The following is a 144,179-nucleotide window of genomic DNA, read 5'->3' as shown; positions in this document are numbered from 1 at the left end:
GAGACTATTTTTGCTTTTCAGTTGAAATTCTTAAGCAGACTGTTTTATCTCATATTAAAATTTTGTCCTTTCAAACTGTAATCAAAGATAGGAATGTTTTATTCTTAGCTGGGACATAATTTAGGGCCAAAAGGGACCATTATGATAATCTTATCTAATCTCCTTAATAATTACTATTTGCTGCTGAGGAATGAAAAAAAAAAAAAAAAAAGGAAAAAAGAAAGAAAAAAAAGAAAAAAGCAAGCTCTAGTTTCTTTTAGAAAGATCAGTGTAAGCCAAACACATGTAAAACTAATTACGAATGCTGTGTGAAATACTTACCACAAAGCTGAAAACATGAATGTGCTCTGTTCTGGGCTTCATTACAAAAAATATTTTATATGAGTCTTGACATTTTTTGAGATTTCATCAGAATTGTGTATAAAATTATCAAAGAAAGGGGAAGGGAAGGCAGAAGAAGATTGACATTTTCATCTCCTTTTTGCTGCTAATATTTTAGGCTTTTTGAAACATCAAACTCTATAAAAAGGTAAAGATTGTGCACCTATTTGGGCCAAAAAGAGAAGAATGTGAGGTTTGTGTGATATGAACTGATGCCGAATCATACACACTGGTGGTTGTACCTCATTCTAAACACTGTACAGAATAGTATTTCTCTGAGGAAGAGTATTTTTAACTCGCAAAATGTTGCAACAGAACATTTCAGAGCAACAGAACAGAAGATTTCTGTTACTAAATGCTCGTTATAAAATTGATCTTTTTATGTATCATTTTCATTGGGAAAATATTAAAATAAATGTCCATCCAAAATTCTTAATGCCTTACACTATAACTATTGGCTTATATACCATCAATTACAATGGAATGTGTATTCCACAATAACGCAGAAAGTGCCTTAAGATAATTCTTATGTGTATCATATGCACATAGTGTCAAGCAGCATAGATTAAATTTACATGCATGCAATAGAATGTATGAAGTAATGCAATGTCTCTAAATAAAATTACGGTAAGGATTTATTCTAGGCCATCATCTTCTCTTACAATGTTTTCAGTGAGCTGATTTTCATGACGGTAAGATTTTTGGCTGGGTCCTCTGAATTTGAGGAATACAATAAATGATTTCTTGTCATCCATATGAACCACTTAACTTTTAGCACACCTTTAGATGGCTGTTTTCTGACAATGCAATAAAGGCACATTCGTTCATTTCCCACAAGATCTATAGATATGGGTTGCATTTGTGGGCAGAAAATTTCAAGTGGAAATATAAAAAGAAAATACGAGATTTTCTTGGTTATCTCAAGGTGTGGTGTCAAAGGACTATTTCTCTGTGAAGTTAATATCCAGGTGAAAGTTCAGTGGCGTCTGCACTAGGGACTGTATTTCATTAAAATTAATCGAACTGTTCCTTTTCAGATGCAAATCCTCATTTGGCAGTGTCACCCACCATAGGAATTTTTACGTCATTAGGGTTACTATCAGTTCTTCTAAAATTTTTTTCCTGGCCATGCCCTCTTTTTCCAGAGCTCTGTTCAAGCAGATTTACAGGAGGCTTGGTGCAATTGGGTATTTTACAATTCTCGTCAAAGGAAGGAGCCAAACTATAGCTTCTGTGGAGACAGCCAGAAAGGTGTTGGGTTTGTCGGGCTGCGGCACCCAATGTGAGGGTGAGAGGGTCAGCAGAAGGCTGTTGCTGTGTACGTGGAGCAGTGATACGGAGCTAAGCAGAAAGTACCTCTGGGAAGTCCGGTTTGAGAGGCATGGTGGGGAACAAGGAGAGGTGTAAGAGAGCCCGATATTGAGGGCTGGGTAAATGGTGCATTGTAACCTGACTGACAGTGAATTTTCAATTTTCTGACCTTTTCTTTTTACCTTAGTGAAGTCCAGTCCCCATGTAGTGTTCCTTCAGTTCTTGAGCTTCCAGTCTCAGGTAGATCAATGCTGGGTTTCATACACCCACCCTTGGAAACCATAATTCTGACCAGCGTTCCCAGGCTATGCCGGGTACAAGGCCACCCATAGCTCTCCATGGACCTGGTGAGAGGGGGAAGATGGTGGTGTGAGGTGGTTAGTCATGGTAATTGTCACAGATGGCGATGGGGCACTAGGGGACAAAGAGGGACTAGACTCTCTACCAAGCTTTCAAAACCCTGCTTTTTACAGAAGGGGGAGAAAAAGCACAACAATGTGATTTAGAGCAGAAAATCACATATAATGTGAACGCAGAGGGAAGAAGCAGAAGGCTAGGAGTCACCACTGTGCTCAGAAGAGCAGAAACAGAGGAACACCACGGAGGCACTGTGGGAAGGACTGATTTACTTGGATCCCAGCTAAGGGGTGGTTTGTCTTGATAGTCTAAGAATTGGTTGTATTATGTCTAGTTGACTTAGATCCATATTTTCAGATCCAAGCAAGCAGTCTTTCATCCTACTTTGACTCAGTTTTATTCTAAGGATGTCTCTTGAAATGTAGCTCGAAAAGTGAGTCCCTTTTTTCCTGCTGGTGGTTTCCACCTTCTCTTTTATGAAAGCCAACCTGATCAGTAGCTGGCCCGCATTTGTGCATGCAGTTACCTCCGCCAAAGACAGATCCCTGGCAGCCTTCAAATCCCTTCTTTCCTGAGTTGTCTCTGGTGAAGTTATTGAAATCCTGACAACTGTAGGCCTGACTCAAAGCCTCTTGCAAAGGGTGTGGGTCAATAGGCTTGGGGTCAGTATTCTAGAAATATCAGTTCAAAATCTCTTAGATAGGCTTACCTCCTAACTGTAGATCTATGATTTAAAACAAATTTGTAAGTCTAGGTTTAATTATCCCAAATACAATCTGTTATAAGTCATATAGATATAAGGTTAAATGATGTAACTTAAGATACAATATAAATGAAATCTGAGGTTAAAACCCACTGTAAATGGATCCACACAGCCTTAATTCTGCTCTTTGGTGGCAACAGAAATAGCCACAATGTCTTTGTCATACAGCAAGTGCTGTGATCATTTAAAGAACTTGTAAGCAAAGATGCACAGTAAAACAGTCACGCTGTAATCCCTGTGCATGGGTCTCTGTGGAAAGGCAAGCTTCTGAGCTCATTTCATTCACCCAGACAGCATCATCTGCCAGCATTCAGGACAATAAGCGTGAACTGGTATATGCACTGAATGTTTTTTAAAAATTGCCCTATTAAATAGTAAGTAGTTTTGTATAACATGCTGCCTGTGTCTACATCTTCATGTGTTCTCCAGCCTGAAATTAATTTTCAATGTCATCCCAAGATTTATTTTGCAGGTATGTATTTGTACATGTGGGCACACCGATTAAGAAAATATTTCCCCCACTGGAAATTAAGCTATTGAATACTTTCAAAATGTACAGTCAAGCATCTGAAAAACAGAGTAATTTGTTTTGACTTATTTATTAGAGAAATTGATAGAGTGTAAGTGAAGCATTTTAGCTTAAGCAGTTTCTTTAACACTGAAAAGTGAACAAAGTACAACTCATTGCACTTGAATTGTGCATCCAGGTGTTAACCAGAATTGGAATTAGCCTTTATGATGCTTTTTTGATATTACTGGAGAGCAGAGGGAATGGATTTTTTATTTATTTATTCTGTTTTTCCTGTGGAGATCTACACAAGAGGCTTTCTGTCAAGCTTCACTACTGCAGCAATATTCTGCGGCACTGTCACAGTATCTGAAAATATGCCTTGGTCTAGGAAATAAGTGATGATTAACTCACTGGCATCAAGTTAGTCAGGAACTAGGCTACAAGGTCCATGAAAGGTTTAGCATCCTTGGCATTTGTGTTTCTAATGGCTAAAGTGACGTAGACCAAGGAGTAGAGGAAACAGCAGGGTAAAGCAGAGGAAGGAATGGAGTGGAGAGCATGGTACACTACTTGTACTTTCTTTGGAAAGTTATTTGCATTGGCTGTAAAACTATTTGGTTAGATGAGAAACTGAAACGGACTGCTGAGAAATCTATGCAGCAGTGAAATTCGCTAGAATCTTTCCTGGAAAGATTGGAAATGCAGGACAAAAAGGGATCTTAAGAACTATCCAGTAAAGTTCCCTGTCATCACAGGCTCTGTCACTTAATCCTTTCTAATCTCATAATTAGTTTTCTTTTGTATTTAGAGCTTTCATTTTTCCACTAATTTGCTGAATTCATTGTTTGTCTCCCTGTCCCCAACACATTTATTACCATCTCTAATATCATAGGCACATTTTACTGGTACTTACTGGTATTGGGCTGCTGGGGTTTATCCTTGAAGGTCTACAGTTAATTTTTATTCAGTGTTTTTATTTCTGTAGCATAACCGTCATCGCTAGGAAGAATATAGAGAAGAATTCTGATGTCAAATGGAAAAACTGATTCAAATAGGAGTTCTTTGTGATCTGTAAGTTCTAAGTCCTGTATATTATGAAGCAATTCTGTTTATGATACCTACCATGTGATGTGCTGAATTGCTTTCGAGAAAATTTAAATTTATAATATTCTCTCTTGATACTTAGAGCTTCTATATTATATCAGTTACTGCTTCATCACCATCACAAAGCTGAGTGTATTTTCCAAACTCTTTTATTCTGTTGGCTGTCATTTTAAGGGCACTTAACCACAAAACTATAATGTGTATGACAGTATCTAGAAAATCTTCTTTCTGTTTTTCTACTTAGCAGAAATAATTGCCCCTTGATAACAAGTGCTGCAGTCGCACCCACAATAGCACAGGAAAGGAAGCTGTCTGGAACAGAAGATGAAGCAAAGCAATCGGTGACTGTGGTCTGTCCTTTTGTCATGGGTCAGGGACGCTGCCAAGACTGGAATCACAGATACCGTTTCCCCTTCAGTAACGTCCCTGTTCTAATTACCGACTAACTGTTGAGCAAAAGTTATGACACCATTTCCACTCGTTACCATTTCCACTTGTGGTTACTATTGGGCGAGAAAAGATAATTTCCATTTTTTGCTACTTGAAACTTAAAATTGCTTTCTGGCCACTTTTCTACTCAGCCTGTGCTGATTTTAATACTGTAGCAAATTCAGAGTATGAGCAGAAAAATATCCCTGTTGAAAGCTCTTTTATCTTTTTTCCAGTTTTTTTTGTTCTTCAGTGAGTGAACAGAGAGGCACTAATTATTTGATGATGGGTGATGACTGGTAGGACAATTTTCAAAAGGAACAGAGTATCACAGGAAAGTGTCTACCAGTAAGGAAAGAAAGGAAAGAAGCAAGCAGCAAGGCTGATGTAGGATTCAGAAGGGTAAACCATAATCTGAACTGGCTGAGGCAAGGTCAGATGTCTCTGCTTAGTGATGTCGTAATTAGTAAAGCTACTGATGAACTATGAGAGCAATACTGCCAGTCTGATGTTAATCACATGAACCTAACTCACTTAATTGGATTGTGTTTTGCCACTTTGCAAATCCTAATTATACAAAGAGGCAATTTAGCAGCAAGCATGCTTTAACTCTACAAAAGATATTTTTTTCTCTGTCACGCTGATCTTCAATAAAATAAGTCTCTCAAGAAGTATGCTTCTGCTCAGGTTAGATGGCTTAAATGACAATGGCTATTGGGATTTTATTTTTTCGTCTTAAATCAATATTTACTGGTAAAATCTGGCCAATGGAGTTTCTACGGTTTCTAAAGAGGTGAGATGTAAATGGAAGAATATTGTCACAAGGTAATGGTCTCCTGCCAGTTCAGAAAAACCAAAGCAGAGCAAAGTTATCGATTGCAAAGCAGGGAGAGATTGATTGTAAGACAGTGGTTGTAAGATACTCTTTGTTTCTGTTAGTTCAAATGAATAATATAGATTTATCCATTTTGTTATGGGGGTGTTTGTGCAGAAGTGATTACTGCACCATTACTATTTATATTCTTTTGGGGCTATAAAATAGACTGACTGACTTTGGATTTGTAAAAGTAGAGGACCTAAGATGCTCCATTTCCACTGTGTCATTCAGCAAATCAGGCTACCTCCTCCATAAGGTTGTGTTAAGAAATATATTGCCATCATATCTCTTTAGGTTGTACATTTTTGTGGCATTCGAGGATCAGAGAAAGTTTAGTGGACTCTGTCTCTTCTGGGTTCCTGAGCTGGTTTTCTCTCTCGCTTTTGCTTTCTTACCTATCTGTGTATCTTGACTTCCAGTTTCTGGTCATCCTGGCCAGTATCTCTTATGTGGCAACAGCCCCAGGGACAGGCTGTGAACTTTCTCTTCTCGATGATGAATAAAGCCATTTGGAGGGTATTCCCGGTGCCAGCTGTGTAGAAGAGATTACCTTCCTGACAGTCAACATGAAATCTTGTCTTGCAAATTACTGCGATTGTTTGTTCAAACAAATGTCCTGCTTGGTTTTTGCTACCTGCAGGGTGGCTGAGTTGGAGCTGTCCTTCCCATCTTCTATTTCTTTTTAAATTTTTATTTGCTCATGCTGACAGTGTTTGGTTGAAAATGTTTATATCTGTAGGGTAGGCTGATTAAAAGCTGCAAACATTGGCGTAAACTGGCTCCCACTGAAACCAGTGATGAAGCTCCCATAGTGGCACTGGTGGGAACAGTTAAACCGCCTGGTAAATCATGCTAGTGCAGCTTCTCCCACAAACGTTTCCTCAGAAGTGACTACCTCATGCAATGCACCAGTGAGCAGAGTTCTCTTGAAGAACTATAGGCAGGTATGCCTAGTGCTGAACCAGAACTAATTAGCTCAGCTCATTGACACCATTTCACTGTGCTCATATGATTTTAAGGAAACCTCTACACAGGTCTTGGTAAGTCATTTGGTGCACTAAGTTACTTAGTACTTGCCTGAATGTCTGTAATGCAATACAGTGTGAACTTGCCCCAGAAAGCTAGGTTTCATCATTTTGATACCTGTTTGTTTCTGGACAGCAACTGTATGTTTATTTCCACAAAAGGCAAATGTCTTTTTTTCTTTCCCAGAAACAAAAATGAAGATGACAGCTGCCATAGACAGCAGCTCTGATAGGCTGCTTCTGTTCTCAGTAGTATCCAAATCTATTTTTTTCATACACAAACCCTGGAATTCCTCTCTTAGATCTACAAAGAGGACTTTAGTGGATTGTGAATATTTATGAAAGAAATCCAGCAACAGTCAGCAGGTAGAGAACCACAAAAAGACTTCTGTTTCATTCCTGTCTGGTCAACACACTTCCCCCCCCCCCCCCCCCCCCAAAAAAAAAAGAAAAATGGTTCTACGAGTTCAGAAAGTTTCATTTGTATTTTAAAACAAAATCGTTAAAAAAGTAATCTGAGGATTTTTCTAGAACAGGTACTGGAAGAGTTCTGCATAAAAACAATAAAAGTTAGTAAAACAAAAAAAATCAAGAATTCCACCCTTTCCTTTATTAATGGTTTAGCTTCACTCCTCATTTTTAAAGAAGGCCAGAAATGCCGATTTTGAAAAGCCACATTGAATGTGGTTCTTTTTCTATAATGAAAGTGGCCCTATACATGCCTGCCTGCTGTTTCTTAGGTTCCTCTTTACTCTGGTCCTTGCCCACTGAGCTGCTTCTAATGGGGTTGTTCATCCTTTTGCTGCTGGAGATCTATAGCCTTAGACACATACATAACTGTACCCTGCAAGTACCTTAGGCTAAAGTAAAGGGAGGAGGAAAACCACTGTGAATGGTGGATCCCCAGTGCACTCTGAATCTCTATCTCTTTCCTGACTATGTGTGTTGCCAATCTGGCCAGGGAATGCTGCTGCTCATTCCTAATTGAAATTCCTTGATTTCCTGTCCCTGAAACCTGAGCAAAGTGAGGGCGTGGGAGGGAAGAAAAAGTGTCTGTTTGGTGCAGGAAGCCATCCACAACTCATCCTGGTGGAGGGGCTTAGATGTTGCCTTGCTGTCTACTGCCCCAATTATATATCCCCTCATTCCTCAGACAGCTGCTGGGCACCTGTGTCTAATTGCATTTTCTTCTCTTCAGGTATCTACCTTTCATTTTTCATCATGCATTATAAATCTAATCCAGTCCATGATATTTCAAAAGAATTTCTCGCTGAAGTGTTTGAAACGCCTTACAAAACTAGATGTGAGGAAGGGCCATGAGAGGTAATAATGGAATGAGGTCAATGACTTTGCACTTCCTTTTCTCTTTTTTCTTGTTATATTCAGCTCGCTATTTCTGGGGAAGGTTTCCTCAAAAACAGTGTGTGGATTTTGGTCTCTGAGAATGAAGTGCAATAGAGCCAAGTGTGATTTCTCTTGGCAGATTTCTTTGTAGCTAGGGTCCTGCTTTTGCAAATGATCTGTCATCAGATGATGAATATCTGATCATTTCCAGCTGTGGGATCTTTGAGATAAGTATGATGGTGTGTCTGAAATGCAGTGGATTAGCTGCTTTTGAGTTACTGATGAGCAAAAATACCAGAATATGCCCCCCTCACAAATCCCCCCAAATCCAATCCTGAAGAGAGGATTTTTTTTTTTAAAAAGCGGGGTTAAAATAAAAAAAAAATACTTTTATGTAGCAGTTTTATTGTAATATTGCTTAGAAAATCTGGCATTTTAAGAACTGGCCAGTCTCAAGGAACTTCAAGTCCACATGTACCAGATGAGAGCAGCCATGAATGTGGTGGGTAGGCTTGGGGGCAGCTGCTTCTGATGACACCATTTCCATCCTCAAGGTTTGTGCTGGGCTCGCTGCTAGAGGTCAATATGAGACAGACTTTACTGAGCCTTTAGGCTATGCCTTAAACTCTGGAGCAGGTTTAAGGGCAGTGGTGTGCTGAATGTAAATACTATATCATAATATTTTTAGCAGAGGGCAGCAAAGGAGTTAAACATAGCATACTACATATATTTCTGCATTAATCTGCTAGACTGGGGGAAACAAGATATGAATCAAAAGCAAATAAAGAATTCAAGCATGTTGAGAAAACAGTGTCTTAACTTAAAAGTGAACACTCCTAAATAAAACTATAAATACTTCTGCATTTTCCAATACTGTAAGAGTATTGGAATATTTTTTTTTTATATAAATCTGTGTTGAAAACTACTGACATGACCATACACTTGCTCCTTCATTAGGTAAACAACCCTTTTTCACTATCCCCAAAGCAAACAGGCTCTTGAGAGCGATGAATAATTTATGGCAGAAAAGCTGTAATTGTAGGTAACATTTTTGCCTTGTTAGTGTGAAAAAGGTAACCTGTATGTTAAGAGAAATGGGCACCCACAAAATAGAAATAACCAGTACCTTAGGATTGATGCAAATAGACCAGATACCACATACCAAGCATAGGAATAGGTACCTGAAAATTGTGGAACAGAAATAAATATGACCCTCACCCTAGCAGGCTTCTGGGCACAGGTGTAACTTTGTTCTGGTGAACATGTATGTGTAGAAGCACTTGCCTGGGTGGGGTCTGGGTTTGCAGTGCCTCCAGGGTGAAATATTTGCTGTTCTTTGTATGGTGATGGCTAGGGACCACAGCCAGAGCCGTGGGCTCTCTGTGGGTGGGGTGGTAAAACATGAGCTGTAGAAGGCAGTCCAAGCTGGAGCGTTTTGTTGTTAAGTTTTCATCTCTTGACTGAATTCACTAAAATATGTTGACTTACGGAAGTGTGACATAGGATTACGAGGCACCTAGGGGCAGTTCAGTAGGGGTGGGGACAGGGTTTGCCCTAGCAATCAGAGCCAGCAAAGTAGGGGGATGTGTTAGTGACACAAAATAGCTCAGGAAATATTTAATTGGCGTTATCTAAACAGAAGCATATCTTTCTCCTAACCTTGAATGCTATGTTCAGTTCTAGTTGCATTACAGCAGAAGGACATGGCAGAAATAGAAGAGATTCAGAGGGCAATGGAAATTATTAGAGGCAGAGGGGCTACCAAGCAAAGAGATATTTATAAGGCTTGCCTGACCTAGTTAAGGAAGGAGGATGCAGTAAAAGATGTTAGCTGTGTATGAAATATGAACTGGTATGTAGATGCTCAATCAAATGCCCAGCTTTTACTCTTTCTCATAACGAAAGAACAAAGGGAAATTGAAATGAAAAGACAACAAATTTAAAACAGATAAAGAGAACCACATTTTCATGCAACGTTTATTTAATCTATAGAAATTGCTGAGGCAGGATGATGCTGTTGCCAATAGCTCAGGTAATAAAAATGAGGAGACACACATGAAAAGAAGTTCACTTATACAAGCCAGGAAAAAAGTTATATTATATGAGCAATTAATCAGGCTTCAAGGGAAAACTAATGATCAACTGCTGGGTGCGGGAAGAAATATCTGAGCCCTGAGTTCTTAAAGAGGCAAAACTCTTAAATTCGGTAGAATTTGGTCTAATTAAGGCCTGTGTGACTGGCTGCTTCATTCTGCCTTCTCCACATGATTGTATAATTAGGAAAAAGTATATTTAAATAAATACAGCTTGGTGCCTAAGCACAGGATTTAGTGCTAAAATCTCTTTTGTTTCCATTCTTTGGGAAATGTTCTTGTGAAAAAGTCAGCTAATGCTTGGCTTGACATACCACAGTTAACCTGCCCTGTGATGTTAAAGCCAGTTTACGCTAATAGCTTTGATGGGGCCATACTTTTACAGAACAGTTTTGGGCAAGGATCTGGGTATAAAGTCCTGACTAGAGTCATGCTAATAGATGAGGCTTCCTGCAGGAATGCAAAGCCACAGGGGTTGTATGGTAAAAGCAGAATATTTATTAGCTTATTTTTGCTCCTGGGCTGCACAAGCTCTGTCATGTTGATATGATACCAACATTTTAATTAGAAAATTCCAGAATGGAGGCTTTTAGCAGTTATATGCTGTGGTATTATCCTTTTATTAATATATATAAAAAAGCATTTACAATTACATACCCATGATGTGAAATCCAGTGAAATTATACTGGATGAACATAGACCTGCCTGCCTGCAATGTGTTATTAATAGGTAGTGTTAAGAATGATTTTGAAAGGAAAGCCACAATATTCCAGTTTTTCACAATATACTTGGAATAAACCATTAAGTCAAAAAGACTCTCTCTCCTGTTGTCTCAGATCTCCTTTATATTACCCTGCCTAAAATTTGTTTAAAACATAATTGCTTCATATGGTAAGTATTTTTGAAGCTAAGTTTATATCGGTAAAACATCTTTAAAGTTTTTAAGCATTTTACTTGTGACAATGTTACGCTGGCCGTTTCACGTGCCATGATGGTCAGTAGCAATTCAGCTTTCTTCCTCTAAAAGGACTTTTCAGGATCTCATTTTACATATACTTGTGAAATGAATGGATATGAAAGTTGATGTGACTGCTTGTGTGTGAACATATCTCAAAGGTAAAAGAGTCGCCACTGGATTTTCTTTGTAACACAAGAAGTCTCATATTTGACAGGCTGCTTACTTGCATCTGACAACTGATGGTTTCTTTTCCCAGCTCAGTCATGTCCCGAAGCCTTTATTATCCTGCTGCTGTCTTGCAGGTCAGAGGCTACAGAACAAATTATTGTGATAAATGTCAATAGTTAATTTAACTCCTATTAAAATTTTCTGTGTCGTAAACCTTAAATTAAAGACTAATGGCATCTCTTTTATTATTCTCCATGGCAGTAAAACCAGTATTACAGCTGGCTTGGGCTCAGAGGGAAAGGATGAAGTGACTTGGAAAACTACTGCAAAAATATAGGGACAGAGAGTGGTGGCTTACTGCTTTTTGTGATTACCTGACACTCTGCCTAGCGCTTTCTGTAAGAAGGCAACTGATCTGCTCAGCCGGATCCTGACACTGCCCATTGGCCTCGCAGCGCAGCTGGTCTCCTTTGGCACAGGGTGTTGTGCAGCAGTCAGACCTCTCAGAGCTGTTTGAAATTCCTGAAGGTATCACTATTAATTGCAGTCAGCTATAGTGAACCACACAGGAAGTTTTCTCCCCTGTTCCCACATTGAGAAGGAAAAGAGAACTAAATTTTTAATTATTTTTTTTTTAAATGACATGCACAAGCAGAATGGGCATCCCATTTTACAAATAACACAAAACCTTGAATTCTTATTGGAGCTACTTAATTCCTAGTGAAATTCTAACTCCATTCACTGAGGCTGGACTGGAATCCATTCTAAAAATAATTTTTAGGCATTGCCTTTGTGCAGTACCTGCCTCCGTTTTGAAGAAATATATTTTCAAGCTCTTTCCTTCTCAAAAGGAAACGTGCTTGAAAAGGGTGATTCCAAAAAACTGTGTAGAATATGGACTAGAATGCTTGTGTAGAGGGAAGAAATCTATGAAAAAACCCCCAAACTAAGGGAGCTGGAGGAGATGGACAGGAAACCTATTTTCCCACTAACACCTCTGATTTTGTGACCTACCAGTAACTATAGCAAATTTGGAGTTTCCAACAGAATGGGAGGTGCTTTTCTCAGTTTAATAGGTAATTTTTTAAATCATAACATGAGGGTCTATCTAATTTTATTGTTAGTCACTTAGAAAATGTGAGTCTAAGCATGTGAGCAAGGCATTGTCTAATAATATGCGCTTATTTTTTACTAATAGTTTCACTCACAGTAGGTACTGTGGAAGAGCCATAAGTCCATGATTCAGACTAAAGTCATGAGGTATGACCATAGGTCACTTTCTTTGATTAGGAAAGGGCTATGTGCTACTGAAAATACAAGCATATAGTGATGGATATTTGCGTGACTTGCCCTCCCACAAACTTTATGCAAACAGGCTGACAGTGCTGTTAGCAACTACAGTCAGCAACTACAGATACTAATGTTCTCTATTATAAGTATGTAAAAAAACAACCAAAAAACCACCAAAAAAGAAAAATCATGAAAATTAAACGTTTACGAAAGAACAACAGAGGCATTCCCTGTCTTTGCAGATGGCAAACCCTGACCTGGCACTAGATGTCACACCAAGCAGATCGTGCTACGTGTCTCGTTGTAACATTGCACCTGTACTGTCAAACCAACTTTTGCCACCGATGTGGTCTGTAGTGGTGGTCATCTGTCACAAAATGGCTGGTTTATGCAAGCGTTTGTCCATCATCTCTTGATTATGTCATTAGGTTAGAGATGAATTATCTTGTGGTTAAGGTTTTAAGAAGTTATATTCAGCTAATTGTTGACAGATGCAGATATTTTTGTTAGTAATTAACTGTCATTCAAAAGGAAATTTAAAGTTATCTTAGAGTTATCTATTTTTTTAATGTGAAAGTGTTTTGGGTGGGTTTTTTTAGTTATTAAAGGTTTTAGGTTAGCTACATTGGCTTAAGGTCTAGCTGGTTATTATGCATTTTATTTTTCTGCCTATCTTGAGAAATAAATATTAGGCATAGCTGAAATCTTCTTAAGCTTTCTGTGTTTAATGTCACCCATAGTTAAGAACTTTGAGGATCCTTTGAATCTTTACTGAGTTTTTTAGAGTATAATAATTAAAACAAATGGTTGAAAGCTAAGCAATGTTCTGCATTAATCCATCTGTCATATTAGCCTTTAAAGTGTGTTTTATTTTTTACCGGGGAGATAATTTCAGTAGAACTGTCACTCTGTACTAATAATCTGTGAAAAGTCTTTACAAAGTTTGATTATCTCCTTGAGGAAATCATAAATATTTGATGATACTAGGTTTAACTCAGTGTCATGCAATCTTGATTTTTCTTCTCTGTTGAGATAGCATACTTGATAAAGCACAGGAGTTCAAAGATAAAGGTTGAGCAAAAGGGAAGGAAAACTGTTGTGAATGGTTTTAATGCCACAACTTTACTATAACTGGAGTTATATCATTTTCTCGTTGCTTCTGCAAGTGCCCTGTGACAATGCAAGGTTTCATTTTTCTATTTTCCAAACCCACACATTCTTTTTTTTTTTTTGTCAGACTGCAGCACGTTCGTGAAATGAGGACAAAGCTCTCAGTGGAGTGTTGGAGCAAATTTGTTTTGTGAATCTGAAAGGTCTGAAAGAGAGGAGCTTTATTTGGCTCCCTCCAATGTGTCTCTATTGAGTTGCCAGCAGGTCTTTAGTCAGTGTTTTTCTATGTCTTTTTCCACCTTCAGTCTGCTCAGAGGTTCAGAGTACCCAGAGTGCTCCACTGGTGTAATTGATTTGTTGTAGGGTCCAGGAAGAGTTGAAGAAAATATGAGCAAAAAATCCATCCAAGAAAAATAATTATGGGATTTGGAGGAGACAGGTAGGGGACCTTGATTTCTATATGTGTGCATCCCATTGGCACCTCTGCTTTCTGTATTTTCCCTGCTATAAAGAGAAAGCCTCATCAGCTGAGGCTCTTTAACTTTTGGAAAGTTTGAGTTCTCGAGTATATTTTCTGTGTAACCCCTCTGTCATATAGCAGAACTGCTCTCAAACTGGTGACCTGGTCAGCTGGCTGTGGTTTGGGATTTTTTTTTTTTTTTATTGGCATACAGGAAGAATTCTTACAAGGTGGAAAAAATATCAGTGGATTCAAGCGTATTTTTTTCTGTTTGTTTTAAAATACAGTATTATGGTGCTATTAAATTTTCAGGATGCTTCGAATGTTTGATCTGAAAATGAGAAAACCTCATAGGCTTTGAAATTAAAGCAACTGATACTGGAAGGGTATGAAAAAATAACTACTACAGAAGTTTTCTAAAATATTTTAATATTGTGGATGAAATATTTTTGTGAGTAGTAAGTAGGACTAGGGTTCTTTTGGGGTTTCAGCCTTTCATTTCTAGTGTATCAATTCTTTCTTCTTTTGAAATATACAGGGAAAGTGCTAAGGTAGCCACCTTACTGCACAATCTATTATTTGAAAATGGGCAATTAGGAGAGCAAATAATTTAATATTAGTTGACAGATCATTAGCCTGTAATACAAAAAGTGAGAAAAGGTAGGAGCCTAAGGAAGCAGTAGCTATATTTGGAGTTGAGGAAGAAAAAAGATCTTAATAGAGAAGCATGGTAATTGCTAGAGGATAGGCACAAGAAAGCAGAAAATTGCTGGTACACAAAAAATCTGGACTGTGTTTTGCCACTGAAGCTGAGTCAGCTTGAATCTGAACACTAATTGGCACTCATAGGCTGCTCTCTGTACTTCTCCTTCATGACCTGGACCTGTCTCGGGTGATGCTATGTGCTGAGTACCTGAGTGAATGACAGCTGCGATGGGCAAATTTGGGCCTCATTTCCCAGAGGGCTGGGTCTTCATTAGGAAAAATGTGTTTTGGATGACTGAAAATAGAGTCAAGTCCTGGTGAGGATAAAATAGCTGGAAGATTTAATCTGCTAAGATTAGATTTACATGTTCTCCCATTTCAGGAGGGAGGAAATAGGAGGATGTGTTGCAGTGAGGGGGTGCAGCCTGGAGCATGAAAGTGAAATGGGAATTTCATGAGATTGAAATAGGAAACTGGACAGTCCCATGAGTAGCCTTTTAAAATAGAGATTTTCTTTTAAAGAGTGATTTAGGACCATTCCAAACCTACAGTCAAACTTCTTTGCTTTCTAGATCACGTAATTCATAATATGGGAACAAGCCTTATTATAGATCTTTTGTAATGAAGAAGGAAAGTATAGGGAATACCTACCCTACATGTCAAATTGCTGCCAGGCCTGTGCGTGGTACTACACATACCACCTGTGTGAAAACCATTCCAGTAGATAATGGCAGTGGCAGCAACAGGACATGAATGCCCTAAGACAGGGAAGAGTGCATTCAGCAGGAAGAAAAAGGATGTATGTTTTTCTTTCAGGCATTTACAATGAAATCACAGCAAAGACTCATCTGGAACTAATAACTAATCTTTCACTCTAGGCAAATCAGTAAAATGCGTTCTGTTGTTCATTTTGGGGGCTTTAATTTTATGTATGATAAATCTCCGGCTGAACACTCACTACCTGAAATGTAATTTGCTAAATACTGCATTGTGATTTTGGATGGCTTTTAATTATAACTAACTACAGTTAGAACAATCATTTTTCAAAGTATTTTTTTCTTTTCTTTCACTTTGAAAGAAAAAGCAAAAAACTTTTTAATTAAATTAAAATAGAAGAAAGTTTGTTCTTCCCTTTTTAGTGTTCATTCAGAATGCTTACCTTTTGTTAAATTTTCTTCTCTTCTCTCCCAATATCAAATGTTGTCTTTAATTACCCTCCATTTCTTCATGGCAAATTATTAGGAAGTAGAATCTGGAGTGGTGATTAAAACAAATGTGAAGTTTTCTGTATTCTTTCAGAAACCTGGATTCTGAATAGCTTAGAATAATATGCAGTTCTTGAATATTATCCAATTATATGTGGGGCTTTTTTGTCTTTTTTTTTTTTTTTTTAACAAATCCCTAGGAGAATAGATTCACTGCTCTCTTTAGAGTTTAAATTCCCCATCCTGCAAAGACATTTATATGCCAGTTCAGTAGCTACTCACAATTTATGAACTATATACTGTTCTGAGTTTGAAGTGCATTTTTAGAGAGGCCACAGATTGCTGGTTAGATATCTAGGTATCTGAGACTATTCTATAGACACAATTTAGTATAAATTTCATTAAAAATTATATGTATAACTCATATCCTTCATTTAAAAGAAGGACATGGAATTCAATGACATGTTCGTACTGACTTTGCATTGAAAAATGGAGATAAATAATAAACATAGATTTATGGAGGAAAGACATCTTAGCTGGAGAACCAGTGAAACAAACTTGATTAGTAGTGGAGCCCCTCCCTCCACAATCTGAATATAGTGTAAATACAATATGGCATTTGCAGGGAAAAAAATGGGAGTGATCTTTTGAGTCGAATGGTAGCCAACAAGGCTAGGAGCTCTCAGCAATACTATTCCCTCTGGTTATTCTGATTTCTTCTTTTGCTTTATAATCTCCATGTGCACATTTGTGATTGTATCGGAGAAGTCCCAGATTCCAGCAACACCTTCTGGCAAGGTTCTCCTTCAGGTGCTTATCTGTCCCTCTTCTCGGTCAGATGAGGTCCCTGCTTACAGAGTGCATACAGGTGCTCTCAGGAAACCGCTTGTGCTGGGATTCGTCTCACCTGGCTTCAGACATCTCTGGGGTCGAACCTGAATCAGAGGCAGTCACCTTAAACTCCCCATGCAGTTAAAGGAGAGAAATGTGTATTTTTAGTACATGATTCCCCCAATCCATTTTCAGTTCATTCTGACCTATGCCCTGTTCCTTTTCATTGACTCTAACAGAAGTCCAGGAGGGTATGGGATACCAGATGTATGTATCTCCTCCTTGTCAGGAATGGTGCATTTCTGTATAGTAATTGATGTTTTTAGTGCGTGTTGTTCACGTGTATTTCATGAACCACTTTCTTTTGCTAATACAGGAGGGCGGAGTAGAGGAGGAGGGATTTTATAATGCTGATTTTGGAGGAAATGAGATCATGTAAATAGATAGGTATACAAATAGTTTCTCCTAGAATTTGATTTGAAATTGAAGTTTTCAAACACAACTTCCTCGGCTTGTGCTGTTTCTCAATGAAGAACTGCTTCTGTGCCCATGTACAAACTCTTTAATGCATACAAAATGGCTTAGGCCCCAGTGAAATCCTAAAAGTTCGTTCTACAACTTTATTTTCTATGTGTTTGTCTGGGCCAGATTTTCTACATTATTTTGGGTTTGCTCAGCTACACAGCACAGGTTCAGAGAAGTTTTGGAGTCCAGGGTACCCTACAGATATGAACTATAGCCACAAAACAGGGAACTGAGTTGGGATTACAGATGACTGGAATTTTCTAGTGAGTGGAGATGAACAGGGATGCTCTGTACTTTTAGTTTCAATTAAAGGCAATCAGAACTTCCCTGTCTGTTAATTTGTGAGCTAGAAAATTATCTTTTTTATCTTTTTTGCTTTGTTTTGTTTAAACAACTCTGCTGAAATATTGTCTCAGTGCTGGAACTTCCTGAGCTTGTCTATATGGAAAACATTAATCAAAATTTTTATTTATAAACCTGATATTTCAGGCTGCAGAGGTTTACCCTTTGTGCCTAGAGTGAGCCCAATAGTTTATGCTTGAATTAGTGGCACCTAGTTTGGTACAAAAATCTGTTGTGGGTCGTTCTGACTGGCTTATGCCAGACTCTCTGAGAGATGCAATTCTCTAGAGTTCTCCACTGTTTCTCTGTCATACATAAAAATTGATTTCTTGTGTTTTAATTGTATCATGGACTCATACAAAAACTTTACAAAACTACAAGCTAATCTCATGCTTATTGTAAATGTCATGATACTCATGTGTCCAAATTCGCTTCACCACTGGTTTCTTTCTACCACATCAGAGAAGTCTATGAGCTGTTGACAAGCACCAACATTTCTTCAGAGACCTTTGCTGTTTTCTTCAAGTCCTGACTTCTGGAGGGGAAACCCTCGTTTTTTATTAGAAAAAGGAGAGTGTGTTTTAGATTTCTTGGCTCAGCTGTTCTGCAGGGAAAAGCCTGAAAATATGAGCTTAATTCCTTTTCACTGTCCAGACACCACAAGAAAAAGGGATCCATCACGAGAAAGATATTTTTAAAAAGCATTTGAGGAAGGGGATTGTTTCAGGAGGGGTAAAGGCTGACTGATGAATTTATAATGCCAGGAATTGGCAAGACTGGCTATGTTCTGGAACTGAATTTAGCCTTTGCAACTGGAGGCACAGAAATGACTTCTCCCTTTTATCTTCTGTGTGACAGCTAACAATTTAATCTGCTCTGTTTGTTGTGCAGGTCAGGTGCTCTTCCTGGTTAGTGGATTACAGGAACAAAAAAAGCCTGTGCTTGCGAAACAATTACTCTGATCCTCTGATTGTTCATGTGTTATAAAGCAAGATAATCTTTCAGATATTAAACAGATGTATTTAGATTCTCAATAATTTGATGCTCAGCAGTGTGCTGGGTGTTCTGATCACGCAGTTGAGGAGGCCCACGTTTCATTTGGAGGTCACCTTAACACAAGGAGGTGTCACATGAACTATAACTCGGCATGCCTCTTTGATCAGTCACTTAGGCAAAGTTTACTTCCCTTTCAAAGAAAATTCTTGCCAAAGTAGGAAATGTGAGGTTTGCAGGAGTCTTGGCTGATTCACAGTTAGTGATTGCGTAAAACAGCATTGGGCATGGCCACAGTCTCTTCTGATCATTGTATCTCTTATACCAGCTTGTAAAACTTAAGTAGGAATGTGTGAGCGGGTGGGAGCGGACTGGAAGGGGATGGGAGCTGGATTTTCTTCAGTGCTTGTTTGTCCCTGGTGGGTGGCTGTTTGCAAAATGAGCAGTATCTTCTTGCTTTTGACAAAGAGGAGATAAGTCTGTCTGTAGTAAACATTCGTTTCCTTTGAACTCATCCTCTTTGTCACTTCAGCTGGACCCTTCTCATCACGTCCATCGTTTTACAAGAGTTTTGTTTCAGTTTGATGGTTGGTGGACAGAGGAGAGGAAATGAGCTCTCGTGTCAGGGAGGGAGGACCAGGCTGGCAGATGTGCAGCACTGCTGGTGGTGCAGGTTGTCCACACACTGTCAGCTGCTGCTGGCACTGCTGGAAGTTTTAGAGAGGCTGGTGCTGGTGGCGTTTCACTTCAGTCCAGTTGAAGGCTTAATCCTCATAGAGATGCATGCCAGAACGGCAGCTGAGGCTGTTCCTCATCTGTCCTCCTCCTTCTCGAAGAGCCCTAAGGGCTGCTGCCTTGTGAAGAAAACCCTTCCCCGATTACCCCCATTACTCCCTGATCCCCAGCTCAGAACAGCTGCTCACGTTGGCTTGTACAGATGTGTGCTTGTGAAGGAGTGCAGGCCTCCTTTGTACCCTGTCATACTCTTTGTTTGGGCTAGGTGCTTTAAAGCTAAGTGCTTCGGTATTCATTCACTGGCTCATTCTCTCTGCATCTCTTTTTCTTGCTTTTTTTAAAGGGTATCAGCTTGTATGAGAAGAGGAAATGGACAACTGGCCCTGTTAGAATTGCTGCACAAATCGGCACCGTATCATTTCCTTGTTTATGCTCAGATAAACTTTGATTTCTGTCAGTTTTATTATTCAGATGGTGTGAATAAAATCTGACAGTGTAACAGAGCACTTGAGACATGAATAGTGTGCTTTAACACCAGCTTGAATTCACCGGTTCATTAAATAAAGGCTAAAAAGAGTGTGCCAGTCCAAAATCAGATTGTCATGTTTGCAGTGACTTGGATGCTCTGTTGCCTCTGTCTCTCTGTGCTTTTCAGGGAGTCTTTAAGTCACAGGAAAACCACTTTTACTTGCCCACACCTTGGCTTCCCCATTGCTCTGGATTTCTAACCCCAAGGTAGTTGGAGCTCATACACTCAAAGTCTAGCAAAACTCATTGCCTTTGTACCCTCATTTGTTCTCATTAGTATGTCTCTGATATATGGATTAGATAGTCACATAATTAGAAAGAGTCTCAGCTTTATGCAAAAATATTCCTTCTCCTTGAAGGGTGGTGGATTAGTGTTGTCTAGTTCCTTGGCTGGCACCATCTCTTTCTCCATCTTTTCTCCTCAGATATTGCACTGTGAGAAAAGGGAGTGCAGTGGGAACGTCACCAGTTGAGAACACTTAGTCCGGATAATTTTGATTTTGTGGCTTAACATACAGTGGTTTTAGGGCTATGTATAAAACCAATGAGGCATATAGACTGTCAGAAGTTCCGAAGGTCTTGGGATGTGGCTTAATTGTTCTCAAGATGAATCAGTTGGGATATGAGTGTAAATCTGTCTTGTCAGTCTCTGTAGAATAGTCCTTGTGCTTCTGAGGAAAATGTTTGACGTTTCAGAGGGGAAAGAAGTCATGCAAAATGCAGGAAAGCTTGTTCTTCATATCAACTGGGGGATGTTGCAGATAAAGCAGGAACATGTTGTCATATTCATGTCAATTTGTTATAATTTTTGAAGTCGTAAGATCCTTAAAATATGTATAGTTGTTTCTAATTGGCTTATTTTCAAAAAGCTGTGTTCGGTTTCTCTCTTCAGCTTTCATGCTTACACCTCAGACACACTGCAGTGAAGAAACTTGGTTTGTTCTTCTAGACATCATCAATTATAGCCAGGATAGGATTCTGACCTAATACAGCATATATGCTAGTTCTTGATGAAATAGGTAACACTTAGCTATTTTTAGTAAGCCCCACTCATAGCCCCATTAAGTCTTTATTTCAGTAGTCTGCAATGAGGATTGGCTGAAATCACAAGACTAGGATCAGAATTAGAAAGAGTATTAGGAAACTGAAGCTTTTGTTGTCTCCCTCACTCGTACAGGGCTTACAAGGGAAGGACACCATGCTGAGGCTGCTTTTTCTACCTACCTCACCAAAAGCAGTTCTGAAATTATTTTTATTGTGTTGTACTTGAAGACAGTGATTGAAAGCCTCTCTGCAAGTACAGTTTGTTAAGCAGGCAAAAGGCAACACAAGGACACTCTGAAACTGCTTTCCATTTTGCCATTGGTAGGAAATGGATTTGTTTAGCAATACAGGCAACTTACCTACACACTGTCTCTATCTTTGCACTACAGTTACATACTCCCCCTCCCCCCCCGCCCATCTTGTCCAGAAGAACTGTCTGCCTACAAATAAACTACAAAACCACTTCCAAAGCTATTGTAAGAAAGAAAAACAGTATTCATGTTTTATCTTGTAACTCCTTCATATCAATCACTGGCTTGCACCTTATGTTTATTATTCATACGAGAGGTTGTAAGGTGGACCATCTTTCCTTTTTTATGCAGGACGGATTCATTTTCTGGTCATGGGTTATAGATATGAAGGGCTTTTGTTTATTAACCCATTATGTAAACTTTTTGCCCTGCTTGTAGTTTATAGAGCGTAGACAGCATGATTCTCTTCCCACTTATGTAAGCCTTAGACTGCTGTAACTCACGGGAATTCACTTACATTATTCCTGGTTTACAGTACTGTACAGGAAGAGTCAGAGAATACTTAGCTTTAAGAAAATGGAACAGGTTTGCAGTTCACTAACAGCTGGCATTATGCATTCCTGGAACATTAAAATTACGTATGTCTTGTAGAAAGGCATTTTCTTTGTCAGAACACTGCTAATGGAATTTGTTTTGGAAATTTGGAATCTACACCATTCAAATGGTAACCTTCCAAGTCCCTGCCACATTGGATTTGAATCACAATGATGTCTGGAGAAAAGTACATCTATTTTTTCAGCCTGTACTGCTTGCTTTTGGAGCTTTTGGATTTCTACTACCAAGGTTTACGCTCCAGTGTTCATAGAAAGGAAACGTAGTCATGCAGACTATATCCAAATTAGATGCAAAGTTGTTATGTGCCAATAGTGTTTATAAGGGTGCTGCTGTGAAATTATATGTGTTTTGTACAGGGCTCAGTTCTTCATAAGTCTGGAAACGGTGGGGTAGGGAGTCTTTTCTCAGCTACCTCTGAAGCTGAATTTGTCAGTGGACATTAGCTTCTTTCAGAAATCCTTTATGAATCTTTTTGGCAATATCAGTATCTATTTGTTAGACCAAAGATTGCATTAGTGTTTAGACTGGAGAAACTGTTAGGGATGACTGCAAGGTATGGGTGGCATCATCTGACTGACTCACCACTGCTTGTGCTGTCGTTGCCATGTACAGGGAATCCTCTACTCCAGATCTGCCTGAATGGCACCATTCACATGCTCCCCTTCCTTTTCTCTTTTCCTTTTTCTCAAGTTGTCTGTTTTGACTGCGCAAGTCAGGGGTTCTTAAGGAAGGTCACCTAGCAAGATCATCAAAGCACTGATTTATGTTAATAATAAAGTAAGAACATTAGTTGATCTACTCTGTATTTTCTATCTCTGAAGGAAATACATGGGGAGCAGAAGTTACTGAACACTTGGAAGGATGTTTAGCTAACAACACTGCATGCTTTTCAGAAAATCGCTTCTCTGACTAGTGTCTCATCATTTCTCGCATGACCCCTGAATCCTACTGGTCGTCTTGGTATGTTTTTCCTACGTTATGAGTCTACACAGTGCTCTTCTGTTGCATTATTAATAGTAACCTTTTCCCTGCATGCTGTCTTGTTAGTCAGCCATTGTTTTGACCTTCTGGCCTGAGTTATCCAGGAGGAAAATGTCAGTGGACAAACTTGTAGCTTGTTTGGTGCCCCTTCAAGAATGCTGCTGTTGTTTTGTGATTTTTTTTTTTTCTACCTGTTGTAATTTATAACAACTGCCACCCTTGAAAGCGCAGAGCACAAAGGTGAGCCTATAATTATGGCTAAAGGCAGATCCGATCCCTGAAATGTTGAGCTTTGCCTTTAGTGCTGTGGTTGCATCAGAATTTCCAACAAGGCGAGTCCATGTTCTAGGAGAAACAAAACAGCAACAGAAACCCATAATCAACTAACCAACTGACCAACCGACCAACGCAACCCCCTGCTTGACCCAATGTCTGATGATAGAAATGCAAACACAAAAGCTTTCTCTGGAGAAATGTTTGTGGATGGCAGTTAGTATTTGTCTTGTGCCATTGTATCTAAGCATAACTGGTTGTTTCAAGTTTGCTTTTTTCCATAGAAAGTGTATGATTGCCTGATGTTCACCAGTGTTTCTCGCAAGGTAGCTGTCAACCTGCTGGGAATTCCAGATCAGAATAGTAATTGCAGGATTATCCTAGCTCTGCTGGACGATATTACTTTCCTAATGCTTCCCCTGAGCTTTGTTTGAAGTCTTTTGTGAGTCTTTTTCTTAGACAGAGAAATGGCAAGAAATACTTGGTTTGCTCTTCTAGCAATCCCTAGATAGGAGAAGGGTTATGAATATTAAATTTTCTATCTGGACATATTTTCACTCATTTACTGTTGCCATTTTCCAATAAACACTTCATTGTAGTGAATATTATTGAAGGCTCTGGCATATAATCACTAGAAGTGGCTATAAATATTTGGAGCTTAATGTTGAGCCGGTCTAACAGAAGACAGTGTTTCTTGTTGACTCCAGTACCTTTGGATCACACTCTAAGTACTCCCTCAGACTTGTGAAGTCTGCTCATCTTTCCAATGAAATCTGATGATCTTAGTGTAACTGAGAGACTGAGACTGTTTGAAGAGCGAGAATAAAAGGAGAAACTGAGTTATTTGACAGTAGATCTGATAGAGAAGGAAAAGAATAATGTTGTAGGAAAGAAGATGTAATCTTAAATATTTACTGCTCTGTTGTCGATGTCTCTGGACTGATTTAATATGGCATTATAAAAAAAAAAAAAAAAGTAAATTGTGCCAGACACACTTTCATTTTATATGAAAAAATAAATTTAGCTGCAATCCAGTAAATGTTTAGGAAACTAACAGATATTGTCTTGTATAAAGAACCTAAGATCAATATCACTAACTTTTTAAAAGGACCTAAAGTTGTGCTTTTATTACATGTTATAAATAATATTGTCCTTAGTATTGTGTCCTCAGGCAAACAGATCAGGAACACTTTAAGTAGCAGAATTTGAGTTCAGTGTGCTCAGGTTTTTGCTGCCTAAGTTCCACATAGTTCTATATCCTTATTGTGTTTGGGTTTTTTTTTTCCCTAAAAAAGTTTCCCTTCTTTTTTGGGGGATGGCTGTCTTTTCTAGGGTTACTTCTTTGGCCCTGGTTCAGATAAATATAGTTAAAGATCAAAATATTGCTTTCAGAGTATTTCTTTCAGACTATAGCAGGGATACAGTACCTGGGATAGCTACAAAACTGTAATTTTTCAGTTGTTCTGGTGGAAGAACAAAGTGTAGTAGTTCTTGTAAATTTATGTGTAAATGATATATTTTGTGAGTGAAGTTACGTGGAAGCCAGGCCTTTTCCTGCTAAGCATGCAGCTGTTGAAATGAATGGGTAGGTTGTAGTTTCTGTACTGCTCATGTAAAATTTGAAAGCATGTTTGTGAACCAGAACACTCTGTAACTCAGTACAGGATTTGTACTAAGGCACAAGTGGGTCCCGAGTAGTTTTATAGCCACCATGGCCTGTGGTTTTCTTCTGGCCAGTGAGTGGTGAAGAGCCCGCAGCTCTTACCACCTCCTTGGACCCAGAATCAGAAACTCTGGGCAAATGGTACCAGCCTGCCCGCTTAAGAGTGTGGGCAGTTTTCAGGCAGGACAGAAGTGAAGAAGTTGTTATTTGTTCCCACATAAACCCTGTTTCAGGTGTTGAAATGTTTTACCAGGCAGTGGTCAGCCTAACCCAGGGTGATGTCCCAAGAGCTACCAGTGTCAAAGGGCTCAGAGAAAAAGTTGCAAAAACTGCTCTGGATAACTTTTCCAGAGATGAAGCACAGCTTCTCATTCACTGTTTTCTGTTTGTTTTTGTCTGTTGGGTATATTTTCACACTGATGTAAGGATCTATCTGGGATTTATATGGACACTATTAGATCCACATCCCCAAACCTTTGTCTTTCTGTTTTTAGTTTGTCGATCAGATTTAAATATAAAGTGCCTTGACTGCCAATTTAATTACATTTTATTACTGACTATTTTTCTGGCAATATCCGGTCTATAACTGTCTGGGCTGGCTTCTGAAGAGAGCTAGTTAGAAACATAGCTCCAAGGGCAAGGATTAGAGAGGAAAAACTCTGAATGAAGGGTCTGTGCTGAAGGAGGAGACAGTGGTCAATATAGGCAGAGCCAAAGGAGTATGATGTTTTTCCCCGACTTTTGTTCCCATTTTCTTCCAAGGCATAGTACCATGCAAAATTTGCCCAAGCTCTCACACATCTAAAGTTGATCTCATATGTACATACACACAAATGCAAATTGAAAAAAAGCCCCTCCTGAAGTAGTTATTTAAATAGCCTAATAATAATTTAAACAACCTGTGAAGTTATGAAGTTATACAGAAATATGTATCTCTAGAAGATTCTTATTGGGCCTCAATTGATGTGTGGATACAGATCGGTAAGCATTAAATTTATTATTTCTGGCTAGTCTTGGAAATCCACCGAAACACTGAATTATAGCATAAAAAGACACCTGTTTAGGGTCGAGTTTGTGCTTAAAGCAAGGGCTTAGCATCTGTGTAGAACTTAAACCTCCCTGCCCCTGTGAATTCTTCCCCAAATTGCTGTCCTTTTTGAAGCCTGGAGCAGATTTGCCATTAGGGCACAAGTCGGTCCTTGTGCAGAGCAAGCCGAACCAGCCCTCTCCGCCGGGGCTTGGTCCCAGGAGGGACCACGTCCATCCTGGTCCTCCGGCACGACTGGCCGTTCAGCAGGCCGGCGGCTTTGTCAGGAATGCAACAGTGAATTAGCATCAGATGGCTAAAACTCTTACTGCCCGTAGCTGTCTGCTCCATCCTGCCGGTGGTAAACCAACTTTGATGTCAGGTTACCTGAAAGCGCCAGGCTGAAAAGCGGGGTGAATTAGGAGTTGATTCATGAGTGGATCAGACATCCCTGCCTTGGGGGCAGCAACATCTGTTAGGCAGGTGGGGAGGAAGGCAGGGAGTGGTAACAGCTTCGGCTGCCCAATTTTCATCTGCTGCTGCATGTCTATCAGAGCCCTGCGGTCACAGGTTGCCCTTGATTAAAATGTCCTTCCTAGGCTGAGAGTTGCTGCTTGTTGTTCTCAATGGGATTGAGGTTTAGGGGATCAAAGGTTCTGGCTTTGCTTGACATATGGCCACAGGCCTATTGCAAAAGCGAACTCTTCCTACCAGATGAGCCTGAGCTGCGTGATGCTTTCTCAAGCCCTCAGCACGGGGAGAGGGAGGAGTGCAGTTTGAAACTCCAGCAGCTGCCTTTTCCTCCTGCTTTTTCAATTTTTCTGACATCTTCTCCACCTTACTGGATTTGTCAATACCTGCGTGTAACTTTACAAAGCTCAGTCATTCTCTCTGCTTACATTGCGCTGTGGTTTTTCTAAGGTGTTTCAGGAAATCTTTTCCCCATTCAGACCTTAAAGACAGTGCTCGTTCAGCTGCAGGCAGCAGCCATCCAAATTCTACAGGATTAGCCTGGTCAACAGTGTACTCTCTTTTAAGTTATCCCAGTTGTTTTCAATCTAAGGACAAATCCTGGACAAAAATCCATGGTCAGTCCTGGACGTTGCAGCCAAAATAGTTAATTTTAAAAACTTAGATGTAAATTGAATTTTTTTCTGCTTTGTTTGGTGGCTTGTTTTTATCTGTAGGTGTGTCTATGTAGTTTTATTAAAAATGATAACTGTCATTTATGACTGATTTCCTGATGTCTTGCAGATGATAGGCTGAGGAATGTCGATCACCTGAAAAGTTTTGCCAGCCTCTGAGAAATTTCAGTCACTGCCAAAGGCTTTATTAGTAAAGCAGGAGTTGCTGAAAGTTGTCAATTATGCTTGTATTTTCTTGACCAACCTCCCAAATTCGAGTAAGTTGGAAGGAGTTGGTTTGCCTGATGAAATTTATCTGGTGGTGTACTCTGGGACTTTACCTAAGCTACACCTAGTCTACATGCTGGGGTCAACTATGGTGTATCCAGGTGTGCTCTGTATAGAAACTAGATTTCAGGAGTAAAAGATGGCGTGGGATGCATGCAGATGCAGAATTGGGAGAGGGTATGCACTTCTGTCTTGGAGTGGAGTGCGTGCCAAGCCTGGAAATACAGATGTAGCTCAAACCTCTTCTGGTTTTGCTTATGATGACAAAAATAGCCTTGCTAAATAGTACTGCCTTTCCTCCTGGCATGAAATCCATTAAAAAGAAAAGACAGACACTTGTTCTTGTCTTTTATGCTGAAGAAACTAGTTGCATTGGAAGTGGTACTGAAAGAAGGAACCTCACCATAGCATGTTCCAGCAGTACTTACTCAGCAGGGATGAATAAGGAGGGAGAGCGTTAGAAAGCAGAGGATATATGGGTAAGTGGGACAAACCATGTAATGAAAGGTTTCATTAGAAACTGAAATTTTTCTCCTTGGTTCTCTTCGTAATTTTTTTTTCAATTGTTTTCCAGCCATTGCCTCATATGTATTAGTTAGTGAGAAATGCAGGAGTAGTACTGCTGGTGTTCAGCCCCTGCCAAAGTGTAAAAGCTGGAGTGGATCTCCTTTCAACTCCCATTCACTCTGAGCACTGGAAAAATAAAAATGCAGATGCCTAGAACAGGGGAAAAAAAATAAAATAAAATAAAAAAAATCAGTAGTCCCAGTGAAACACATCCTTATACTCTCCAAAACTTTGTTCTGCCAAAATCCCTATGCTTTTCCTACAGCCAGTTCACATCCCATTATTTTACAGTTATAAGATTATTATTCTTCTAAGATGCTGAATCAGATATATACCTTAGAATAGGAAAATATTAGGCCTGATGTATCTCTTCACCTATTTTTAGTCTGCTGATAGTGAGCCAAGATTGACTTGGATCTGTAGAAGTACAGGGCTAGATTCAGATTAGTTATACACTAAATACATTTGCATGATTGATAGGAAAAATCTGTTCAAAACCCCCAAAAGAAGTTGCCAGTTCTCTGAAATAAAATGTTCCCCTCCTATATTTTCAGCTGCTCACTTTCTCCTCTTCCTTTTGCAGACCCCCCAAATGAAGGACGGATTGTTTGTTTTCAGTTAATTTGAACTGTTATTTCATTATCCAAGTTTATTGAATCACTCTGCTTCTAGAGTGAGTAAGAAAGATTTGATCAGGTAAATACATATAGCTCAGGAAAGTATCCATTTAATGTGGGAGTTGGCATGGGTTTGTGCCAGATTTTATTTTAGATATATTTTTTTTTTAGTACAAAAGGCAAGATGTGAATAAAGGTCATCAGATATTTCATCTGTTTCTGTCTCTCTGAAGTGAGTGCTAGTGTTGCATTAGTCAGGTATGGCGTTGGGTGTGTTCTTACTCCTTCCATTGCTTTCCTTACTCCTTCCAATCAGGGTCTCTCTTTTGTTAGACCTCAGACTAATGGATGAAGATAACTAAAACAGATGGCGTCTACCATGGGCTTGCATACAGTTTAGGGTGGAAAAGGCACCACAGACATGGACAGACTTGCACTAGACCCCTAGCAGACTCCCCTGAACTTCTTTTCCACATAGTCCTTGCTACACAGCATGTCCCAATGTGTCTAATAGCACTGTAACAAGGGATTAAAATCCACAACTATGGCCTGACTCAGAAGGAGAGTGGGAAGAGGGAAGGGGTTGCTAGTCCCAAGTCCCGAAGTGTCTGGTGTTTCAGACTCGTTTCCTCCTAGCCAGTCTTCCCTAACTCCTGTTTTCATAGGTCCAGCTTTATGTTTTTTCAGCTTCCGTGTAAGACCTGCTACTGAGGGGATGTAAGTGAAATTGTCAACCAAATGTTTTCCTTATCACCTTTGAAGCTTTGCTATTTCTTATGCTCCATCTTTTTTCTCCTTCAGATCTGTTATTCTGAGCACGCGCCTCAGGGAAGTGTTAAAGTAACATATTGACTTCTGCAGCTCCCACCTCTCTTCAACAAGCACATACACGAGTTTGAGAGCCAGGCAGGGTGCACGGAGCTGTCACACCGACGGCTGTTGAGCTGGGTTCCCCTCTTTGACTTTTAACCGTGTCTGCTAGAGCCTGCTCTTGGACCCTGCCTCGCCGGTGCCCAGAGCACAAGCAGTGATGGATGGCTGACCGCACGCCTCTGCCTCACCTCTGGTCTTGGGTGGCCTTTTCCATCAGGTTCTCAATTTCCTTCCTAATAATTCCTGGTTTCAAACATTTTCTCTACGTTGTGATGCTAAGCCAGCATTTTCTACAGTGACTTCAGCACATCCTAGTGGTACTACCTGGTTTAGAGCCACAACTGTTGCGCGCATGTTGAGGATTACTGTTTCCACACGTACCGCGAGGCACTTGCCAATGTAGCACTTATCAAGTGACAGGGTTATAATATGTTAACATGAAATTTTTTGCCATTCTTTGTAGCCAGCTTCAGTTTTATTCACCTGAATGATTTTGTGTCACGGACAGAGTTTGGCACTTTGCTGTCTTCTGTCTTCCCAGGTTATTGATTTATGCAGATGCTGGGGATGCAGAATGGGTGTAGTCTCCCTCTGCTGCAAAAACTGGCCCTTTCTTTTCATATTTTTAAACTGGTTATTAACCTAGGAAGGGATATTCCCCTCTCTCCTGGGTACTTTTTTTGAAGTTAACTGGAAGTTTGGGTGTAACTGAGGACAGAATGTAAACCTTTGGCTTCAGAGCGGGGCCACAAAAATGGTCAGAGGGATGGAACACCTCTCCTATGAAGAAAAGCTGAGAGAGTTGGGGTTGTTCAGCCTGGAGAAGAGAAGGCTCCAGGGAGACCTTATTGTGGCCGTTCAATACTTACAGGGGGCTTATAAGAAAGATGGGGACAGACTTTTTTAGTAGGGCCTGTTGCGATAGGACAAGGGGTAATGGTTTTAAAAGAGGGTAGATGTAGACTAGATATAAGGAAGAAAAATTTTATAGTGAGGGTGGCAAAACGCTGGAACGGGTTGCCCGGAGAGGTTATGATGCCCCACCTCTGGAAACATTCAAGGTCGGTTGGACAGGGCTCCAAGCAACCTGATCTAGTGGAAGATGTCCCTGCTCATTGCAAGGGAGGGTTGGACTAGATGGCCTTTAACGGTCCCTTCCAACCCAAACTATTCTATGATTCTGAATTAATTAAGCAGGAGGAATTTGGATTGTGTTTGTCTTTGCTTCTTCAGGAAAGAAGTTGTGAATGGGGTAGAGGTTTCAAAAACCGTGAAGGAACAAGATGATATCCTGTGCAGGCAGAAAAGCATGCCTCCTTCAGATGGTTCAGTCTTTGTTGTGGTGTCTTGGAAATAGCATGGGTATTTCTGCTAAGCTCTCTGCATCATTAAATACTGTACGCTCTTTGCATTATTAATTGTTCTCACATTCTGTGAAGCAGGAAAACAGCCAAAGGTGCATAATCTTAATTCCCAGTCCCTTTATATAATTTAACTAGTGTTCAGTGACCTTTAGCTGGAGAATGATTTTTCAAAAGCCTTTTCAAAATCTATTTTTTACATGACATCCATACTTTCAGCTATGCCTGAGATTTTGCCAAGCTTAGGGGAAGGTCAGGACATTATATAAAACAGATCATCTTGCTTCTAGCCACACTCCAATAAAGAAATAAAATGGATCAATAAAGCATGTTGAAGCCATTATAATCCAGATTTTGGAAATTCCTGTTAGCAGAGAACTTGTGGGTATTAACAGAAAATATGTTTTCTTTAAGGATGAGTGGCTGCAATAGCTGCTGTCACTCAGTGACTGAGAGCTTTTTCTGCATGCAGATATCATGCCCAGCTCAAAAATGTGTTGTTCAGGTGGCAGTCTTGATACGTGCCTTATTATGGTCAGATTGGTAAAAGGAGAAAGATGTCAAAATTTTGTTTGCCCTTCAAACTGAGCTAACCCCTTTTTGGAAGCTTGGAAAATTTTCACTGAGATGTTTGTATCTATGTAGTCCTGATTGGGCAATGACCCTTCTTCCCCTCTCCTCAGATAAAATGTCAAATTATTTGAACTCTATTTGCTTGAAGATACTGATGGACAAATAACAGATACATAAATAATAACAAAATCATCAAATTTGGTAATCACCAGTGATCTGAACAGCAGAATTAATTGCTCTTTAAATAAAAGCAACCCCAAATCCTTTGTGTATTCCAGAGGAAGGCATTCCCCAGGGAAAAAGAAAATCCAAAAAGTGCTTAATGCTTGACTTGCTGTGGCATATTTCCTATTATAATAATGAAAAATTCCAATTGTCATCTGCTGTATTTTCTAGCTATTCACCTATTATATACATAAATCTTCAAGGGTAAGTTCAGGAAATTAAGATAAAGCAACAAAAAGATCAATATTTGCTATCTTTTTTTTAAAAAGTTTTACTTGGTTTGAATGGATTGTGTTATAAAATATGGTCCATATGTTACACATTTTGAACTGCATCTTCCTAGGTTGATCATCTATATTTCAAAGAAATGGAGAACAGAAATATGAGCAGGAATGATTGATTTATTAATTTTTAGGGAAACTATTCTATCATGCATTGTTCATGTAAGAAAGAAAACCCTAAGTGTGAAACAGTTGCAATACAGTGAAATTTCTTATCTAAAAAAAATTTCAGGTTTTGAATGAGCTTAATTTTTCTATAGAAGATATTCTTCCAATTTCTTTCCTCGTGATGCTCATAGAAATGTAGGCAAAACTGAATTACTCTATCCTGAGAAGGCCAGGACTGAGTAATCAGCAAAACAAATGACTAATGTCTGACTAATTCTAAAATAGCTGAGATAAAGCTTCTGTAGGACTATGTATTTATTTACTTATAATGTTCCTAGCCGAAAGTGTTTTGCTGAGCACTGACACGTTGGGTAAGTTGCGTTGTAGGGCATGTGTTAGTTTCCTGTAGCTCTAATAATTTTAAGTGCAAGAGATCTATAAAGCAGTAAAGTTACTACTTCTGCCAGGTGAGGATTGTTTTCCAGAGCAGATGTTACATTTTGTTATGGCATTTAGTATCTAAAGGGTTCAAGCTTCCAGTAGAGCATGTGAGTCTGTAACTGTGACATCCCCAGCTTCTCTGTGAGAGCTGAAGAAACTCAGCAAAATGAAAGAGAAGTCAACCAGCCTCCCTTGAGCACGTGGGCTGTGGGCAGGAAGTTTAATTCATTTTCCTGTTCTCCATTTTATCCCATTATTCTCAGTCTTATTTCTCATTACTTCTTGAAATTTAATCCTTACACATACGAGTAGTTAATCTTAATGGATGTCCAAAGGGTGAAACATTATATGCCAATGTGTGGTGTCAGAGCTTGAGGGTATAAAACGGGAGTATGATTCTGTCCTTCCTCAGGAGACAATGAACACTTGCAATCCATTTTTTGTGTGGGAACAAAACACATAACTTTTATGTTTGAGTTCTAATGCCTAAGGCTAAATTTATAGGACTGACAGTTGCTATAGATGTAGTGCTGTTTGTGGAGTGATCAGACTTGTTCTGGAAACTGCTGACATGGATCTCTAGCTCAACAGTTTATGAAGTTAATTTTCTGAGTAAAGTCTCAACATAACTGCTAAAGCCATTAAGTAACTTCCAAAGAGATTTTAACTTGCAATGAATTTGCTACAGTTTGGAGATATTCCTAAAGTGAACGCCATCTAGATTTTACATGACGTCACATCCAAAACATCTTCCCTGAAAGTGGACACACTCTAACTTGAGGAAAAAAATACAGAGAATAGACCTTTTGTTCGCCGGTTATTAATAACCTTATCCTCAAAACTCAAGCACTTTTAAAAAAGAAAAACACATGCCGTTCCAATAAAGATCCTCAAGTAAGTCCTTCTTAATAACTATTGTTCCTACCCCCATTAGCACTTGAAGTGGATAGAAATGAAGCTTGTAAGTGCTGGAGAAAGAGGATCAACAAAACCTTTTCTGTTGAAGTCACCAGTTACAAAATGTTTCCCTTTTAAAGCACATCCAAGCATAACAGCAGTCTCTTTCTCAACAGATTACTTAATCTTTTTTCATTTGAAAGACTTTATTTAATTGTATACTGTTAAAGGGTGATTTGTTGTTCTCCAATATTTGTTTATAGTGACTTCTATTGCATGAAAGTTTTTAGTTGTTGGGTTTTTTTGTAGGATTTTTAAAAATTATTATTATATTTTCTTATTCACGTCCAGAAAACTTTAAATGTGAGGTTTTGTAAACTAACCTGTATTTTCATAAAGTGATACGTAGGATTACAGACTTCTATTTTAGAAATGAGGTATAATGATCCAAGTTAACAAGCTGTCAAGCATTAGGCTTTTAAAAAAGTGAAACTGTTGTTTACCCTTAACTATCCAGAGGTACTGAAATACAGGCTTTGCACCAGTTTCCAAAAAGTCCAATTCTGCAGTACAAGGGGCATTTATTTACATTTTCTTGTCACATATTTTTTAGTATCATGAATAATATCTTTTTTTCTAGACACGTAAAATATAATTGAACCTTGAATATATGCCTGAAAGCATTCTGACAGCAAGTAGTCGTTATGAATAGTGCATTAGTGGGCCTCACTTGAAGCTGAATAATATCAGATTGTTTATATTCAACAAATAGGAATAAGATTCTATATCCTGATATAGAGGTGCATTCCTTGTGAAGGTGGTTTTGCAAGCAGAGCTGTCTGGAAAGCAGAACTTACTGAGTGCAGCACTCTGCCGCTCCTGGGTCCCAGACTAATTTTGCTGTGTGGCTTTCTGCTGCTGTATGTCCGTACACCGGCTTGGTCACCTTCAGCTCGGGGATCTCCACCCAGCCCTCCAGCGGACAGTGGGAGCTTGCCCTTTACCTCTTTGAGTGGGATTCATTTGCTCAAATGTAGACCTCTGTGGTGTGTCTCCATCTGAGGAAACCGCTAGACTCTATTTGCAGTCAATGGAAAAAAGGATGAATGTCTGCGGCATGACTGATCTCATTCTGAAGGTAGATATGTGAAATGGGTCAGATGACCCCAGCCCTAAAAATGTCTTTTTCTCTGCTATTAACAGAGCCTATGGTGCAATCTACAGTTGAAAATTATGAAGCCTACCTTACATGACCTGTCAAAGCTTAGTCATCTGAGCCTAAATGTTGGCAGTTAAATATATATTTTTGGGAAATTCAGAATGGTCATAAACCCAGGAGAAGTAGTAGCCTGAGGAGCAGAAATCTGTGAATGTGAATATTCACCTACTTGAGGTCAAGGCTTGCTTGAAAATGTTGGCCTTTCCCAGTTTACCATCTTGTAAAGTATAATAATACTCTTTTTTAATTGCAAATGATTTTTTTACTCTCCATAAGGTAAACCAGGCCTAAGGGCACAGTTATACAAGAAATATGACCATCAAGGTATGGCAAGTCTTACTCTCTTTGCACTGGCCATTAAAGATAACTTGATACAAAACCTGATATTAATCCTGATTTTCATGTGTGTTATCATCTATACCTACCAGACCATAGGATATTAATTACTGCAATAGCGATTTCTGAATGTGCCCTTATTCTGCAAAAAGAATATTCACTACCTCTTTCCTTTCACTTTCTTTGAAAGTGTGTGTATGGAATTGGTCATAAATAGCTCCGCCTAAAGAAAAAGTCTGAGGGGTACTCTGTTTCAGGGTGTGTCAGTGCCTGTGGAATAAGATTTGCATCTGTGTGATATTTACATTATAATGCAGCTCTTATGTATTGACCTTTTGGTTCTGGGCAATGTTAAAATTGCTGAATTGCCTCTTAGATGCAAAACAGCAGCAGTGTCTCAAATACAAGCTAAAAGCGCATCACTAATAAACAATCAACTGTTCTGTGATAACAGAAAGAGTCTGAAGCCCTTCATCCAATTTAAGCGATACCTGTAATAGAAGTTCTCAGTTTGGCCATTGGAATCTAAATCACACAGGATGAAAGCATGTTAAAATGGTGAACTAATATAGCTGCTCGGGACTGTGAGAAGGAAAAATTAATAAGTGACCATGGGATCCAGGTTGGCTAGCTGTGATTGAAAATTAGAAGTGTTGAGCACTGTGTGATTTCTTTGGTGTAAATGGAATGAAAGCAATTTTCAAAGCTTAACAAGTCTGTCTCCCTGTTGCTCTTTGTAATTCAAAGCAAGTGTCTTTGCTGGTAATTTCTGCCAGTCTCCTGAAACCCCAATAGTTAGGGAGAATAATTCTGTTTGTTTTCTAAATTCTAATCTTTCTTTCTTATTATTCCTTCTGAACACAGGAGTCAGGGTTAATTTTAGAAAGGAAATGCAATTTGAATGTTACAAGCAGTGGCATCTAGCTAACTTGCAGAACTCTGCAGGGTGCCCTGGAGTCAGGGATCCCCTTTTGAGATGCCTGGGGGAATGTGCCACAGCTTCTGGCTAGTCCAGGTGCCTGGATTTTCTTTTGGTGGAGTTGGGATGCAGTTGGACCATGGGCACGGAAGCTGCAATTTGATTCTTTAAATTATGCCTTGTTCTGAAGCGCCTTGTAATGCAATCTGTCCCAGTCTTGTCCATTTGATACCTAAATTCGAGAATTAAATATACTTGATCTCAAGGGTGCTCCAACTTCCATCTGCTTAAATGCTGCATGCCTTTTTGGTATATTGTATTATACAAATGCAGGAAGAGGAAATCTGACCTTTTTCTAAGGTAAAATATTGAGTGTCCCTGTGCCAATGGGCTGTGATGGACAACGCAGTATCAGGGTAGTACTGCTACGAGGAATGGGTTTACAAGCTTAGAGTTTGCAGGCAAAGACACATAAAAGAGAAGCGATTCAGGTACTTAGTGGTAGTAGACACCTATACCTGCTGATATAACTTCTATATGGTTAGCAGACGAGATACAGGATCTATGGGATACCCATGCCCAGCTGGAACATCATCTGAGGCGGAAAGATACCTGAAAGTATTGCAGATGGACTAGACATCAGTCAGCGTCTAGGCAAGTGAATTCCTCTTAAAGTGGGGAGAATTTAACAGTGACCTTCTGGCCCTTCTACTTTATTAAGCTTCTTAGTATGACAGGTTCTGATCTCCTCTTCCCTTAATGGTGGAGTAGTACTTTATGTCTGCTAGCATTTGTTTTAAAAAGTCAGCAAGGACAAATTTGGAAATAACATTTTGGCTATCACTGCTACAAGGAAAGGATAGCTGGGTTGACACATTTTAACTGTAGCATAACTCAGAACTCATAATTTCTGTAATAAGTAGAAGGTTTTCGTGTTGTATTGGTTTTCAGCTCACACAGAGGGGCTATACGCTCTTTAAATTGTTCTGTGGCTTCTCTTAAGATGAGTGTAAGTGAATAAATAGAAGCACGTCACAGTAAGGTTTCCAGAAGTTGTTTAGACAAGAGCCTCTTTGGTTCCATGGTATATCAAATCTACTTTATAAAATGACAGCTGCTACAGCTGATAAAAAAAAGCTATGGTACAGAAAAAAGGTCATAAGTTACCTTAGTACCTGTACAATAGTTAACTACCGACCAAGAACTATGTCTCCTGCAGAGGGGTAGTAGTTTTTCCACTGCATGGCCAACACAATCATTTACGACTTTGTGTAGTCAAAGCAAGTAATTCCATTTTATTTTCAGAGAAAAAGTGTAAATTTATGCCTGTTTTAAAATTAATTATTTTATATTGAAATAAAACCAGCAAACATTGCTTCCCAGATACATCATCATCTTCTTCCTTAGGACAAGGTGAATGTACAGAAGTTGAGCTGCTAATGCATCACTTAATTTCCAGCAGTGTTTTAAGTGATAAGGATTTAGTCTTGCAAGACTTTCTAAAGCTGGGTGAATTTTTTCATTGAAAATGGGGGAAGGAGGGGAATCTGGGACACAAATAATTCCTGGTTTTGGACAAACTCTTATCATGAGGACTCCTGTAAGGCACAACGTGGCCTAAAGTCTTCACGCAGGAAATTTAGATGTGTCAGGGCCTCGTGAAAATACAGTTAGAAATGTACTTTCAGACCTAGTGAGGAAAGGCAGAACTACTCAAGTAGGACTAATACCTCAATAATTCTGGCTGATGATTAGCTGGGCATTTATTGGCAATTGTTGTGTGCATCCCCCCCTGCCCTGAACCTTCTTTGTACTTACCAGTTTTTCTTTTTAATTAGTTCTCTTCTTTGGCCCTAACATGTAGGAGAATTAAACAAGGCTCTCCAGGCTGCTAGTAAGATCAAAATCTGTAAAATGAAATGGAAGATGGAAACAAAACTTTGTTTGAACATTAAACAAAGAAAAATAATTATGATGAAGATCATCATAATAACATGAGTCCTCAATTACTGCAGCAGTCTGGCCATGAGACTATAAAAAGGAAAAAGAAAAAAAAAAAATCCACCCTAGCATCTTTCATTTTAATTAATCTGTGTCATTTTTAAGTGCCGCCATAAATTTTACCACCAGCTTTATAAATTCTGACTTTGGGCCCAAGTCTGCTTTCAGATCAGGAAGTGCTATGTCCACGCAGGTTTCCATGGAGTTTCTTCAGAATAACTTTGATGTAGGAAAGCACTTTTGCTTCTTGTGTAGACCAAAGCAAATATAATACAAAGAAAGCAGCTGCAGAACAATGAAGCATCAGTGAGCCTGGATTTTAGGTGTTACAGTTAAACTTTTTCACTTTATGTGCCTTTCTTTAGCGTTTCTATGATGATGTTTAGTTGCTAGATAGGAGGGGGTGTGTAGACATGAATAATCTGTGAAGCTCACTGGAACTGGGTTGTGCTAGGAGCTTATAGGCTCTTCTGCCTGGAGCCCAGGAAAGGCTATTTGTAAAATAAGGTAGGCAATATTAAGAAAAACATACCCTAAAACTTGATGCAAGTTATCCTATTGGGAATTTTTCTTCTTTTATTGGAAAGTTTTGAATTTAGAAAGAAAAGAGATGTCCCCAGGACAGTCTAAAGATAATAAAGTCATTCCTTCAAGTGTTTATGGTGTCTTCTGAGAGAAAAACCTCATATTGATGTGCTTATTTTAACTTACCGAGTCTCCACAGCATACGGAAAGATGGTGCTATACAAAGTTAACTTTGACCACCCCTGAAATGCAATAGTCTCTTAAGAGTGTGCAACTGCATTGACAAGTTTCACAGAGGAACTGGAGAAGGTAGGAAGGGAGGAGAGCAGAGGGCCCACAGGAGATGCCAGTCATTGAACTGCAATTACCTGAGCAGAAATTTAATTAGGGTGCTGTCACTGACACGGTTGATTTTATAAAGCTGCTACCTGATCTTTATTGATCCTAACTGGACTCTGAATTTATTGCTTCTTTGAAAGACCAGCTATTTTATGTAATGCCCCGTGATGTGCTTTTTGGAATAATCCTAGGTAGTGACTTTGCGATGGCGAAATGCTCCTAAAACATACGATGATCTTGGATAGTTCGTGTAGACAATAGACGGCTTTGGTTTTCTCTCTTAATAAGACACTGTCCTTTCCCTTATTTTCATGGTAGAAAACTGCCTCTGTGATAGTGAAGAGATGATGTCAGTAACTCTACAACAGGTTGGTGGAAACGCAGGAAGGTTATCTCTTGGCTCACCACATCCCTCAGCTATGCAGGCAGTATTTTTTGAAAAACTGCTTCTGTGCTGCAATCAGCATATTTGCGACCTTGCAGAGTGAAAGAAGGCATACATACTTGTTCATCTTCAACAGGCTTTCATTTCTGCGGTAAGAACAGCAGTCTTGCTGGGTCCAAATTACTGTCGCTGTGCACCATGAAAACTCTAGGGGATTCACTTTGTAAATCAACCCTTCAATGAATATACATGGAGGTTGCTTTTTTTCTCCAGGTATGAGACTAGCACATCCATTTAGACCAGTGAGAGACCTTTGTTTCAGGAAAATTCTTATTCTCTACAGGGATTTTGTTATATTTATGCAGTAATTTTTACTCACATAAAGCTACATTTAATTTTATGCTTTTTAAATTTTTGTCTTCTATTATAAGCCTGCTAATAGAAACTTCAGACCTGTACAGCCTCCTTTATTTTTGTGCATTTGGGAATAATTGGAATTTTTCCATCTTTCTCTGTTGGATTTTAAAAGTAACACCATCTTTCCCTTGCATCAGTGCTGAAAAAGCGTCTTATAACTGAGGTGCAACTGCAGATTTGAGTAATGACTTAATACCCACCCTCATCTCCTGTTACATTACCAGAAGAATAATGTAATTGAACTATACCATCATTTTGGAAACTTATCAGTGGGATTAAAGGGAGACCAGACATATTTTGGCTAGTGTGTGACTTTCAGAGATACTTCACACATTGCAGAAAGTTATTAACAGGTTATAGCAGCTATGGAATGTATTTTAAAGGAAAGCTAACTGTTTAATTATTTGGCTTTGATGAAGCTGCTGCTGGTGTCAACTGTCTAGCACTAATCTCAACACTACTTTGAAGCAGAATGTAGATGGCTTTACAGTCTTCTGTTGTTCTACAGCTAGAAGTACTGGTGCCAGTATTGCCTGATATCACTGTTAACACAAAAAAATCACTGTGTGCCATAGTAAAAATAATAATAATTGGGGGAAAAAAAGTGCAGCCAAGTGTATTGGAGACTTCATTGTCAAAAGCTATCCGCAGGACAAAAGATCCAAAAAAGTTACTGCCATGTCCTCATTGCAGAGGTTGTTCTTTGGCAGTTTCCTATTCAGGAAAAAACCTAGCATTGGCATCCCCTGCCATAGCAGCAAGGTGGCCGTGCAGCTTAGCCTTTTGCTCTGGTTATTCATACGTGGCTAAAGATTGCCTGGCACGATGGATTCTTCCGTATTTTTTCTTACTGTAGTTATTATAATTTTAGGGTTGCTGAATGTTGTGACCTCAGCTGCAGCCTAAGCTGATCCTCTTTCTTTGGGTGCTATTCTGATACTATTTTCCTCTTCTTTTGGCGTACTGCTGGGTTTGGGGAGACAATTTTAAGTACCAAAAGATCAAGAGCTGGGAATGTGACTGTGACAATTAAATGTTCTTAAGATTCCCTCCTGCTATGCTATAAATTAGTGAAGACATTTCTATGAAAAAGAAAATATTAATCTTAACATGAAGCGGAGGTAGAACTAAAAAACCCCATGCACAGTATTGTTTAATTACCTATAAGGATGATTAATAATTCTGTAAGAGCTTCATTTTGATTTTAAGTATGCTTGAGTGTGCAATAGACGAAGATAGTGCTAACAGCAAAGTTGGAACATGTCGAAATGCTTCCTCATGGACCTCAAGTCTTTTTGACCTGATGTTCATGACATGCAGTGAGATGCAATTTCCAGAAAGAAGACCTGAGTATGAGACGGCTGTCGGGGGAGAGTGAGGAATGCAGGCATGTATTGTGTTATGCTCCAACCTTCTAAAATGTCACTCTCCCACACTTATTCATATAGAGAGTTTTCAGCAGAGGCTGAAGCTATTCATTGAACTGTAGACTTTAAATGGCAAAAGTTATCTGCTGGCCTGTTTTATGTGTGTTGTTGAAGTAGACTTTAAACACAGGAAGAAGCAAACTTTAAGCAGCAGATATATTCTGCAAAGTAATTCCATAAAAACCTGAAGAATAAGGTGCTAGAGTTGCCTCAGCTTCTGTTAGGTATTTGGAGTAATATGTGCTGTCCTTAGGGGAAAATGAAACATGAGTCCATTTTTAACATAAAATCCTGCTAGCCCTGCACAAGTGACAACTGGGGAAGGTGGGCTGTGTTGTACGGTCAAAATGGTCAACAGGTTTGTTTAACTCAGTGCTACTTGCTGACCACATACCACTGTTGTCTCAGATCTTACGTGTACTTGTGTAACTCCTCCAAAGTCAGTGATGTTTGCATCGACTTCCAATGTAATTAGTGGCATGCTCTGAGGGCAATGGGCTGGTGAGAGCAGAACTATTGAAAGAAACAGAGCCAAAGACTATTTGCAAAGCTGGGAGCTGGGCGATGTGTGATTGCGTATACAAGATCAAAACATTAGATGTAGGGTAGAAATGGAGCTCCAGGTCTTCATAAAGCTGCAAATGGTAATAAAAAGTGTATTTTTGGAGATGTTCAGGAAGGATATTCTAAAGCATGTTATTGAACATTTTTCCTCTGACCTCTTTTATGCATTGAATAGAAGTCCCTACCATTGCTCTTCCTTAGTAACTGCATAATTTTCCTCATTTATTTTGTCCTGAGATGTTGCAAGTGTAGCAATTAATAACGTACCTCTGTCATAGATAGCCTTTTACTTAGACTGTTTTGTCCAGCACTGTATTGCCCCATACTTTAATATTACCTTGACTTTAGAATTTTTTTTTCTCAGAATTCTTACTGTTTCTGTGCCATCAGCAATTTCTCCCTGTTTTACCCCATTTCCCACTTTGCCAATAAACGCAGCAAAGAAAGAGCATTGGTGTTATTACGATTCCAGTGAGTATATTGTAACTCAATGATTTTCTGCCTTAAAAAGCACTCTCTTTCAGTTTTTAATCCATAACAGAACTTTCCTTTTGTTTTTCTTAATTACTGAACTTACTTTGTTGCACTGAATGTGAAAAAATCTGTAAAAATCTTTTTGAAACTCTGAATCTGAATCTACCTTTCAGCTTCTGTTTCTGTTTTAGGAATTTCTTGCGGTTGTCTAGAGGAAGAGGACAAATCTCGTGCTCAGAAATTTCTAGTGAAAATTCTCACGTAGGCATTTTCATGCTGTCTACAGCTCAAATGGTTGTCATCCTACTAATCTTAAGTCGTGTAGAGTTGTGTAATTATATACGCATCTATATCCTATATAAAGTACCATGAACTGAACATTTTGGTAGAATTTTGTGCATGCATTGGGTTCATACTCTAAAAACAAAACATAGAGGAGACTAACTGCAACAAATTTATTATCTCAGCATCTACCCACAGGGGTAAAACCGCTGCACTTTTCTGATACATTACAATGTTTCTTACTGTCACCTCTTGTTTTTCTGAATACATCTATGCACTATTGTGAAACCCATCAGAAAGCTGGGCTGTTTTTCAAACCTAGCTGCTCCCTTGCTTGACTGGGGCAGAGGCATGCTGCAGTAAGTTTTTTCTTCTGTGATTCCTTTTATGTTCCCAGGGTCTGCTAGTCCCAAGTATGAGCAAATTGTGCCTAGCCATGCTTATATGAGTAATGATATATTTTTTGCCATCCAAGGGCAGCTCCTTGCATTTTTCTGCCTTAAACAAGCCTTTCTGCCAAATTTAGTCCATTGCGGTGTCATAATAATACATGGTGTTACATTTGTGTAGCTAGAGAGAAGCTTGCTGTAGGTTGGATCTAGCATAATAATGTCTTGACATACACTAGAGTACACACAATTACTTCAACTGATAGTTAACATCCATGGGAAAAGCTTTTGCTAGAGAGATGGAGCTTAAAAATAACCAGTGACCTCTGACTCTCCATCTGGCTACACTTGGTTTAAAGCTGGGCTGTGTAATGCTAGATAAGCAGAGGAACTACACCACCTTTTGTTGTGAGAGCCTTTTATGGCCCAGAAGGATTATATGGATGTGTCTGAAAAGCAGAGGAGCTCAGCGACAGGTCAGAAAGACAAGCACAGGAGGGGGAGATGATGCAATTTTTTCAAGTTCCTCTTTTCCCTGTAATAGATGTGCCCTCCAAACCCTCTTTTCCACTTTTCCTGGTGTTGTTTCCTCAGTTATCAATATTTTCTCTGCCCAAAGATATGTCCGTCCCAGTATATTTGGCAGACTACCAGCTTTACTTTGATGCTAGGTGTTATGTGGATGGGTGGTCTCGTTTCTTGTTTTTGTTATGCCGCCGTTATCTGACCCTGCAACGTTGTGAAGGGGCCTTGTAGCAGATATACTCTGCTGTTAGTTTACCTCACCTCCCTTTACCCTCCTTGAGTGTTATGGGGTGGTTCATCTGGTAAAAACCTCATTCTGCCACTTCCTTTTCTGAAGGAGCTTGCAATTTATCCCTCTTGTTGATGCACATACACACACGTCTTAAATGGGTTGGTAGGTAATCATTATCTTGAAGTGGCAGGCGGTAATTGCTGTATTAAAATTCTATGTAGCTTATTTGCCATGCAGGACCGCAGCAGAATTGTACGTACCTCGCCAACAAGTTGATTAGAGATGCCTTAGGCATCATCTTTTCCAATTTTTAAAAAATTAATCACGCATAGTTTTCATATTAACTTAGAATAGGGCAAGGGGTGAAAACAAGGCAGTTCTTGCAGCACACTCTGCATGTTCTGTATCTTTTTATGAGCCCAGACTAACCTCTGCCTGCCTCTAATGACCCATACCTGAAAGAAGAAAAGGAGAAGTATTGCAGTGAATCCATCTTCTCCAGGCAGGGTTTCTATTCCTCATAGAAAAGAGGCAAATGAAAAAAAAAAAAAACCACATGGGGTGCTGGGCATTCGTGCTGACCTTGCCAGCACTCGAATGGCTATAGGAACATACGTTAGCATATGTCACAATGATAAGGTGGTAAAGGTGAACACGGTGTCTAGCAGAGGTGCAGAGTATTTGCATAGTGCAAAAAATGACAAATGACATAACCTAAGCCTGCAAAAGTACTCAGCTGTTAATGAATCTGTTTCTACACCAGGGATTTTTCTATCTTTATTTACGTTGACAAAATGATTTCTTATCCTTTCCACTGCCAATGGGTGTAGTTGTAATGGCAAACCTTGTTGTACAGACAGTGTCCTTTCAAAAGAATAGGAATTCCTCTCAAAAGTATGGGAATTACAGCCATCCAAAGAGCTGCTTCTGCACATCTAACACTATCTGGGGGAAGAGACAGAGGCTAACACAGGCTTTCGTAGTCACCCATCATTACATAGTTGATTGCAACAATTTTAGTGAGGCAGTGATGATCTTGCTTAGCTTCCCGTGTTATGAGGAAGTCTTTGGTTCTGGTCCATCGTTACAGCTGGACTAGGAAACATGTTGTACCACGTGGCTTTATTTTCCATAGCATTGGGTCCAGCTAGGTTTCGAGAACTGACTGAGTCTTGTTGATGTGTTTATACTACAAATGGGAGAGATGCCTGCCACATCAGTGAACTGGTATGGATGGTATGGGAGGCACAGCAGCATGAATACCTGGGAGGAGAAGATGCCTGCGTTTGCCCGTGTACAGAGTGGTCTGAGGAATTTCTGTTGTGTAGGTTGGTTTACATTTGTAAATTAAAGACCAAATCCCTGCCTTAAAGGGTTTGCAGCCTAAATCCCACTGAAATACATGGGACTACTTAGCAGATTAAAGTTAAGCATGGGAGCCACTGGGTAGGCAGTGGGACTTGTGCCGTTAGCTGTGAATACAAGAAAGGGGAAGTGGCAAATGATGAAAACAGAACTCCCAGTGTTCTTCAATGTTCCACAGTCATTTGGAGGCTATAAATTGTTTTCCTCATTTTTAAAAACAGAGTGAAAACCTCCCTCTTGTTTGTTACTCATATGGGGGAAGTTTTGAGAAAATTACCAAAACTTTACATTAGAAAACCTGACATGTACTCTAAAATAAGCCCATTTTGCTGTTTATACTTCACTAATCTGTAATGATTTTCTCAGCAAACAGTGATGCCACAAGCACAAGATTATGATGAAAGTTATGAAAAAAAAAGCAATAGAAGCAAATTACATATTAATAATGGATATACTGAACCCAACAGACAAAGGAGGGTGGACTGCTATCTATTTAAAACAAAATAAATTGCTTGATAGTGATGTAAAAATAAAATGATCAGTACCATCAGCACCTCTGCAGTTACATGCTGAGATTAGTCAGCGAGTATTTCATTGGATGAGATCCTGGAATTAGTGTAGTTAAATCACATAGACTCGGCTGTGCATTTCTTTCTGCACAGTAAATGCAACAATTGCTTCCTTGTTTCTTTCATGCAGCTTGTGTAGTACAATAAATAAATTTATTGTGTTCTGGATTACTACTGCCAGCTGGTGGAGTTACTTTTGCGGTGGAGGTGGTCTATACTATAAGGTTCAGCATTTTCTTGATGGTTTATGACAAAAGTGGTCATGCAGCCAATGCACATTTCTTGGAACAAATGGATGCAAGAAGCTGCTTGTGGACCTTCATCCCTCTCTCCTCCATGAAGCTGAATTTTTCTTCCTTTCAATTTGGTTTTTCTGCTTTTCACGTGTAACCTACGTACTGGCAGTAACAGTAGAGTTACCAATTTCACTGTACAAATGTTATTTGGTTCAAAATGAGGATCTCCCAGACTTGCCCTGATCCTTGAAATCTGTCTGAATGCTTTTAAGAAAAAAAATAAAATTTATTTATTTTAAATTTGCTATTGGATATATATTGAAAAAATTCATGGCTGATATAATCTGCTGAAGTGGTCCTTTTTATGTCTAGAAAACTCTACCTGAATAAGCAGGAGTTTAAGATGGCTGTGAGAACTGAATAACATTCAAATACTTAATGCCTTAAACACAGCAAAAAGGTATCTCTTGAAGGGTATTTTGTGCTGATTAAGGTCTGAAACATAGATAGACTCTCTGGTGTAAAGTAATTGAACGAAGAATATATGAATTATAAGAAATGAAACAACTACAGTGGAAAAAAATCCTGCTTATTTTATTCTGACATCCAAATTACCCCATTTTGGAGCAATATCTGAGAGCAAAGTTGGCTGAAATCAAGTTCACTTGCAAAAGGGCATGAGAGGAAGATCCTGCACTAACGCATTAGTCTGTTGGTTTCTAAGTACGGTGAGATCAGTCTCTTATTGTACTAATGTATCACTTCTTCCTATCCACAGCTCAGATTGACACTGCCAACTTCGTGCTTCAAAAGAGTTTTACTAAAAAAGTGAAATACTACTTGTTTGAGGTTTTTCTGGCAGAATGAGTTTGAAATATTTAAACACTACAAAGGTTTCTGACCTAAATGAATAATGTAAGAGACCCAGGGGTCTCCTTTACCTTTGGCTTTTTTTCCACCTGGAGAAAACTTAATGTAATAGTTACAATGTGCTATAATCTGTCTCTCAGAGGTCCCATTCAGAAATTTATCTTCCTCATCTTTGGCATTTAAATCTGACCACTACTTCCTGAGGAATTTAAAAGGGAAATGTTGAGACGTTCATAGTTTAAGTGCGTACAGATGTCAAATTGCTTTGTGAATGATATTCAACAATGTTAATGGAAAAAAATCCTATGATAGCAGTTAGTGAAGATCAAGATTTGTTGGTTTTTTATTTTTTCTTTTTTCATATGTTTCCTTAAAGTTGTTAAAAAATACATCATAGAAAACTTCTCTCTAAACTGAAAGCAAGGAATTTAAAGAGCACAGTGTGGTTTTGTTTTGTTTTGTTTGTTTGTTTGGTTTTGTTTTGTTTTGTTTTTTGGTTTTGTTTTTAATATGAGTGGATGATCTAAACCAAAAGAAAACATTTCAAGCAAAAATATAGAAAACATCCTTTTTTTTATCCAGAGTTGAAGTATGTCTGAAAAAAGGCTTATGCAAATTCATGGTGGAGATGTGTTTCGGCAAATAAAATAGCGATAATTCAGAGGCAACTTTTGTGTCAAGAAATCTTGGAACTGCAGCTGTAGTCAACTCTTCGTGGCCTGCAGGCGGATGGTGTTTGTTGGTGAACCCAATTTGCCATGCCTTGAAGAACTGCTGTGGTGCTGGCATTGAGCTGGTATACGGCAGTTAATGAGGTAACCAGAAATGACTTCTTTGTTGTGAAAAGAACAGTTCCTAGAAGAGAAAGGTGAATAATACTGGCTCAGTATTAACCACAGACCTCTGGTCTCATTTTTTGCCACCAGAAAAAACCCTTTGTATTTTTTCTTTCCCTTAACTTTTAGTTGAGAGTGCACTGAGGGAACACGTCAGGTTATCGTGGAAAGGCTTCAACATGAAGTATATAACTAATTGATCAAACTATTCAAACCTGGAAAAATGGTAAGAGCTCTTAGTTACAATGTTTGTTTCTCCACTTTTCTTGCCATATCAGCCACCCTACTGTGTGTGAATAGTAATTCTAGAACTGGGCCAAACTGAGATGTCTGTAATGTTTTCGAGATGTAGATGAAGGTGAAAGCTGGCCAGCTGATGCGATGAGGCTGCACAACATCCAAAAGCAGTGGTGCTGCGTTCTGCCTTAGTGGAGGTGCCACTCAGAAGGCTGCCTTTTAGTGTGATTCACCCAAAGCATTTCTATTTTATTTCTGTCTGCAATGGCTTTGGATGCTAACCCAAAGGTGTTTTTCTGACTGAACAGGTTTTGTTGATATACACACTGGGGGCAGGAGAGAATGTAGAGATAAGCATGCAACAACTGAATTGTGTAAATGAACAGTTGTGATCCTGAGTTGTTCCAGTGGTTCTGTGATTTAATACTCTCTGCTTCAAGTGAGATTTACTACACAGTCTGCATCCTCAGAGTCTGTAGCAGAGAATTTTGTTGTGCTAGGTTCATCTGTTAAATGACTTCCAGCTTCCTTTATGCGTTATTCCAAAAGGGGGAAAATATATAGAAAAGGGGGGGGGGGGGGGGGGGGGGGAGGGGGAAGGTTTTATTGCAGGATAGAAAAAAAGGAAGATTAAAAAAATGGAAAGAAAGAAACTGGCATTTGCTATTTGGCTGTTCATGTTAATCCTCTTTACACACACGTGACTTCAGCTGGAAAACCTCTCACATTTTTCAATCTCTTGTGGAGCAGCAAGCTTAGTGACAGTCATATGAACCTTTAAAAATCTCTGAGCAGTTTCTAGCCCTTCTCAGTGTCACTCTCTGACTCTGTAGGCTGGCAGACTGGCACTGCTCAGAGACATAGGACCAAATGATAAATACTAACCCTGCTTCTATATATTTCAAATAGTTTGTTGTACCATGACTAGTGGTTCAAAATGACATGTCAAAAATTGATGTGTGGATTTTAATGCCATTTTTTTAAAAGGCACTTAAACAGAATTTTTAGTTTCAAAGTGGAATAAATGATTTGTAGCATGTGCCATAAAAAACATACCCTGGAATTCCTTGATTTCAGTTTCGAGATATTTCAGAGGAGCTACTACAAGTCCTGAAGGGACAAAGCAGAGCATAATTATGAAGGCTTTCCCTCTTCAATGACCATAAAGGTAAAAAATAAAATAAAATAAAAAGATCTAGTACAATAGATCATTTTGACTCTTGCGTTGTCAAAGTTGGAGTAGGTTCATACATTGTCATTTGCAGTACTTATCCAGATTAATTTAAGATGTCTCAAGGAGCTGGATTTTACTATCATATATGCCCAGAGCTACAGATAAAGGTTTGTTTCAGTTGTTTTTTCTTTACTGGGAGATATCTTAAATGGATTATCGGAAATATGGGCTGACTGAGAACACTTTCACAAATAATAATGGTTCATATGGCCTGACAGTATGGAGAAACCATATGACAACGGTATTAGACCGTAAAATAAAACTCTTACCTTTGACAATTCAGAAGAAAGTAAACAAAAAATCTAGAAAAGAAAGAAAATGGTCAGGCTTGGGTTTTTTTCCCCACCGTTAATTTTTCTGTATCATCTAAGCCTAAGAACTGAAAAGAACAGCTGACTGCCTGAAATGCTATTGTCTGCTGAGCTTGAGCGGAGTTTATTTTTATCTCTTTGGTGGAATCATACTGTTTATTTTGCCTAAATTTTTAACATAGTGATACTGATGAACTTTACTCATGATTCCTTTCATGTTGTAAGAAATGAGATGTGTAACTGTCTGGAAACACCAAACAAGTCATTTAGCTCTTCACAGATCTCATCAATTATGAAAGCTTGGATTTTGCTGTGTATAAATATTTCCGTTAGACTGGTTGCCAATAAACATTGTAAACCTATAGAAACTGAATGAAAGGTGAAACATTGAGAATATATCTGAAAAGATCTATTTTGCATGATGATTGTGGGATGAGTTGTCATGAATACTTATGAGGATGTATTTTGTCATACCAAGGTATTATCCTTAAATCAAATTTTGATTAATTGATGCCGACAGACTCTTCTTCCTACTTGATTTTCAGGTCCTAGCTAATATTAATGAGTGCAATGGCAATTTTAATGCTGTGTTTTATAAATATAAATGTGTCAGTTACGGTTTTGTGCACAGCTTCTTTGTTAACTCAAAAGGTCATCTGTAAAATTCACATGTGCATGAAAATTTAAAATAAATTTATTTTTTCCTTGTAAAATGATGCAGTGAGACTGATTAAAAAGCATCCTGGAAAGTGAGACATCATAAACAGAGGGAAAGCCCATTGGGAATGTGACCCTGAGAAGTCGGGGAGCCTGCTCCGCAAATCCTACTGCTACTAAAATTCTGATGGCAGGTAGTAAAACTCAGTGCAAATGTTGAATTGTATTTGAAATGATTTTTTTTTTAAATGAAGTAACAGTAAAGCAGTGTATGACTGCACTTGGATAAACCTTCCGCCAGGTGATATTTGAAAGATAAAACTTATAAAGGGACAATATATGAATGGAAGCAGCAAGGCAGGCTGGGGGAGTGGCCATCAATTTATGCACACAACTGCATTTTCAACATAATTAGCTGTCTAATTGAGCATTATAATTTAACTGACACATTTAAACATGTAATTTATTTGAATGCACACTGCTTGTAATCTGTTTATAATGTTTTGCTCTTCAGGATGGTGTCAGACTCTAGAAGATGAAAATATCCTTCTGATGAACAGAAGAACCAAAAAGAATATATTGAGGAGCCCTGAATGTAAATAAATTTCTGTAATTTCAAATCAGATGAGTATGGAAGCGGAAAAACCATGCAGATAAAGTCAAGTGCTGAGCATAACTGTAAGCAACATCTTAATTTTAAATACCAGAGATGATGTACTGCTTCTTGTTATTGGGCTATTGTGCAAAGCTGAGTAGTTTAGCTGGCAGCTAGGTAGGGAGGAGATTTTGGTAACCAAGGGGTTTAAGCTGCATATCTGTCTTGTCTGGAGGAAAGAAGCCTCCCTTTCTCGGCATGATAGATATTGCCAATAGGTCAATGTTTAGGCAGGGGCAGATTCTGAACCTGAAGTTGATAGGCGACAGTATGAGGTAATCACCAAAATGGAGGTTGGGTTGTTTGTTTTTTTGTTTTTACTTCTGCACTGATCATGCTGGAGTGGTGCTGGTGCTGCCTGCCATTTTGGCTTCTGTTTCTGTCTTGCAGTCCTGATAGCAACGCCTCAGGTATGGCTGGCCCTTTTCATACCTGAACAGGGACAAGGGGATATAATTCCTAGGCTCTGTTAAAATACGCACAGAGAGTAGCCTGTCAACTGGCTGCAGAGAAAGGAGCCAAAAGTGCCTTCATTCATGCTTGCATATTCCCTGGTGTGCTGAAATGTTCACTCTCTGGGTGATAGCTATACACCTGGACATTTATTTTCAAGGAAAAAACAAACCGATGCATACTTGGTTTTGTTCCCAGAATTTTATTTTTTTGTTTTTTTTTTTTTTTTACTTTGAGGCTTTATTTGCTGAACAGAATAGTTGCAGGTTTCCTTTTAACCCAGTAAACTTTTGTACTGTTACACCTCATCATATATTTTGTGGTGCTGAGTTTTGAATCTGCTGCTTCAATTACAGAAACTGCCAACAGACATATGAAAATCCAGAATATAGAGGCTGAAGCATTCCTGCTTTTTAGCTTTGGAATTACTTTTGCATACTCTGACAATTTTCCCTTATAAACTAAGTCAGTGATAGTTACAGTTATGGAATGCAAGAAAACTAATGCAAAATTTTACTGCCAAAATAGAGAAGAAAACAACTTTTTCAAACCAGAGGTTGGCACAATTCCTGGCTTTTCTCCCCACCTTTCCCTCTGTTCTCCACCCTCCCAAGTCAGTAATTATCAGAAGTGGAGAAGAGGAAGTAAATACAAGGCCATGCGAGAGGAAATAAAAATGTATGGGTCCTTTACCCCGAGGAGCTGCAGCTTTCTTTCTGACAAGACATACTGTGATTTCATGTCACTTGAGTTTCTTACGCTCAGCGTAGCACAAGAGGTGATGGAAGAACTTCTGCCCCTGGTGTATGTGAGGTGAAGAGTTTTAGCTACCGTCTCTAGCCTAAGTGATTGAAAATTGCATTTATATTTTTTGTTTAAATAAAAAGAAAACGTACTGATTAAGTAGATGAAACATTGGACTGTTTGGAATGGGAAGATCACTTCATTTTCAGACTGAACAAGATGAATTTGCTTACTAGGAGATCCTGAAGCTTATAGAGGTGGATTTTGTATATCTGGATAGATAAGGCTGGGGTAGGACAAGCTCACAAGATAAAATTAAAACAAGGTATGTAAAAAGCTCTCCCAGATGTTGGAGAGACTCATCTGTCACTGTGGCTCCACTGTGGTGGTGCGTAGCGTCCCAAATACATGGTTGCATGTGCATGCCATGCAGAAGATAAGAGGAAAGGGAACTCTTCCAGGAAAACTGAACTTTGTACCCTTCATGGGGAGATGCAGGGAGAGTTAGGAAGATGGACAGTGGCTCAGAGCACCATTTCTCATTTCCAGTTCTCTGACAGAGTAATTGTCAGGAGGTTGAATTTCTACTTTGTCGCCCAGTGTGTTCAGAATAACTTTTGTCAGGAGAAGCAATATTAGAAATATGTGAAATACATTCTATAAAATAAAATTCTTTACTACTTTGACCTTTCAGTCCTTTGCACTGTGCTTCATGGTGATATCCTCCATGCTGTGAAGGTTAGCAAGGCTGTCCATATGAAGAGGAGAGCCCATCAAAATACTCTGTACTCTGGCTACAGGATCTGTTGGCACTTCTTGGTATTTTGACTGCTAGTGCCTCTTCTGTTCTTCCTTGATAAATGAGCAATGAAGCCTTACCCATCTGGGAGGGGAGGACCAGTGGAAGGGGAGAATCAGTGGAATTACTACCAAATTACCTGTAATAGAGTAGTTCCCATTTTGATGATACTGTTCTTTCTTGCCGTGTTGTCTAGAGAAAACCAGAAATTCCTGTCTTTGAGTGGAATTGACTCTGCACTGAGGGGGAAGCAGATGTGGCAGCCCCCAGACTAGCTGAAGAAATGGCACCAATGCTAAAAAGCAACCTGGTGACTGCAGCTTCCCCACTGAGGTTTCTGCTTGGTTGTGTGCTAGTGTCGACACACGAGGCTGGCTGGGCCTAAGGGGCAGACAGGACAATGAAAAGCTCTGGATTAAACTGCTTTGCTTGGTGCAGGCTTACCTGAGCTGTCTGGGATAATGGTGCGTACTGGGATCAAAGAGTGAATTCCACCTTATTCGTGGAGATTCACTGAGATTTGGACCTTCATTGCCCCCTGGAAAGGGACATGGAAAATTAAGAGGAAATTCTGAATGGCTCCTACTTTAGCTCAGAATTTAGAGAGTGTGGTTTAAGTGGGAGAAAAGGTGAACAGTAAAGATGAAAAATGAAAATGAAGCAACAAGTAATGGCAAGATATCCTTCATGTACCAAACTCATAACTTTCGTGTCTGAGGACGTGCCTTTAAATATATGTTGTTTTCAGAAAACCAAATTGGGATATTTTCCCTGATTTCTCTGAAAGGGTTTAATAAATTGAAGTTAATGAATTATCGATAAAAAAAATATACCCAGATGATTAGCATGATCCTTCTGCTTAGACTATACTCCTGTCTAAATAAACACTTATTCCTTTTTTGTTGTTGTTTAAATTAAGAATAAATAAAAGCCTGCATTATGTAACCGGAATAGAAATTTTTACAGGAGCAGGTCAAGTTTCCCCCGACTTAAATTTCTGTGGTACTTTGATCTATTCTTTGGTAAGTGTTCACATGATTTACAGTGCAGCATCTTTCTGTACTCTCTCTTTGAGCCTTTTGTATGCAGGAGTAGCTTTTACAGGGAGGTATTGTGCTACTTGAAAATGACCATAGTTAATTTCGTGTACTGTTTTTACTCAAGTACAACTTGTACTTTTACTCATAAAGTTGATGGCATACCCTGTAATGGAGATTCCTATATACTCTGTTTTTTATACTTAAGGGGAAGGTCCCTTCTGTGTGTGACAGGTTATGCAGTGGGCAGGCTTTGCTTTTGCTCTAGAGGCTGACTATGTATATTTTTTACTCTATATATTGGCTCCAAATTTCAGCAGTGTGTGCGTGTGAGAGAGGAGTAGGAGTCTTTCATCCCACTGAACCCCTCTCTGCCACCCTCCCTACAGTGAGGTGCCTGGACCTTCTGGAAAAGTATGAGCAATACTGATTATATTGATTTATTTTAAGGCAGAAGTCCTCAAAGTGTGCTCTTAGAGAGTCCTCTCAACTCTCCTCCTTGAAGTGCAAGCAACATACCAACAAAGAATAAAACACTGTAGTTAAGCATCCATTTTATTGTAAAAAAGCCTATTATAGAAGTGGAGGCATTTGGTAGAAGAGCTTTCTCTCTTAATCTTTGGACTAGACTAAATGTGGGAGGGATTGAAAAAGGCTAGAATTGGTGCATTATATGCAGAGGGGGTTGAGCTGTTGGCTGTAAGCTTATATTTGAAGCATGAATTTGAAATGTACTTAGAATCCATGAGACCACTTTCTGTTGTCCTGGAGACTTGACTTCTGAGGCTCTGCATAACCTGTATCTCCCTGAAAATGTGGTGAAGGGGAAGAGGGCAGATTTCTGACATGTTAGCTGTGTTGCACAAAATTTTAAAGTCTAGAGTAGACGGAGATACCCTCATCATGCCCATGCACTGCATGCATCTGCTGTACGTTGGCTTCATAATCTTCTTACTAAATGTCACAAAACATGATAAAATTACTGTGCTTGAATAGACAGTGTCTCTGAAGAATATAGTGTGAATGTGGGAAAGAGGAACTTTGCTTTCAAAGAAGAAACAGAGGCTGACCTCAGCACTATGATGCTCCTCTCTATTGAAATGTGGGAATAATATATGGAGCTGCACTAGTACAAACTGCTGAAGTGCCTTGGCGGTGCTCCAACGAGTGCCCTTTCTGGTGGAGTTTTTAGTACTTCAAGAAGACATAGTACGCGCATTTAGATGCCAATAAAATGATTCCCTGTAGGATCCATAGGCTGCATTTCAATGCTAAATTACGATGACAGTGTGAATGATTGACCACCACTCACCAGTGAAGCATTTCTGCACACACGTGCTTTTGCTTTTCTGCAGTTTAATCCCTTCTTGTGGTAAACTCTGTCACCGCTTCAACCCTTAATTGAGATGTTTCTGTCCGTCTCTCTCAATGCACATGTTGTGCCACTGCTGCTGAAGGCTAAAGAAGCCCTAACCACCTGGCAGTTTATTGACTGGAGTCTGACCTTATTGTGTTCGCGACCTGCGAGAGGCCACAGCCGAGACTTGTTTGGTCTCCAGACAAAAAGCTACATTAAATGAACCAAAAGAGAAATCCATAGATGTGACTATTGCTGGATCTGGCAATTGAGAGAGGAATGAGAAGGGAACTAAAAATCCCATTACAATTATTCTTGGGTAAGAGTGTAGTTTTCCGTTTCAGAAAAATCAAGTAACTTTGAATGTATGCTCCATCTGGTCTAAGCTGCATGCAACAGGAGGGGAATGAGCTTGCTAAACCTAACAGGAAAGAAGGGTGACCTTCTGTTAAGGGTGAGAATAAGGAACTGGAGTTCAGTTTAAGACAAGTGATCTGAAAGATTTCCCCATAGGGTGGTCAATAAATTAAAACTTAAGCAAAGTTCTTGAAATTCCCGTTCCCATGATTTTGGATAGATTATTTTGGTAACGGAATTCAGTGGCTGAATCTGTCTGTCACACCTGTGAATTGGGATAAGTATCTTTAACCCTTTTAAAAAAAGAAAGATTTGATTCATAGTGGAAAACCATGATTCACATGAAGTACAGCACCTGGCCAAATAGAGGAGTAAGGCAAATGCCCCAGGAACCTGTTTCTTGTATACATGATACTGTATAAATTGTATGAAAAATACAATAAAAGCAAACAGGGAGTAATTCAATAGCCAAGCCTAAATTTGATAATCTAGGCAGCTGTTATATGATTTCTTCACATTATAAGCTTTTTATCTAGTGTGAAGAATTATCAGGAAAACAGAGAAATGAGCTAGGAAAGAAAATGTTCTTAGTGCTAATTCTGTCTTGATCTTGATTTTTTTTTATTTTTTTTTTTTTTTTTTAAGAAATCCTGATTTTTTTCAGAAGTGCTGATTAATTCTGTTCACATGCCCAGCCTAGCCTGAGACAGCTCAAGGAAAATCCTGACTCCCTGAAGCTGACAGCAATCTTGCCATTGTGCCAGGTATCTGGCACATGCAGTTTTGACGGAAATTTACCCTGAGGTCTTGATTTCTTGAAAGCCATGGGGTATTTCAATGTTTGCATCCAAAAGGTGAAGAACAATGACATAGTAACTCTGCAAATTGTTGTCATTCTGCTGATGAGAAATGCAAACACAGAAAACTCAAGAATAGTGTTTATGCACAGCATTGCTTAGGTTATAAATGCATATATCCTGAATACGAAAAATGTGATGGTATAAAACACATACACAGGGCTTCAGTAAGAATTGGCTTGCTTTCATGTGGAGCTTTCTTACTTGGTACCAGGCACTAATGATTCTTGTCCACTTTAAAAAAAAAAAAAAAAATCATTAAAATGTCAAACTGTTCAGCTGAAGTCATCATGCCTTTTGAAATAAAGCTTTAATAGTGAGAGAAATAGGAGGGATTTCTGAAATCTTTTTTTTTTTTTTTTCCTTCTCTTTTCCAGCTGAAAATTGACTGACAGCTATCAGCAAATTGGAGACAGGGAAACTTTCTGAAGTATTTGCCTTCTAAACTGTTATCATTGTCTGCAGTCTTCTTGGAACCAGATTTCTATTTGCTGACTGCATAGCATTTTGTTGGAAGCTTTTTACTGAAAATACAAGAAAAAACATTTGAATTGCTTTTGGATTTCTTATAGGATTTTGTCTTATTTTTAAAGCCTCTGAGCTGGATGGGTATTTCATTCCCTCTCATTTTTTGTTTTTCTTCTAAATATCTTCTTTGTTTTCCTGCACAAAGTGGAATGTAAAATAATTAAGCAAGTAATTTGTGAGTCTCTGACTACAAAATAACACTCCCCCCGACATTCTCAGTAATTCCATTTTTAACTAAAGTTTTGACCTGTAGTAGAGGCAATAACAAATTGGTTTAGTCTTCTCGTAGTTCTAGGTTTGCATTATAACTTAAAAACCTGTCCCAATCTACTGAGATTTTTGTATACTTCATGATGATACTATTCTCACTTAAATCCCAATGACACCTTAGTTCTTAAATTGCTTACAGTTTATTGTTCCCACCCCCGCTAATTAATCTGTTTCTCAACACTACAAAAGGAGCAGAAAATCCCCAGTCGAAAATTATCAATGCTATATCATCTACATGAAACAAATACTTTTAGGTATTTTGCCCTCCTTTGACATTTGAAACCAGACTACCGCCTTCCTACAGGGCTGCTTTCCGAGGCTCACAAACAGCTCGGCATTATACAGAGAAGACTCAGCTCAGTTTTCTAAACAACTTTTTCATGCCATGCCACCCACACAAAAGAGTTTGGGGCTTTCCTCGCCTCTTCAGTCTTGATATACTTCCTTTTTTATTCCCGTATCTCCAGTCAGTGTGGCAATCCGTGGCCTGGAGGCTTGGCTTGTGACTCTTTGGATTTGCTCGATGCAATAAGCTGATATACAAATGCCTGGAAGGATTGTCAAGGTATGCTTGCTACACCTAGACATTAAGGAGTTTTTGTGGGCTCGAGAGGTGGAAACTCAAGTCCAGGCTTGAATTTTAGATCCTTCACTTTGCTGTGGGTGTGTTGTAGCATTCCCATAAAGGGCAATGCTCTGTGTGTGTGTGTGTGTTTTGTAGCATTCCCCAGGGGAAATAGCAAAGCTGTAGCTTCTTTGGAATCAGACATACACATAGCTGTGTCCAGGTATTTGGCACACAATCTACTAGTGTGAAAAATGGGTTACCCCTGTATCAGGCGAGTTCAGTCTGTGAAACACTGTAGTGTCACTATTCCCCGTGATGCTCAAGTATGTCGTTTGCTGGTGTAGTGCAGTGCAGCTGAGGGAAATGTTGTATTATACACATCATGAAAGGTCCCAGCAGCAGAGCTGGTGCTGGTCACCAGAGCCCACTGATGGCCACAGGCAACCAGCACGGGGACCTGACTCCTTCGGTTAGTGGTTTAGCTCTTTGCAGGCTGTAGGCATAGGAAGGCTCATGGGCTTGGCCAGTAAGGATTTCTGTTTGAACCAGACAGTGGATAGGTAGTTGAGGGCTGATGGTGAGATTCAAAAGGAAACCATTTCACAGTGCTGATCTTGGTTGTGCTTTAAAATGTTTGTTCAGGAGAAATTGTGTATGAATTGGGAAAAAAAAACCAGCCAGAGAGAAACAATAAAAGGCTGTGCACAATGCCAGCTGCCATTAGAGGTTGAAGGTTTATTTTTCAAAGCATCGTTTTTAGAAACATTGCTTCAAATAATTTCATCGGTCTAAAGAAAATTGCACCTTACACCTTTTTGTTCTGTTTTCAGAGTGCATTTTTATGGAAGAACAGGGCTGTTCTGAGTGTTGGACAGGTTAAGCCCTGTGCTTTCAGAAGAGCTCTCTGAAAAGACACTGAGCATTGTGTGTTGCGGTTGCATAGTGATACCATGGTCCTTGCTCTGTGATGAATAATTCAAATGAAAGTGGCTGGTGGGCTACAAATAATTGGAACAGATTTTGTGAGTATGCCATGTAATGAGTGGCAGCAGTCAGTAATGGGCCTTTTCCAGCTCTGTGCCCTCCTCAGGACTGGGCTCAGGTGATGGAGAATTCTCATGAAATTTCCAGAATATAAGAAATGATCTCCCAACACCAAATAAGTAGCCCCTGTCCTGGGTGAACTGATAATTGGAAGTAAGGCTTGAACTCAAAGGAGAAAAAGGTGCTCCTATTTTTTTGTTTATTTTTAGTGGCTAGCATTGAGAAGCAGTGTACACAACCATACTTACTGTGAAGGCTACAAATAGCGTGATCACTAGCAAGCTGCCAGTATTTAGGAAAAAGAGTTTTCTGCATCCAGCTTTCCTTAGTTCCTACCTTAGAAATATCACTGGGAATTTCACATGGTCCTAAGCTTCGCGTGTGTGTTATCGCTATACCACAGAAGAAGTAAGCACCCTTTTCCCTGCGTGGGAGAGCATTAATAGCTATGTCCAACGGGCAAACACGCATTCTTCTGGCTAGTGGTCAAATGAAATTTGAAAGCCATTATACCGTCCACTGTTTTTACTGAATAACTGATGCAGACAGCTGGATTGCTGGGAGCTGCCTCAAGATCGTCTGGGAGGGTACTGAGCTTTTGGTTTGATCTTGGAACCATCTTCCTGTGTAAATAAAGGGTAAGCATTAGTTAAGAATGATTACCTTAAAATATTAGATGTTTTAAGATGTCATGTGTTTCTTCATTAAACAGCCTTTGAAAATTAAAATAAAGGTCATCAGCCCAACCCAGTTCTGTGGTTAATGCTTTTTCCTGGTTTGATTCGATCTAGTTACTTACTTCAGGCATTTATAATCCTATGGGGGGGCAGCCTGTGAAATGTATATCGGGGAAAACAATTCTGCATAGCACACCTCCTAGTTGTGGCTTTGCACATAACTGGTGCCGTGAAAATTGTCTTGGTTTGGACTGTGCGGTGACCAGAGGAGGTCCTGCCCGCAGTCGGTCTGTGCAGTCACCTCTGGCACACGCTGGAGGGGCAATTGCTTCCCCGAAAGGTCGGGCAGACGGTGCAGTGACAACGGGAGTGTAAGCTGTACAGAGAAGCGAGGGATCAGCTGCTGCGCACATCAGCAGGTGGAGGGAGAAAGAAGTAGGATGTGTTCGGAAAATAGGCAAGAGCTATCAGTATGTAGTCAAAAGCTACAATCACTTTGTTTTTTACCATTTAAAGCAGATAAGCTTTTTTTATGCTTTCATTTATCTCAGTGCACATTATTACGGGTGAGTTATAAATGAAAATATGATGCTTTAAAAACACTGAAGTTTTACAGCTGCAGTGTGTTGACACTCCAGCATCTCTTCTTTCTCACATAAATTTGAAAGCACAGTAGTGCTCTGAGCTCAGCGCCTGCTTTTCAAATGATAAAAGGTTTTAACTTCTATCTCCCCCCCCCCCCCCCCCTCAATCCTAGGTCCTAATTAAGCAGTAACTGTAAGAGCAGTAAGTGCAGTAATCATTTCTCTTTGCACTGATCTAATCTGAAGCCATGAGCAGCTGCAATAGTTATGCTACGAAGGATTTTTCCCCTTTGGCATATATTGCACAGGCTGTCCCTCGATTAGGTTACAAGTGCTTGAAGGCTATTGATTTTTGCTCTGTTTTATGAGAAGGCTCCTCTTTTTAACAGTTTAATTCCTCAGGTTTGAATTTGAATGATCCGGTTGTAAACCAAAAGTATTTATGCATCTGATTACCTGTTTATCTGGTCAGGGAAGCTCTACAGGAACACAAAACCCCCTTTCTGATTCCTGAGCAGCTGGAGATCCCATGCTCTGGGGTGTTGTCCTCCTCCAGCCAGATCACACACGCGAGGTGGCTGTAAACGGTAATAGTATTTCTTAAGGGGAAGTGTCGTCGCGGCATTGCTTACCGACATCCTAGAAACATGCTGTGTGTATGAAAATGACTGTACTGTGGAAATAACCCTGGGTTTTCGTTAGGCTGATTTGGGTGTGTTGCTAGGCAACTCAGGGTAACAAGGGGTTGTACGTATTCTTTAGGTGGGTGCAGGTCCCTGTAGAGATTTCCGGGTAAGTAACATAGATGTGAGAGAGGCTGATCAACTGCGACACAAGAAGTTAAACCCCGCAAACTTAACTTTCGTTAAGAGGAGTTTTTCAAGAAAGAAATTGGATTAGACCCAGGGATGACGTATCCTGTTTGATTTCTTTTCCCCTTGCGCTCTGACGAGCTTTGTGTTTAAGCAGGCTTTTGTTTCTGGCTCTGAGTTGCTTGAAAAAAATTTGGGAGTGTGTCTCAGGGTGTCGAGGGTGATGTGCTTAGCTTGATTGGCTCAGTTTTGCTTGCAAGTGCTTTGTTCTTCCCACCACCCTCAGGTCAGTTGTGCAACATGCCCCTACTGTTTAAAAAGAAAGAAAAAAAAAAAAAAAAAAAGAAAAAAAGAGAAATGCTGAGTAATGCCAGAGGTTTCTCAAATGGCTGATGCAAACCTGGAGAATTTGCATCATCATTCAGCTGGAGTAACTTGGTATGACAAGAGCTTAAATACAAGTCCACGCGGAAGCTGAGCTGGTTTCCAATGATAGGGCAGTACCAGCTCGCAGTGTGAAAGCGCAGGTGTTCCCGAGCAGTGCTCAGATCGCAGTAAAGGCTCAAATACACTTTAGGAGCTTGCTACCTGTGCGTAGGAGCAGCTGGAAAGATAAGAGAGGGCAGAGGAAGAGACTAAGTAGTTGACTACGCAGAGAGGAAAAAAAAACAACCAACCCTTGAGTTTCTGCTGCAAACTTTTTTTGCCTGTGCTTGCTGTCGGTGTGCTGGTGGCACTGTAGCATGTTTAGGAAAGCTGCTGTAACCACGGTCTCTAATGGAAGCTACTTGCAGGGGCAAGCTAATGGCAGGTTGCCCTCTATGGACAGCGGACAGCCAGCCCAGGAGGGAAAAGTTGTGCTGAAGAAGAAAGTGACGCTCTTGAGGGGCATATCTATCATAATTGGCACTATCATCGGAGCTGGCATCTTCATCTCTCCCAAAGGCATCCTGAAGAACACGGGCAGCGTGGGCATGTCCTTGACTGTCTGGACAGTGTGCGGGATCCTCTCGCTCTTTGGTAAGTTCCTTAACATTTTCCAATTGGTCCAGAGGGGCGGCCGGTGGATTATTGCTGTTATTTGTCTGATTTTGCCATTGGATAGCAAGGCACAGTGTGGAGCTTGAGGACCAATAGGGCTCCAGAAGGTTTTTGCTGCGTGATAGGTTGCGTGGAGGGCACAGAGGTATGCAGCCCCTGTTCCCCCGGCGCCGGGTCAGTAAAGATTGGAAGCGTAAATTATTGTTCCTTACGGGTCCCTAAAGGAACAGGAAACATAAATGTCCATTTTATGCCATACAATGTGCTGTATGTATAATGTTTTTCTTCTGGCTGTAAGAGCTAGTTTATGGTTTGCTTGTAAGGCCCCCAGCAGCTGGGGATGCGGGTCACTCCGCTCAAACACCAGCGAAATGTTTAGACAGCTCGACTTAGTTCCCTAGAGGTAGAGCAAGGTCTGAGAGGAATAATTCTCGCTGGGCGTAAGCTGTATTGGCATGAAAGTGAGCAAAATAATAACTTTAATAACCCCTCTCCCCGGTCTTGTATTACTGCTCTTTACTTCGTTCCTTGCTCGTGATGTTGCTTTGAAAGATTGTGCTGCAAGAAACCAGTGTGATGGAAACAAATTTGTAATACGAGTTTCATTGCTTGCCTGCCTATTGTGACGGTTTTTACTAATTTTATGTATTTTTGAAGAGTAGTAAATTCTGAAGAATGCCAGTTTATTTGTTCTGTGCACAAAGCCCCCATTCAGAGTAGAAAACCCCACCCTGGCCTCTGCAGGACAGAGGGTCCATTGACCTACTTAATGAGTTAATCTCAAAGAAGCTGAAGGACTAACATGAATATTGGCTTTATTTAAAACAGAAACGACTTGTTTTCTGGCAGGAGGTAAAGAGGACAAACACGCACTAGCGCGTGTCTGCTTAATAGGTGGAACATGCAAATGCCACCCTGTGTAAATTGGCTCTGAGCTTAAAAGAAACATGAACTGTTTACAGGCTGAGCCCACCCAAGCCAAACAGACAGTGCACTAAGTTAGGACCTGTTCTGGTCAAATGTTAAATGTATTGGTACAATGTGCAGCATAATCTGTTGTACAAATGTGGAAGTCCTGCCTGGAACCAAAATTCCACTACAAAGAAAGATCTCAGATACAATTTGTAACCCTGTCAGAAGACCTTGGTCTTTAGAGTTAGTCAAAACAGAATTTGCTTAAGCATTGCGTTTTGGGCTTTAACATTAATAGTATTATTTTTCTGGCTGTGAAGTAAAGTCTGTAAAAAAAGAAGAATAATCTCTTTTATCAGAAGGATTTTCTAGATTGTTTTCCAGACTCAAGATATGAAGAACCATATAATTTGGCCCTGCAAAAGATACTATCTCTTTTTCTGAATGTATCTGTTATACTTATTTTTTCATATTTTCTTACACCATAAGTGTTTTTAATTCCCTGTTGTGACTTAGTTATAGTAAAATCACGTGCAAAGATCACTTAAGGTCTTGCTGAGGCTCTGTGTATAACATGTATCGAAACACAATGTCATTTCATCCTGAACAGAAGAGGCTGGCACGAGAAAACCCATCAATAGCTTTTTTTTAATGTGGCTGTAAAAATTCCTTTAAGTACTTTTTCAGGTAAGCTGAAGAACAGCAGATAAAAGCTGCCACATTTTTGCAAAGCCCCAAACAAAGCAAATGAACAAGGATGGAATTTGTCATAATGTGGTACAGCTTTAATGGGCTTGTACACGTTAGGCGGTTTTGACAACTGTAGTTTTCATCTTAAAGTGCTGCAGCACAAAAGCTCGCAGGGAACAGAGCCGAAATGAGTTCATGTACGTTGCTGATCTTAACTCTATGTGATGCAGTGTTTACAAACTTTATTACTGTTTTCATCTGGCTTCTCAGACTCTTCTAAAAGGGCTGCCTACATTTATCGGACGTGGTACACTTCTCTACTGATGTGGTCTACCCACGGAGCTGAGAATCCACCGTCTTTGTGACGGAGTGATGGCTCATTAAGCAACAGTAGCAGATGGTGCATGGGTGAAGAAGGCTTCATGCAGGTCCTCATGGTTGCAGCATGCTGTTGCCTGCTCCGTAATGGCAGAGGCTGCCCGTTGTGCCGGCAGCAGTCTTGGGGAGCTCTCTGAGAGCTGCTACTTGCTGGGAATGCCACTAGCGCTTGCTCCAAAGGGGCCTGAACCACTCCTGCATGAGCTAATGCAGCAGTGTGATGATGATTTGGGTTTTAATTTAGTCAGTGTAAATTCACCAAAGGATGAAATGAGCCCCCTGCTATGAAAACGTGAAGTGGTCTGTATCTAGGGCAACGCAGAAGTGAAGTGAGCTTTCATCGCATTAGTAGTATACAACAACACTGCACCAGTGTTGAAAAGCCAGGGCTAAGCCATCCCCCGAATTTTGAATATAAGACATTGGGAGTACTATTTAGGAAAATTCTTAATCTGCAACACCTGCTTCCAAATTTTGGGCAGTTGATTGCTTTGCCCATGGCTGAGGAGAGGTAATACAGTTTTCAGGCTTTTCTTCAGAGACTGAGCCAGGCATCTCTGAGGCTGATAGGAACTGATCATCATTTGGTAACAAGCAAATGTGCTACAAGACTTTCACTTAGCGGTGCAGTCAGGCTGGCTGAGGAGCCAGGGTAGCCAGCATGACACAGTGTTTTGTTGACCCTTACCACGAGATACAGAAGAGTAATGAAACATGTTGATAGCAAATAGTTTGTTCAGTGGCTTTACATGTAAATGTAACTGAATACGTGTACGGTTTTGTTAACAGCAAGTCTAGCTGAATGAATTAAAACTTACAAAGTTGCTTGAAAAAAATGATTAAAATATATATTAAAATATATATTGTGATACCACAGCAGCTCCATAGTTCAGTTTATAAATGTTTTGAAAGGTATTTCTGGATGTCTCTCGTGATGCCATGGTTTAACTTTCACAGGTGCCCTCTGCTATGCTGAACTAGGAACATGCATTAAGAAATCTGGTGGTCACTACATCTACATCCTGGAGGCCTTTGGCCCATTACCCGCTTTTGTGAGAGTCTGGGTTGAATTACTCATCATTCGGTAAGTGTGTTGTGGCTTTTTGGTAACTGTATTGTGGCTTTTCTGTGTTTCATTTCTGATGCCAATACACTTTTCAGTCTTAAAGAAAAATCTCCAATACATGATGGGCAAAAAAATCAAATATAACTTGATCAATGAGCTGTGGTTTTTTAGTATGGTTGCTTCAGAGAATTTAACAGTGCTATTTTGCTCGTTGGCATTGAAACATTCAAGAAGACATATGTGCATGCATGGGGCGGGAAAAACCTATTCTAAGGAAACTGCCACACAAATTCAGCTACTAGCTTTAATTTTGCTAAGCTTACTGTCTCCATTAAAGTCACTAATAACACTAATACCCTTGCCTATCTATAGTATAGTGGAAGAGGAAAGTCACCTTTACATTTTCTCAGTCTTGGCACTAGTTTTTGGAGTGGTTGCTGTTGTCTGTGGATACAGGAATAACTCCTGGTGAAGCTATTCCCTGGTAGTTTTCAGATTTGGGGGCATCATGTATTCTTTACATGTCAGTTCAGGTCCCCATTTTTTTGTTTTTGTGGGGTGTTGGAGAATGTAACTCTTGATTGTTATGAAAAGCACTAACTGGCCAAATAAAGGGACATTAAGTCCTTACATATCTAAAATGTCCAAAGTATTGTTTTGGTCTGTAAGCCTGTGACTCATGCAGCCCTTGACATTGTATAGGTGAATTACAATATGAAGATGCTGAATTATCGAATCATATCAAATAAATTTTCATAATGTAAATGGATCTTTGTATCAAACTCAAATATGGCCCTTTGAATTTTTAATATATATATATTATTTTTTTTTTACAGTATTGCTGAGGCTGGAGAGCTTGTTACACGTAGAATAGGGCAACTCACTTATGCAAAATGACTTTGGAAATGCTCCGTTCCTGCCTCAGGCTAGTTAGCACTCCTTTCCCCCCTCTTCTGCAATCAGCAAATTAGTCACAAAAGCGCAAGCCTCGTTTCAAATCACAACTATGTTTACATAATATTGACAAGTTCTAGCATAGACTGTTGAGTTTAAAAGCACTGACAGCGCTGAGTCATTATGAATCCATAAATTCTTATCTTGTTTCCGGAGGAAATCATTGTGTATGTCAGATGGTCCCTCACATCCTCCCCACCTGTACATAACCTTTGAATTAACTGCATAATTTCCATCAAATGTGATGAAAGAGCAGATGTCTTAACTGTATTAACTTTTTGCCAAAAAGGAAAACCAGACAGAGGAAACAGACCTATATTTTCACTGTGAGCAGCACGGTGCTGTGAACGTAGCTATGTCATTGCACATCACAGAATCAACAAAAGAGAGTAGTGTTAGAAATCCCACTCTTAACCTGCACCTTACTAGGCGGGAGAAACTTATTAACCTAGGCACAAATACCCACAAGAAACCAGGCTTCACAAATTTCTCTCCTTGCAAAATTATTATTTTTTTTTTTACATATGACAGTGTCCCAGGAGTGTCATGAAAACACTCTTAGTCATTGTGATCTGCCCCACACCCAGAAAATAATAATCTTGCATGGGAAGGAACATCAGTGGATTCTTTAATCATCAAATCTGAGAGGCAGCAAGGGAGGTGTACTTGTTATAACTTGTGATGATCAGAGCAGTGCTGCTGAAACCCTGTGTAGAGTTTTATATCTGACTCCTGCATCGGTAAACTAATTGGCTGCTGCTATCAAAGAAGTTGAGACCTAATATGTATCTAGGTTTTTTTCAGTAGATGAAGTTGCACACACTATTCTCGGTCTAAGCCATTTTTAATTCTGAAAGACTGCAGGATTATCACACCCACGGGCTGGTGGAGCAGCCGCAACCAAAATAAACATTTCCTGCTCTTGTATGTGTTTTCAGCCACTATTTTACTGTCTAGGACACACTTAAACTCTGCTCACATACTAATTAAATTGTGCCAGCATCCCTTGCTGTTTAGATGTGCCTTACACTGTGCTGCTCCTCATCCAGTACAAGCAGGAACTTTTTTTCTCCCCAAAAGTCAAGTTGGAGGTATATTACATACTTTTAAAAAAAATAATCTAGTTTTTGAACAAGTGAAGATGACTGCAGTGCTTAACTACGGTGGTTGCTTAACACAGGTTGGGTGAGAGTGTGATGCCAAGTGACTCACTCACCTGTGGTATATGCTGGGGCATTCTGTCTGCTCCTTTCCCGGTGGCTTTTTGTGCTCCTTGTCCTTCAATGAAAGCTGCTAATGTGCTTTCTGTCTGCTCCTGAACACGCAGTTTAGGGAGCTGCCAGCCTGTCTTTAGGTTTGCAGTCAAAAGGAAAAACGCTCCATTCCTTCAACTTCCACCTCCATAGATTGACTACACTGCCAGCAACATCTCCCCCCGCCAAACATGGGAATATGAGAGAGACAGCTATTTATTAGAGGTATAATTTATGAGCTGTGTTTTAAAAACCACTATGTTTTTAAAAACATAGAGGCAGCAACTGCCTCTTTAAAAAGGCTTCTCATAAAATGAGAGGGAAAAATCCAAATTCTGGAAAAAGGAGCTGGGACTGAGGAAAAAGGTCTGGGAAAGCTCCAAAGATCTGATCTTTGATCTCATCTAGGACACTTCAAACTACTTTTGGCAGGCTGCCGTACTTAAAACTGGAAGCCTGGTGATCTTCTTGAAATGTAAATTAGAAATATTGCACCGAGGTAAAGTCAGTAAAGGTCTGTGTAAATCCAGCACAGGGGTCATTTGGTTCCTGAGCAAAGGCAAAAGTTGCAAAGCCAATTGTTGGCCAGCGAGAGGAACAGTCCTCATGCATGGGGATGCACAAGCAGCAGCCCTCCTTTGTCCATGCAGAAACTTTCCGAGGAAGATACTTCTGTTCTTTGCTGCTCTGCAGTTTGGACCAACACGATGTGTGACATTTTGGTTGAGTCATAATGCTAAGAAAGTGGGGTTTGTTTCAAGGGCGAAACTCTCGTGTGGAAAATTCTTTTATCGTTCAATGGAGAATTGTAACTTCTCTGCAGAATTTTTATGCTGTTCCATAGCATTTTTAGCAACTATATTTTTACTAAAATTCTGTAACGTGAGGCATTATTTTATTAAATGCTGTAGATTTTTTTTACAAGAAATTTGCATGGCCTCTTGTTTAACTCAAAAATTCTTTGAGGCAGCCGTATGCCCTTTTGTCCTTACTGTGTGTGAGAGTGAGATGAAGCACAGATGCCACCAGCTCTCCTAAGGAGGGTGAAAGTGTCCTCCCAAACAAAACGTGAACAGACCACTGGAACAGTAATATGCAGACAGTGTCTGATCTGAGGCACGGGGTAATTTGCTGTTAATATGTGTCAGTGCTAAGGCTTCTGGCAAACATTTAGCTTGTCTCAAAGAGAAAGGCTGTATGAATATTATGAGTATTTCAAATTGGTAAATGCCACAGCTGCGTGCCTTTCTTCACATTTCTCTGTTTCATGGGAGATGCTTTCTGTACTTTGAGGATTTTTTGCTCTCACTTGCAGTGTTAGGAAATTGTTAGTCACTAAAAGGAACAAATTCTGTTTGCATTTTAGGAAATCCCATTTTCATTCATTTTTTGCATTGTCTCAGGTTTTAATAAAAGACTTGAGTAGGTTTTGGATACTTATTTCAGTAAGGCAGAATGCTCAGCTTGCTTGAAATTAATTTGCTTGTGTCTCTGAGGGGTGAGATATATCTGGCCACTAAAATTAAGTCCTCAGTGACTCTTACTCAGGGTTTTGCCCATGTAATTTAATTCTGGCCATGTTCACTTCAAGCAAGTGAATGAAGATTTCTATTAATATCTTTCCTTTCTGTTTATGGCTGCTTCACAACATGGAAGTTGTAAGAGTGATCCTGGTAGGAAGTGTTGCTCTTAAGATCAGAACCGCTGAGCAAAGCTAAATAGCTCGTGGTTTCCTGCTACAATCAGAAATCATGGTACATGGCAGCATAGTTACAAGCAGGCTCCAAAATTAAGTGCGGTTCACAGTTCTGTGATAGTAAAGTTACAGCACGATCTCATAAGAATATTATCTATGTACTATCGCAGATTAATTTTGTGATTTTTTGTTGTTGTTGTTTTTGTTTTTACTCTAGCCCTGCTGCCACAGCAGTGATATCATTGGCATTTGGACGTTACATTTTGGAACCTTTCTTTATGCAGTGTGAAATCCCAGAACTTGCGATTAAACTTATTACAGCTGTTGGCATCAGTAAGTATCCAATTTTAGGTTTCAGGGAGGGGTAAAGATGATGTAAATTGAAAAAAAAAAAAAAGTAATCACACACTGAACAGGTAGTCGTTTGACACGAATCATTACAAAATGACTGTGCATCCAATGCCAAGGGCATCGGCGTGACTTTTTGCCTGGGTATGTGTGTTTGTGAACATACGCAGTAGTAAAAAGAATAGTAGACTTTATTAATGGCAGGGAAAATCTATTGCCAAGGCTGATTCTGTTGCCACTTGAATTAATGGCAGAACTCTCATTACTTTTGTGGAAGCAATTTCAGTCCCTAAGAGATGGTGAGCCAGTGCCAGAGATATGGAAGAATGATTACCTGATTTTAAGTGCTTTGCTCTACCTCTGTTTTAGGAGGCAATTGAGTGCCAAGTATGATGCCATGAAGAAATGTAGTTCTCTGGAGTGGAGCACAGGCAACATGAGATCATCTTCCCTAGTCCCACACTGTCCTTCATAGCAATAAAACTTATTGAGGTACTTGCGGTTCAGGAAGCAGGAACCCAACTGATGACTTTGGAAGCAGGGTGTACAGCTTGGTGAAAACGCACGTCTGTTACCGGCAGCTTGTCCTACCCTTGCTAACTTGGCAATTAGTGTAAAAGGGACCATTTAGGGCTACAGAGAACCAATAATTGCCAGTGGAAGGAGGGAGGCTACCCTGAAACCAGGAGCTTTACAGTGTACCTGGGCTGGTGTGGGAGGCTGCATGAAAGGAGAAGGCAGGAGTCGACGTGAGTGGGACCCTGAAGCCGTGTGCCTGTAGTGCTGGAGGCTCATTTCCAGTTCGGTCTGGTCACTGGTGATGGTGCGCCTTGCACACGTGCGCACACATTTGCGTTCAGCTGTGCTGGGAGGAGAGTGCAGAGTAGACCTGAGTAATTAGTAACAGATTGTTCCTTTCAATCTGGTCAGTGCGTGCACGTATCAGAAACAAAAGGACTGGGAAAAGGAATTAAGACATGCAAAATGATCAAAGGCACACTGGAGACCTCTTCAGTTTTGCACAATAATAGGTTCAGATGACTTTTTCTTTCTTTGGGGTACGGAGTTCAATTGACATTGAAATTTCCAGTCTCCAGGTTACTGTGGCTAGTTGCCTTCTGCCAGGAGTGTTAAAAAAATCAGTGTGTGACCGCATTTCTTTCTAACTTAATTATGCACAAACTATAGGTTTCATAGGAATAATTGAATTAAGGGCTTGAATTTTGAGGTCAATGACTTTTTATAGCTACATCTGTCTGAAATATTTCAGTGCAAGATAAGAGTGAAACAGATGTTCAGTAACTTCAAGGTCACTGAGACAGAAGGAATGTTAAGCGAGGACTCCATCAAAGCATTTTGTTAAGTGCATGTGATTCAAGCACAATAAGTGAACAATTTGAAATGGGTTTTTATTGCTTTTAATTTAATTGAAAATCTGTGTGATAAGCCAGGGCTTCACAAAGTAATTAAACAAAGAAGTAGCATTGCAGGGGCGGGGGGTGGAGTTACACTGAAATAATTACAGCCTAAAGGGAGAGAAGAGTTCACAGCAGCTCCTACGGTGAGCGCAGGTCTGTACAGCGCAGGTAGGATGAGCTGTCATTTCACCGAAAGAAGGGATTCTCGTAGGAAGTTTGTAATGGTGAATGGGACAATGCTGAGGAAAACAGCGATGTGTCAGACTGAGTCTTTATTCTTTGCAATGTCCTCTACAGTGGGGTTTCGTTTGTAGTAGTCTTTGATCATATGCTACACTTAAGCTGAGGGATCCCAGGGTGAATAGCTGTTGTTCTTGTATGGTAAGAATTAGCTGTTGTGGTGGTAATTGTTATGAATGTTTTGTATTGTGCATGTAGGCAGAGTGATAGGTAAGATTAAGGTGTTGTTGAGCTGAACAGACACATTGGAGCCCCGAAGATCTTATAATCCAATTTAATGGTGCCAAAGGTAGTGTCTGCTTCCACTGAAAATTTTGTTAATCGGAAAGTGAACTGACGTGCCTTTTGTCTTCTTACCCACTCCTGGTCCCTTCTCCCTCCTGTGCCTGATGACAGAGTGCTCACCGCGTATCTGTCTTTATTGCGCAGGGGGAAAGGTAGTGGCAATCACCATTAAACTCTGTCCTTGGGTGAGACTTTGTTCTGTAGCTTTACCTTGTCATTTCTCATCATGCTAGAAAGGGCAGGAAGAGATTTTTGAAAAATCTCCAGGTGATCCCCTGCCCAAAACCACAATCAGCATCTCTGAACAATTTCTGACAGATATTTGTCTAAGCTGGTCTTAAAATCTCTAGTGAGTGAGTTTCTAAAACCTCACCTAATACTGTAGCCTGTTTTTTTTCTATCCTTGTCACAAGACAGCTTTTGTCATTCTGCGCCAGCCCCCCCCCCCCGCCCCCAACCATCCTTTTCTGCACTTTAAGCCTATTATTAAAAGGTTGCCTGGGATAGATGCAACCAGGATTATGATGGGGAGTGGCAAATACTGTTGCTCCTCTACCAGCTGCAAGTGAGTACTTTTTGTAGAGGAGCTACAGCCCATTCTGCTCTCCACCACTCCACCTCAGTGCCTCTGCAGTGAAAAAGGAATGACAGTGCTGCAGAGAAGACATAGATCAGATGAGAACTAAAATGGAACTGCTGGAGATGGTGAACTTTAAAAAAGACCCTCATTTTTTATTTGCTATTTATAGGGGAAAAGCATATGCTGGGCACGAAATTCCCCTTGAAATCACATCTGTTCTGAGCAATTTTGAACAATCTGTAGAAGTAAATTTTCTGTTCCACAATATGGTGTTTTCATTTTTATTTATTTTTTTTTTTAAATAAAAGCAACCAACCCAAAAGTCCAAACATTTCAAAGTCTTGGTAGAGAGAAGGATGATTGTGTGGAGGTACTCTTCAGATACGCCAGCTTTCTGAACCTCTGAAGCAAAGGCTGTCTGCTCTTTTTAAATTTAGAAATCACTTAATTCACTTGGTATTTCTCAAGCAAATCCCCACACGGAGAAAAACCTAGGCAAATACTGGATATGCATATCTCAGTCTATCTGTCAGTCTGCCATAAACTTTTTCTAAACTCAAGTCAATTTAACTGTACCTGAAAGGAGAGCAGACATCTCAAAGAGAGCTAATTACTATAATTTTTTTGAAAATAAGTGGCCAGGTAAAGCAGAGAGAACCTGGATGTGCCCCAGCATAGAAAGGGACAGCTGAAGAAAATGCAAACAGGAGATGAGGCCTTCTAAATGTCCAGCTTTGCTTGAGTGGGACAGAACAGCTGCAGGACACAAAGCAGAAGGGATGCCGTCCGCCTTTGTTCTGATGATGAAGATGGTCTTTTTAGGAGAAAGAGTTAAAAATTCATTTCTCCCTAAGTGAAAGTTGGTAGACTCCTCCATATTTATTGTTTCTTCCGATGAAGAAACATCCTATCACCATGCCTATCACCATTGCAAAGCATGGTGATAGACAGTGTGAACCCACCCTATATTCATATATTGCTTTATTTATATCTTTTAATTCTTCTCCTAATGGCAAGCTTAAATATATTGGTAACAGGAAGGGATAAATTGTACTGTGTGAAGGTATTGAACTGTACTATCAATATGTAACCTGAATAGATATGCAATCTTAACTGAGCCTGTTCTAATCTTGTCTTGGCTTCCCTATCAGAAAGCAGATAAACAGGTTTCAGCTATTAAAGACTGTGAGACTGAAAGCAGGTTACCAACTCCCACACGGTTTTCAAGTTTCTACACTCATCCATGCGTATTTTGGGCATTTTACGCTGCAATAATGTACAATTTCCCCCCTTTTTTTGAGCTCTGCCAAAAAACCTCAAATACCCCAAACTATGGCTGTTAGAGGCAATGCTGTGCTTGAAAACCAAGGTCAGCTGTACAGATCTATCAGTGCTTGCAGGCAAATAATCCAGCCCAAAGCTTTATTGGCATACATTTGGTGTGTGAGTCTATAGTTAGTTGCTTCCCCCGCCCCCCCCACCTCCCACCCATGGCAGATGTTACAGACGTAGCTCTCTACCGCTGACAGTTTTCAGACAAGCAGTTTGAATTAAGACATCTCTTGGCTTGCAGGGATAGCAAAAGCTGCTCTGGTAGGTGCTTTTGTGCCTCCTGTGACTTCATTTTAATTGACGCATTAGGATCTGCAAATTGAGGGTATTTTTTGCTTTGTGCAAATGCCTTGACCCTAAAACCCTGACAAGTTAGGGGAGGGCAGTTTCCTTGGTTTCCTGCTGAGGCAATGGTACATATATTCTTAAAAAGTAGGCCAGGATGTAATGCTTACTGCTGCTTCTCCCATTAGATTTTGTTATCCGTCTATAGCCGTGGCTGTGTGAAGGCAAGAGAGTGTGAAAAGCAACACGATCAGTGTTACCGTTGTGTTTGATTGTTCATGGTGTTTGATTGTTCATGAACCCCATTTTGTTCTCCTTCCATACTCCCTTCAGTTAGGATTCATCTCACTTTTAGCTAGGTGTTGAGTTTAAGGTAATTTTCTATGCTCCCCATAGAGTTAGTGGAGAAAGAGGGAAAGAGACTCTTCCTGAAGGCAACTCATCTCATCTGAGATAGGCATCGGAAAGAGGTGTTATTATTCATCCTCTGGAGGTAACTGTCTCTTCATTGAGGATGCAGCCACACTAGATGCCTGACTTTTAGTTAGCAAAGTTAGAGATGAGTCTTCCTTTCACTGTCCTGTTGTCTGGGGAGTTGCTGCTTCCTTCTGATCTTTGCTGTGATCCTTATCATAGCATCTGCAGTCAGTTTCTTGAAGTACCTCCATAAGGCCCTATTCATAGAAGAGAGGTGTTGAATAATGACCACAGTCCCAAGATATAATTTCCGTCTTGAATCCTGGCACAGTTGTCATATTCTTTTCCTGCTCTTTAACAGCTTTCTTCATGACTTCTCCATTGCCTTTCACTATCCAGTTGCTAACACAACCAGTATGGTGCTGATAGGTGATAGCAGTATAAGCCCCACATCCCTATATGTCTGTTATGCACATAGAACTGCTAAGGCTAAACACTGTAAGACGACTGTAAATTCTTATAGCCTATTAAGTCCAATAAAATGAAATTCCAAAAAATACCAAATTAGTCTCAAATATTCTAAGAACTTAAGTCTCAGCCTTGCAACATGACCTACTATATTTGTGCAGTCGTCCAACTCTGCAAGAGACTTACTCTTATAGAGGACCATCAAAACTAACGACACGTGCACTGGACTGACTGCAGTTGTAACATCCCTTCAGCTTGCCAATTAAACGAAAGTTCTTGCAGTGTCCATTTTGCTTTCGCTATTTGATTAGAAAGCCTCACATGAGACATCTGGCTGGCTTGAACTCACAGTTGGGGATGGAGAAGGTTTTAACACAGCCTGCTCACAAGCAGGCTGACTTCAGGAAAATACCAGCCTGCGTTTTTTTCTTTCAAGCCGGTGTAGCTCTTATACAGAATTGGGGCTTGTGATTTGTGTGTGGCTGGTGAGCAAGGAAGGTTATGAGTTTCCGTGTGAGTTGATGTAAGTATTTGTACTAGTTTGCCATCCAGTGACATTCTCATATGTGTATCAGGAAGGTGAAAGCAATACAGTAGAAAACCTCAAGGAGGGCTCTCTGCAGGGAGCATGCTCACATTACCTATTCTGACCTATGCAAGGTAACAGACTGATTGCTGCAGTCAGCTTGAACTCTGAATAAGCTGGATGTCAAATCGCAGATATTTTCTTACACATAAAACTCTTCCTTGACATTTTCTTGTGGCCTGGTCCCTGCCTGAGTTTTGTCTTCTGGGAAAGAAAAGTATGATATCCCGAGCTTTCTAGGAAATTTGAAATAAGCCAGTGCTTGTTTATGGTGCTGGATTTTCTTTATAACTTAAACACTGTTGGTCAAATGAATATTTTAAATATGTTTTGCTTAAATGACTGTTGTTAACCTTCCTGGTAATCAAGCCTTAGGAAGAGAGGGGGAGCCTCAATCATGGTAATATTCAGCCTCAACCTTAAAGGCATCTTTCAACATTTAAATGAGTGAAGATATGTCAGGGTAGTATTGGGACAATGGAGTAATGAATCAGACCCTTCGGATTTTCTGTTTCTTGCCAAGTATAGGCATACATGGAAGTAGTAAAGCAAAAAAATAAGTATTTGGATCTCAAGTGGTACTTTGCAGAAGTCCACATCATTTCTTTGTGACTTAGGAAAGAATGACTCAGTTCTGAAATCTGGTGAAATACTGAACTGGAAAAACATTTTGACTCTTAAGATCTTTTTTTGGTGAAAAATTCACATTAAACAACGTTGCGGGCTTATGTTGACTTTGGTAATTTGTTCATTTGAGAGTGGAGCCCTCACTTTCCCAAATGAAAATTCCAGAAAATACTTCTAGATTTTTTTTCCCTGGAATTTATGTTTTATTAAAAATATCTAAAAAATACATTGGAATCCAGATTACTTGGAATTTTCTCCCTTTCCCATTAAACCAAAATTACTTTTGGTTTAAACTGAGAAAATTTTTTTACGATCTATTTTTTGGCCTTGCTGGTGAACAGAATCTGTAGAAAAGACTTGAGATAAATCAGCCGGTTTTGCTGCCAGAAAGCATGTGCCGTGCCAGATTTACAATGCTAGCTCATACAAACTAACTCCCAGACTCTGGCGGGAGATAGCAACTTGTGGTTTTATGTGTCCCAAGAAGTGTGATATGGCTGATGATACAGACAAACCAGTGCTCTTGAGAGAGTTTGAAGTATGGGAGGACTGTGATGAGGAGCTAATTTATTAGCTCCATAGGATGGCAAGAAAGAAAAGATGAGTGAGCAGTGAGCAGCCTTGTTTGACTATGTTCGCCTTTCCCCGCAGCAAAGGGGGAAAGGGACTTTCTATCTAGTGAAATGACTCACGTTTTCCATTCTTTAGGTATTTCTTTTTTTTTTTTTTTTTTTTTTTAAATATCTAAACTCCTTTATTGATTCTGTTTTGGCAGGGTGATGGTTTAAATAAACTAGAATAACTGGCACTCAGTGATAAGACCTACCATCCTCCTGTCAGTCAGTGCTGTAGTAAAGGCCAGAAGATGCCCTCCCTGACCCAGAAGTACCTAAAAGCCATTCTCACTTATCTCTCTACGTGTTGGTGAGGTGCAGACCTGGGCTTTGTTTTCAAGAAGTAAAAGGTGTCTGTTTCTTCACCAATTCCCAACAAGGATGGGGCGGTTACTTTTACTCTGGCTCTCCTGCATCTCTGGTGGTATGGCAATAAGGATGGAGAAAGAGTGCAAAAGAGGGGCGGGGATAAATAAGGTAGTAACAAAATTATGCGGCGCCTAAATGGGAGTGCGAAAGTTTAATATGATTATTTATTGTTATTGTTTTCTGAAAATGCAAATCTCTACTCAAGCTGGCACAGATACAGAAATCTGGAGTGACAGGGGTTGGGCAATTAATTTCTTTCATCTAAGGCAGGGTCCTGCCAGCCCATCGCCTACCAACAGCTAACGATTCTGGGTAAACAAAGCTGTAATTTGGTGCGGAGGGAACCAGGCAGAGAACGGAGAGTCGGATGGGCCACACAGTGGGTCAGACAGAAGGGCTCAGCTCAAGCGTTTCATGAGTGTCTGGAAGGGGAATGTGAGAAGTGGGAGGGCAGCAGCTGGAGAAGGTTGTCGGGGTGTATTTCCTTTAATGCATCAGGATCTATTGTGTGTGTGGCCTCTCTGCTGGCAAAGAGTTTTGCGGCAATTTCAGCAGCATGAGTATTTCTTTCTGACTTTTCTTTTTCCCCTTGCAGCGCTGGTGATGGTCCTGAATAGCACAAGTGTCAGCTGGAGTGCCCGCATTCAGATTTTTCTTACCTTTTGCAAGCTTGTAGCAATTCTGATAATTATAGTCCCCGGAGTTATCCAGCTAATTAAAGGTATGAAATGAAAAGTAAATGCTTTTAAAGTGCTTTTATCTTTACCCTCCCCAGTCTTTCCCCACCTGCCTCCACCAAATAATGCTTATAGCAGCAAAATCTCTTAATTAGTCTGTGCTTGCTTAACTGAAGCTCTGTACTGTCATGTAATTGATTAGAAGTGGAACTACACTGGGGTGAACTGGTATTTCCTTCAGCATGCCAATGAGTCTCTTCAGATCAGACTCTGTTTTCAAATGAGCGAAAGGATTGCCCTTCTCTGTAATTTGCCTTTGGCATGAACTTTGTAAAAGGGGCAGGATGGGTTTTAATGGCAGATGGGCACAGCCTTAGTCCAGGCAGAATACGTCTCCTTTAACTGGGCTAGTGCCTAGTCCTGTTTGGTACTGGGTGTGTGGTGGTGGAAGGGGCTCAGAACATACGAAAGAAACAGTATCACGGATGCTGTTCTACCCCTTTGGTGATGTAAATTGTGAAGTTAAAGGTGCTGTACTGGCAAGAGAAACGGCAGTTAGCTATTGCTTTCACGGGCTTCCTGCCTGCAAGTACTGGATTCTTGGGCCACATGCGTGCTTTACTTCTTCCAAATGAAAAACTAAAGCATACCTAAAAGCAATAGTCTGGGGCTAATCCAAGCATAGGAAAGGAAAGCAGAAGTGTTTGCAGGGCCAGAATTACTCTACGGACTTTATCAGTGTTGCTGCATCAGCAAGGAGCGTGAAAACACACCCCTGTTCTCCCCAGCAGCGCCCAGCACGGACGTGGCGGCGCAGGCCTTTCCTTGGCTCTCTGGAAGTCGTTGCGGTGAAGCCGTGCTGGCAGAGAAACTCTTTCCACTGACATATGCTTAGCTACCTGAAGAGGCTTTTCCATTACAGCCCTATCAGCAGCGGATGCGAGATGGTGACGAGCCCCAGCTCACTCTCGTTACAATATCGCTGGGCAATAACTAACAAAGCACAAGGAGCCATTCAGCGCAGAGGGTCAGAACGGGCAGCACTTTTAATGAATTGGTGGCAGATTAAAAAATTATCATGGTTGTTGGCTCTGTCCCTGGGGATGCTCTTTTGTGATGCTTCACAAAGCCTCCCATCTGAGTCAACAGCGCAGCATTAGGCTCTGCAGTGAGCTCAGTTTCTCAGGGGTGGGCGGCTCTCTGTGGTTAGAAACAGACTCTGAAATAAAAGTTTTCCTGTGTAGCACTCTGCTGATTCACTATGTCTGTTTTCATGTTTTTCACTTCTTCTCTGGCAGTTGCAATGCCTCTTCCCTGACCTCCTTTCATGTGCAAAATTTCTCTCTCTTCCCACCCGCCCCATTTTTCCTAGACCTTTGGAACAGGCCAGACCCAGGTTTGGTTGGGGTTTGCTGCCCTTAAGTAGCTCAGATAGTGTCCCTGACTCCCCACTGGGACCTTCCTCTGGCCACAGCTCTTCCCTTACCCAAAAAACCTCTGCGTCAGTGGGAATTTTGACTGAGGGCTCAGTAAAAACCAAGTAAAGGATAGGATTTGACCCATTGCTAATTTAAGTCTGAATAAATTCTGCTTCTTTCTGCTCCTTTTCTGTGGAGGATCATTGCTTCTCAGGAAATTTGGGATATTGTAGGGAGGTCTTACAAGCCACAGAGCACCTTGTAAATAAATCAGAGCATAATACAGCCCTTGCATGTTTTCATTTAGAGATACGTAATTCTTACTTGCTGTAACATTAATACAGTACTGACTGTCATGTGGTAGGGAGTTACTAAATTTTTCAGTGGTAGAAATGTTTAAGATACTGGGTTTGTTTACCTTAAAAATGTTGCTCGTGAGTGAAATGCTAGCAATGTTCCTTCTGATTAGAATGTTAAACAAGTGAAATTTGCCACAGCAAAAACTACAGAGCTCATTCTGCTCTTTCATGTTGATGTAAGTCACTGCCGGACATGACAGTGCAGTGAGCGTCATTAAGCTCAGAATGCTTTGAAAAAAATTAATAGGTCAAATTCTGTTACTGCATGACTGGGGATGCCACGAAACCTTTTACAATTGCTGGCAGATTACAGCTGCAAGGGTTGGGTCAGAAATTAAGGTCAAGGGCAGAACTTGAAGTTAGTGAACTGTGATTAAATGTTCCTTGGTGTGATATATTCATTTGTTTTAAAGTGGGAGGTGACCAAAGAGCTTATTTTTCAATATTGTTTTTGTTCATGTTGCAGGAGAAACACAGCACTTTAAAAATGCCTTTGCGGGGAATGATGCCAGTGTTATGGGATTACCACTTGCTTTCTATTCAGGAATGTATGCCTATTCAGGCTGGTAAGTTGTTGAAACCTATAAGTATTCGTCCTGAAAACAAGCACTAATATGCTTTAAGAAAGACATTGATTTATATGAAGAAATGAGTAGCACTTTCTACATCTTTTGCCAAACTACATCATGTAGTAAGGGTAGATCTCACCACTGTTCCATATGCTCAGTAGTTATTCTGCAAGCAGCTCTACAAAGGAGAGATTTTTCTTCTCCAGTGTACAATAGGTAAACATGCACTGAACAGTAAAGAAATCAGACTTTTATTTCTGTTCTTAAGACTAGAGATAAAGGCAACAAGAAAGGAGTGTTCTTAATTTTTCATTAGGTATTTTGATAAAAGGATAAAAGGGATAATGAAGCTTTAATTTTTGTTGAACAAGTCAGTAATTACACGAAAAACAAATCTGTGAACTGTTACAAAGTTGTGTTGACCTCAGCCTTCGCTTTGTAAAAGCAGTGTTTGAAGAATAAGTGAACCATGATAACATCAGTATAGACCACAAAACAAAGTAAAACCCCAGATTCTTATGCCTCTTGCTCCGAGAGAATTGGACCTCACTTAACAAGAAGCGCAACTGGCTCCCCTAGAAGTCAAGTGCTATTGACTGTGAGCAAAGGTATGAGAATCTGCCTTCAAGTATTCTGCTCAGAACTTTCTTTCAAGTTCTTTCCCTCTCCCCCACCAAAGTACACAGCAGCTGATTTGAAAGGTGCCACCGCCCTCCAAATCTGCCTTGCGATTTATTCACGCTTAGTGAGGGTTCCGCGTTGCACAGTGCCAACGTGCTTTTGCAGCAGCGGCATGTGTGTGGAGGAAAGACTACAGCGCACAGAGTGGGCTTATTTTGAGATAGCTTTGTCTGCAGGTCTTCCCTTTCCTTTCCATAGCCTCACAGGCAGCCAAGTTCTTTACCTTGCACAAAAGACGAGGGCTGAGAGATAAGGGGTTTATTTATTTAATTCGGAGGGACAATGGGCCGAGCATTTGAGTTCCCTGCCTGTCTGTAACTCCCTGGTTGCAGGAGCATTATAAACATGCACACTGAAGTACTGAACAGAACTTTTATATTAAAAGGAGGAAGGGGGGGACCCCAAGAGAGTCCAAAGCCTTTATCTGTGATGGATACATAAGAAAAGAGCCTGGCATTTTGAAGCCTCAAAGAAATGGAACTCATTATGTAGACGGTCTCTACTTTCTTCCCTCTCTGTCATATAAATGCCTCTGTTTCTCATATCCATACGTGTGATGGTTTCTCACTTTTAAAATATTAACCTAGCAGTACATTTTTCTATGAAGGCAATTTTAAAAGCTCTTTAATATTATTCATCACGGAGGCAGAGTTTGTTTACAGTAAAATGCTACATCAAAAATACTGTTATTCTGCTGCTTCTTTCCTCTTTCTTTCCATTTTCCACCTAACATTCCAAACCCCTACAATTAAAATAATCTCTTTTTTTCCTTTACACCTTCTGACTTTTATTTCAAGGTCCTTATTTGCCACTTATAAAAGGAATTAGCAGGAAAAGACCTAATTTGGCTAGTGGTTCTTTCCAGCTGCCTATTTGTCTTTGTCACCAGCTCAAATTGATTGCCGTAGAGCACAGAAGAGCAGACCATTAAGTGGAGTGTCAATACCCTTGCACTATCAGTTTCATGGGGCTAAATCAATCCAGTAAGCTGAATGTGAAGGAGTGTTGCAAGTGTTGGTGTTGCGTCCCAGGACGCAGGCAGAATTTTATGCATCGCCTATGAGGCTATTAACTTTTAATGATACAGCTTTAAAGAACAAAACAAAGGTAGTATCTGTTATATGTGTGGGGGTTCATCCTGCGAAGAGCAGGTGTAGACTGGTATATAAAATGCTGGGTGAGAAAGGACAAGTAGAGAAAAGAACGCAAGGAAGCGTGTCTTTGCATCAGTAAAAAGGACTGATACAGGGCTGTCAAATTACTTCTTTCTAGACACAGGACTAAGACCACAAAGAAGTAGCTGAACATCTTACTCATCAGAAGCCATCTCTCCCTTGAACTATCCCAACCTCTTCTTCTGTGCTCTGTGCACTACCAAGTTTAGAAACAAGTACTGAGGTCGTTGTATAAGATGGCAAATCTAGTTTTACAGAATTTCATGCTCGGTCACAAAATCCCATTTTTTAAAACAGCGAGCCAGTGCTAACTCATTCTGCTAACCCAGATCTGGTCCAAGACTTATGATGGAGAAAAGTTCCCAGACTTTCTGCCAGATCAGGTACTATTTGTTTATTCACTGTAGCACTGTTGGGTCCGATATGATTTGTCTTCCTGCATGAAAGTAGAAAGCCAGCATAAGCACTGTATTGACCGCTCTGTTTAATTAGCCAGAATGTGACTTTGTGCCCGTATCTGAGCCAGGCACATCTGTGTGATCCAGCGATGCACAGACCTAGTGCTAATAAATGCAGAACAGAGGGTTCAGTGACCTTGAGGCTTATAGTTGCTTTGTATGCAGGGCTGTACCTGGTGAGTAGTTCCTAGAATTCCCATAGGTAGCTGTCTCTTGCACGCTGCTGGAATACGACCAGGGTGCAACCTGTACTGGAGGTTGTGCAAGAGCATGCAGGACTAGCAGCCTGGGTTTGTGATCGTATATGACATGCTAGTGTCAAAATCCTGGTTTTAGGAGGGGTTTTTTTGAGGCTTCATTTATTTTTATTGTTAAGAAGTCCTTGCTGAGTACCCTGATGAGAATTTTTGCCAATATAACCCTCAACTGTGAAAGGCTACAGCCACAAATGGAATATGAAGCTTGAGGGTGCATGTGTGTTTGTGTATAGGATTAGCGTAAACCGTAATTTGCCTAGTATGCTGGGGGAAAAAACCCTGATTTAATTCCACACCGACATTTACATAGCTTTTGACTTTTTTTCTTTGCTTTGCTGTCTTTTCTGCGAATTCCCTTCATGAGTGTGGGGATGAGGGAAGGTTAAATCTCACACTCTCCTTAATCCAAACACGGGTCTGCAAAGTCTACTATAATTAACAGTAGTGCTTAACTAAAAGCATCATCTTGATTCTTTGGGAAAGAAATACAGAGTCAAAATCTACCAAGCCCTTTATAATATGTTTTATAACTCTTTCCTAGGTTTTACCTCAATTTTGTTACTGAGGAAGTGGAAAACCCTGAAAAGTATGTACCTAATGTTTTTCTTGACTTTTCAAAAATGGTCGTAAAATTTAAAATGCTATAAAAGTAGTGATCTTCAGAAATTCTGCATGCTGGTCAAGTTGCTTGCTTTCCAGCAGATCTGGTATCTATTTGAATTGCAACTGTTTGAAGATTTGCTATTTTTGGCCTGTCGTGACCTTGTTATGTATTCTGCTTTTATGTGCACAGAAAGCAGAAAACTAAGTAGATCTTCGGGGCTCTGATTCTCTCCCTCAGGATACAAGTAACTATCAGTGGCTCCTTTCGGTGGAAGTTACTGGTATCCTGTCAGGGAAATCTTGCCCAAGAAACTTATCTGCTGCAATATTTGGCAGTTTTGCTGTGTTTAAATATTAATCAAATACTTAGTTCTACTTCTTTTAGAAGTCTGAGAGTTGCAGGATCTTGAATACACATAGCACAGCATCCGATCCAATTAAGCCGAACAGGGGATATTGGTGGGAGTCTGTTTCAAACCAGAGATGAATACTCTCACAGCACCTGTCTGTAAAATATGGGAAGAAAAGCTGTCCTGTTAGGGAGAGTTTGATTTGGCAGATCTATTTTGGTAGATAGGTTTTGGTACGTGCAGCCAGTAATAAAACAATATTAACCTTTTCTAAAAATTAAAGAAAATATGCCTTGTCAAATCAAATTGTGGTCTTTGAGGAAACTAACAATTTACTTGGTTAAAAATTGATGGGTAGATATAATTTTCTTAGGTTTTTAAAATAAGATACCTGGCTGGGTACCAAATAACTTAGTGTTTAAAAAGACCCTCAGCACTGTACATTCAGAGAATGTGAAGCTACATATCTGAGATATGTAGAGAAAGAAAAAAACCCCACAACCCCAAACAGCCATCAATGAGGAGCATGTAGAAGGTTTTTAGTTGGTTTCTTCAAAGTCTGAACCAAGCCTGGTGCTGTTCAGTATTTTCTTCAGAGACCTGAAAATAATTATAAAGAAATTGATGATAAAACATGAGGATGGCAGAAAGACTGGCGGATTTCCATTGTTTCAGTGCCTTTGAGGTGTCTTGGGTGTTAACAGGCTCTTTAATGTGATCTGGATATGTATATGGAGGGCTGGATGCTGAAACCAGACAAATGCAGGTAGAAAATACAGCATTAATATTTAATAAGGTGGTTGACTAATCATTAGCAGAGATACCTATGTACAATTCAGTTGTTCACTGGTAGTCTTCAGTTCAGACAGAACACCTTTTTAGAAGCTGTGCTTTAGTAAAACACAAGTTATTTGGCTCAGTGGAGAGCAGCTAGCTAATGCTTCCCAGGCCTGGGACACACAGGAACTCAGGGTAAATGATCTAGTAGCAAATCTGGGTTTAACTACCAAGAATATGTGTGCTTTATAAAGTCAGGGAGGCAGAGATTTAAAAAAAACACCACGTATTTTCAACTTTTGAAAAACCATTGTATGGCAGGCTGGCTTGAAAGGAGTGAAGTGATTCTGGTCCAAGATTTCTACTGCTTCAGGAAATTCTGGGGAGATGGGTTAGGAGCCAGGGTCTTGGTGAGATGATCAAAAGCATTTGCTAGAAGCAATATAACTTGTAAATTATCATGTGGTTACCATCAATACTGTGTGATGTTTTTAAACGTGCACATGCCTACCACCTTTTGGGACCTTACATACACTTATGTGTCTCTGCAGTTCCCTTAACTGTATGGTGATTAATTGAAATTATTGGTAATTTTCATTGCAGTTGTTTTATATTGACTTCTTTTTTCTTGTGGTTTGAGTCAGAGGAGTGCGTATTTTTGAACATATTGCCCTCTGCTGCGTAGGACAGAAAGGCATAGTTCCTTTTCTTTTTTTAACTAAGCACCCATCAAAGGATGTTGTATCCCAGCTAAGAAAAGTGGTGTGGGTTAGATTTCGGGGTTTTCTTCCTTGCAGCTGGGATGGGAGGGAGGGAGAGACTCTCTCCTCTGCCCCCATCTTGGGAGAGCTTCTCTGTTCCCCAGGTTACCCTTGGAGAGCTGCTGAAGTTAATTGTGCTGCTATAGTGGGGATGCAGGACCAGGGGGCAAGCCACACAGCCTGGCTGGTTTGGTGTATTCCAGGACAGCTCTGGAAAAACCAGCTCAATGTTACACGTGCAATGTTGTCGCAAAGCTGTTAAAGCTTCCCTTCATCACTCTTCTTCTTGGGGTTGCGCTTTGAGGGGACAAGAAGGGAAGATGGCCAGTCTTTACAGCAGGGTGCCTAGGGTCACAATCTCCACACAAAGGTACAAATATACAGTAGAAGAGATTGGGATTTTAAATGTTGCTAAATAAGTGGCAGATGATGGCAGGACAAGTGGATTGCTACCGGCTGTGCTGATGGAGACCCCTGCACCACCCGTAAATGGGGGATTCTGGACTCCATTAACCCGAAACAAGCAATTAAACGAAACAGTTGGAAATTTATTTTTTTTTAATCCAGTTGCCACCTGTGACTGGCTTTGTTGGAAAGATGTCCTGCTGAACGGGGACCTGCTCTGCCACCATTCCCAAAGATACAGGGCAAGGGAATAATGTGGACTAATCCCAGGGGTAACCGGCTCAGCTCCCACCAAACTTGGTGCAGGCATTAGGTGAGCTACTAATCGTGCTGCTGTTGTAGGCATTTATTAGAACTCAGTTGCTGCGGAGGTATTATGTTAGCTGTTTTTAAAAGGGAAGAGGAAAGTACAAGCTTGAACCGCTTAGGCTGTAACAGCTCCAGGTGTGCAATTTGTAATGTTTGTCAATGGTTAGGGATGCAAATTACTTACAACGACAGAGGTGAGCATGGTGATGCCTTCTGCACTGCGTGTGCCAAGGTAAATGTTTGTCTGAGAATCAGTCACAGTTGCAAATTTCCAGGTGTGCGGCAGCTTCTAAAGTAACTGACAGCTGGTGCCGAGATGAACGATCGGCACCGTCCCCATGTTAACCGGCCTGCTGCAAACCCGCAGTGAAGTGTACCGAAAGAGTTGTGGGGAGGATAGCAGAGTCACAGCAGGGGGAATGCAGAGAGGCTCTAGCGGAGAAAGGAGTTGAAGCGGACCTACCAAGGGCCCACGTTTGTTAAAACCTGGCTTTAATCCCCCTTTAATCCCCCTTTTTTGTGGTGAGTCCTGGACTCCCTCTCTGCTGGTGTGGTATTGTGGAGGGTAAGAGAAAGAGAGAGATGGGTCAGGGCCCTAGAATACATCCCGAAATGCACAAGAAGGTGGAAACATCTACTTGTAGGCATTAATGTTTTCCAGATAGGGATTGCTTTGTTTGCTGGGGTGTGTGAGGCACCAGAAAAGCTTGCTGGGGTACAGCAAGTGCCGTTGGAAATGTAGGAGAGAGGCAGGGGAAGGGGAGATGCTCGTGACCTTGCCTAGCTGAAAGCCACCTTTGTGCCCCAGCGGAGTGGCTGTTTGTACAGGCAGCAAGGGCTCCCGAAGGCTGTGGGAGTCTGTGTAGGTGCAGCAGTCTGCCCAGGCGCAACAAATTGCAGATTTAGGTCTATAAATAGCATAAATACTACGGGCCTGAGGCACTGAGATACTTAGGCGATATGAAATCTTAGAGAGAGAGAGCTGACACAGACAGTGGAAATGAGCCAAGTGGAGAAGAAGCGCCCTTTAAATTATAGAAGGGAGAATGGAAAAAGGAAAAAAAAAAAAAAAAAATCTGAAAGTGAATGCCACTACTTTTTGAACAGATTTTTGGAAGTAGTGCTGAATTCTCACTTTGGAAATGTCACAGTCCCTTCTTTTGTATAAGAAAGAGGACATTATTATAACCCCAGTTATCGTGAGATGTAAAAGTAGCTGTTTCTGTCTCCTGCTAAACCCCCTTTTGATGTCTCATTTTTAAGCCTGGACTCATTTCTTTATTCCTCTTTGTTAAAGTGCTTCCCTCATACAGCATTAGTAGGATCTGAAGCAACACGAAGTTGATGTTTGTTTTACAAGGAGCTGTGGTTGCAGTGTTCAGCTGCTTTAATGTACAATTTTTTTAAAAAGAGCCTGAAACAATTTTATTATCAAGAGTATGTGGAACAACGTTGCAGTGTAATAACAAATTTCTTTTACTTTTGAAAATTATGCTTTGCATATGTGTCCTGGGTCAATAGCGATTGCTGTTTGAAGTGAAATATCTGAATAATCCTTGAAGCAGAGCTTCACCAAAATAACCTCGAGAAGCCACGTCACGTGCAGCTTTGATCTTTTTGATTTTCTTACATTATAAGGATCAGCCCTACTCAAACTGAGGTCATACTGTATTGTCTAAATAATAAGTGAATGAAAGAACAGCCGGGTCTCTCAGAGAGAGAATTTGTCACCTGAAAATTGACAGGAAACGTGTTGCCTGGAGCAGTAAATTTAGAGGACTGGAAATCAAGCATGTTGAACTTTCAAACTCATTTCTTATACATAGTCTTTGAGCTCATCTGTATTCTTGAGCATCCACTCTGTACTCTCAAGAAGGAGACCAAGTTTTTTCAATCAAGACTCTAAAAGCAGCTCATGCCCAAATGGCACTTCCCTCCTCCCTTCCCAGGCAGAGCAGAGTCCAGGATCAGAGCTTTAGTTTGTCAGGAATTTTGACGGACTCCAGATGAGAAAATAACACAGGAGTGTTTCTACATTACAGCAATGTCTTCAGAGCCTCATCAAAGTCGGGGCCAGATTGTGTCAGATGCTGGCCAAAGAGAATCCTGCTTTAAAAAAATTATGTTCTACGTCCTCAGTATGAGCAGAAGATGAGCCCAAACACTTCACGTTATAAAGATATGCTCTTGTTGGAAGGGAAAGAAAATATTATTTCACTTTAAGGGAAGGGAAACAAAGACTTGAAGACCTTAAGGACTTTAAGGAAGTCTGTGATCAAGTGGGCAACTAGAGGTAGTAATTCACAGTCCTACTTTAACTCAAAATCATATTATTTCCTTGGCAGTGTAAGTTTTTGTTAGTGTTGAACTTAGGAAATATTTTTCCTTTAGTAGTCTTCAGTTTCAGTTGTATAAAATGATAGAGAGGAGATTTTTAAAGGACGTGCATTCTGAAAATATTTTACAGCAAAAAGTTAGATTCCTTTGCAGTTGCAGTTAAATATAGCTGCTATTTGGCAAAATCTGCCCCCCCCGCCCCGCCCCCCCCCCCCCCCCCCCCCTTATTGGGCCATTTCATTTGCAAATATTCTGTTTCTGTTTGTAAAATAACTTTGGTCCAGCCCAGGCAATCTATCATTGTTTAAAAAGTTACACAGTGCAAAGAACATATTATTGAGATGTATAGTGTTTATAAGCCTGGTCTCAGATTGATAAATCATGTCTTGTGCTGTTGAAAAGCCAAGAAATGAATTGCTTTGCTATGACCTTGGCGTCTGAGATTAGTCAGTTTGTCTATTAGATTTTTCCAGTGTTCTTCTCACTTCATTTATTCCTCTTTTCTAAGGAACTGAGAAGCGGTAGATGTATAACAAGTCACCAAGGCTTGATGTCATCAGACATTTTGTAAAATCAGGATATCAAAATGTTTCATATAATCTGTTTTTATATTGGGTTTAAATAATGTGAGTGTCATGTCTAATTAATCTAATGTGTACCACCCATTTATATTAATTACAGTTTAAAGTCACACTTTGCATCTATGAGGACTGAGTGAGAGAAATGTGATATTAGAGGTTTTTTTCAGCATGTCTAAGCATTACAGAGATGCAGATGGATGGGAGGGGAATGGTGGCTAAGACACTAAAACTCTTCCAGCTCCCTAGCTGTTTGTAGCCACCTGATTTTGGCACTTCACATTAGGATGCACCCCCTTTCCAAAATCAATCAGAAACTTGAATTGCACTGTTGCTCACTACCAGTCTAGTCCCTGACTAGTTATTCCTAGTAATCATAACAATGAAAAATATTTTTAATGTTAATTGAGAGGATGCAAGACTTGCCATTTCTGCCTCTCTGCTTCTTTGTTAATTTTTGTTATAATTTAATGACAAGCTGTACTTTGAAGATGAATATTGATATTGATTATCTTAGGCACAAGAAAAGGAACAAAGTCAGAAGTTTAGCTCCCTTGCGGTTATGCTGTCTATCATTTCAAACACACCTCATCACTGCTTTTTATTCAGGAAAGACAGATGATGTAGTTGAAGCACTGAACCAGGACTCAGGAGAACTGGCTCAGGCACAAACTTGCTGTGAATATGGAGGGTGGGTTACTTCATCTTTTCTCCTCTTCCTCCTTTCTCTCCTCCCCTTCTTTTCCCTATCTACTTTATGGAGTGGGAGGTATCACCCCCTAGCTTCGTTTTGGAGTATTTATGTGCTTCCAAGGTCAGAGGTAAGACATGGGCTATGGGGAATGAAAAAAAGTTTATTTGGACTTAAAAATCTACACGCCTACTTCTTGAACCGAAGGCTTTAGCAGATTTATTAAACTCCAGGTATGACTTCTGTAGGTCCCAGTCCTGTAAAGTCTCATATGGTATCAGAAGAACAAGGAAGCATGTGTAGGTCTCTATGTGAGTAACCAGCCACCTGGGGGTGTTCCCCATGGGGACGCAATCTTATTTTAAAATAAACTTTGGACAAGCCTTTCTCACAAAGTAGCAGGGCATAAATACAGTTCCTTCCTTTTAAGTCTGACGCTGGATGCAGGTATCCTACCTAGATGCAAGCAGAATAGCTTCGGTACCTGGAGTTTGAAATCTTTCTTGTTATTCTGTTCCACTTACTCATAAAAGATACATTTGAGTCCAGTTCGTTTTCTTCATGTCAGGCTACACTGCCAAATATTCAGTTCAGAAGTTATAGGATTACATTGTGATGTTTTATCTGGAGATAATCAAAAGAGACAAATGCTAATCTTTCAAATATTTTGCAAAGCCCATTTGCTTATGTGAATTCATCAGATTCCCTTAAAGGCAAAGCCAGGTCTGTTAACTGAGCATTTGCATTTATTCTTCGATATATTATTTGTGTCTTGGGCTATTTGTCTGTTTGAATACTTATCCTCCATCACAGTATGAGAATATTCTAATTACCCTCCCCCCAGCTATTTTTATGTATCACTTCAATGGAAATCTTATTCTTTCTAAATTTTACTATACCTAACAGAACAACAGGCTACCTAAATTTCCTCAGTTCTCCGCTAAGCATCTCAGAAGATGAGATGTCCAAACACTGGTGAATCCAACATCACTCTCCACAGCTTAACTGAGCCCTGTATGAGGGATAAAATGATAGATTCACAATCATGTCTTCAGCACTATAAAATCCTTTAATGGGGAGCCGAATCTGCCAAATAAAGAAAACAGACTAATTTACTAGATCAAATATACTTACACAAAATCAAGCATGGGTTTTGTTATTTGTAAATTGTATGATATGAAAAAACCATTTAATTAAGAATTTAATTCATTAGTATATGTGTGCGTTTGAGAGGGAGAAATAGACAATTACTAGCTCATAGGGGAGCTGGCTCACCAGCATGAAACTGTTCTTGATAAAAGGAACTTTCCTTTACTTTTGCTCTCTCACTAACCTTATTAACTACTTACTGCTTACATGCCTCACATCATCAACTCATTCATTATAGTTTTTTTTATAAATGACTGATAATTCTTTTCCGAAACTACGTATTTCAGTCTTGGATGCATGTTTTTTGATGGGTTCAGACTTCTGAAACCTCAATAAAGCAACTAATCTTTTGCACTTCATGAAAAAATATTAATTAAAGGATGCTGCTGCTTCTCTTGCTGCAAGCTGGAAATTCTCTTATGAGTGGGATCCAAATGTTCTGAGTTGCTGTGCTCTTATTTAGAAATTTTTTTTTTTTTTTTTTTTCACTAAAACTCCTAGTTTGGGAGACTTTGTGTCCCATAGTTTGGTACACAGGGGTTTCCCAGACTCTGTCACTTGAAGATCATGGGTACAACATCAGGCTCAGAATTGCTTGACAAAATATTATGTGGGAGGCAATGCAGGCATTAGCTATGACAAGATATGCTTCATAAATAGAGGTTTCCAGTAGGAAGGAGTAATTATTACTTAATTTTGCACCCAATCTCAGCTAATTTTTGGTGATAGTTTGAGGCAGCTCGGCTTCCATTCAAAACCAATTACAAAGCTGGTGGGGAGAAATATTGAAAATACTTTTTGGTCAGCTATGATCTCAGCTTAGACATAGTAGTATTGCAGTTAGATTTTCTTGCAGTGCCTCCTAATTCCTAATGAGGATGCCGGTAAATCAATAAGGAATAATAAGCTTTTATAAAAAGCCAGCAGACTTCCTTCAGGACATACTGCTTTTGCTGCTGCACTGTCTTGCACGTCAGTGAGTGGAACTTTTTAGAGTCACAAGTAAAAGAATCTTGAAAGAAAAGTCCATGCTGGAGCAGCAGATGCTGTGGCAGGTTCCTCTGAGTTCTGTCTCCAGCTTCTACTTCTCTCTCCCCTCTACATCCCAACCCCTGAGACGTGCTGTATATGCCCTAACCGTGACAATCTGTTGGTTCTGCCAAGGATGGATGCAATTAAACGAGCCACGTGTGAGACGTGCAAATGTTTCAAGGGCTGCAACTTGCTTGTGAGCCGTATTTGGGGCCTGTCTGTGATAAGATTTGGTGAGGGTCACTGAATCCCCCAAATATTTCCAACTAGCTGGAGTGAACAAGGGAAACTCTGATTTTAACTGTGTTAGCAGCTTGAGTTAGAACAGGGAAAAGGTCAGGATGCAATTGAAACTGGTAACCCAAATTAAAATCCAAGTAGTTGGGTTCTTTTGTTTGTTTGTTGTTTTTTTTTTTTTTTTTTTTTTTTAATTTCAATTACATTGAACTGGATTTTTGGATTTGATAATGTGGATTATCTCGTACTCTTGTAGTGCAGACTTTTCTTTGGCCCTGCAATTTTTGAGAGTTCCAGTACACTAGCTACCATACATAATAAATCCTAATTAACTGAGGGTGCAGAGTCAGTCCTTTAGTTCTTATTTTCCCTGTTCTACAAGTTCGTCCTACCACACCTGGGTGTCCCTTCCCCCATGGGTGCAGTGGGTCCTTCTAAACAGCACTGCTGTGTCGTAAGAGAGAGGAAATCGAGAGCACAGCTGGAAAACAGTGTGCCATGCAGTTTGAGCCTGGAGTGATCCAGATGTAGGCAGAAAGACACTCTGCAAACCTGAATCCCCTGCCTTGTCTTTGACACATGCACGTTGTGTCTGAGTGGTGCTTTGAATTCACCAGGGCAGTATATGCAGAGAGCAGAGGGGCTGGGAAGATGACTCACTGCATGAATTCACCTGTCGTCTGGAATAGGGATCACAGACAGCAAAGGCTTCAGCAGCAGAGATAACAGAAAGGCTGCAGATTTCATTGTGCACTATTCCTCTTCCTTACCTCTGCACGTACTTGGAGGTAGCCGCTATGTGTGCGTACTGCTTTCTAGAGGTTGCATGTTTTCCTTACGCATTCAGTGAGGAGCTAACCTAATGGATACTATCACAATCTAATAACGTTCAGGAGTGTGTATGTGACACATACTCAACCTATGTTATTATTTCTTTTTCCTTTTCCCTTGTGCAGTTTCTTTTTTTGTTGTTGTTGATGTTGTTGTTTTTGTTCTTACCCCATGTTTTTTGGTGCTTAAATCAGTGCTGAGTCCTGTGGTACAATTCCACATCATGAGAGAGAGAGGTGATCCTTGGGTGCAGTTTTCAGGCACCAATATCTTTTTGTCTTTGGCATCTGCTTTCTAAACACCAATTTAGCATTTGAATTCGTTCAGCTGACTTCCAGTCTTTCTATGTCTTTTTTCCACTTTATTATCTTTCTATTTTAATATAAAGAAGAAAAAAAAAGAAAGCTGAGGTTCTGTTTAGAGATTGACTGCAGTGAAGAGCTACCTGTGACAGGGTTTAAACTGATATGCCAGTCAATATGTGTAAATTAGAGAAGAGACTGATGTAATCTATAGCGTCTGTAAAGGTTTCAAAGATGTACCTTGATCATTAATTAAGACAATAAGGATGTCTCATAAAATTACGGTTGAGGAGACTAATAATTCACTATCGAATGAAGAAAGGCAAGGTCACTTGTATAATTACCTATTCCAACATTTATATTCCTTGTATAAAGTGCTCCTACTCACACAAAAGTCAAGCTGATGGCTGTGGAAATATTCAGGACTAGGAAATGCAGATCTCATACCTAAACTTTGAGGGCATACGAAAGAAAAGAGATGTAGTTGTCTTTTTCTGTTTGTTCTGTTTGATTTTGTAGTATGATTTATTATTTCATGAAGTCAAAGTTAACTTATAGCACATGCCTGGCGTGGGTGTTTAAAGAAGAATGAGTGGGAAAATGCAAGAGCAAAGATGAATGCTATAGATGCAGGTTAGATCAGTATTGCTGTGCTGGGTTTTAGCTGTGGGTATGTGTATTGAAATTAATAGTGCTATCACTATTCTTTTTCTCCTATTTGTCTGATATAGGATCTGATTCCAACTCCTTTTGTATCTCAGGAACATAATAATGATATTGCAAAGATGTTAGTACAGAAATCAGGAAGGTAGTCAGCTACCTGAAAAATCAAAGATATTCAGCAAACGTAGCTGGAGGATGGAAGGAAAAAGAGAGGCGAAGAGAGAAATTGCAAAGGCAGAGGCCATAATATCACGCTGATATATGGCAGGACAGAGGGTTAGTAGTGGTTCTGTTCCTGTGCGTGCTGTTAGGAGGGAGGAGGGTAAGGCAGGGTGGGAGAGCAGGCTGCCTGCGTGGTGGTCTCCCCACTAAGGCAGTGTCCACACTGCGGCAGTACTTCAGAAGCCATTGCTTTGATATGTTTGTTTCTGTTTATGTAGACTGTGGTTTTAAGATAAAATGCCCAACTTGAAATGAAAATGAACGGAATCTCTCAGAATTCTGGAAACACTTGAAACTTCTTGGACATTACTTGTAGTTCTGAAAAATGGATCGTTCGGGCAAGCTGCTGCTGAAGGAGAGGTGTCCACGGGGTGGGAGATGTTCCTGTGGGCTGGCTGGGGGGGGGGAGATGAGTGGGTAAGCAAGTGCATGGGCTGCTGTGATGCATAGCCTTATTTTTTTCTGATCCAAGAGTAGTGGAGAAAAGGAGTCTGGGCTAATCTCTTCTGCAGGGGTTGAGGATATTTCAACATTTTGATTTTTACAAGTGACTGCCTTTGTCAATTTAAGGCTCATGATGTAAGGTGTCATGACCGGGTACGGGTGAAGTTATTGCCCGGAGCGTACATGGAAGAGGCAAACATCTACACAGAAGTGGACGCTTAAGAGGCAAACCCTCAGCCGGGTTTCTCATCCTCTGCCAAGCCCCTGGCACCTCTTTCGAGGAAACAAATTTCAGGGAACTCTGTGGAAGCTTCCTGCCCTCCCTCCTCCTCCTCCTCCTCTGCAGGGATGGAGGTGCCTCCCCGGGGTGCCGAGCACCCCGCAGGTTTCTTCGGAGCTGACTGGCTGTCGCGGAGAGTCTTGCAGCACCTCTGGCTCAGAGTTTCACAGAGCTTTGGGGGCTCCAAGGTGTAAGGATGCGATAAGCCTACGCGCTGGCTTCAGCTCGGGGTGGTGGCCTCCCCGGCTGTCTCGGCGGTGGCTGTTCAGTTTGTGTTGAGCAGCGCCACGTCACTACAGAGCAGGTCGCTCCTTTCCAGCCCTTGCAGCTTGGTTTGCTTGCTGATGTGATAACCTGCTGAGTGCGAGGTGTGTTTGCTTTCCACCCCCCCTTTTTTTTTTTTGTTTGTTTATGTGAATCATTGTTACTATGAGTCAGCCCTGCTAAGGAAGTAAACCAAATGTTTATTCACAGTCTCCCCCGGGTAGTTGGCAAAATCCTAATCTGCTTTACCAGCAGGCTAATGTAATATAGCAGCAAAACAACGTAACCTTCGAAGTTTCCACTGCCCTGCGTTTTCCTTCATTTTCACCATCTGAAATACATGCGAGACTAGTTTAACATCTATTTCCCTTGCACTGAGGGACATAGCAGTACCTGTTCCCTCTTTATGGGAACCCTGAGCGGCTCAGCAGAATATTCATTGCGGGAATAAAAATCTCTTGCAAGACTGATGTACTGCAAAAGGTCCAGAGCTGTAAAACATACTGTATTTTACTGGAGAGATCATGGGTCTCTCAGGGCTAAGCTAGCTCTTCTCCTGGCTGCAGTGAAGGTCCCAGGCTCTCATTAGACATTTACATTCTTTTTCTGGTGGTTCATAAGCAGGTGGCCTGACTGAATTTACTGGAAAAGAGGTGAGACAGTAGTGCGTTAATGGTAGACGGGAAAGTGAGTAAACTCACCAGAACAGTTATAACCAGATGGGAAAAAAAAAATAAAAAATTGTCCAAGCAGGGATCAGATAAAACCATGTCTATACACTTCCAATGTCAGCCACGGCACTGAGTCCTTCGTGCCAAACATACCGTGCCAAATCAGCAAACACTGTGTCTACATAAGAATTACTGGCTTGAGAAGCATTTTTTCATTGAACTATGATGTATTGCCTCTTTGTATCCTAACCCAATGCCTGAAAACCCTGATTGCACTCGGCTGATAACCGCTATCAGACCATGCTTTGGGCTAACAGCTGGGTAAGGTGACAAAGTGTGTGTCCACGTGAGGTGGTTCAGAGCCTGCCTTTTCATCCAGAGCAGGCTCTGCGGCTCCCCCCCAGCTCCACATTTATCACCCTGGGCCCTGTGGGGGTTATACTCTTTGTGAAAGAAAGCACGTGTGGTTCATACAACTTGTGGTGTTGATGCTGCCCTGCAGCGTAGGCAAAACTCTCCTGGGTTTTCCCCTTCCCACTTTAAAACAGGAGCCTGGGTTCCTCTGACACTGGTGCTTTTATTTCCTTATTTACCAATGGCATTAGCTATGGAGGAGGTGATTCTGAGCACTTGCCTTCACCTTTCGGTCTGAGATTTAAATCTGGTTTTCATATAGCACTGAAATCTCGCTGTAAAACCCAGCAGAAACCAAGAAGTTCCGTATGAAATTGCATAGGTGTAGAGCAGGCTTTGCTCATGGGTGCTGCCAGTGTAGGTTATACCCTGTCTGTAGAAAAAAAGCAAATCTTACAGCTGTTTTTCCTCTTATTTGTAAAAGCAAGCCAACACCACTACCTATGGGTTGTTATATATGGCAGAGACTGCTAGTTTAATTCATAGTGTGATGTTCTGACCTGGACTGTGGTGCATCCTTTCCTGGCTGCAGAAGAGGATGAACCTCTTTATGTCCCTTTTGTTTCTTTTTCCCTTAAATGCTGAGGGTCAAAAATGACAAAGTACAGAGTGCTAAGCCAGTGTTAGGTGAGCATGGTGTTATACCAGAAGCTGTAACAGCACCTTGCATGCCATTAACAGCAACCTTTTACTAGAGCACCATCTAAAACTTCTCTAGGCTGATGCTGGCAACTGGCTGACAGAAAGCAAGGTAACATTTTTTCCTGGTATAAAATACAAAATGGGAGAATAAACCACAAAGGAATGGGCTACTAAGATGGCAAGAGTAGTATGTTCTTTATTGTACTCGTGTGCATCAGATCAGAATTTTATAACTGCACAAACAGTTATTAACACATGCCATGTCATCGAGCGTACTTATCCTTTAGAACAGCATGGTCAAAATATCAATAGCAATGTTGTTATCATACATGAGAAAAGGAATATATTCCACTTGGTTCAGCTAGCAGAATAACTTACTCAACTTTGACACAGTCTTTTTGGATGAGACATTCAATGGAGTTGTCTTATTTGGGTTGTTCAGCTTTAATAAGTAGTGAAATTGCTGACTTGTATTTAAGATACGTAATAGTCGTATCAAAACAAGACAGTTTGGCTTTGTGCATCTTTCCTGTAGAGGAGCATATCCCTTTCTGTGTGATCATGGAATTTCCATCAAAGAAGGCTGTGGGTTCTTCTTACTCAGCGCTCAGATTCCTATTCCCCAGCACACCTCTTCCCTACGTGGTAGCTGTTTTATGTGTGTGCTGATGGGTGTACTGATGTTCTGGAAGCCGGTCACTTACAGTGTAGCTTATACTTTGATATTTGGCTGTGACTATGTTGGAATTTTAAATACGTAGTGACAGTGATATTTTATTTAAGAAAAGAATATTGTTAACTAACAACCCATAAGGGTTTTCAATCATTTAAATTATAGTACAGCCTATATCCATGAACTGTAAACTAAGAGGATTTATATAAGATTATAATGGCTCCAGAGGAGCTGTGAAGTGAATAATCTGCATTTTACAAGTTGCACTGCTGTGGTCTATTATGTCAATCCTCATTCACTTGTAACACTTGTTGTTGAGCAAGTACTGTTATTTGCATCTTCACCTTGTCATTATGTTTTGTTTGTTGCAAAAAATTGGACTATATAATAATAGTGTTTAATTTTTTGAAGTATGATGGAATTAAATGTCCCTTAGAAGAGTAGTTTTGATATCATCATTTGAAAAGATCTAACAGCAATGGAGACACCTCCTTCATAGATCATGAGAATGGATAGAGAATAAGAACACGCTGGTATGACAAGAGGTTTAACTTCTGTGTGGGGTTATTTTAAAGAAAAGAAGAATTACATTCACTCTACAATGACGGAATGATCAGCGCTTCTATTTTTTTTCATATCTGTTTATTACAGGAAAAAAACACCTACTAAGCAAAACCAGATGAAAGTAAAGATTTATCCACAAAGAACATAGAAGACCATGAAATTCCTTTTCCTTGGGCAGAACTTTATTAGAGGATGAGCTTCTTGTGGGTCTAAGGACAAAATATTTCTATAGATGTGAAAAATAAGCAGAATCACTTTTGGATTCTTGCTTGGTACTTGTGAAGGCCACGAGGAGAGTCTTTTTCTTAGTTGCAGGCTATCCCAGACACAAGTAGGTCCCAACTGTAGGCCACCTGGGCATGGTATTGACCGTTGTCAGAGTCAGCATGCTGCCCTGGAGGAACTACTGTGGAGCGTAATGAATTACTTATTTTCTCTGCTCCTAAGAAAATAATTTCCCCCACAGTGGCCCAAATCCTGCTATCTGCTTTGTGCTTATTTTGGCTACTGAAACAAGCCTTGCAAGCACTTTTGCTAAACTAAGACATACATTTGCCCTGTTCCACAGAGCTGGTGTTTTCTCTAGGCTTACTTTTAGGTGCAGGTGTCAGGAAGGCTGGTACCGGGCAGTGTGCTATGGACTGTCAAGATGCAGGGCTTTTTGATGGCACCACTACGTGGTTTTTCATAGGTTGATTTTGAGTCAGAATAAGAGACAGTGCAGTAAGTTCTGTATAAACCATCATTATCACTTTCATTTTAAGATTTTAGCATGGAAGAGTAGCACATCATTGACAGAGGGTACACTGAACAGTGTACAATTGCGAAGATGAGTCAGCCTTAAAATCCTAAGTCTCATTGACCATACTGTCCAAGACCATTGAAAAAGATGAATAATTCTGGATGTTTCATGTCACTATCCAAACTGGAAGGAACTTGATTCAGTACTAACTCTCTAAGGGTTATTTTTAAGATTTCTCAGCTTGGACACAGAAAAAGGAAAATCCAGCCTTACTGGTGATTTTTAAAATTCCGTGTGTTTCTCTTCATGATATCACCACCCCCACCCCCCCACCCCCCCCCAAAAAAAAAAAAAAAGGATATACTCTTCTCCTATGCGTGTGATTGTAGTTCAAGTATTATGAAATTTTAGTGAGAGAGAATTTCAGCTTACTGATATTTCCTTTCTCAAAGCACTGAAGGTAATAAAACAGAAAAAGTTGATACTCCCATTTGAACTCCATTCAACCGCCTCCAGTTACTGCACGCTACAAAGACATATTTCAGTTCACACTTGGAGTTTTCTGGATTTCTCTTCTGTGTCAGAACTTAGTCATTTCTTACAGAGTTATTTCAGTGTGCTATATGGTCTGTCCCACATCTGTAGCCAGTCCGCTAGGCTGTCCTTAGCAAAATCCTCATTTCCTTGCTTTCTGCAGAGAAAACTATTTATCTGCTGGACAGCCCCCTACAAGGCAGTGCAGTATTGTTAAGACATCTCCTTTTAATTTCATTTAAACCCTTTTATATCTTTTAAAATGCTAATGCTTCAAGGCACCCGCAGTTACCATTTTTCTCATTTTGAATTCCTTCAGAAGAAGAGCCTTTCTTGGTAAATGATATTTCAGTTTCCATGGTGCTCCTTATTATAAGTGGCTGCTCTTTTCATCACCGAATGGTGCAATTTTCATTCATGCCGAAATATCAATGGTAACATACAGCAGCAAATTGTTCCTTTATGATCCTTGGCATTGTGGAAACTCTCCTGCTCAAAATTAAATGTCAAGGAATTTAACAAGTATGAAAAATCTGACTCCTTTTATGCACACACACACAGAGACACACGCTCCTCTCTCCATCCCTCTCTGCACCTAAGCGTTTGTCTTCCCTTGTTAGCATAACGAGTCATTAATATGCTACCAGCGACGCTTCCTAAAAAGTTCAGCTGCGGGGCCAAGGGGGTGGCGTTCCCTCCTGTACCCTCTGCTGGAGCTGAGCAAAGTGTTTTGTATTCAGGCTGCTTGCTCCCAGGCTCTGGAGTGGCTCATTTTGGGAATGATCGCAGCCTTGCCAGCCTGCTCCCTTGCATTACTCAAAGTGTTGCTTTGCCATTTGCCGTGCCATAAATCAGAAACATATGTCCTCAGTATAGACAATAAAAATACATACAGATCAAGGCAGGGCATCGCTTCCACCCCAGCCCCGCTGCCAGCAAATGCTCTGGTACTGGTGGTGTGTGGGAAGGATGCTGTGACAGGCAGCACGGTTTTTACTGGGATTCCTTTTGTAACCACCGTAATCTCTTTCCCGGGCCATGACATTATTGTTATGTGGTAACTGCTGTCTGCCAGCTTAGGTTTCCCGTCTATGAGGCCTGATCTGCTCATTTCCCTCCTCAGGTTCCCTTGTTTATACTGCTAAATATTCCCTCCCAGCTACTGCCGGTGCTCTGCTGACTGCTGTCTTTGTGCTTCACGGGAAAGTGGCTGTGCGGGACGGCCACTCTGCCTGCTTGTAAGTCTGCAGGGAACTTCAGAAGACTCCGTCGTCCCTACGAAAAGTGATTCTGTGTGGGGAAAGTAGACCCTGTTTGTAAATCAGGTTCTCAGGGAATGAATAGTTTTACTTTCCCAGAAGAGTCTCCTGTAAGAAATAAAACTACTTTTAATGCACAGTTACATCACACCCTTCTTTTTACATTTATTTTAAGTCTAGCAGTGAGGTACGTGTCCGTATGGAGCAGTTAAGAGGAAGTTAGACCCGTTATCCCATGCTAGATAAGGCAGCTTGGAGGGAGTGCTTTGAATCATGCCTCTGCCCCACTCCCCTTCATTTCCATACCTGAGCTTGGTGCAGGCAGGTGTTTTGTTTTTACAACCCCATGTCAGGTTTGTGGTTATGGCTTCCTTGCCTCCAAGCAAGCACAGTGATTTACTATTGCTTCTCACCACAATCTACGCTACTGCAGTGCTGTAAGCACTTCCCACAAATAGGCCTCGGAAGAAAATAAAATGCTGGAACTTGTGAAAGAGCAGAGGTGCTCCCTTCATCTCTTGGTTGAGCGGGAGCTAAGGCAATAAAAGTCAAATCTGAGTTTTTGCATCTCTGGGGGAAAAGGTCACAAACTTCCCAGAGTACGTGAATGTTTCCCATAAATGAAATAAAGGAGGGATGTCAAAACGCTGATGTTAGGTAGAAGCATGGAAGTCATTCATCAAGCCCAGGAGTGACAATATCTATGTATTTGAATCCTCTGGATTTATACTATGCTGCTTTTAAAAGGCAAGCTTTGTGAAAGAGAGTAGCAGGTCTGACCTAAACCACACTTTAATTGCAGTACCCTAGATAAATAAGCATCTTCATCCAAGCATCTTCACTGTTATTTTAGGTTCTGAAATGCTAAATGCAGATCCTTTGCTAAAGATCCTGCTCAGCTGCTGCCCACGTTTCCAGGCACCTGACTTTTCTCCAGTTAAGCCTCCCAGGCTCCCTGAGGACAAGCATGCCTGAGTTTCCAGGGCAAGCCTAGCTCCATGCAGAGTTGGCTAGGCCTGATTATTACAATGGGAAAGAAAATCCATCTTAGGTCCTTGGCAGGGGTGTGTCTTGGGGTCAAATTATAGTGCAAAATAAAAGCCAGGTCTGATTATTCATGTGTCTCTTGGAAACAGTCATAAACTTTGTACAAAAAGTTTGCAAATGAAGTAATGTGAAGATGTTGGATACTGGCACTTGATGGATATATGGAAATGGTTTATCAAAGAGTTGACTGAGAAGTCACAGGGGATGATTTATATCTTATGTTTCAAGACTGTGTTCCATTTCTGGTTTTTAAAGAGGTATTTTTAAAAGTTAAGCCCCCATTTTACTTGCATTTCATATTATTTCAGCAGCTCCGCGTACTGCCTCTTGTGCTCGCTTTCTGGCTCCTAACAGCACTTGCTGTAGAAGAAACTTGCATGGCTAATCAGAGATAGTGTGACTAATATTTAGTGTTGTAACCTTGGAGGTCCTTTGTGGATTTAGCTGTCATCTTTACTACCTGCTGTCTGGGCTTAGTTTTCTTTGGGAATGCCAGGAATGCTATCCACTCCATGTGAAAAGGTTCAGGATCCTGCTTGAACACGAGAAGTCTCTCTAGCTGGTAGTCCAAGTTTCAGAGGAATCCATTCCTGTCTTCAAAGAAAGGTGTTTCATAAAAGGCATTGGCTTGACAAGTTAGGGCTTGGGCTGTGACGCAAATGAATACAGCACTCTGGTGAGATCTGGCTTGCCAACCTGAGTCAGTAGACGATGTGACCGTAGCCGCGTTCAAATCTCTATTAAAATAAAGCAAATTGCCTTGCAAGCATAACAATTATCCTCAGTCTTTCAGGGGCTGTTGACAGATCTGCTTCTCCTTGGGACTTCAGCTGGGAGGGTTTACCTAGAAGGAAATGTTATGGAGAACAGTGTTCCCCTGTGCGGTTGGTATTTTTCTAGGTCTTAAGTTTTAGCTAAGAGAGTGTTTATGCTAACTGATTTTTTAGGAAAGCCTGCTGAAGAGGGTATTGAAAACATTTGAGAAGTTAATAAAATCTACGGCTCTTCCCAGCACACTTGTAGTGCAGTTTGACCCTTTAAAGTCAGTTGGTCATACAAGACCCCTTTTACGAACTGTGACCAATTATAATCCAAGCTAGTGAAGTTAAACACTAGGAAGCAAGCAAGTAATTAGGTACAGCAGAAGCCTTTTTCTTCTCTTGTTAGGTGATAGAAAGCAAGAAGGTTTTTAAATGCAGACCATGGCCTGATCCTTCATTCTGTTATCCCAGTGTCATGCTGCTGTGACTCTGCAGATGTCAGAGGTACAGAACCAACGCATTGAAACGGAGAAGGGAGCCCTTTAATGCGCACTCCAGCAGTAACATCCGTGGAGCATGTGGTGGCGTAAATGAGAGCGTAGCTTAATAGCTAGTCTTTCCTTTTTTTTCATTTCTCCCCTGGAAAATCACAATCAAAAGAAGATGAAGAGAAGTCATGTAATTTAATAGTGTTTGAGCTGCAAGCCCACAGACAGCAGCTCTGGTCTGGAACATAAGGCTGGAACATACTGGGTGGCAGTGAAGGGGGAAAAGTGGTGATCTGCTGAGGAGAACCTTCGCTACAATAAACAAAGCAATATTAGCTCATTGCTAAAGCCAGTCGTTGCCGAGACCCGTATTAGCATTTACAAATACAGGGATTCGAGAGGTTCTGTGATGATTCCCATCCCTTTTGCCTCTCTATTCCTGGCTTTGATCCTGTCCTGGGGGGTGGCCTCCTTTTAAGTTTTGCACCCTCCTTTTCTGCTAACAGATGGGCACAATTGTAAGTTTTTTCACACGTTGACATGGTGAGAACCATTTGATCCTTTCAGTGTAACAGGCTGTCTTGTAGGCTGCTTTTCACATAAAAAACATGCATCAGAGATAAGGAAGTTTATATTAAAAAATACTATTTTCCTGTTCAAGGTTTGGGATTGCCGCAGCTCACAGAATGACCACCTGGGAATGGCAAGAAATATAGATTGGACTCTGGAATGCGGCACTTACTAAGCCAAGCCTATACCTCTTCTGGTCTTGCAATGAAGTCCTGGGAATATTAAATTACCAGCACTCTCTAGCCGCTTTCTGTATTGTATTTGGTTATTTTTTTCAAGTGTCAGGTTATTTGGATAAATTTGCACTTGTGACTTCTTCTGCCAAGCTTTAGCCCTATGGACAGAGCGATGAATGATTAGATTTTTTAAGAGTGCCAAAATCTGGAAACAGTTCATTTGGAAAATTACTTAACAGATTGCAAATGGTGAATAAATTATTGCACAAGGGAACTTTTGAAAAGGATCTTGAAACTCCTGTGGTGGTAAATTTTCAACTCAAGAAATATAGCATGTACAGGCTCATGCTCATGAAAACCAAGCAAATCCTTGCCTGGAAACCATGTGAAGGAGTTAGGACTTTTCCTCTCTCCTTTTTTTTCCTTTTTTTTTTTTAAAAAAAAAAAAAAATTTAAATGTAACAGAAAACATCTTTCACAATTTCTATAGCACGTTAAAGATGTGCTTTTTCTCACCTAACTTTACCAGTAATTAGTTGATTTGTTTAGAGCTTCTTATTTATGTTTCCTGGCTGCGTCCCATTGGTGCAGCTTTTTCCAGGATAGTCGACTCAGACTGAGCATTTGTAAAACCTGCATTTGCAATGGATGCAAGGAAATGATTTTGACACGGCCTCTAAAAAACAACGGGCATGGCGACAGTGTATTTCATACTTGTGAGCTCAGCTGATTCAGTGGGGCATATTTGACTGTGTGCTGCTTGTTTCATAGAAAGTACAGCCTGCAGTGGTCACAGCTCTTAGCACTCACTGTTTGTTGTTATAAAAGTTGTCATTAAGCTGGGATATGAGCTGTAGACTTCTGGGAATGTTCCTTGGCTGATTTATTGACATTGTTGTTCTTATTCTCAGGTTTTCGCTCTGGCTTTCTTTCTCTTTTTCCTTTTTTTTCCTCTCCCTCCCCCCCCCCCCCCCCCCCCCCTTAATCTGCTCTGTGTTTTTTCTCTCAAAAATATTTGTAGGAGGTAGTGCAGTATCAGAGCAGATTATCAGAAGATGTATGATTCTGCAACACTGAAGGTCAAATCCAAAACCCAGTGGATATCCTGATTAACTGAACCTGTGCCCTAGCTCCGGGACCCTTTACAGGCTCTAGAAGGAGGGAATTTGCTTCCAAGCTGTATACAGCATATATATGGCAATGCATTTCAGCCCTCTATAGGCACAGGATGGACTAGCTGTATTTCTAATGCTAAATTTCTCTGTGATGGCAGACTCCTCAGTGACTCTTTTTTTGAGAAGTACAAGGTAGATGTGCTCTTCATTTCAACAGTTGTGATTCTTTGTTACAATTGCTTTGTATAGAGGAAAGAAGGGGAAGATTTGGCTTTGAATACTAGCTAGGGTTGGGTAAATCTTAAAACATGTGGAGATTCAGTTCAATTTTTATCAAGATTCAGATGCTTAGAAGCTACCTTAGTTGTTTTATAAAGACTTTTTAATTCTATTGTCAAGATTTTCCTGATTCAGGTTTCCTCAGGTTTTTGGTTGTTTTTTTTTCACCCCTTTTGGTACTGATTTTCTTCAAAGTTCTGGGAGAAGAGATGAGTATTGCTTCCCCTTCTACCTCAGGAGCAGCCTGCTTGGATATCATCTTAACAGTAATGCATGAGTCACTTCCAAGTCATTGCATAGGTTTGGGGCTAATGTCAGCGCCTCAAGGTCTACTCAGAAAAACAGCTGATATGAAAAAGATTTTTCTTGATTTTGAAATCTTTTGACATTTCACTTTGAGATGAAATGCAAAAGGAAAGCACCGCCCTACAGTAACCAGTAGCCACTTCAATGCAAGTTCAAGCCCTGGGCCTGCTTTCAGTAAATAAAACATTGCAGTCTCCTGTATCTGAGCACACATAATGCTAAGTTTTTTAAGCCATTGGTCATTCTGAGGTCTTTACTGGTTGGACAAGATTTCTGTCTTGGTTCTAAGATTTTTTTCCTAAGAAAATGCTGAAATGGTCAAGTTTCCCATCAGAAGTTTTAGCTTCAATGAATCAAAAATCTTAAAGCGAAAGATTTTTTTTTTCTTGAATTTTCTGACTCCCTCTAGGCCAAAATGCTCAGCTAGCTGTGTGGCAGTTGTGAATTTGCATTATATCAGAAACATGGCTTATTGGTGTGCTAACACCCTATGTTGTGTTTGATTCATAGGATGTAGAAATGAAAAGGTGAAATCTGCATCGATAGAGGCAATTTAATGGAGAATAGAACTTAGGTATGATTTTTCCTGACTTAGAGAGAAGATTTGGAAGTCTAGGAGAATATCTAAAATACAAGGAAATTGGTACAGTGATCCTCCAAGGAAAGGAGATAATCTTTATTGGTAACGGCATTACAGTTTTTATTCTAGTGCAGTGACTGTAGTTCGTAGTAGAGAGTTTGATAATGGGATCCTGTTGCAAATTGGGAACTGCCTCTTAAATTGGATGGATAGAAAAGACATGATTAAAGGTCTTACTTAGTGGTTTTACATATGGCTCGTACCTGTCTGTCTGTGCTTTCAGATGATTCGAGGACCAAGTGTAAATCTGAACTGAGATGTCAGTGAGAAATGAACCGTACGGTATTACTCATCCCTGAAATCTTGAAACTGGCCTTTCATTTTTATCTAAATCTGTCACTGAAAGCACTGGCTAATAAGCAGCACTCGGAGGAGCCGTGTGCGAACGTACGGCAGCCGCCTGAAGGCCTGCCTCTGCCAGGAGACAAAAGGATGCGCAACCTGAGCGCTCGCTTCGCTCAGAAGACGAGGACTCAGGAGCTTAGAAGTCACAGCATCCCTTGTGCTGCTGAGTTATGATCTGCGGGCTTTTTAATGAATAGTGCTTGCTGACTAGTTCTGGCTTGGGTTTTGGGTTTTATTCTTCTCTCGAGGGTTTGGTGTTCTTTTTCTTGTTGGTATTAGGATCCAAGCGGGTTAGTACTCTTCAGCATAACAAGGCAGGACCCACAGTGCTAAGAAAACGGTCATGTTTGGAAGCATGATTTTTCCCCCTGCCCCCCTTAGTTTTGAAGTGCCATTTTGTTTTAGAGGAAATTAGACTGGGATTTAAATGAGAAGCTGATACAGCAAGCAGGTGTTTGGTAAGAGTTAGAACGGACGAAGCTAGTTTGTTAAGTTTAACCATGCGGTTTCAGTCATTCAAATGGTATTTGTTAGAATAGTACAAATTTGCTATTTTTGGCTGGAAACATTTTTTTTTAAGGTTGGAGTAAGTGCTGATTTATCCAATAGCTTGGATTTATCTGTGATGCAGAAGATACGTTTAAAATCTCTGTTCTGACAGGCTTTGAAACCATGTATTCCTACCTTGAATTAGATGCTAAGTAGATTGAATTCAATTTAGACCCAGGTTAGGTAAGAAGCTTAACCAAACTGGTTGCAAAATAACTGGTAACTGGCCTACAAAAACATTTTTTTGCTCTAGACATATTATCAACACGCAGTTCTGCGGTTTTTCTTGAGTCAGTAACTTTGTGGTTTTTCCAGCAATACAGCACTTGTATTCTGGACTGTTCGCTCTGGTCCTTGCCGTTGTCTTCTCCATCAACAAGCACACCCTACAAGCTGACTGGCTCCCCTCCTTCCAGCTTCTTCACCTGAGACCGGGTGTGTGAGGTAGCAGCGGATTAATGCAGTATCATTGTGTCCACCCAGATTTGGTGCTGCAATATGGCATGGTCCTCTTACCTACCTGTGTGTCTGGGTTAATGACAGTATTTGACACCATGGCTTCTAAGGTGGACAAGATATGCAACAGTGATACTGTCCCACTTTATTTAGTCTCCGTTTAGCATGTCTTTTCAGCTCTATACAGGTATAAAAAAGTCAAGGATTTCTTTGAGCAATAAGTACTGGTAGTGAAGAGGATCCTTAAATTCTGACCCAGCTGTGTTTCTTTGAGAAAAATATCAGAAAATAGTGGATCTTTGTGTTGGTTTTCAAAACACCTTTTCCTTTGAGGTAATTGCAATAATCCTTTAGGACAGTGCTTGTGGCCTCTTCTGGGACACCAAAATTCCTCGTTCTGTCTCTCCTTCTTCCTGCCTGATGGGGTGGCCTTCACAGTAAAGTTCTCTAAATATGGCAACCTCTCCATCTCTTCAAAAGCAATCTTAACATAGACAGCTGGAGGGAACCGGCCATGAAGAAGGAGCTCTCAGCTCTCCTCAGAGGGAGTGCACATGCTGCATCTTTCCAACCTCAACTCTCAGCCTTGGAATTAAAGGACCAAACATTTGTTTCAGCTCTGAGTCTGATCTTGGTGTGATGCAGGTATCAGTGATATCTAGCAATGATATCAAGTGGAAAGAGACTAGAGTAACACTTGAAGCATCTGGGTTTTGTTGCTAACTCAAACATTCGCCTGCAGTGTGGCTTCGGATGAATTCACTGTGCCTCTGTTCCTCTTTAAAATAGAAATAATTCTGCTTTTCTGCTTTGCTGACCTGGAGGACATGCTATATAAGTTTGGTGTTATTATTTACTTGTGTGTTATTGTTCTGTCTTTTAGCTAAGATGTCAGGGGCTTTGTACTGTTCAGTACTATTTGTGCTGTGCTAACAGTACAAATTTGCGCTGTTCCTAGTTCTGTGTCATATTCTGCCCTCATGTATCCCTGAATAGAGAGGGAGGTAATTGGGATACGGTAAGGTGTGTGAGCGAAGAATTGCATAGAGGAGGAAAGGACAGAATTTCACATGCTAGATGGTTTGGCATCCAGGGGAAGATGTTGAACCACCTCCAGGTGGGCAGGCATGGAGTGCCAGTAGGTATGCTGGAGATGCCACTGTGATTGCTCTCCTGATACAGAGCTGGATCACCTGCATCTGTCATCTGCCTTATTGCTGGTTCAAGCACTGATACCTGCTGCCTTCCTGTTGGGCTCAGCTGGAAAGTCGATATGGGTAGGTAGCTGAAATGGGCCATGCTTCTTGTATGGGAAACAAGGGGACCACAGCCTCTTGGTGTCTCCAAAGGACTCCTCCCTCAAATGGTTTCTCACCTCTTCATTATAAATTTATTTGCTTTGTCTAGATGGTTTTGTTTAGGTGTGTTATTTTTTTTACTGGTAGTTTCTAATTATGATATTTCGGGATCACCGAATGTGCATTCACCATCATTAGTGGCTTCTTCTCATGTTATTTGTTTCATGTTCAGGGAATAGCAACCAGATTGCAAAATAATGAGCTACCTTGTGTATTTCAGAAACATACCCCTCGCAATATGCATTTCAATGATTATCGTCACAGTTGGCTATGTGTTAACAAACGTGGCTTATTTCACTACAATCAGTGCTGGGGAATTGCTGCTTTCAAAAGCTGTAGCAGTGGTAAGTTACAGAAGAAAAATACAAAGCTATATCCCTGCTGCAGTTGTGTTTGTTGATATATTCTTATTTCCAGGGGAAAAAATCGGGGGGACACGTCCAATCAGGCTTTTCTATGGCTCCTCTTTTATACCACATATTAGCATTCTGGTGAAATTAGTCTGATTTTTGACTGATTAGTGGGATTGCACTTAAGGACATCGATAGCATTTGTAATGTAATGTTAGACTGTATTTATTTACCTGATATAACGAAGTCAATAGGACTTCATTTTTATAGCCAAGTAAACGCTTGAAAAATTCTGTGCTAAATTGTAGGCTGAACTCCTGGGAAGCAGGAAATACAGATATTTGTGGAAGTGGGAGCTCTGAACTATTTTTAGCAACAAGAAGCGGTAACGCTGTCTCCGCACAACGTGTGTCCTGAGTACTTAGGAAAGGGGTTGCTGTGAATACTGGAGTTGGGAAGGAGTTGCAAGGCAACCTGGTTTGGAAATCCTGCTTTGATTGTTCTTGCTGAATTGTGGTGATGACACTGATTTTTATATTTATGGTATCTGACTTGCAATGAGGAAATAAAAATTTCCACTTATTTTCCAGTAGTGACACTGCTGCGGCTACTTCAATTGACGTGGCATTTAAAAATGACCAAATTCTTTAGCTCATGGAGATTTAGAAACAAAACATTTTGCAAACCTGAAAGAAAATTGTGCATGTCTCCTGTGGTGCCCCAAACTCCAACTAAGGCTCTTCTGGTAACCTAGAACAACAAAGCGTGAATGGATGGACCGTAGCACTGGGTAGCATCAGCTAAGTAAAATGAAGGCTGTAGGGAAAAAATAGTAGGTATACAGATCAGACCTCGATCCTTTCAGAATGGGTCATCTTTTCTGGAGTCATAACGGTCTAAACTACACATAAATCAGGGCCTGATTCCACCTCCACAGCATTGCCTCAACTGGCGATCTTCCATGCGCAGTCAGGAGTAAGGGTGGGAGACCTCATCTGCAGTAGCCACTGTGTCACAAAATAAGAGGTAACAAATGCACAGCACAACTTTCAGTGAGGGATGCATAAAAGGGGTATAAATAAAACTTACCATACTTATTAAGAATTTGTTAATAGACTAAAATTGCTTTCATGTTTTATGAAAAATCAGTGTATGTTTCTCTCTCCTCTTAACAGACCTTTGCGGAACGACTAATGGGGAACTTTTCTTTAGCTGTACCAGTATTTGTTGCTCTCTCCTGCTTTGGATCTATGAATGGCGGCATTTTTGCAGTCTCCAGGTGAGCATTGCTAATATTACTGGGGGCGAAGGGCATGGGATACACACCGAAGGTAAGGAAGCAAGGGGAAGGGAGAGTAGGATTCATTCCCTTAGCAGGAAATGAAAAATGACTGTAATGTTTACCAGGTGTGGGGCATTTTCTCACTTTGTTCCTGTTGAGTTTAGTACCTTATTTTTAAAGCCTTTTGAACGATTTGGAAATGGATCCCTCTGAGTATAGCACTTAATTAATGGCTGCTTCATTTCATGTGAAGGAGGGAAATTGGAGGGAAAATATTAACTAATTCCAAATAGCAATCATAGTGTAAGATAAGGAGGGGACACCTTCAGAGATGACTTTGATTTCTGCACATGGGCTTCTCCTACTAGCCTGTTCATTCAGAATACCTCAAACAAGCCTAAGAAGTGCTGCTGTGCTCTGTGACTTTCATGAGCCGCTTTGCCTAGTCACAGTAATGAGCACATTTAAAGTCTGTCCACATTTATTTCCCACCAGGATGTTCTTCGTTGCATCCCGCGAGGGTCACCTTCCGGAAATTCTCTCCATGATTCATGTCCGCAAGCACACTCCTCTGCCAGCTGTCATTGTTTTGGTAAATCATACAAACAAATGTTCCTGCACAAGAATTCATATTACAGGCTTGCTCTGGAGGATTCGAACAGAATTTGGGCACTGCTTGAGTCTCATTTATTAATGTGTACGTGGGCTTTGGGCAGGGCAGAGGACAGCAAAGAGAGGAATGAGATTTGGGAGTTGTTCTTATTCTATCATCTCCTCCTTGCTATCTTGTCGGTAGCACTTGACTGCCTATCGCTGCAGCCTAATTCACGTCTTATTGCCCTTTATTTCTAAGGACCTGCTAGTGATGAGCTAGTTCCCTTTCAGAGAAACAAATTCCAGTTAAACAAACAAACAAAAAAGGGATTCATTTCACTGGAAGTGCAGCTAAACACCAGCATCTGGGAGCACCCTAAAGGCTCGTTATACCACCTTATAGTGAAAAATGCAAACAATTATGCAGTAAGATAATGGAAGGGGAACCCTCAGAAGTGCTGTGTAGCGGTGATTAAAAAATGAGAGAACGTGTGCCTGGGCAATAGTCTGTGAATTGTCTAAGGAAAACCACCAGTATTATAGTGGAAATCCTATTACTGACTTCTAAAATAGAGGCAGAGCTAAATGTTGGCCATGTGTTTGCATTGCAGACTAATTTTTATGGCAAAATGTTAGGACAAAATGTCAAAAAAACGACCTCAAACCTCAGTTTGCATAGTGCCAAGAAGATTTCCACTTGCAGTCTTCATAACCATGGGTGTTCAACCCCTCTTTTGGGACCAATGGCTGTAATGTATCCGGACAGACCTCTGCGTCTCTGGGGCGTTCTAGCCACAGCAGAAGACGCGTCTGCGTCTATGAGTGTACGCTAGTAAGATCAGATGCTTGTACTGGAATTTAAATCAGTTTTTGCGATAGATGCCTATAAGCTCACTTCTGAAGTGCCAGCTGAAATGTTGAATTATATATGTGCACATACAACCCTAAGCTTCCAAATTTTGAAAATTAGGCAATGTGATTATGGTGAAAAGTTCTAATGGAATTCATTGTATATAACCATTTACTTTGCATTTTATTTCTTTGGGCTGAAGTAGTCATACCTTTCGGTCAAACTGCTTTGACTGTTTTCTGTGGGATGAAATGCATAAAATGTATTAACATATTATTTTTTTCTGAATTACTTTTTCTGCTATTGCATCTGGTCCTGTTACACCAGTGCATTGATTTCCTTTGAAAAACTCAGTTGCTCATATGAAGATGGCTTTCCTTCAGAGATTGTAATTTTTTTTCTTACCTTATTGCAACTAGAGTAGGTACAGGATATATTCTGCATCAATAGACTGCATTTTAGCATTTTCCTATTTTATTTTTCCTGCCAAGGTCCACCCACTGTAAAAAAGGAAAGAACTCTTGAGGAGAAATTGAGAAAATGAACATGTTCAGTGTTTGAGGATTGTTAAATAAAAAAGCATTTTTAGGAATTAAGAAATCTGTTTATGTATGTATGTCCCAGTATTTGATAGATGTGTGTGTAGCAGCTCCAAGAAATCATGCAGTCTGATTGTAACCCTACTTTATTATTTTTTTTTCTTGATAGCTTTCCTTCACTGTCCATGGCCCATTGTTGCATTATCGTGCTTATAACATAACTGAGACTTTAAACTTTTAGGGGCTGAGTCTATATGGAAGAAATCTTGCCCAATATAATTCAGTGGTAAAATTTCCTTTGACCTTTACAGATAAGGAGTTTGCTTAATATCCGTGTGTAAAGAACCAAGCACTTTGTAAGTCATTAGAGGGTGGGAGCCAGAGACCCATATTTGAAATATTGATTGTGCTGGTTCAAATCCATGCTGTCTTCACCGCTTTTTAAAAAAAAAAAAAGAGAGAAAGAGAGGCTGTGAGTCTAGATAACTAATACAAGTTAGTTTTCCTTACATAAAGATTTAGCCCAGCATTTTACTGCATCTGCAGCTGATTTGACCTGTTGCCTCGGTATAAACCTAGAGAGGCTGTCGCTGCCAATATCTTTCCTCTTGCTGAACAAGAAGGGCTACAGTGAAGTTGACTCATTCCTTCATCCCTGAAAGCAAGGACTGTGTCATTGCAGGCACAGAGTGTCTCAGGCAGGAAGTGCGAACTACCCCGCAGAGTTGATCCAAGCTACAAATATTCTGCTTTTGTCCAGAGATTACCCTGAAACTGATCCCTATAGCCTACACCAATCATCTAACCCGAGGTGCGACACTAGTTTATACATAAGCTTTTGCCTGCCTCACAGAAGCCTTGTGTCTCGGAACAGCTTTTTAATGAGGAAATGTATTTATTCCAGTGTCCCCTCTCCTTTTCGCTGTTCAGCAGCCACCTGAGTGACAGCTAAATGCTTCTCTCTGCTTTGAAATGTTTGCACTTGTGATGTGCAATAAGCCTACACCCTGCAAGCCTGAAAGGCATCCTGCAAATACAAGCTGGTGGTGACCCGGTGTGCCTGGCCGGCACGCCGTGGGGTGTAGCTACTTCTTACTATGCCCTCTTTGCTGAGTTCTCCTGTCGCAGCCTGGGGGACTATAAGACTTCTTCCTTCCGCAAGACACCTACAAACCTCTGCTTTCACATGATCACATGTGACCAAAATGTAACTGCTCTTATCATTTGCATCAGTGACGAGCGAGTAAAACTGCAGTGGGCTAAGGTATTTGTCCGGTCCTGCGAGAATGGTGCCCAGGATGCTCAAGCATTTTGGTGACGCAGTGGGCCGTGTGCTTGTGAATTTGTCTGGGTCGCAGGGGACAGATATATATTGATCAAACGTGATCTCAGGGCAGCTAGGTATCGATCACACACCTGATTGCATGACAAAGGCAGGCCTGAAGTCTGTGGCCCTCAGGTGTCCCTGCAAAAGGCTGTGCTGTTTGTCCCCATGGAAAAAATTGACATCCCTGCTGTAAAATAATAGAGATCAATCCACTAAACCCCTCTTATGCTCTGAATTTCTTTTGCAGCATCCTCTCACAATGATAATGTTATTCAACGGGGATCTCTACAGCCTCCTGAATTTCCTCAGTTTTGCCAGGTGGCTTTTTATTGGACTAGTAGTTGCTGGGTTGATTTATCTCAGATATAAACGTCCTGATATGCCTCGTCCTTTCAAGGTAACCTCCGCTTTCTACTGTTTTACATGAATCCTTCTCCCTCCTACGTATTCTGTAGTCAGACAGTAAAAGGGGCATTTTTGGATGTAGAAAGCTAGCCTCTTTTTTTGAGAAAAACAGGGTTAATAGAAAACAGTCTTTTGCACTCCAAGTGTTTTCCTGCAAGCTCCCCCAGCGCTACCCCAGCTGCGTTCCCTGCTAAAAGATAATTCTTGCCTATTTATTCCCTGGTGCTTTGGGGGGCAGCAACTGAAGCTGCTGTGCCAAAGTGAAGGTGTTTGCTCAGTTTTGCCTGTCTGTCGCATTGAGGCAGTGTGATGCAAGCTGTGTGAAAATATGTCTGGTCCTGTGTAGTCACATAGGGTTCAGACTGCAAGTATTGGGGTTACATGTGCCAACCTGATTTTCAGCCAGTCGTCTATTTAATGTCTCCTTTGATAAGCCCTGAATAATTTTGCCACCAGAATTCATGTCAAGCGTAAGCATTAATATTAAGCATTTATTTCATTGCTTATCCAATATCAAATACACCAATTTTATGTGCAAATAAGTTGTTAGTGCTCTTATTATGATATCTGGGGCTTGCAATGGATTTGCAGACACAGTTATTGTGAACCCAGAAAGAAAATGCTAATAGCCTGGCCTACTGAACAGTAGCTGTTTTGGCCTTGGTTCTGCCATTCTTCTTGCTTATTTTAAGTAACATCTTACAAAGTTGTCCCGTTGTGTATCCAGAAAGATAATGTCCATCATGAAAAAAATGGAGGAATCTATCCCTATTTATGTATTTCCAAGAAGGCTATTTTATGAAGAACTAAGAAATGTGCGCTGTTGCATTCTTGTAGGTGTATCTGTAAATAAGAAGGTCAACAGCACAACCTATTTTGTTTTGATTTAAAAAAAAAGCTTTGACAGTGCACAAAAGAGGAACAGTAATGCTTCAAGGCATGAAAGGAAGAGAATAATCTCCAAGGAATTCTCCAATTCTCCGTTACACCAAACATCTCACAAGCCATGCCTGTAGGCGTTTCCTTCAGAGAGGTGCTAACATAGTGATTGTAGTGGTGTTCCTGAAAATTGAGAGAATTAATTTGATATTGTTATTTTTTGTACTTTCAACAGTGACACTAATAATGCTGCCAGACATACAGTCAGAAAGTGCTTTTTCAACAGCTATCAGTTGCATAATGCTATCAAATATCTTTATCACTAGTCAAATTGGTGTTTAATTTGCTCTCTTCCTGCTAGATTTTGATTTTTACCTTAGGAAGAAAATCAATATGTTCTTAATAGTTTTAAAAGGTGACTTGAGCTCCTGGTTGTGTTTTAAAATGTTTTCTAATAGGTAATTATCAAAGAGGAAATCTTTACTGCAGTTAGTGCAGCTTACTTATCTACTGGGGGATTAGAGCAAGGACTTCTGCAATGTAACTTATTTACAGCCCTTACGTTTTAAAGGATGTAAAACTGTAGTGTTTTAGTGTGTAATTAAAAGACTTATCTGGTACTCATTGCATAGCACTCTGCGTAGCTTGGTTTCTGCAGTCACTGACATTTTGTGTGCATGTTCTAGATACCTATATTTCTCCAGAACTATCCTGTACTGCTGCGTTTTATCCAATTTACGTTTCATGGAACATTAAATGCCGTAGTCATTCAATAACAAGGTCAATGTAAAGTAATGGTTCTTTGTGCGGTTATGTTTCAGGTGCCTCTATTTATTCCAGCATTGTTTTCCTTCACCTGCCTCTTCATGGTTGCACTGTCACTTTACTCTGATCCGGTGAATACAGGGATTGGATTTGCAATAACCCTGACTGGAGTTCCTGCTTACTACCTCTTTATTGTATGGGACAAGAAGCCAAAGTGGTTCAGAAAGCTCCTAGGTAAGTCCCCGTGGGACTTCTCTCCTTCATGCAAACTCTGGGGATTTCTCAGGGCTCCCCATGTTGTGAAATCCTTCCAATCGATCCTCTCAGCTGCTCTGAGCTGGGGATGACAATGCAAGTTTCCTTCTGGTACATGCTATAGCATCGCTCCGCCGGTTACAATCAATGTCCACTAACTAAGGAGATATGTTTACAGCAAGCCTATTCTTCAGCTAGTGATTGATTTTAAATGACTGGATGCCTGTCCTCCTCTTCCCTTCTCCCCTCCCTCCCCTACAAACATCTGATTCCACCTCCAAGACACGAGTATTAACACTCCTAGGAGAATCGGTTTGGAAACTTAAACTTCACAGTTGTGATGACAGGATGGGTTTGGTGCTCCCTGCCGAGATGATGTATTTATGGACCACTGAGGAGCATTTGGAATGGGACAGGATCAGGCGGGCTTGGTGGGGGGATATTGTCCTTAGCGGTGGCTCCCGACAAAATGCTAGCAAAATATACTGTGCCTGACACACCTCTGTGGAAATTGTTTCTGTGCTTTATGACAAACGACTTCTGCGTGGCTTGGCTGTAGTATTTCACACCTGAAATACACTGGGAATAATTTTTATACCATTTCTGAAAGTTTCTGAAAGCATTTGTGGAAGTTCTGATGTGTTGGAGAAGGGTTATTTGGAGCATTGCAATTAGAAAGAAGTCAGTATCATTTATTACAGCTCCCCATTCTTCTCTTTTTTGTTACTCAGCTTGCTAAGTTTCCAAAACAGAAGTAATTTTCAAAACGTGAATCAAGAATATAGGCAAGATATTTGAGGAATAATGGGTAATTTATTAAACAAATCTGAAAGAAAATTTATTCTTCTGCAAAAGAAAAACTCAACCCATGAAAGTTTTCAACTAAAAATAGTTTATTGGTATAGGTGCCAAATAAAAAATGCATATTGTCTTCTGTGCTTCAGCCTTAAGGGATGATTTAAAATGAGCTGCTCACTATAAAAGAATGGGGGTTTTATATGTATTTTGTTATACTATCAACTTTTATGTGTATTTTCTCTCTATAAATATATGTTACATAGTTATGACCTATCTGTTGTAGGATCTATGAGTTTCCCTCTCAATTCATGCTGGGAAGTTCGTAGAAAATAGGGCATAAAGTATTTACAGAAAAAGATGTTAGTTTAAGGCTAGCACACTCTGGTCATCTTAATTTTATATCCATGAAGTTATAAATTACTTGCAATGTCCTGGGAATGGGTAGAAAGCTCCAGTGCAAATGAAAACAGTTGTATGCAAAAGCACAATCTATTAAATAGTTGGGTTTTTGTCTGTTTATATTTTCTCAGCCTTGACATTTAGGGACTAGGAAATTTTCCCTTATGAAACCCAGGAGATTTTTGGCATTTTCTGTGAAGTCTCAGAGGTTTTGGCATACAGTTACTTGAATCTCTGGCCACAGGATGCCAGTGTTGAACTACATTGCTTGGGTGAGAGAAAAAATATTCTCTTTAAGGTAGACTGGGTAGATGTGAAGCTTTTTCTGCCAGCTGTGACAATGAAGGTGATTCTTCTAGCTTTTCAGATAACACAAAATTCTCCTCCTAGAAAGAAGGCCTGGTGCCTCTGTAATAATACCCATTGATGGACACAGGGTAGCGGCTCAGAGGGGAAAGCAGCAGGTGCCAGTCAGTGGGTGAAACAGCTTGTTTGCTTTGCAATTATTATTCCCAAAATAACAACAGTAATGATGGAAAACTGATGCTTTGACAGTTTTGGGGTGGAGCAGAGTGGAGATTTACTTGTTAAATAAAAGGATTTATTTTTTTTCCATTGGAAGAAGCAATAAACCTTCTGTGTGGAGTCATTAAACTGGAATTATTTTTTGAGTGTTAAGGGAGCTCCGTTGTATAGCCTGAGAGCATTTTTCAAAGGTATTGAATGAGGATAAATTCACTTAAGGTACCTCTGTGAGATACAGAAAAGTCAAGTCACTGGGCGGCTGCAAGCTTGAAACAATACGCGTTAGATGTACATAGGCATGAAAGAGTAATTCCAGACATGCGGTAAAGGACAACAGGAAAAATTACGATTGTCCTTTAAGAGGTAGATTTTTGCCAGCTTAACTGATTAACTTTCTTTGAGAAGATAACCGATTTTTCTAGACAAAGGAGAATGTGATAGATCCAATCTACTTAGACTTTGACAAAGCATTTTGTGTAGTACCGCGCACGAGTCCAAGCCCGTTAGTCTGAACGTAGCACCGTGCTAACAAGGCTGTTCCCAAGCTGCTTCATCTGCGCAGCTCAGTGCACGACCAGGGTGGTGTGGGGCTCTCGTTACCCATTTGCAAAGTCACCTTGTTGGGGAACTTGACTTGTTCAGCTACCCAGACGTGCTTTGGAGATGAGAGATGACTGCTGCTTGGAAACCCTATGTGGAACACGGGTTACTTAAGTAAAGGACAGCGCTGGTGCAAAACCACATGGGTACAGACCAGCCCCAGGTGAGATTAGACTGGATATTCAGAATAGGTTTTGTAAGGATCAGAGAAGAGGGATGTTGAACAGCCAAAATGAGTAGTGGGATAAAAGACCCAGCCTGGAGATGAATACATTTATGAGGGGAGTTTCAGGCTCGTTACAGTAGCAGAGCACTCGAATGGATTACCCAAGAAATCCTCTCCAAGGCTGAACGTCTTTGCTTTGCACATTTTGACTGACCTTAATGGCATTTGCATTGCCCATTCTCCTTACCAAATTACTGTATTGAACAAAAGGTAAGTTCACATTTTGTGGGGTTAATAGGGTCTGGGTGTTTTTTTGCAGTGAGAATAATATTTTGTTCTCTCCTTTTCCAACAAAATTTTGCTGTAGCACCAGATGTGCTGGGACAAATAATTTCCAGCTAGTACAGGCTTTATTTGACCTCCGCTTTCTTGCTTTTTTGTAGAACTAATGTGAAAATGAAAAAAAAAGTCAAGCCTAGCAAATCCTACAAAGATCAATGTGTAAAATGATGGGGCACCAGTATGAGAATGCTCCTATTTGGACTTCCTCAGTCAAAACCCCAACCTTAGACTCAGATTTAAAACATCTATTTCTTTACAGTGGATTGAATTGCGAGGAACTTAAAAGTCGAATCCTGCTTTCTTCATAGCCTGAGCCCGTGCTGGAAAAGAGATCTGTTTCTATAACAATATGTCTTTTTCAGGGTTATTTACAAACATGAGAGGGTGATACTTGCTCACTCAGGACGTAGTGTTATACTCTCCGTTTGCTTCTCTTTGTCGAGTTTGTGGTGTTGGGATCCGCAAGAAATCGTCTCAGCATTTTGCTGTCACAGATTTTGTGTCCAGTCTTGCACATATGCAGTAAATTACTGCTTGCTTTCCTCACCCAAGCTTTATGTGGTGCTCATGTAGATACCAGGTCTGGGGGTTTTATAAAGCTTGTCCCCTGGGACCTATTTCGGGCAAATTCTCCTCTTGAAAGGGAAAATTAGGGTTTAAAGTTTCAGGGTTGGGGTGGGGGGGAGTAAGTTGTCTTTACTGTCATGGTATGTTAAGTTATCTTGTTACGAATGTGAATCTAGTCCTGTAAGTCCAGGTACTGCTCAAAGCAGACAATATAGAGATGCTGACTGGAGACAGATTGGAACATTTTGGGGGGGGGGGGGGGCGGGGGGGGGGGGGGGGAAATACTCCTTACACTCTCTTATCCTGAGTTTATTGCAACCAAAAATACCCAAGCAAGCACCCCAACCCCCCCCCCGGTTGTCTGATTGCTCCTCCGTGGCTTCATCCCAGCGCAGAGCCATTCTTCCATTACCCCGTGGAAATGGAAGAGTGGTAGCTGTCTCCCACCACAGCGGGGGCAAGGTCTTGCTGCAGATGCGTCTGCCAGGTTTGTCAAACAGGATATTAAAATCACGCCCAGCTCTCGAGATGCCCAGGCTTTCCCTCTGCTTTTCCACGAGCTGTTACACCATAGCTCAGCTTGAAGAGAAAGTCTGTTTTCTTTCTTCTTCCTTTGCTCAGCCTCAAACCTGGAAGGGGTGGGATGGCAGGGGCAAAGCCGTGCTGGCTTTCTGCTGCTGGCTTTCCTCCTGCCCTTCACCCCGGCCATGCTTAGCCCAGCTCCGAAGTCCCCGCTGCAGGTAGGGGAGGGAGAGGGGAGGAAAATGCAGTCCCTGTTGACTCTCAGGCTCTCTGACCCCATCAGTTTATATTGTAAGGGTAACCTGGCTTTGCACTGAACTGGTGACCTCCAGAGAGAAGAGCAAAAGATGGTAGAGTCTGCCTTAGGAGAGCAGGAAAGTAGTTTCAGTTTGTATCTTCTGTGAGTTGCACTCTTTTACCTTCCTTGCTTTACACTGGTGTAAATGCTGACATGTCATGCTAGACAAGGAAAATCAGAACTTTCTCTTACAACAATTTCCGCTTGTTTAAAATGGGCTACTAAAAAAAAAAGTGGCAAGCGAAAGAAGTGTTAAGAAAATGCTCTTTTATTATTCTATATTTATTTATGAATCAATACCTAAAAAGAAAACCACCAAAACTACCGGAAGGAAATAAATATCCAGAGAAACAAAAAGGACAGCGTGAAGCTGCTTTGGATGTGTGACATTCTTAGACTTGTGAAGCTTTGTAATAATTGTTTCCTTTTATTTTAATTTTTTTTTCTTTTTTTTTTTTTTTTGCTTAGGCAGATCTTGGCATAGCTGAATTAACTTGTTTGAACCCTTTCAGACTTTTATTTCAACATTGCAACTTCGTTAAAACTAAGCAGTTGTGCAGAGTAGTCCTGCTTTAAGATAGCCTTTAAATGCATGCAGACCTTTATTGAACAAGTTTATATGTCCATACCCTTCCGTTATTATTTTATATGCATAGCCTTGGATCCAGAGGTAAAGAAAACATAGTAAAAAAGAAAAAAAATGAATCAGACATTTAAATGATATATGCATCTGGTATATAAGACCACTGTGAACTGTATGTGCAAGTAGGCTGCATAGCAGCTAAAATAACTTTCCTGGCTGCTTCTGTCTTCTCCATCTCCCCCCCCCCCCCCCCCCCCCCCCCAAATTTCCCATGTGTATGCTTTTATCTTTGCAGACAGGGTAACCGTAACACTGCAAATCCTCTTGGAAGTTGTCCCATCAGAGGAAGACCAGAAATCATGATCTTCATGTACAGCTTTTGGCTTGGTTTTTCATTTCAACCTGAGGAAGAGGGTAGGGACATTTCTCCCTCTACCTAACGTTCTGCGAACTGGAGGAACAAGTCACAGCTGAGATGGATACCGAGCAAGTCAGTTACCAGAACTGTATTTTATGATGTTGCAAATTTTTTTTTATTGTGGTTCGTTTCTATGTAGAAAGCAAGAACTCGTGCTATGAGTGAACTCATCTCTTCGCTATTTCTTTTGTTACAGTGTCATATTTTAAGAAACCCTAGGTTCGTTAAACTAGGGTTTTGGTTGCATTGTCACTGAAAATAGGTTTAAGCAATGTGTAAGTAATAGTCAGGTGTACTGTGAAGAATGTATCCTGCTTGCTGTCCCTGAAGAACCCAACTCTCACCAGAAAGGGCGAGATAAAGCTCTGCTGAGTTTCACTTACTAATGTTTTCCCCATCATTCCATTTGGCAGCCCGATGTGACTTCTTTTGCCTCACTGGGAGCACCAGCACACTGATGCAGAAGCACAGCAGTTTCTTCATTCCAGAGTTTTTATACTATAGCTGATGGGACCATCTTCTGAGAATTAATATTTCTGCCAGTGGGGTAGGAAGATTTTAGCCTGGGGACAGTAATTTCATACCTGTTAAAGTTTCTAGCAGTTTGGAAATGATTGCTGTTTTTACTAATATTTCTTTGTCTACATATGTATAGGAAATACAGCAACTGAGTAATCATCTTCAAATGAGTTAAAACGTTTGAATGCGACCTCTGTTGCTGTATTAATATTTTCTCTATGGAACCATATGGACCTGCAGCTTTCAGTCAGGGAAACCTGATTTTAAAGTTTTATATCATTGTTGGTGGGCACAAAATGAATAAGAGTCACTGGCGGGAATACTGTATAGACATGGCAATAAATACAATACCTTTTTTTGGATAAGGTATAAGGCAAGCTACAACAGATTTGTTGATTGGAGTAGGGTATGCGCCTAATCTGTGGGCTTTTCATGCAAGCATACTCCAATTAACTGGGCCTTGAGACACCGAGGAAGAGGTGCTCTGCCAATGTCGTCATCTTCATGGTTGTATCTCAGCAGAAACAGAGAAAGGCCATCAAAACTGATAGAATCAAATGCAATTCATCTTCAGAATGATGTTTGAGCTGAGATTTGGCTCAAATGTGAGCTGAAGTTTTGCCCTTTTTTTTAAGATAGTTGTAGATAAAGAAATTTTTTAATGCTTAGAAATTCAATTTTATATTGTTAGTCGAAGACTACTCAACCTTAAGATTAAGGTTTGTTATCACTCTGTTAAGAATATAATGCTTAAATATTGAATGCACTACTTTTTGAGCTGTTTGCTATTAGCAAGTCATATGTTTCATGAAAACTTTTATGGAACTAAGCAACATTAAACTTCCTAAATTGGGAGAAAAGCACAACTAGTAGCCAGACCACTACAGTAAAGGGAGACTGTGTGTTGTATATGTGTTGTATATATCCAGAATATTTACCATTTTAAAGGGTGTACAGTAAAATGTCTTAAATTTATACATGTTTTTCTTTCTTGTATTTCTATGGTGGAGTTTCATAGAAGTAGGGAAATGGGAGTAACTAATTATGTAGAAGAGCAGTAATTTAAGACACAGAAAACATTTTGCAAACAATTTTTTCTTTAAATGTTTTCTCTTTACATTAACTTAAAGTATTATTTGAAACTCTTTTAGGCAAACATTTTGAGAGAGATTTTTATGTTGACAGTGCATGTGTTTAATTACTATTTACATTTGGGTCAGAATTCTACTTTTGGGGCCATCTCCTGCCATCCCAGGTCACCAGGGTTTGGCCCGTGTCATCGTGGAGCATCTTCGGAGCACACAAACTGCATTTCTCTCTGATAAAAATAAACTGCCTGATGTCCTCCAGGAGAGCACCTAACATACTCCTCCACTAATGGATGCTGAGTGCGTGGGATCCCACCAGAGCTAGTCCAAAGCAAAACCTCCTGAACATTGATAGTGTGGATGCCTGGTTTTCAGCACCAACTGTTTCATTCCATGTATTCTCTCCTATTGTGCCACATTACTTGAAAGTTCAAATGTGGGCAGTGTTAACTCGTACAAATAAATGGGCTCTGTAAATATAATTGAATGTTGCTTTATTTTCCCATCATGGACTATAAGGTTTAGAAATGTTTCTGAAGCCTGATTCAATGACCACATTTTACTAAGCTTATTTAATGTAAGGGGTTAATTTGTCCCAAGGGATATCCTATGACTCTTTGATTGTGAAGTTGTATATTTTAAGAAGAAAAAAAATTACCTGCAAAATCAAAACCTTTTTTTTTTTTTTTGAAAATACATGGGGATTCTAATTTTAGGTTCAGTTTCTTTAGCACATACAATCACAACACAAAATATTGTAATTGGGTTTCCACTGCATTATAGAAGTCAGTATTAAGGACTTTTATTACACCTGGAAGTGAAGCATGTCCCCACATATGGAGGAAAAACACTTTACAAATATTTTTTTAAAGCATCGAGTTATTTTTTGAGACTTTTTAAAGTATTGTCTTCAGAGTCGTAAAGGAAATTCTTCTAAAATAAAGAATAAACTTTATATGTAACTTTTCTTATTAGGGCCTGAGGTGGTCAGGGCAATGACCACCAAAGACTACTTCTTTGGCGAACTTCAGTGATCCTTAATATTTTTTATTTGTTTTTCTCCTTGCCCTTTGCACTTTTATCAACTGGACTCTGTCAAAACATCTCTGTCCTTTTGTTTAGGTGGGTGCTGCTGTTTTTCATCTTTGAATTTGTTGCCCTTCTGGGGTATAGGCAGCAGTGTCACCAAAAAGGCAATAGACATGATCGTTTTACGTGAATAGCAAATACTGACGAGGTTTAGTACAACACCTTGTAGAGAGACAGTTCAGTGTCTGAAGCCTCCGAAGATGCTGACTTATCTTTGCAACTCCTGATCTGGACTGCTATGTGGCCTAAGGCATGATTTTATCAGAGGGGCACGTTTTGATTTCTGAAGCCTGCTCCCAGCTCTGCATGGGCACAGTGTGGTCAACTTTTTCTCTGGTGCCACATGCTGCAGGTCTGTCCCTGTCATCCCCTCCCAACCCGTAAGTCTGCTGTGGCTTTTAAGGGGCTATCGGATGGGAGCCAGAGGGTCCCCTCTTCCTTCTCTGCATCAGCAATACATCCCTTGTCCGGACCGAGAGCTTTCACGATTCATTTCTGCTGCTGCAGGTAATCTCCTTCATAGACAGGAATCAAAGTGGGTGAGAGAGAATCTCATTTTTTAAATGAGGTGCCCGTGGTCTGATAAAATCTGAATTGTGTATGTCATGTGAAATACTTCCAGACCCACCCTATGGAGCTTTTCATAGGTACTGTGCCCTTTTTACATCGTTGTACAGGGACATTTCTGGTACAAGACAAAATACAGTGATGCGACTGGCAGCTGCAAAGTTTTAGGAGTGCTTTTTGTCACGACGGCGTGGGGTTTGCGAAGCAGAGGTGCTGACACGCCGCCGACGGGCAGCACCTTCCCAGGGACGCCGCAGCCTTCAGCTGTGGCTGAGGAGCAAAGATGCTTTAGCGTGACGCCTGTCCCCAGCTCCTTGCCGTGTCAATCAGCTCCCCAGGCTGCTGCTGTTTGCTCCGTAGTGTTTTAAGTTAACCTGCATTGATTTTGGTCTGCCTTAAAATACTGCGCCATCAATCACGGTGTTTTAGAAGCTGGTTCTGGAGCCTCTCCACGGTAGAGAGAGGTAGGCAGCTGAGAGCTGTGAATTCAGCAGCTAAACATCTCTCATCTCGTAGGGGTGTGGGTATATATATGTGTTTGTATATATTGCTGGAACATGTATTCAAGTTATATTTTTATGGGAAAACTTCTAAGTACTTTTGGAGAAGCCATTCAAAATGAAGCAACTATCATAACTTTTATGCCACATTTTAAAATTTTCGGTATATTTTTCACTTTATACAGGAATTGTGGCTTATTTTTACTCTCACTAGTACATTTTAAAAGTTATCTTTTAATGCTAGTGTACAGTAACAAAGGCATTTAATCTGATTTGATATAAATATGCATCTGATCGACATCACAAACTAAGGGCCAAGCTGGCTTAGAGAAAGACGAGCCTGAGAAAACTACGCTGCCCCAGGACACGATGCATCCCATGCTAAGACAGGTACTTAAGGTAGGGGAGATGGACTGATCTCTGGAATTGCTCATAGCTCTGTTTTTCTTGAAGGAGGAGATGGGATGACTAGTTTAAGCATGCTTAACATGTTAGATAGCTGAGCGGGGGTGAAATGAGCCCGAAGTTACTGCAGCCAGTATAACAAAATTACTGAAAGTCCTTATGTTCTAAACTGATTGATACCAAGGATCACAATTACCCACTAAGAATTACTTATTTTCAATTGAAATTGCGAGAGAGGTTTCTTTGGACTAGGACACACTACATTTTCCAGTTTTTCCAATTTGAATTAAAACCAAACCAAAAAACTTTGCTTGCAAGAAGTTCGTCTGCCTTTGACTATGTGTGTATATGAAGATAACTCTTTGGCTGAATATATATGTTCCTGCTTTTTGATTTTCAGAGGAAAATGCAGCCTTCAATTTAAGAATATTTTTCAGACTTTGTTCTGCAGAAAAAGGTAGAAGTTACCTATATCCACAAGGTAGGTAGCTAATTGTGTTGATGCAACAAGATGAAAAGGACTTTCCATGACGTTGAATACCTCCAGAATTTTTGGTTCAAGCATTAGGCATATATCAGGATCCAGACAGATTTTAATCAGTAGAGGTCTTAGAAAAATGGATGTTGATCTTTCTTCAGGAGGAAGTAGATATTTCATTTTTCCAACATCCCTATCAAGCATTGTGTTTAATGACCAGCAGAGAACAGATGGCTCGTATAGCAGAGCCTGTAGCAGGGAACACACTGAAATCCAGTGCAAAAAGTGTATTTATGTCTGGGAAGGAATGCGAATGACAAAGTCTGGCATTTTGAACCTGGGAAGAAGCGGTCAGGGGAAAGTGGAGGACAATGTGTGATAGCCCCTGTTTGGTTATAGGGCTGCTTCCTAAGACTGGAGTCTTTCCTGCAGCGACTGCAGTGTCCGTACGGCTGCTGGCCCAGACGAGGCCAGTAACAAACGCCAGTTCAGGAACATCACTGGACTTTCAGACACCTGAACTGACTTGCACTCTTAAACTTATTCACAGTCTACATATAGTATGTAAAGGTGGTTTTTTTGTGCAAGCCTCATAACAGTAGTGAGGACAACCATCCTAAGAAAGTGCGCTTGTGCCCATGCCAGCTTGTGTCCCCCCTAAGGTGCTGTGGACTCCCCCTCAGCCTGGCTCTCCCCTCCCCAGCAGGATCAGTCCCCAGGGAGGGCTGGAGCTGCCGAAGGGAGATGGCAGGGTTGAGATATCCCTGTGCCCAGATAGGAGCTCTTGTCTGCAGAAGATGGCAGCTGGGATTATTTTTTTTCTCCTTGGACACCCCCCCCCCCCCCCCCCCCCCCCCCTCTTTTATCCAGTTCTCTGTGGTGATGAGGCTGGAGTAATTCAGGAAAGTCTCCTTACCTTACTTAAACACCTGCTGGTGACTCCCTGGGACTTGGGAAACTGATGTTGAATTTCCTGCTTGCCTTGAAAAGCCTATATATTTTTCTCGCATGTTAGTCCATGTCTAATTTAATTTCTGTTATTGTCTTTTTTGCCAAGGATCTGCTGGGGAGTGTGTCTACAATTGACACACCAATTCTGTTTACCTTAGCTTTCTTGTTTCCTTTTTGTTCAAAGAAACTTTTGAAAAATTTTTTTCCTTGAAGTGCAAAGACCCAAATGGATGAAACACCTTTTCCAACAAAGGCTTGACTTTATGAAGAGAGAGTTTGGATCCTCTTTACATTCCCTGTAATAGGAATGTCTACAGTGTTGCGACCTAAACCAACGCTTTGATATTTTCTAAATATCGTATTGATGATGATCCAACGTGGTTATAAAAGCGCTGTGGCTACAGTCAGTTTTATGCTTCTGTAGCTCTTTCTCTTCTCACAACGCAAGCTACAAAACTTTCCCACTGCTAAGCTTTTCTGCAGGCCTTTTTCTGCTCCCAGGAATTCAGCTAGATCTCCTTTGAAAGGGAAATACCATCCCCTCCTTTGGGGTGCACCTCACTGTCTAGAGTCGGTGCTTTGGATGTTAACAAGTGACCGTAGCTGCAGACAGGCACCTTGCTGAGCCCAGAGCTTGGTCTGTTCAAGGGGAGCTGGACTCCTGGGTTTTATAAAGTAGCCAGTTTTTGCAATCAGTGCTCATACTTATACTTACAATGTTTTATAAAATTGTTACCAAGGAATTTTGGTGGGTTTTTTGTTGGGTGTTTTTTTTGTTGTTGTTGTTGGTTTTTTTTCCCCCACCTCCCTGTTTGTTATGAAAACCCTAGATGTTATGGGACAGTTTTCTAATTTTACTCCGTACTGTTGGCTCTGCCTCAAGAAAGCCATTTGACGCAGTTTTAGCTGCCAATATCACTTTGCCACTCAGTCATTACAGTGTAATTGGATCTAAAGTACGTGTATAATTTGCTGCTAGCAATGTTGGCTTGTCTTAATTATGATATCCAGCTGATTTCTAAGGATACTAATCAATGAATATGCATAGCATAGGAGACAGACTTGTACAGATGAATGAGTAAGTCTTTACAAGAACTTGAGCTTTCATGGCACCTACGTATCAAGCTGTTTAAAAGCATTGAAGCAGGATCCCTGGTTTAAAGTGGATGGGGGCTTTCAAAAGGGTTTGTGACACAGCCCAGGACACAGTGTGTGCAAAGCCTGAGGTCTTTTAGACTGTGTATATCTGTGCGTTCTGCTGCACTTGGCAAAATTTCTGGGAGAAAATGAGGAAAATCCTAGAGGGATGAATATGAACTCCTAGGCAGATGATGTTTCTTACCATTTCCCCAGTGCTTTCTCCTACATTCACCCTGACTGAAGGTTACAAATAACTTTTCACTGAAAGCATTTCCTTTCAGTGTCTCCTCTGCAAGCCAGCTTTTTGAGACATCTGTATTTAATTTTAAGCTGGGTGCTATTCTTGCCCATCCACTTTCGATTTTTTAAGCCTCATATTTTTCCTCATCTGAAAACTGTCATGTCATAGAAAACCAGCTTTTCAGGCTGTAACAGTACTTTTTAAAAAAAGTAACGTGATCATGAGTTGTGGTTGCATAAGGCTCTAAAGCCTTTTCTAAGCAGCTCCTCCCTTACAGGCTCGTATAGCTTTGTTTGCAGGTGGCAACCGGAGGATCTTAAAGCTTACCACCTCAAATACTCGGTTCCTCTAGGGTATCTCAGATGTGCTGCAGTATTTTAATAGAATCCTTGCACTTGCACTCCAACACCCCATTAGAGGTCCTGACATGGCCAACTTGCGTTAGAAAATTCAGACACATGACAAACCCTGCTAGACATTATGAAAACTCCGTGGGGATATTGATAGATTTGGACAAACTGAAAGGCTATGTGCATAGCAGTGAATTTTATGATTAGCCATCCATGTATACTTAATTACTTGCATATTTTCAACTACCAACAGCTTCATTTAAAAATATCTGTTATCCATTTCTAGAGGGACATTTCAGTTTTTCTGGGTTTGTTTTATTTTTTTTTTTTTTTTTTTTTATTTTTTTTTTAAAATAATAATACTAAAAATATTTGGAGATTTGGAGCATTACATTCAGCGCAGCTCTCTCAGGTGTTCTGATTACCAGAAAGCTGGGAGAGGCAAAGGAGCTTTTAAGGGAGTTCTTGCTGTATTTTTACTTGACATACTGCACAGTGCAATTCAATATTCATAAATTACTTTTGGCTGCTGTTAGTATTTCACAGCTCTGTTTGCTAATTCATGCGCCAGATATATTTAAAATGAATCATTAAATGCCAGGAGATTTGATGCTTGTTCCACATGCAACAGCTCACTATTGAACAAAACTCCAGCACTTTATACTGATGCTAAACCCTAGCTACTTTTGATTTTATAATAAATATATGAGTCAGAGGCAGGATAAATCAGATCCCGTGCTGTCAGCTTGGCAGAGATGATTGATCATACCTTTCTGACAGCACTGCATTTGACTGCAAGTCTCATGCAGCCCTACTTTAGATCATACAAAGGCATCTGGATGATGAAAAGCACGCTAGCTTAGAAGATAGCATACAGTGCTGCACCAGTGTCATATTTATCTAGTGGTATGTGTACTCTAAAATGCTTCAGGCTGTAGCTCATGCTAATAATTATCTCTTGTGTTGAATACACCTTGACCCATTTTTATTCCTTTACCCATATTTTAAACAAAAATTGTTTTCAAAATCCTTTCCAAAATGGATAAGTAAAGCCTTTATCTAAAGCAGACACATGTGGGTAATAAAATACCTAGTCTCTGCGCTCACTTAGAGTCGCTACTTTTAGAAATGGATTCATTATAAATTAGTCAAAAGGTTAGGTGGTCACCCAACCACTCCCCTTATTCCTGCTTTAGGAAAAAACCCTGTCTAATCGGGTATCGGAAACAATCTAGTCCTACAGATTCGGGTTTGATTTGTTGCCATTTGGCTCTTGACGATGGATGTCTGCACCAAAACTCTGTGCCTGAAATACTGCCTGAAACCCAACAACTTCCCTGGGCAGAGGGGGCCAGGGGGAGCAGTGCGCGGCCATCTCCTCCCTTTCCTGGGCTTGTTGGTGAGCGGTTTGCGTAGCTGTTGTTACACCGTGGCTCATTTGGAAGCTGCACTCGTGGAGAAATTGTATTTCATTCATGTTATGGATGCGCCCGCATACAAAACACAGACTGGTGCAGTACAATGTTGGTTTCGTTTTGGTTTGTTTTTTTTTTTCTCGCAATTGTTCAAGATGTCATTTGAGATGTATTCATGTTCAACTTGTATGGCTTTCATCTGGCTTTCTCTTATATTATACATGTCATTTTCTGTATATACATATATATGTATGGTTTAGGGCTAGTGATGCAGAGGTGCATTCCTGTGTTGCAAGTTTAAGAAAATCAATAAAGTATTATTTAATGCATGTCAACTTCATTTTTAATACTATTTCTAAAGTAAATTGCAGAAAGCATATAACCATCCACCATGGAATAATAAATTGATATAGAATGTGTGGGGAAAAGGCAATAAGCCAGAATCATTAGAAAGCTCAGTGCACCACTCCAGCAACACAAAGCAGTCGTAAACCTGAGGTTGGAATTGCACACAGCAAATGGTGTACACCAGTAAATCTGGCCCTAGTAATTTTATTGCAAATGACATACAAGCCAGAAAAACATTTAGATAATTGAAATTAACGCTTTTAACAATGATCTATAAAGCAGTGAATAAAAATTAGGAGGTTCTTTCAAGCTCTCTGTAATAAATCTGCAGTACTTCAGGATCTATTTTTCACCTATATAAATGAGACAAAAGAAGATGGACCCTCTTTTCCTTATGCATGAAACATCTTTATTGGTAAGGTATCATACCAGCCCCCAGTTTGCCAAACTCTACAACTATGTGTGCATGAAGCGAAGGCTTGTTATTTTGAAGTTGGAACAAAGCTAGATGGAAATGGAAAAGATAATAAAAGGGAGCTACTGGAAAAACATAGCACAGATTTTTTTTTTTTTTGATTGATTCAAATCTGCACCTGTGTTTACTCATATCAAAGTGGCTGTGCATATTGGGTTATGTGAACATAGCTCTTGGATAGATACAAATGCTGCTGCAAACTTTGAAGTCCTTTGGAGGATGTAACCGCTCATGTAAGGTTTTGGGTAGTCTTCCAATACTCTAAGAAAGAAAAAGTTTTCTGCTTTGTATTTCATCCGTACCATATTTTTCAACATTGCTCTTAAAATACAACCATTTCTTATCTTTCTAACCAAACTGATGAAAGAGAACATTGAATCTGTCAGGTAATAAATCAGCTTTTTGATGTTGGATCAGTTGTTTGAATCACTGTTTGACCATATTATCGGTCACTGTCTGTCATTATGCCGCCTTTGAAAGGCACCGAATGCAGAGCCTGCTATCTGACAGAGCCCAATCCGGGTGACGAGCCTTTAAAATGAGCCTGGGAAGAAGTCTGGGTGTCAGTGGGAACCCTGCCTCACGTGACGTGCACATGGGTGAAACGTGGTCTGTGGATTGGAACGAAAGCCCCAGCTGAACCCCTTTAAAAACTGAGCTGCTTCAAGCAGTCGTTGCAGCCAGTCTGAAATCAGATTTGCTACCTGGTTCTGCGTGGAAATCTGGCCATCGCTTTCCAAGCTATCAATCTGAGCTCTTTCATGAATACCAAATTCATTTCAAAAAAATCAGATTCAATAAAACAATTTCTGTAGGGGAAGCAGCAGTGCTAGGAGAGCGACTGAAATATGGTTTTGCATTAAATTCCCTTTTTTGCCAGATGATAGGGATGCCTCAGAAGTACTACTGCAAACATTTTAAAAATAAAACCCAATCCTCCAGACTTATATAAAACCTTTTCGCTCTAATAAAAGCAGAGGGGGGGGGGGGGGGGGGGTGTATGAGAGAGGGAATAAAGCGTTACGGGTGGAAGCAGCGCGTGAGAGCGATGCTCGGTGTACTAACACTGAGTTGTCGGCCACCGGCTGCGGAGAAGGAGCAAGCACTGCAGTGGGAGAGTTGTGCTGCTGCAATTTTAGGCTGCTGCAATTTTAGGATGCTGCTCCAATATTCATGTCTCTCCACCCGAGCACCTCCAGCGCCAGCCTTTCACATGCTGACGCCATGCAGAAATTTGGCTGGACCGGGTTTTCCCCCGCTGGGTGGAGGGAATGGGAGGCTTGAGCTGCAGAGCATTAGCGGATGGAACGCGCCTGGGAAAGGCATCGGACCCCGTGGAGAGGTGGCCTGTGACCTGTGCCTATTGGTTCCTGCTCTCACCATACCCGGGGGAACTGTTGAATTTAATGAGTGCAAAGTCTGGGGAAAAACAGGTGGCTTTTGAGAGCCCACCCAGAAACCAGTGTTTGTGACAAATGTAAGCTACTGGAAGCTTGCAAACCATAATATCTTTTATACCGAGCTACAATAGGCCCTGTAAAAGAAATAGGCCCCAAACCTGAACATATCGGTGCTGCCAGTGTTGTGCGTATTTCTGTGCTCCTGTCTCCGTGGGGGATAATTAATTTAACTCTCTGGAAAGGCAAGCAGGTCTCAAAAAAAAAAAAAAAAAAAAAAAAAAAAAAAAGGAAAAAAAAAAAAAAAACACCACGTTTCCTGAGGGCAGTTGCAAAAGCTGCCTTATTTTAGAAGGCTGGAGAAAAGAAGAAAGTTAACAGTAGGGAGACAGACTAAATTGAGGATCAGGGCAATACACTGACAGAGTCATTGCCTGTAAGAAAGAATGGGCAGAGTTTTGTCCCCATGAATTTCAAGTCACGGTGACTTGAAGAGGCAACTACAGGCTTAAAGTCCTCCTAAAGGACGGTGCCAGAGAGACAGACCTATCTTTCCTTGCCAGAGAAAACTGATGGCTGATGGATGAAACCTGAAAACAGGTAAGAGATGCCTGGGAAAGTTATATGGACTAGCACTGAGCTGAAAAGAGGTCAAAGCTGTTGTGGCATTCCTTTGTACGAGTACAGGATGAAAACTCATATAAACCTTTCAAGTTCTCTGACTTGCCTTCCATATTTTTCCCCTATTTATGTTAAGGCAACAAATGTATTTGAGTTTGGGTGATTTCCACTACGAGGCCTGCTTTGTCTGTGTGTATGTGTGCCAATAGCCTCCAGCCACCAGATGGGACCAAAACAAGCAAGAAATTGAGACCCGGGAGTTTCTTTGTATTCTGTGCAATCTAACCTTTTTTTTTCTTTCTTTCTTTCTCTCTCTTTTTTTTTTTTTTGTTAAATAGTGTAAATGGACAATGCAGGTCTATGAATATGAAAGTTGCCGTATTAGCTGAGATCAAAGATCCATATAATATAGTGTCCTGTCCCACAGGCAGGGACCTGTGGCTTTTCTTCTGAGAACAAAAAAGTATCGGAAAGAGGGACAGACATAGCTTCCCTGACTCACCTCCCAGTGACCGGGGGGAGAGGAATCCCCAAGCCAGTGACTGCATCTGGACTAGGGTGTTTAATAGCTATGAGGAACACAGTCTCAAAAAATGGACTCTCTCTCCCTTTTTGGACCTACCTAGGAAGAAAGTTAGATAGCCATTTTTATTTGCACTGTTACTGTGTAGTATAAAGAATAGTAGTTTTGGGTTTTGGGTTGTTTTTTTTTTACTTTAATTTTTTTCCAGGTCAGAACTAATCATTAGGACAAACCACATATTTCCAAGTTTCATGAGAGGCAGCAATGCTTTTTAACGAGTTGTGCAACAGATGCTATTTTGGCCCTTGCTAAGGGAGAGACACCTAACAGATAGCTGTGCCATATGCAAAGTGCTTTAAAGAAATAACCGAGCGTTAATGAGTTCCCACCAAAACATTCCTACCAAAATGTTCCTCTTTAGACTCCGAAACAGCTGAGCTGAACTTCACAAAATGTCTGGCCGCAGCAGGTCCCTCTGCCCACAGCCGTGACCAGAGTGAGTCGCTTCATCTTGTGAAATGTTCGGGCAAGAGGTGAAGAAAGAAGCAACACCCTGGACATGAAAGAAGCTGGACATGAACGTTCAGCAGGTACTCACACAAATCCTGCTGAGTTCTGATGACAAAGATGACACATGGCCCAAGACGGGTTGCTCGCTGGTAGGCATCCCCCATATTCCTTTGCAGGTTCTTCTGAAGTGGGGCACGAATCACCTCTCCTCTTCACTTGTCAAAGTGCGTTGCCTTCCCCAGGAGCGTAAATCCCCTGCAGGACTGCTTTTCTGAAGTTGCTTCTATCCCGCCTTTCTTCACCACGAAAATTCAGTCTGGTAAGATTTGTGGCTCCCCACCCTGCCCTCAAGACAGATGCATCTAATACAAATTAATTTCTTGATGTGGTTTGTTACTAATACATGGACAATACGTTTTTTAATTGATTGTTTTGGCAGTTGCATCTCCTTTTTCTGCTAATATTGTATCAATTAACAAATTGTGGTTCCCTGAGAATCGTCTGATATTCAAGTGTATTCAAAAAATGTTGTTTTGAATTCTTTAGTCTACATTTGAGGAATTATATCCATAAAACAATTGTGATTGGTTAAGACAGGCACATAATATTGTTTCTGTTCTGCTAGGGCACCTATTCCAAACATTTCAGTTCAAATGATAATGGAAAGGGCATACATAAAGCACTTCAGTTACAATTATGCCTTTGAAGTAATAAAAAAAATATATTAAAAGACAGCAACGGATTTTGGTTGTCTGTGTTTTGGAGCATCTAATTTGATATATTTTGAGCTTAATTTTCAGACTTAAGAGGAACTTCCAGAGCCTTAATTTAGACGTTGTGGACTCTATTTGGAGCAACACTTTTTTTTTCCTTGGAACAGTGTGCATATCGTTCATTGGGTTCCAAAAGTGCTTAAAATTTTTGCCTGCAAAGCCTGCAGTTCAAGTCCATTACTAAAATATTTTGTTCATTAAAAAAAAAAAAAAAAGGCTTTGTTTTTATTGTCCGAGCTCTGGATACATTTGATATTCTCGTATTCTTGGCAATGCTAGGAGCAGACCAGGAGCTATCATTCCAGAGACAGTTATCTGAAGTCTAGGCACAGTTATGGATTTTACATTAACAGCCTATTTTGCAGAAATCCTTTACTCCTCATTAACAAAATACAGGTCCGATGGGTATCATGATACTGCCGCTCTTCTATTTATGTTTCTGTTATTTCAAAAATTGATTGTAACTCTACTTCGGTTCGTTTTCCCATCTATTATAATATGCCATATTCAACATGCTTCCTTCAGACAACAATTCATGTTCAGAAGTTCTGGTCCAGGAAAGCTTATCTTTATTCAGTCTGTCTGGTTTTCATTAAGTTTATTTGTAGTAATTGGTAATGCCGAGAGTCCTGCATTTGGTTTCCAGTTGTCCTATTGTCAGAAATCTTCAGTATTGTTCTGCTTTCCTTGGTAGACTGTGTTTGTTCTTGTACACTGCTCCAGGGTTTCCTTACAAAGAGGTTATTACCTCAGTAGAATACTTTTATAAATATTTATCTATGAATTCCATTTTCTTAATGATATGTAGCTAATTCTACCATTAAAAACCATGAATGATCCTGTTAAATGTCACTTTACAAAAAAACATTAGGAAGGGCCTGTTATTATATCCTGTTATAATTTCATGCCTATTTCTCCTGTAAGTTGTTTTAAATGTCATACCTCAGGATATAAATATTCAGCCATCTTCCCTCTGTGGTGCTCAGATTCTTCTGGATCCTCTAATCCTGGGGCATACCAAACTCCTTACTGAATGTCTCTGTATCAAAATGATTGGTATCACTTCACAGAGACTACGCTACCTTCAGACTGGATTACAACAGAACTCTGGATCTTATGTGCAACGGGTCAGAAATTGCTGGTACAGAGAGTACCTCTTAACATTACCAAAACTTTACGTAGTCAAAACTCAAGTTTGCTTTTTTTATCTATGTACTTTATTTTGTCTTTTTTTTTTGTTTCCCCCCCCCCCCCCCATGTCCTATAGCACAAGAAGATTTCTCTTGGCAATTCCATTTATTTTCTCTTTTTGTGTTTTAGGAGTCAGACAGAGAAAGGTAAAGCTGTGCAAGGGCTGTCTCCTTTTTGCATACGTTTATTTACATGTATATAACTAAAAATAGCGAGTGCTTACTCTTACCCCTCATTTTTTTTTTCTCCTTTAAATGGATCAATCTGCAGCAAACAAGTTATATTCCAGCTGTGTGAACAGCCTTCCAGAAAAAAAAATGGGATCAGATTGAGAGCTAACTTCACAGCTATGGATGCTGGATCTTCAAAGCTGTATTTGTTTCACTTGCTTCTAACCATCTGAGAACTAAGCGTTTAGTCGGTGCAAGTGTTGAAGATCTCTGTAGTCGCTGGAGAGAAACTGGTCCTTCCAGGAGGTGATGGGAGCTCTTCTGGTGTATGCGGGATGAATTTCAGTCTGCCTGCCTTCTGCTTTTAGTGGAGTTGTACTTTCTAGTCCCTCCAGTACTGTTGATCTTTGCTGCCTTTCACACTGATATTCTTTGACACATCTTAGCTCACAGCCATTTGAGTGCGGGGGGGGGGGGGGTGTCTCATCACTGCCTCTGGAGGAGTGTGTTTTTCCCCATTGACCATGGAGAACAGCCTTAGGCTATAGAAGAACATAAGCTACACATTGGACTGCAGGGCAGCTGAAAATAGATGAGGTAAATCCCACTCTTTGAAGTCGCAGTGATAAACCCAACGAGATTATCCATCCACCTAGCGGTACATATGCCTGGGTAAGCAGCCAGGATAATGTGCTGAGGGAGGAGAGCATCTCGCTAGCTGAGGGAATGCAGAGAAGGGGCTGCTTCAGCCCCACCTCAAAAGGTGGTTTGGTGCCTGTCACGGGGGCAGAGGGAGTGACCTGTCTTCTGCGGATTTCATAGTCAAGGAGTTAGGGAAAAGGTATTTTTTTCTTTCTTGCGGACAACCTCTAAACCCAAAAATTTAAAGCAGAAGGTGCCAAATATCCAGTGGTCAGTGCCAGCGATGGGAGCTTCCAGTTCAGATCTTCCCTCTTCTTCAGTGCTGCTGGGGACTCGCTCCGTCCCTTTGCCTGAGGCTGCTCCAAACTTCATCCGAACCCCTTACATGGCAGGCAGGGGTAGGAACAAGGGCTCTGAGAGGAATGCTTTCACATTCAGGGCCGTCGGTGATTTTTACTCCCATACTCTTTCTCTCAGGTACCTTTCAGTGCAAAATGGTGCAGACGATTGGACGGATAGTTTGTTTTCTGAAACAAATAAGCACTTCAGAGAGAAATCTACTGTTTTGTGCAGAAGAAAGGCAGCATTAAAAACATGCAATCAGTAAGGATAAGAGGAATATCTACTGTTAGTATAGAAAAAGAATGCTTTACAGCCCTAATCTGTTACTAAAGGTTCCCATTCATCCTTGGCAATGAGATCAATTTGTGCGAAAAATTTAGTCCTATATGTGTGAATTGGAAGTGATCTTATTAGTGTTTTACTACATCAGGTCTGATAAACTCCCCTATCTATTTCAGTTAAGCTTCTATTGATCCACTTAGGAGATCAATTTAGCTTTCATTATTTTTTTGGGGGTGATTTCATTTGTCTCGGACTGAAGTCATGAAAAAAGTGTAATTTAGCAATTGGGGTGTGTGTGTGTATGTGTACTCTCTCACGTGTGCACACAGAGACACACACACATGCATATTTTTGTAGCAGAGCTGCCTGTACGATGCTTTGAATTTGCCCTCTTGGTTCTTCAGTTCCTGATAGGGTAGTTGGATCCGACTTTGGTGGCTGAATTGCAATACAACTATGAAAAGAAAAAGTTAAGGATTAACAGAGACTTTTCTAAGTTCAGCTGCAGTCAAAGCTCCATCTGCAAGTCAGAAAGGGCAGTACAAGTGAAAGGTTTCGTGTTTCCAAAAGAGAGCGGAGGGTGGCTGGAGAAGGTGACAGATAGGTATGATGTTTAAACCCTGGATAAATGTCAACTGTAAATAAAGTCATTGCTGTCAGGAAGGAAAATGCTTTCTTCTTTTCTATATAAAAATGATCAGAGGGCTGAAGCACCTCTCTTATGAAGACAGGCTGAGAGAGTTGGGGTTGTTCAGCCTGGAGAAGAGAAGGCTCCCGGGAGACCTTAGAGCAGCCTTCCAGTACCTAAAAGGAGCTTATAAGAAAGATGGGGACAGACTTTTTAGTAGGGCCTGTTGTGATAGGACAAGGGGCAGTGGCTTTAAACTAAAGGAGAGTAGATTTGTGTTGGATATAAGGAAGAAAATTACTACAATGAGGGTGACAAAACACTGGCACAGGTTGCCCAGAGAGGTGGTAGAGGCCTGCAAACATTCCAGGTCAGTTGGACAGGGCTCTGAGCAACCTGATCTAGCGGAAGATGTCCCTGCTCATTGCAGGGGGGTTGGACAAGATGCCCTTTAAAGGTCCCTTCCAACCCAAGCTATTCTATGATTTTTATCGGGTAAGTTAGGCAATGCCTATAAGTGGAAGGGAACAAGTAGGGAAGGGCTGTGAGAAAAGCCCCTTTCTCCAAAGTATCTGCCAGTCTTTTTTTGGTCTACCTTACACCAGTGAAAACAGAAATGGCTCCTGGAGGTGTAGAATAGAGACAAGGTCTTGGCCTGCATGAGGGTTCACGTCTTGCAGTTGTACGAAGTAAGTACTCCCCATTTCCCATTGGCAATGCATGAATCAGGACCGTGCCTCTTGTGGCCGCCAATATCAGGGAAAAAAAATTGTACAGGCAAGAGACTACACTCATGGTGAATTTGAAACAGTTTTTTAGTACTGCCATGGCAACTAGGCATTGCTGCACTTCTCTGAAGTGCATGAAGTTGAAGTCATTGAATAATCACGAAAAGAGGTGTGAGAAAGGCCATAAGAAGTACCCCTGCTGCGTTATTTTTCTCTGTAGGGATGTCATAGACTAGTTCCATTTATTTATAGCTACATTAGCATAAATTCAACTTCAATTTTTCCAAACCTATTTTGCTATAAGACTGCTCTGTGGCTTTACTGTTGTTGTTTGCATTCCATAGTCAGATGAAGTTATTAGCAGAAGGCCTGTAAATTCAAGTCATTAAACTGAGTATCTCCCATGCAACTAAAAGCAACTCAGGGTAATAAATTGAAAACATAAAAAACCCTACCAAATTGAGAAGTGGAGCTCTTGACCACAGATGTGAAGACTCTGGGTCACCAAGCAAAGACAACTGGCACTCTCCATGCACTGTCTTGCTTTGTGAAGTAAAAACTGTGAACACATTTGTCATGGTGCCCACTGAGGCAAAAGAAGACTGGTGGGAATGGTGGATCTGACCCTATGTGCAAGACTCTCAAAAGAAGTTTCTAAGTGACTCAGGCGGTTAGTGCACTCCCTGTGGTCAGCTCTCAACATTTCCATGGGTGCAAGGATTCTGCCTGTGCAATACAGCTGGGCTAATATCATCATCCTATTTCTAAGAGGCAACAGACGTTACAGCCTTGCAAGCAGTCTTTTTGTCAGAGGGAAGTTGGGGATACAAAGGCCAGAGTTTCCTTGTGAAACCAACTTGTTTATTGCTACAATCTCTGCTGCAAAGCTTATAAGACAACATATGGAAAATTCCCTTTTCAGGAGAGGCTGACGCTGATGCAGATGCTAAATTCTTTGGAAGCTACCTATTCACCTCAACAGCTGTCAATAGACAAAAAGCCTAAAGCAGAGCGTGAAATATCTTGCTTTTCCAACACCATCATTCCACTTGGACAGACCCTTAGTAGCAGAACCAAGTGCAGTCAGTACTGCTGCATGGATGCGTCCTGGATTCACAGGGAGCAGGAGAAGCCCTGGCATGGGATCTAGTAGTACCACCTCAGAATGCCCTGCAAAATCATGCTTGGGTGAGCCTGAACTGTTGAAATAATCTGATGTTCAGAGCTCTTTAAAACATGGCATTAAGCCTGCCTTACCTTGAAATGTTGTTCTTTATAGTGCAAACTTTTGTGAAACTTCTAATCTCAGAAAAATACTTTCAAATCAAAACACTGGGGTACATTATTACTAGTTATTCATCATTTCTATTGATTAAAATACTAATAATAGTGATTATCATTACCACTCTGTATATTTCCTTTCTCATGGTATGGCAATACGTGCACCATATGCGTGGTATTCAGACGGTTCCTCTTATAATACTTATTCAGATTTGCTGATAAATGTGCAATTTGCAAATGCAGTCCCCAGCTGAGTAGTCCATTCCTAGTTAGCAAACTACTTCTGCCACCCCAAAATAGGTATGTGCTTAAGTGCTTTTCCAGGTGTGACTTAGACACACAATATTGGACAGTGTGGGCCTAGTAGAAGGCAAAACATTTTAACATGCTGTGCAGTAAGTCACCATTTATCTCTCTTGTGTGTAACCTTTTTTTCTGAGGGCAGATTTTCTGTTTAGCATAAGTGACAAACCATGTTAATAACAAGCAAAAGAATAATGTTTCCGTCTTGCACTGCTGCTACATTTAAACTTTGCAAAATTGGCTTTTTGGTTATCAAAAAAAGCACAGATTAGGAAAAGGAAAGGGAAGAAAGAACATTGTAGGACTATGCAAAGATAAGACACACAGCTGCTATGAAAGAAGAGCTCTCTTGCTAGGAATGTCAAATAAAAAAGAAAAAAAAAAAGAAAATCAATGGAATCAATTCTAAAAGCCATCTGGTCCCTATATGGGAGGAATTAGAGTATAAATGCAACTATCTCCCTCAACCTTTCATCTCTGGGAAAGGTGAAATTTTAAGCCATGATATCCTCCATTACTCATCTCATTAGTCATCTTAGCATTATAATTGGTATGGCGAGGCTAGATGCCTGCATTCCAGCTTTTAACCTACCCCTGGTGAGCAGGGAGTGGAATTAATCAGCTTTCTCAGGGCTGGTTGTCCCTCTGCGAAATGTCATCAAAAATCTGAGCACATTTTGTGAAAGGGGAAAGGATGTTGTTCTGGAAGACTTCTTTCAATGTCAGTGCATTTTATAAATGAGCCTCAGGAACTGGACAGTTTCCTAGTTGTGTTTATGAAATAATTGACCGTCTCAAATGGCAGAGGAAATCAGCTCAGGATTAAAATTTCCCTGGTCCCTTCCCTTTCCTTATACCTCTGCCTGTCGATTTGCACGTTGCTCTATTTCTTCATAGGACTTTTAGATTTGCAGACCAGAATCGCAGAAAAAAATTGAGTTGGAAGGGACCTCTACAGGTTGTTTTGTCCAAGTGCCTCATCTAAGCTGGGCAACTTCTCCGCTGGACTAGGCTGCTCAGGGCTTTGCCCAGTGGAGTGTTGAATGCCTCTAAGGATGGAGATGGCACAGCCTTTCTGTGCAGCCTGCTCCAGCGTTTGACCACCCTCGTGGTGAAATTCTGTTCCTTGGCTCAGCTGGTGTCTTTTGCCTCTTGTCCTTTCACTGTTCGGGCTTTCTCCTCCATAAAACCACTCACTGGACAGCTGAGCACTTCTTGCCTTCTCCGCACTAGAGTAGCTCCGTCAGCCTGTCCTCCCCAGCCATCTTCATAACCCTTTGTTGGACTTGCTCCGGTATGTCCATGTCCTGCCAAAACCGGGCACAATACTCCAGATGCGGTCTCAGAAGTGCTAAAAAGAGGAGAATAATCACTTCCTTGAGTTGCTGCCTCCAGTCTTAGCAGTACAGCCCAGTTTGTGGTCAACCTTCATCACCATAAGAGCATACTGATAACTCGCCTTGGAAGAGAATAGAAAGAAATTAAACTGGAACTACTAGAGAGGAAGAAACATAATGCTGAACGAAGGAACTCTTTCCAGCACAACTTCTTAATTTCAGTTGTCTGCCATTGTTTGAAGCTTCCACTTTAGGCTGAAACCTTGGAATAATCATAAAGGTTAACTTCAGACACTAACTACACTTGGGGGATATTTCCAGCGGTGGGGGTCAGAACAAGCAAGCAACCCCCACCTACAGGGCTTGAGAGAGAATACAGAGGGGCATTTGCAACCTTTGAGTTGAATCAGTGCCTTTGGGCTCAGTCCTTCATTGTATGTACAGACAAAAGAAAGATAACCTCTCCCTGTGAAGTTAAATGAACAATTCAACATACCCATCCACACCCTCAGATATCTTATGTGAAACTGGATATGTATTTTCTTCAAAATGTGTGTTTTGATTCTCGCTCTTTCCTCCAAGGCACTACAGTGTTTCCTTCAAGCTGCTACAGTCCTTTCCTCTGCAGGGTAGATATTCATGAGCAAAGGTAAATTTAGCCTTAAATCAGATATTTTCAGGTATTTTTCTGTCTCACCAGTCTAACTGTGCAAATGACATTTTAAGAGGAAAAACAAAAGGAAGGAAGGGGCAGGATGCATTTAACATTTGCTCAAATATGTTAGAAATGTGGGAATCATCTGATTACTATCACAGACAACTGCACTATTGATGTCTGGGTTAGAAGGGTCTACAAAACATCTATTCCACTTGTCACTAGCCTCCACAGGTCGCAAATCACTCTGATACCCAATAATCAACGTAAGACTTGTGGTAAGTGAATCAAAGGCAAAAATAATAATGAACCACAGGAAGTGGCGCTGGAAAGAAGCCATAGACAAAAACAGAGAAAGACTGAGATTAGGTCCTATGTATATGTATGTATATGTACATAAACACCAGTGTCCTATGTCCCTGTGGCACAGCCTTTTGCCAGGTAGAACGCCCATCTGAGCCTGAGGATTGCTTTGTACTCCATGCAGTAAAGAGCTAAAGCCCCCATCTTTTTGTCCTGGCCAAGCCCACAGGATATAAAATATCTCTCTAGACATGAAATCTGGCTTACAGGCTGATACTGAGTGTGCGAGTAGGGAACTGGGGACTTTAGAAATTATTACCGCTAAGAGTCTGTGAACCTTTAGACAGTGTTTGCAGCACTCCAGGGGAAAGCAAACCTCTCCCTCTGCGTGGCATGATGCCGCACATGCCAGGCAAATGTGGCCAGCAAATAAGAGGATTAAAATGGCAGAAATAACAACCCAGGCACCTGTTAGACTCAGGATAATAATAAAATAAAACCTTACTTTTAGAATTCGGGATGTATAAGTGATCTTCTAAAAAAAAGCAGGTGCTACTGCTGATGGAATAGTTAAGGCAAGTTTGGCTCTTAAAACCAAAAGAGTGTAGTTTCATTTGTAAATATGGCTGTCAGCACCACTACCCCTGCCCCCAACTGTAAGGCAAATTTTCACATCTCTTGAATTTTTGGCTTGTTTAAGAGGGTTTTTTTCCAACACAGATGTATGTGTGTTTATACATCCAAATGATGAATTGTTTTTATGGAAAAGTATTTGTCAGGAACAATTAATTACTTTTACCCCCAGGCACCACTGCAATGACCAAACTCAGGTCCAGGGTTAGAGAAACTTAGACCTCAAACTTCTAGTGCTCCTAAGCAAGAAAAAGTATATATTTTATCACCAGTTGTTGAAATTTATGGCATTGAAATAAAGAGCTAGCTAAAGGCTGACTCAGCAGAATGTACTTGCGGCACGGGCAGAAGAACGCCTAAGTTATTTTTGAGGGGGAGAGCATGTCATCTAAATTAATATAGAGGAATTGCCTCATAAGTCATCTCTACAGTTGCACTGCAGTACACTAGTGAGAAGACCAGAGTTCAATGCTGTACTCATTTTGCAGATGTAGTACCGATTCACCTGTTTTGGATCTTCATGTTGTTTCACACAGGCGAGTTGTAATGATACTCAGATTAAGAAGAGAAGCACATTAGCTAGACCATTAAACCCACCATTAAATCCAAGCTAACTCTTCAAGGAGCTTACTTCCCGTTCTATGAGGGTGTACAGTGTTGCTGATGACTCCAGTGAAAAACTTGAAATACAGTGTATTCCACCAAAAGAGAAAGAAGTATGAGAAACACATAAGAGCAGGCAACACTACACCATTATTAGTGTGTTTTTCCTCTACCTGTAGGGAAACGCAGGCAATTACATTTTAAAGCATATGCTTACACCGAGTGTTGCGTTGTGTAGACCCACATTTCAAACTTACTATGAGCTCTCTGAAGAAGTCAAATTGGAGAACGGAACTAGTGGAAAGCAGAGATTTCTTTTCACAGTCTTGAGGTATTCAGAAGCCCTGGAGCACTGGATTTTTTTAATTTATTTTTTTTAAAAATTTTTAGGGAAAAAAAGAAGTATGTGTGTGAAACTTCCAAGGAAAAAACTAGGGAAAACTAAGGCAAAAAAACCTCCTTGAGAAATTCATGGAGCCCCTTAACTGTTGCAGCCTGCAAATGGGATCTGCTCCTGGCCTGTGAATCATGGAATGATTGCTGGGCTCTCAACAGCAAAGATGCTTCCAGGACAGACCCTGGGTTCCTGAGGGTTGCTTCACCTGGCTGGAAACCAGTCATACTCCTCAGGGCCCCTCACGATAATCAGCATGTTTCCGGTTAGTATTTCGTGTTTGAGGAACCTGATGCATTTCAATGAAAAGTCATTTTGCTGGAAATTTTCTGGCTCTCTCTGTCTGGGGTATTCTCTCGGACAAGCTTTGGCATTTATTAAGACACTTTTCTGGTCTGGCTTTGTTCCAGCGAGGCATGGCCTCGTTCCAGTCCGCAGTTAATGACAGTACAGGAGTGACACATACCAGTCTGCTCATTATTGTGCAGAAGAAACAAACTGCACAGAATAGTCTATTTAACAATAGGGAAAATGTAAACTTGACAGGGTTTAGAAGTGTACTAAATATAGTCAGGCACTGGCAACTGTAAGAAGCATAATGTAATCACACATTCATGCTTTTATTGAGCACAAAATTCATTTGAGAAAGAGAAGTGGAGAATGCTTCACTCATAAGTATTGCTTGTAAGGAGATAGCTGATTTCTCCAGAGAGTTGCCTGATGAGGGATTAGTATTTTGTTCCCTCAGTTTTTTGTTGGGTTTTTTTTTTTTTTTTTTTAGAATAGAAGGTCTTGCTGCTATAAATTATAACCTTCCTTTCCTAAGCAGATGTTTCATTCCTTCTGATAGGTATTCAAGGTTTTAGCACTTTGTGACAACACTCAGAAAACTAAGAAAATGCCCTTTAGCTCCCAGCATATCTACTTTGAAATTCATTGCTTGCACTGTTTGTATGCTGACTGTAACACTACCAGAAGAGAAGCGAGATGCTGATGACACGCTTGAGCAAAAGGAAATCATATAACCCAGGATACTCAGTACAGCCCTGAAAATGACTGAAGTGCACCAGAGAAAGCAACAAGCTGTAGCTGTCTTTTAGAAATGGCTTGCTTTTGAGGCTCCTTTTCTCAAAGGATTGAGCTGCCAGAAGACCAGGAAGAGCACTGTTATGAGTCGAAGAAAAGAAAACGTCTCTACAGGATCTCCAAAATTTGGATTAATTCCTGTGTGCTGTTTTGTTGGCTAGTCTCATAACAAAAGTTTGAAGGTGGTACTTAAATACTGCAGGAAGTGCAGAGAAGGGCAAAAAGTGTAGTGCAGGGAATTAAATGAATGTGTTATGTATGAGAAGAGGTTTTGAGAGTACAATATCTCCAGGCCTAGAAAGAAGGTGACAGAAGGGGATCTAATTGCATTATATAGTCCCTAAGGAGGTTCATGTAATAATGTATGACAGAATGTGTTCACACTTGAAGGGAACAGATAAATAATCCATAGACCTTGTTTGAAA

General features: G+C 40.5%; 1 protein-coding gene across 1 annotated transcript; it reads left to right on the top strand.

The window, feature by feature from the left end:
- The first annotated feature begins 60,912 nt into the window (after window positions 1-60,912).
- Window positions 60,913-119,978, top strand: SLC7A11 (solute carrier family 7 member 11). The gene is made up of 12 exons (XM_049815001.1): window positions 60,913-61,365; window positions 64,324-64,450; window positions 68,553-68,668; window positions 76,500-76,625; window positions 78,825-78,924; window positions 82,040-82,084; window positions 107,543-107,666; window positions 108,848-108,951; window positions 109,450-109,546; window positions 112,512-112,661; window positions 114,370-114,547; window positions 119,664-119,978. The coding sequence occupies exons 1-12, from the start codon at window positions 61,089-61,091 to the stop codon at window positions 119,729-119,731; spliced, it is 1,512 nt and encodes a 503-aa protein (XP_049670958.1). The 5' UTR covers window positions 60,913-61,088; the 3' UTR covers window positions 119,732-119,978.
- The last annotated feature ends 24,201 nt before the right edge of the window (window positions 119,979-144,179 follow it).

Source organism: Accipiter gentilis, chromosome 12 (assembly GCF_929443795.1).
Source record: "Accipiter gentilis chromosome 12, bAccGen1.1, whole genome shotgun sequence".
Lineage (NCBI taxonomy): Eukaryota > Metazoa > Chordata > Aves > Accipitriformes > Accipitridae > Astur > Astur gentilis.
This window is presented reverse-complemented; position numbering and strand designations above follow the sequence as displayed.

Bases quoted from the DNA above. Each gene is read 5' to 3' on its own strand.
- SLC7A11 (XM_049815001.1), top strand. From the start codon at position 61,089: ATGTTTAGGAAAGCTGCTGTAACCACGGTCTCTAATGGAAGCTACTTG. The intron at 112,662-114,369 runs GTAACCTCCGCT...GTTATGTTTCAG, and splicing joins ATATGCCTCGTCCTTTCAAG to GTGCCTCTATTTATTCCAGC. The intron at 114,548-119,663 runs GTAAGTCCCCGT...TTATCTTTGCAG, and splicing joins GTGGTTCAGAAAGCTCCTAG to ACAGGGTAACCGTAACACTG.